This window comes from Microcebus murinus, chromosome 2, assembly GCF_040939455.1.
Source record: "Microcebus murinus isolate Inina chromosome 2, M.murinus_Inina_mat1.0, whole genome shotgun sequence".
Classification (NCBI taxonomy): Eukaryota; Metazoa; Chordata; class Mammalia; order Primates; family Cheirogaleidae; genus Microcebus; species Microcebus murinus.
The window spans coordinates 43,670,662-43,814,840 of record NC_134105.1 but is presented as its reverse complement, the minus strand read 5'-3'; the positions used below and the strand labels follow the sequence as shown (position 1 = coordinate 43,814,840).

The 144,179-nt window shown below is 43.4% G+C and overlaps 2 protein-coding genes across 2 annotated transcripts; one reads left to right on the top strand and one right to left on the bottom strand.

Annotated features, from left to right (window-relative positions):
* Positions 1-37,854: 37,854 nt before the first annotated feature.
* On the top strand, positions 37,855-74,066 carry C8B (complement C8 beta chain). The gene is made up of 12 exons (XM_012785123.2): positions 37,855-38,081; positions 43,297-43,453; positions 46,453-46,594; positions 48,603-48,744; positions 51,196-51,328; positions 53,424-53,621; positions 57,256-57,496; positions 59,458-59,586; positions 62,320-62,483; positions 69,501-69,654; positions 71,429-71,497; positions 73,713-74,066. Exons 1-12 carry the CDS (start codon positions 37,990-37,992, stop codon positions 73,862-73,864), a joined length of 1,773 nt encoding a protein of 590 aa, XP_012640577.2. The 5' UTR covers positions 37,855-37,989; the 3' UTR covers positions 73,865-74,066.
* A 13,526-nt stretch (positions 74,067-87,592) lies between these two features.
* On the bottom strand, positions 87,593-143,593 carry C8A (complement C8 alpha chain). Its single transcript, XM_012785122.2, has 11 exons — positions 143,422-143,593; positions 131,704-131,797; positions 126,505-126,649; positions 125,370-125,517; positions 121,064-121,253; positions 118,476-118,676; positions 116,555-116,795; positions 98,105-98,236; positions 96,740-96,897; positions 92,439-92,661; positions 87,593-88,122 (listed from the first exon to the last, which is right to left on the bottom strand). Exons 1-11 carry the CDS (start codon positions 143,496-143,498, stop codon positions 87,971-87,973), a joined length of 1,761 nt encoding a protein of 586 aa, XP_012640576.2. The 5' UTR covers positions 143,499-143,593; the 3' UTR covers positions 87,593-87,970.
* Between the last annotated feature and the right edge of the window lie 586 nt (positions 143,594-144,179).

Genomic DNA, 144,179 nt, shown 5'->3' with positions numbered 1-144,179 from the left:
CCAAATTCTGAGCCCTGTCTACCCGATTTTTCACACTTTTATTAAGTTGGGGTGGTCCAAGGGATGGCATATCAGGTGACTAATGCCCACCAGGTAATAGGTTAGTATTATGTTGATGTACCAGGTAATAGGGTAGTTGATGCACTAGGTAATAGGTTTAGTGTTAAGCTAACATGCCAGGTAATAGATTAGTTGCTGGGCCAGGTAATAGGTTAGTATTATGCTGACACGGGTCTTCCATGAGGGGTGGGGTCGCAGGTGGTTGATGTGCTGTCAAGTAATAGATGGGGGTTTTCTTTATCTACTTTCAGCAATTCCACTGCATCTCACCTTTGGCGTAGTGGTGGGGAGAACCCTGAAGTCTGCCTCATTTCGGAATACAGGTCAAGGTCATTCAACTGTAGCTCAGGGCCACACGCTCAAGAACCTAGGAATTTCATTACTAAAGAGAAGTTTCCTTGTACCTCTCTTGTGCCCTTCAGACTTCCATAGAAGGACCAAGAAATGTGGCCATGTTCATCCTTTTGTCATAAAACAACATCACAGCATAAACTAAAAATAAAGGAAGCCTTATGCAATGATTAGTCACACTTTAATGGGGAGAAAGACAAATGGTGCAAAAGTCAAAGGTAGTTAGATACTCAATGGTTTTCTTTCTTCTTATTGGACACTCAAGATGGGCAAAACCTGGGAAGTAAAGTATTTGACCAAAGCTTCACCCTCTGCTCATCATTTGTGTCTTTTCTTATATAAGTGGAGCACACTGTCTTTATAGGGCAGTCAATATAGAATTACTTCCAGATGGTGACTCTGAATTTAGAAAGTCTTGGTTGAATTGCTGTTGCCTGACCTCAGACAGGTGACTTAGGCTTTCTGAAATTCACCTTACTCACATGTAACATTGAGGACTTAACAGTCCTCAGAGAAATAAATTTGATAATTCCATACCTGGGACATACTAAATATTTAATACGCATTACCTATTGTTAATATTAAAGAAAGTCCAATACCTATTATGTATTTTTGTACTCAATTCTTTCATTTTACATTTTATCCGTGCACATCTGTTATCCCAGCTCAGTAACAAGTGTACAGAATGGCAGTGAATGATTATTATCTCTATTTTGTGGTCAAAGAAAGGCAAAGTATACATCTACATCTTTGAAAAAAAAATTTTGAGACATGGTCTCGCTCTGTCACCCAGGCTAGCATGCAGTGGCCCAATCATAGTTCGCTGCAACCTGGAACTCTTGGGCTGAAGTGATCCTCCTACCTCAGCCTCCTCAGTAGCTGGAACTATAGGCATGTGCCACCATGCCCAGCTAATTTTTTAAAATAATTTTTTTGTAGAGATAGGGGTCTCACTATGTTGCCCAAGCTGGTCTCAAACTCCTGGCCTCAAGCCATCCTTGTGTCAGCCTCCCAAAGTGTTGGATATAACAGGCATGAGCCACCATGGCTGGCCATCTTTGAAATATTTTTCACTGGCAAAGCTTAAAACAAAAATGCATCACAGATTTATTCACGTAACTAAGAATTACTAAGCACACTAAGTGCCAGTTCTTCTGACAAGCACTGGCAATTCAGAAATTTTTTAAAAATGCATATATGACTGTCCCTACTTGAAGAAGCTCAGCTTTTAGTTGGGAAAAAAGATTAATAGACAAGTGAACTAGAGTAGGATTAATGCTGCAATAAACGCACATGCTGATACTACGAGAGTGGGGGGAGAAAGCTGCGTAGAAGCCTTGACGGTTGCACTGGGCATTAAGAAGTGAGTAGGAGTGCACCATGAGTGGCAGTGTGGGGCAGAGCGCTAGGGGGACTGGGCTGGCCAGTGAGCGTGGCGGCCTAGAGTGGCTGTAAAAGAAGGCAGAGAATGATGCCCTGTTGATGTGGTTGAATGACACAGGCCAATTTCTCAGTTCATGCTTCACAGCTAGAATAATGAAACATCAAAAAATAGTAAAAGAAAATATAGCCTACTCTTTCTAATGGGTAATCAGAAATGCCTAAATTAAATATTGGCTAATCAAACATAGCTGTAAACCATGACTAAATAAAACTGATTCTTGTTATGTCATTAATAGGTCAAGAGACACTGTCTCCTCTTAGTGGATCCCAAAAAGGCACCTGATGAAACGCATTATCTTCTCCAAGAAAAAAATGGGAAACTAGAATTTTAGTAATATTCTCTTCACATAACAAAAAAAAAACATATATCTCAAACCAATATCCAATATGAAATTTAGCAGTGAAACTTGAGGGCTGCCCCATTAAAATCAGATGGAGGTCAAGACTGCTACCTCTTCCCTCCATCATTTAACATTGCTCTGAAATTTGAGGCAATGGAATGCACTAACACAAGAAAAATCAGGTATTTCAATGTGCAATGAGAACATTATCAATGTTTGCAGATAATATCTTCTAATAGGAAATATCTATCAGAAGCTATAAGAACTAATAAGAGAAGCAGGTGGTTAGTTTAAAAATAAATATATAACAATCAATATTTTCTCTATTACTACAAAAAACCTTTTAGAAAACTTACTGGGAAAATAGATTCTACTAATGATAGCAACAAAAATAAAATACCTAAGAATAAACTTAATACTGACAATGTGAGAAGTAGATGAAAAAAAACCAACAAAACAAAATTACAAAACCTTGTCAAAAGGAATAATGTAATGGAACAAACTAAGAGAGGAAAGCCAAACATAAAAATGTCAATTCTTCCTAACTAATTTATAATTTAGTGCATTTCCAATTATAATCTCAATTTTATATCTTCAATCTTCTATTCATATTCAGTTGGATTCTAAAGCATATCTGAAAGAGAAAAGCATGTGAGAATATTTGAAAAAAAATTTAATGTCATGAGAATAAACTTATACTACCAGATCTCAAAAATAAAGCCAAAACAATTTAAAATTTTTGGCATAGGACAAAGGATAAGAATGATCAGTGAAACAGAATACAGAAATAAGCCTAAGAAATTAATGTATGATTGAATATATTCAAGTCAATGGGGATAAAATAAACTATTCAATAAATGGAATTTGGATAATAAAAACTATTAGAATATATTAGATTCCTATCTCATACCATATAGCTAATTAAATTTCATATAAATTAATATTAAATATATGTAAACATGAAAGTATATGGAAAAATATTAATATCATTTAGGGCTAGAAAAGGCTCATAACACCAAATGCAGAAAATATGCATTCATAAAAATATGGGTAGATTTAACTTCACAAAAATTTATATCAAAAATGTCATAAGCAATGTTAAAAGGCCATGGAAAATTAGGAAAATATTTAAAGGATACATTATAAACAAAGCTTTATTATCCTGAATGTACAGAAAGTTACTTAAAGTTTATACAAAAAGTTTATAAAAATTTGGTAAAAAACAGGAACAAGCCCCAAAGAAGAAATACAAAAGGCCCATAAATAATAGCTAGAGATGGAAAGCAACTAACTGTTCCATCAACAGACAGCATATTAGCTAAATTATGATATTATGTATCATTTTCTAAAAAATGAAATGAGTCTAATTTTGCTTATATAAAACAATGTCAAGGGTATTTAAGAATAATGGGTTTGTAAGTTATTTATATTAATATAAAAATATGCACGTGTTTGTATATACATAGAAACTTTTTATTATGATATTCAGGAAACTACTTATTCATTTAAGAAGTATCTATTGAGTGCCTGCTGTGTGCCAGGCTTGTTCCATATGCTGGGAAAACAAAACTCTTGTTCTCATGCGGTAATGTTAATCAAATGCTAACTCTAGAGAGCTCAACCCCAGAGATCGGGTTTAGAAGCCTGGGGTGGGAGAAAACAAACTTCTCATTATTTTACTATGTGAAATTTTATGTTCCTACATACTTTATGTTTCTGATATTTATAATGGCCTCAAAGCATTTTTATAAGTACACAGATTTTTATAATCAAAGAAATTAAAGTTAAAACAAGATAGCTTTTGCCTATCAGATTAACAATAATTTAAAAAGTGATTATCTATGTTGGTGAGGATATGAGGAAACAGACACTTAGACACTTTGAGTATTTGATTCAAAGATCTCTTCTTTCTATTTCAGAGTATTACAGGGGTACAAACTCTTTGGTTACATAAATTGTTTTAGCACAACCAGAGTCAAAGCTACAAGCATGCCCATCCTCTAGATAGCATGCAAAGATTTTTTTAAATCAAAATACATAAAAAGACACATAATCTACAACATAGCAATTCCATATGTGTCCATCCCCCAAACGTTGCACATCTTACTCATTGTGGTTGTATATACCCGTCCCTTCCTCCCCCCTCCCACCCTCCCGACACCCAGTAAATGTTACTCCTATATGTCCACTTAGGTGTTGATCCGTTCATACCAATTTGCTGGTGAGTAAATGTGGTGCTTGTTTTTCCATTCTTGAGATACTTCACTAAGTAGAATGGGTTCCAGCTGTATCCAGGAATATACAAGAGGTGCTATATCACCATTGTTTCTTAAAGCTGAGTAGTATTCCATGGTATACATATACCACATTTTATTAATCCACTCATGAATTGATGGGCACTTGGGTTGTTTCCACAGCTTTGCAATTGTGAATTGTGCTGCTGTAAACATTCGAGTGCATGTGTCTTTTTCATAAAGTGACTTTTGATCTTTTGGGTAGATACCCAGTAGTAGAATTGCTGGATCAAATGGTAATTTACTTGTATCGCTTTGAGGTATCTCCATATTGCTTTCCACAGAGGTTGAACTAGTTTGCAGTCCCACCAGCAGTGTAGGAGTGTTCCTCTCTCTCCGCATCCACACCAGCATTTGTTGTTTGGGGACTTTTTGATAAAGGCCATTCTCACTGGAGTTAAGTGATATCTCGTGGTTTGGATTTGCATTTCCCTGATTCATGATTCTTAATATACTCCTTGAAGACAGGACCATGTCTCTTACATTTATCTTATGCATCAATCAGTAGAAGTTTATGAGTGTGGACTATGCAGCCATTAAAATCATGTTGTAGAACCTATATTTTATCCCATTATTTACCATGCCACTTTTTTAGTAATCATTCAGCGTAGCAGAGTGTAAAATCATGTATATATTGTGATCCTAATTTGGTTGTGTAAATGTATGTATTCACATATGTGCATAGAAAAAAATGCAAAAATCCAGATAGTAAGTTTATATATAACTCCCATTTTATTCTTTGTGCTGAAATTTTTTGTTTTCCCATTTCCCTATAATGAATATCTATCACTTTTACCAGAAAAAAAATAAATAATATTCTAAGAAAGAAGGAGCTATTAGACAAAGTTGTTAAATACTATGCAGATGTCTTAATGATGGGTAATATTAATATTTGTTGATCTTTTAATTTGTGCTACACGGTGTGTGAAATGCTTTACTGAGATTATTTCAGTTCATCCCCACAACAGTCCTGTAAGGTTTAAACTATTATGGTTTCCAATTTATAAAAAATGACACTAGGGCTTAGAGAGAAAGGACCCAGGTCACAGGAGTAGCAGCTGGACTCACACCCAGAGTCTGACTCCAGAACTCAGGTTCTTAATCAATACCCCAGATTGATTCCTCGACTAGGACAGAAAGTACCCACTGAACTAAAAGAGGTTGTTTGGTGGTGGTGGGCAATATATGCTGAAGAAAAAGAGGAAGATTTGGGATCAGAAAGAAAACCAACTAACACTTAAGCAATTTCTCACTCTAAGCTTCAAACTGCCTAAATAGCAGTCAATGGAAATGCATCAATGCCCTCTTCAAAGGAAGCTTAATCTTTGGACAAGGCTGGAATGACTTACTATCAGCCTTAAACACGTGCAAAGAGACCACAAAAAAAAGACAAAGCACCCTGCAGTTCATGCATTCTTCCAAAGAGGTAAGAAAACGGTTTGGGGAATTCTAGACTGTTGTATACCTTGCACAGCCAATGAATCTGCTAGCTCAGCAGGCACAAAACTCGCCTCTGAAGGCCAAAGGCATTTTAGAGATCATGGCCGTCAGTGAGTTGGAGAAGGAAGAGGGCCCAGAGGTTCCTACTCTCCACCGCTCAGTCTGCCTTTCCTCTCACCACTGCCATAGCACCCTCACCGCCAGGCACCCCTCACCTCGGAAAGCCCTGCCGTGATCAAAGGAACATATCTAGGTCCATCTAGGACACGTATTGTTTATAATTTACAACTCATAAAAGAACAACAGCATTATCTTTATGTAGTATGCGCCCTCTATTTATTTTAGTAAATGTAAAATTTTAAAATTGAGAAAATATAAAATATATAAATCTAAAAGTTTCATAAGTCTGCCCCAACCTTACTGCCTATTTTTTCATTCATCATTTAAAAGGTATTTTTAATTACACAGTAATTCTAAATACATTCTTAATATAACACTAATCTTAATATTACACAGAAAACTAACTTTTGACCATGCTTTTCCATCCTTTCCCAGGGAAAACCGGTTACCCATTCAGCCTGCCCTTCCAGCTCCTTCTAGCTGTTTACAGTCACAGGTGTTTACTAAAGAAATACATCGTTCCATTTTATAGGTGTTTGCTTTTAAAAAAAATATGTAAATATTATCATGCAGTATGTGCTTGGTTTTCTTCATTGAACCATAGATTTGGAGGAATGTCTTTCATGTAAATATAGATCAACACAGATAAATGTATGTGTACTTGCGTGTATATAAAATTAAGGTAGTGTTTCTACAGTGAAGTGCACAGATCTTAAGTGTACAATTCAGATTCCACCTCCCCACTTCCATCACTTAGTAGCTCTGTGTCAGTGGGTGAGTTGACCTCTCTGAGCTGCCGTAGCCACCTCTATAAAACAGAGACAGGATAGCACAGACATAAGGAATAAATGAGCTAATGTTTGTAAACTGCCTAGCATGTGGTAAACTCTATGTTTGTGTTTGTTAAATATTAATAAAGTGCCTGAGATCTACAGGTCTTTATTGGTGGGGAGCAGGGGTAGATTTGCTCCCCACTCTGGCCCACCCAGCTGCCGGTGCACCTTACACTCCACTGGGATGCTCGCTCAGAAGCAGGAGTGATCACTGATCCCATCCTTCATGTGAGGAAGCAGATGCCCAGCCCAGAAGTGACTGGAAATGTAGGTACGGCATGAGCTGCTGTGACTCTCTCCTTCCCTCCCTTCCAGGGCTCTGTCTGGGCCAAACTACATGGCTGGATTCTCAGCCCTCACCCTTTCTCATGACCCCAAAGTCTCTAGGCTTCTCCACTGCAAGGGAGAGAGGGTGGGTGAAGCGCCCCAGCCTTCCTCCTGTGGAGACAGGGTCTGCCCACCAGGGAATTCTCTGGTGGGCCTCTCAGCCAGTGAGCCTCCTCCCCCAACTTTTACAGGTGCATTCTGACAATTCCACCTTGACCCTGCTTGTCCAGCCAGCCTCACTTCTCTGTCCCCACTGCCACTGCAGGGCCAGCTTCCGAAGTGGTCACTTAGTCTTTCCCCTTACAAATCCATCTTAAACAATGTCTGGCAAATATTCCTGCACACAGCTTGCTCCTTTAATCTGCTCTGCTAAGACCTTCCCTGGCTCCATGTTACTCCATGCAGAACTGAGTCTACAAGTCTGATATTTCCACCCCACTGTTCAAACAGACAAGGAGGAATTGACTTACATAAGTGGCAAAGTTTCTGGAATTTCATGATAACGTTATACTCTGAGCAGTTATTGATTTTCCTCCTTAGATGTCCCAGAGGCAGCCCTCCAGTGGACTGAGGGGTACTCGGACTGTGAGTAACTCCATGAGAGTGGTACAAACCCCAAGACAGGGAGATGTCTTGGGCACCCTGTGGGTGACTTGAGACCAGCATTCTTCTCCCTGGAAGAGTCAGGGGTTGATCTCTGGGGCTCAAGGGAGGGGTCTGCAGGCCAGATCCCATACACTCAGGTCTCAATCGCATTGCTTGGGGCACAGAAGAGGTATTTGTGAATGAGTCTACTGAGGTGTGTGTGCCTTCAGGGGCAGATCAGACTGGGTCCCAGCAACAGTGTGCTCAAGGAGCAATGCTCCCATGGGAGGCCCATGCTCCCAGCTCAGGCCATGATCCTGGGCAGGGAATAGTCAAAGGAGATGTGATGTCTTGAGGTCTTGCCTGCCAGCAGAGGCCCAGGAGAAACTGTGGAATTTGGGAAAGTGGAAAGGAGTGAGGCCTGCTACAGGCTGTGGATCTCAGACAAGTCCACCTCCACATGTAGATTTTTGGCTGAGTGGGGCCATTTTAACCCCTCCCTATCAGCTTTCCCCAGAAGCAAGAACAACCTTTGACCCCTACTAACAGCATTTGTGGAGCTTGAAGGCAGGCACACCTCACCCAGTTCCACCCAGCCTCACTTACCTACCTCCACGTATGGAGGTGGAGAATAAGGACACAGCTGGAAGTCTCAGGGCCCCACCCACCACCTGAGGCACTGTAACCAGCTCTTGTTCCTCTCCAGTGGAACAAGAGCTGGTTACAGGATCCAGAAACAACATTGCAGCCTGCTCCTTCCAGCAAGTGCCATCTACTAACAGGGAGGTCAATTTGCAGGCTCATCACACAGGGTGTGGTCCAGTCTCACCCACAAGCACCACCTACTGGATCAGAGACAAAACTGGGCATATCATTATCTAAACAAAAATCAAAGGTAAGAAATAACAGCTGTTCCAGATAGGAAGGAATCAGCAAAAGAACTCTGGAAACATGAAGAATCAAACTGAAAGGACAATCACAAAGGGGAACATCAGTTCTCTAGCAATGGATATCAACAAAATTCAGAACACTGAAATGACAGAAGAAGAATTTTGAACACCAATTGTAAAAAAACTCAATGATATACAAGAAAAAATGGATACCCAACACAAAGAAACCACACACACAAAAAAAGTCTAGGACTTGGAAGAAAATTCATGAAAGAAATTTAAATATTAAAGAAAAATCAAACACAATTTCTGGAAATGAATTTATTCAAGGAATTATAAAATACAGTGGAAAGACTCAAGAATAGGGTAAATAAAACAAAAGAAAGCATCTCAGGGATTGAAGATAATACCTTTCCATTAAACAAGTCAGTCACAGATAGAGCAGAGAAATAAGAGAAAAGAGAAAAGCCTACAAGACATGCAGGATTATGTGAAGGGGTCTTATGTGACAATCATAGGCATCCCTGAAGGTAAAGAAGAAAATACACCAGGGTTGGATAAACTATTTAAGGATATAATGGAGGAAAATTTCACTGGCCTTGCTAGAAATCTAGGTATCCAGGTACAAGAAGCTCAAAGGACTACTAGGAGATTCATTGCAAACAGGAAGACACCATGACACATAGTCATCAGACTGGCCAAAATAAACATAAAAGAGGCCCTCTTGCAAGATATAAGGTGAAAGAAGCAGGTAACCTACAAAGGAAAAACCCATGAAATGAACTGCAGACTTCTCAACTGAGACATTACAAGCCCGAAGAGACTGGGGCCCCATTCTCACCCTTCTTGAACAGAATAATGCCCATCCTAGAATCTTGTATCCTGCAAAACTAAGTTTCTTATACAAAGGAGAAATAAAGACCTTCTCAGACAAGCAAAGACTAAGGGAATTCATCAAGACAAGCCATGCCCTCCAGGAAGTACTCAGGACAGCATTACATAGAGATCAGCACAATAAACACTCACCAGTGTAAAAATCATCCAAAAGCTTTGACCAAAAGATCAAAGGCCAGATACCACAATGGCTCAAGAGAGAAAACAATGCAACAAAATTGAACTCAGCATGATGAACAGAAATCTGACCCACTTATCAATTCTTTCAATAAATGTGAATGACTTGAACTGCCAACTGAAGAGACATAGGCTGGCCAAATAGATAACTATACACAAGCTAAGTATCTGCTGTCTTCAGGAAACACATCTAACCCAGGATTAGATGCATTCAGACTCAAGGTAAAGGGACAGAAAAAAATGTTCCATGCAAATGGAAGCCAAAAGAAAGCTAGCATGGCAGTTTTGATTTAAGATAACTTTGTCTTCAAATCAACAAAAGTAATGAAAGACAAAGATAGTCACTATATAATGGTGAAGGGTACAATTCAATAATAAGACATAACAATTCTAAATATTTATGCACCTGACTCAGGTGTACCCAGATTCATAAAGCAAATCCTACTTGATCTAAACAAAATGATAAAAAGCAGCACCGTAATGTCAGGGGACTTCAACACAACTCTGACAGAACGGGACAGAACAGGACATTTCCTTCAAACCAAGAAATATAACATAAACCAAGAAATAATAAATTCAAACAGAACTCTAGAACAAATGGGCTTGACTGACATTTACAGAACATTCTACCCAAAACCACTGAATATACATTTTTCTCATCACCTCATGGGACATTCTCTAAGATTGACCATATCCTAGGCCACAAAGCAAGTCTCAACAAATTTAAAAGAATAGAAATTATATCATGCATCTACTCAGACCACAGTAGAATAAAATTAGAAATCAACTCCAACAGAAAATCTCATCTCTGCACAAAGTCATGGAAACTAAACAGCCTTCTGCTGAATTACTATTATGTTAAGGAGGAAATTAAGATGGAAATCAAGATTCTTTGAAGTGAGTGATAAAGGAGACACAGGCTATCAAAATCTGTTGGGCACAGGTAAAGCAGTCCTGAGAGGAAAATTTATATCCATAAATGCCTACATTCAAAAGACAGAACTATCCAATCTCATGACTAAACAATCTAATGACTCATCTCAAAGAACTGTAAAGGGATGAGCAAACCACCCCAATCCCAGCAGAAGAAAAGAAATAACAAAGATCAGAGCAGAACTAAATGAAATTGATAACAAAAAACTATACAAGGATTAATAAAACCAAAAGTTGGTTCCTTGAAAAAATAAAAAAATATTGACCTGCCTCTTGCTAGATTAATGAGAAGCAGCAAAGAAAGGACTCTAATAAGTTCAATCAGGAATGAAAAAGGAGAAATTAGAACTGATACCACAGAAATACAAAATGTCATCTATGAAAACTATAAAAACATCTATACACATAAACTTGAAAACATGGAGGAAATGGACAAATTCTTAGAAACACACAGCCTTCCTAGGCTCAATCTGGAAGAAATAGAATTCCTAAACAGACCAATATCAAGCACCAAAATTGAAGCAGCAATAAAAAACCTTCCTAAAAAGAAAAGTCCCACACCAGATGGTCTCACAACTAAATTTTACCAGATCTCCAAAGAAGAACTGGTTCCTATCCTGCAGAAATTATTCCACCACATCAAGAAAGAAGGAATCCTCCCCAACACATTTTGTGAAGCCAACATCACCCTGATATCAAAACCAGGAAAGGATGCAATAAAAAAAGAAAACTACAGACCTCAAACTTTTTAAACAGGGGGCCAGTTCACTGTCCCTCAGACTGTTGGAGGGCATGGCACACATTCCACACATGCGCACTGTGAGCCCAGGACAAGTCGGCTGCTAAGCAGGACAGGCAGCGGTGGCAGAAACACCCAGTGAGCCAGAAAAATATCCTTGGTGGGCCACATGTGGCCCACGGACCATAATTTGAGGATGCCTGCTACAGACCAATATTCCTTATGAATATAGATGCAAAAATTCTCAACAAAATCCTAGCAAACCGAATTCAGGTGCTCATCAAAAAAATAATCCGTCACAACCAAGTGGGCCTCATCTCAGAAATAAAGAGGTGGTTCAACATACACAAATCCATAAATGTAGTTCACCACATAAATAGAAGCAAAAACAAAGACTATATTATCCTCTCAATACATGCATAAAAAGCAATCAACAAAAGTCAGGACCCTTTTATGATAAGAATGCTTAGCAAAATAGGCATAGATAGGATTTACCTAAAAATGATACAAGCTGTATAGGACAAACCCACAGCCAACATCATACTGAACAGGAAAAAAATCAAAAGCATTTCTGCTTAGAAGTGGAACCAGACAAGTTTGCCCTCTATCACCACTTCTATTCAACATAGTGCTGGAAGTCCTAGCCAGAGCAATCAGACAGGAGAAGAAAATCAAGGGCATCCAAATGGGGGACAGAAGAGGTCAAACTATTGCTCATTGCTGATGATATGATCTTATATCTAGCAAACCCCAGTGATTCTGCCATGAGATTACTGGAATTGATAAACAAATTCAGAAAAGTTTCGGGTTACAAAATCAATGTACAGAAATCAGCATTCCTATGTGCCAACAACAGTCAAACTGAGAACCAAATCAAAGACTCCATACCCTTCACAATAGCAACAAAGAAAATAAAGTACCTAAGTATATATTTAATGAAGGAGGTGAAAGATCTCTATAGGGAGAACTATGAAACACTCAGGAGGGAAGTAGTAGAAGATGTAAACAGGTGGAAAACCATACTATGCTCATGGGTTGGCAGAATCAATATTGTTCAAATGTCTATACTACCCAAAATGATCTACAAATTCAGTGCAAACCCTATTAAAATATCAACATCATTTTTCACAGATCTAGAAAAAATAATTCTACTCTTCGTATGGAACCAGAGAAGACCCAATGTAATAAAAGCAACCTTAAGCAAAAAGAACAAACTGGGAGGCATCAATTGGCCAGTCTTCAAGCTATACAACAAGGCTATAGTAACTAAAACAGCATGCCAATAGCACAAGAACAGAGACATAGACCAATAGAACAGAACTGAGAACCTAGATATAAAACCATCCTCATACAACCATGTCATTTTTGACAAAGTAGACAAAAACATACACTGGAGAAAAGAATCCTTACTCAAGAAATGGTGATGAGAATATTGGATAGCGACATGTAGAAGACTGAAACAGGATCCACACTTCTCACTTCTCACAAAAATCAACTCACTCACAGTGGACAACAGACTTAAATCTGAGGCAATAAACTATAAGAATTCTAGAAGAAAATGTTCCAAAAACTCTTATACACATTGTCCTAGGGAAAGAATTTATGAAGAAGACCCCAAGGGCAATCACAGCAACAACAAAAATAAATAAATGGGACCTGATCAAAGGAAAGCACTTCTGCACAGCCAATTAAACTATCATGAGAGCAAAGAGACAACCTGCAGAATGGAAGAAAATAGTTGCATGCTACACATCTGATAAAGGGCTGATAACTAGACTCTACAAAGAACTCAGGAAAATCAGCAAGAAAAAAATCAAACAACCCCATTAAAAAGTATGCAAAGGACATGAACAGAAACTTTTCAAAAGAAGACAAATGGCCAAAAAATATATGAAAAAATGCTCAACATCTCTAATCATCAGGGAAATGCAAATCAAAACCACAATGAGATATCACTTAATTTTGGTGAGAATGGCTTTTATCAAAAAGTCCCAAAACAAAAAATGTTGGTGTGGATGCGGAGAGATAGGAACACTCACACACTGCTGGTGGAACTGCAACTAGTACAGCCTCTGTGGAAAGCAATATGGAGATACCTCAAAGAGCTACTACAATCCCATCACTGGGCATCTACCCAAAGGGAAAAAAGACATTCTATAAAAAATACATCTGCACTAGAATGTTTATAGCAGCACAATTCACAATTGCAAAGACGTGGAAACAACCCAAGTGCCCATCAATACATGAGTGGCTTAATAAAATGTGGAATATGTATACCATGGAGTTCTACTCAGCCGCAAAAAAACAATGGTGATCTTGTATTATCCTGATAGAGCTGGAGCCCATTCTACTAAATATCACAAGAATAGAAAAACAAGCACCACATGTACTCACCATCAAATTGGTGTTAACTGATCAACACTTATGTGTACATTTAGTAGTAACATTCATCGGGTGTCAGGCAGGTGGGAGAGGGGAGGAGGGGATGGGTATATTCACTCCTAATGGGTGCAGTGTACACCGTCTGGGTGTTAGACATGCTTGAAGCTCTGACTCAGGTGGGGCAAAGGCAATATATGTAACCTAAACATTTGTACTTCAGTAATATGCTAGGGAAAAAAAAAAAAAAAGCTGTCCCAGAGGCCTTGATGGGCTCTCTTCTTGTCCATACTGGTAGTTAGAGAAGTGTTTGAGGACACTTTATAAGAAGTCTCTTCTTCCCCACCCTGTGCTCAGGTGCAACATCACTACCCTGTGCAGTGCTGAGCCAGCTCTGACCACGGAGGTGCTTATTCCCAATCCCATCCCCATCAGTGGGTGAGTTTGGAGATAGCTTTGTTATCCCAGCTCACAACAGGTCTCCACATGGAACCACAGCCTTCTCCTTGGATCCTGGCCACAAGAGCATATTCCCAGTAATCAGATTTTAATTCTAATATGTGATGTCCATTCTAGTGCTGCAGGAGACTGGAGTCCTTCCCAGGGTGCCAACACGTCTACGTGAGGTTCTGGCAAGCTTTCTTGGGCCAAGCCACTCCTCTCTGGAAGACTGGATCATCTCTCCCTGTCTTACAAGGTGACAGTCTTGCTCCAAATCAGTCCTCGGAGTCCCAGAAATCACCCCTAATTCTTTGCTGTATGAGACTAGTCCTAGTTGTCCCTTTAGCTGTGGTTATGGGGCAGTCACCTGCACCTTCTACGTCCTGATCCCCCACATCTGTCCAGGAGTCTGCCGCTTGGCCAGTGCAGCGTTATCTCTGCCACTCATATTTCCTCTCCCTCCACGCCTCTCCTTTCCACCTCCTCCTCTCGCCCGACTCTTTTTATAGACAGTGGTACTGGTAGCATATCTATATTCTTGATTTTTTTTCCTCACAACAGTCCCATGATATGCATCTTCTCATCCCCATTGTATAAAGCAAGAAACTGAAAGTTAAGAGCAGTAAAACTTCCTCCAGATAAATGGGGTAACCAGCATTTGAACCCTAACTCCCAGGTTCCAAATTCCCTGCTGTTTCATTATTCCATACTTCCTGGAGAAAGTGAGGGTAAAGGCCAGGCGTGGTGACTCACACCTGTTATCCCAGCACTTTGGGAGCCTGAGGCAGAAGGATCACTTAAGGTCAGGAGTTCGAGACCAGCCTGGGCAACACAGTGGGACCCCATCTCTATAAAAATAAATAAATAAATAAAGTAGCTAGGCATGGTGGTGCACCCCTGTAGTCTCAGCTACTCCAGAGGCTGAGCCAGGAGGATTTCTTGAGCCCAGAATTTCAGGGTTGCAGCAGTGAGCTATAGTTGCACCACTGCCATCTAGCCTGGGTGAAAGAGCAAGACCCTACCTGTAAAAAAACAAACAAAAAGTGACAGCGAAGAGACTGTGCTACCTTTTTCACCTGGGATCCACCTGGCTTTCAAGAAGCTTTTGGATCATGGTCTGCTGTGATAGCTTTCCCAGCTCTTTCCAGATTTACCTGACCAGAGGATGGAAAAAGCTTAGCTAATATCTGTTATGTTAATGGCTGAGATCCACTACTAATACTACCATGTTATCTCAGTAGAAACATCTGGTTTATGGATCATGGGGAAGAGGTCTTATCAAACTACACATGCATTTACTCAAACAATCTACAAAGCCATAACAATCTACAAAGCCATCCATGCTTTGTGCTGATGGCATTTTAGGTACAGCAAGAGTTGGATCTTGCGAATGATGCTACAATTTTGCTGCACTGGAAATCATCATCTCAAGAAAGACGTGCTTTAGCAGATTCATTCTCCACTAAGAGAAAACCAACATGCCAGAGGCACAAAGAAAGTTGGCCCATGGAAGTATCTCTGTAATTGCGCCAGATTCGAGTTAATTCAATGGTGGGTGCAGGGACTAGCCGGAGGGATGGTGGGGAGGGCGGCAGTGGGGTTTTGTGGGGCTGGAAACTGGAGCAGGGAGGTTTTCATGACTTTGAGAAGAGACTCAAGGTCATGAAAGAGAGCCTGGGTCTAAAATGCCAAGAGGAAGAGTGAGATAAGCCCCAAAACAGAGCCAAGCAGGGGGCAGAACATAGACAGAAGCGGCTGCCAAAGTCAGAATGCAGAGGGAAGGGTTCAGAGCCAGGGACATGAGTCAGCTCAGGGCGAGAGAGGCAGAGCAGAGTTTAGGAAAGGACATCAGCCAGCGTCTGCGACCCACTCTTATGAGACAGTACATCAGTGGATCACTCGGCATGAATCTTCACAGGTGGTTTAGAGTATGTGGATAAAGGCTTCTGCTTCCCTACTGGACTGTAAACCCCTCATGAGCAGGAACCATATCATATTAATTCCATTTTCCTACAGGTAGCACAGTAGCCTGGAACATAGCAGGTAAGCCACGAAGGTTTACTGACATGCAGGACTGAGAGAAAGACACTGGGAGCAATAAGAGATCCTGGAGTTGACTTGCAGCTGCTCTTCTGCATAGCTGGGTGGCCCTGGGTAAGTTACTTTACCTCTCTGAGCCTCGATTTTTAAATAATGAAGAGGTCAGGTGATATACATAATGCCCTTTTTAATGTTACAAAATACTCTTAAGTCTGGGAGTAAATGCATCAGTGAAGAATAAAAGCCATGTTCGTAGGGTTATTAACATTCCTACTAGCAAGACAGGAGCAACTAGAAGGACTTCCCCACAAGGCCTAGAGATACCAGGAAGGATGGGGACATGGCCCCTCCTGGAAGGAGCGCACAGGGGGGAGGAGAAGGAGGGACAAGTGGCTAAGGAATCACAATGCAGTGTCACAAATACTAGCAAATACTCTCCTAGAATCAGTGCGAGGCCACAAGAGGACATTCCTTTTCTTGGGATAGTCAGGGAAGGTTTCTCAAAGGAGAGATGACATTTGAGATGGCTCTTGAGAAGGCGAACATGAGTTCACCAAATGGAGAATGGGAGTCTCAGTAGAAAGTCCCCCGGACAGAGAGAACAACACGTGCAAGTTGCACAAGTCAGGAAATTTGGGCTGTATCAATGGAAACGCGGATTTAACCTAGAAGAGAAGGCAAGGAAAGGAAAGTAGACGAGGAGGGGGAGCGGGGCATGGGGGGGAAGAGGAAGAAAATGCCATTTTCTGCGAGGGATACATTTGTTTCCATCCTCTCTATATTGGTGAGTAATATTCAAGAGCTAACAGAGAAAGCTGTGAAACAGGTCGCCTGGCAATCAATGGGCTTTAATTCTGGAAAGCTAAAGCCATAGGATGTGAATCCCAAAAGAAATTGAGAAGTCGTCCAAGTTCAAGTTTCCTAACTTGAACATTTCTTTCTTCTTTTATACATTCCTGTACTGCCACCACTTTTTCTTCCCCAACCTCCTTGCTAGGACTAGAAATTGGGTGCGGTGGGCTGGGGGTGATTTAAATATCAGTATAATAGTCTTTTGGTCTCCAGCTAAATTTGGGCTGAGAAGCACAAATTACAGGTGAACTTTCTCATTTTAAAGATGTACAAGTGGAGGCTTAGGTGAAGGAAATGATTTTCTTAAAGCCTCAGGCTGGGAATAAAGCCCCAGTCCTCCTGTTTGTTTTGGCTCAAATAGTCCCTATAACTTTTCCGTATGTAACTTCTTTAACCTATGGTGAGAACATCTACATGTTCCCATCAGCCTTTCTCAGTGCGGGACACAGGTGCAGACATCCTGCCTCCAGGGCTGGGCACTGCACCTCTGCCTGCAGCCGGAGCCCTGCCCCAGAGAGGAAGACTGAAGGGAGCTGCTGAGCCAGACGGACCTTGCACTTCACCCCCAGCATCAGCAGAGACTTCCATGCGTGCACCCCTTTGTTTATTGTCATTCGCTGGGGTTCTACAAATTAAAGAAAGAAATGAGAGAGAAAAAGACAAAGAGAGACCAGATTCTAATTTCTCTCCAACAAAGAGAATAGAGAACTGAGGTTTGGCATAAAGTCCTTGGCTCAAATCCTACCTTAATCAAATGATGATGATGATGATTGTTATTATTTCAATTATAATATCTAACTTTTCTTAATCCTCTCCTAGGTGCTAGGTACTGTGTAGGTAGCCACATCATCTTTAATCCTCACAAAATCCCTGGAAGGTAGCATCATGTAACATGTTTTGTAGATAAAGGAATAAATCACGGAGAATCTAAGTCCCATGTTCAAGGTCAGACGACGACACCCTAGGAGCGTCAGGAGTTGAGTGCAGATCTCCCTGACTCCAGACCTTATTTTTAAGAGCTCCGTGACCTTGGGCAATGCAGGTTTCTCATCTGTGACACAGAGAAGAATAATAAAAATTCATGTTGTGGAAAGACTCAGAGAATAAATAAATCAAAATAAATAAAATAACTCCTACCTGTCAGGATTGCCATCGGGATTAAATGAGTTGATAAAGAAAAGTGCTTTATAAACTGCACTACACCACACAAATTTTATCATTATTATCATTTCAAAAAAATATGGCTATTCCCATAAAACAAAACCGTCTGTGGCGTATATTTATGACAACGTGCCTCAGACACAATTTTCATTCTGACAGGTTTCTTTCCTATCATGTTATTAAAAGGTTAAGGGAAATGAACAACCGAGGATTAAGATTAGATCTTTCACACATGAAACCACAAAATCAATAGAGCCCCCGTAATCTATCCGGTGATATGAAGAAATATACTGAAGTGCCTGGAATGATTACTCAGGGAAATGTCAACAGGTATTGACAAGAAACCTGGCAAGGCGGCCATGGCAGAAGCCGGGCCCCTGCCTCCCACACCCCAGTGCTCTCCTGGTGAGCAGAGCTCATATTTTGGGAACTCAGGAAGTGGGAGGAAGCCCAGGAGAGGGGCGCTTTTCGTTGTCTCAAAGTTCTGGAAATTTTCTTTTGCTGCAATTGGGTCAGAGCTGCTTGGGGGAAAATGACAGTCTGAGCAGCACCATGGAGAGTTTGTGATTACATCTATTTGTGGTCAATATGAAGTCCTTTAAAAAAAAAAACCTGCTGTTATTATCCTCGTGCTATGGTAGTCATTATCACTGTCGTTGAAAATTATTAAGTATTTAGAAAATGCCAACTGTCTTCGTGAGCACTTGTAGGATTGGTAGCCCAGGCTGAAGACTCAAAGAAAGCAATGAGTTCTGCTCAGAGGGTTCATTTTTCCCACCTGTCTGGAAAGGGATACTTGGAGACCTCAGAGGAGGGCAGAATTCTGGTGAGGGTTCTGGTCAGGCTTTTAGGTTAAAATTAGATTTGGCTAGATGAGAAATTAAAATTTAGCCCTCGAGTACCGTAACATAAAATGACCTTTGCATTAACCTTCATGGTTGCATGATTCTGTATCCTGTGATCCTCCTCCTGCAGTCCTAGACACGGATGGGGCATCAGAGACGATAACAGTAATGGTTACAATAGAAGCAGCAGCTGCCACGTAGTGAACACCTGCTTTGTGTCAAGGCTGCACAGGAAATTTACATATATTGCCTCTAATCCTTATAACCCCCATACAAGAACTATACTTTATTTTATAGTGGATAAGGTGAGAATTGGAGAGGCAAAGTAACTTGCCCAAAGTCATTTGTAGCTAAAAAATGACAGAACTTAGATTCACACTCAGCCCATTGTTGCTTTGATGTTCACAGTCTGTCCACTCATTGGCACTGCCTCTCAAAGGACAAATCCCCAAACCAGAAGCAAGTACAGCGACTGGGCCATGAGCATACGGTGGAACTGCCCTCTGGCCAAGGGACAGCCAAATGTCTGAACTCACAGTTGGTGGGAGCAACAGGAGAAGGTACCTAAAGGAGCAGAGTGTCAGAGCAGACTCTGGGGCAGCCTGGAGAGGCCTGGATACTTCTAGAGGGCTCAGAAAGAAGCCAGCATGGGCGTGTGTGGGAAGGACAACCCAGCCTCGGGGGCATGTGGTACCCTCAGAGCCCATGCACAGGCTGCCCTCCCAGCCTCTGATGTCACAGGTCGGGAGGTGCCGGTGGTATGAGAGGCCCAGGCCACTTGCCCTGCAAGCATCGGAACACAAGGCAGCTCAGCTACCTGGCTTTTTTGGTCCTTGTGCCCCATTCCTAACAGCTGGGCTGTGGTCCTCACCTACTTTCCAGTCTCTAAGGGGATCCAGGTGACTCTGGCTTGGATGCCTGGGCCCTTAAGCTTGCCCTGCCTCAGCGAGTCTGCCCGGATCTGAGATGCCCAGGTGCTCCTTCCCAGAGGAACCGCCTTATCGTGCAGGCGAGAAGCTGAGATTCAGAAAGGAGATGCAGCTTGCTGCAGGACACGCACAGGCGGCAGGCAAGTGGCAGGGATGGCCTGAACCCCATTCTCTGGTGTGAACCTCAGGGCCTTTTCTCCCATTCTCTTCTGCCCCATAGAAGAATCTAAAATCAGGTTCTAGGTATCAGGCAGAACTCTACTGCTGGGAAGGCCACCTCGCTGCCTCTTTTCCACACTTGTTTAAGGAAGTCCTTGGAGGTCAGAGTCCAGAGAAGGGTGGCCTGAGGACAGGACCAGACTTTTGAGGTAGAAGCTGAATAATGATAGTAGCTAATGCTTTCATAATGTACTTATCATGTGCCATGAGTTGTTCTAAACACTTGTGTGTGGCAGCTCATTTAATCCTCAGAGGAGCCCAATGACATGGGAATGGTTAGCTTCATTTTCCAGGCAGGTATGCGCAGCAGCCCACTTCTGCACCGTGCAGCAGGGTGCAGAGTCTGCTCATGCAGCCTCTCCCACGCCACCCCTCACAGAGACAGGGCATTCCCCAATCCTGGCTCACATATGGACACTCTGGTGTCAGTTGCCAGGGTAGAGAGAGCTTCTGCAGCTGCTCCATGACAAATGCAGCTATCCAAACACGGGTCCACAGTTAATAGACTAATGCATTCAAGATAAATAGAAACTTGCAAAGTAATATTCTGAATAAAAATTAAAACCATATTTATATTCATATAAGACTCCTAAAATATTTCGGTATCATCAAACAACAACAAAATTACTTACGTTAGTCAGTATGATTTAGGTGTCCCAGATTCACCCTTGACTTTGACTTTGCTATTTGTCACTGATGTGCAAGTAGCCAAGCTTTTCCTCTCTAGAAAATTCTGCACAGTTGGATGCTGGCTGCATCCAGACAGATATTAATGTTCCCTTCTGAAAAGAAGGCTGCTATTCTGGTTTTGCCCACTCTGGTTGCTAAACTTTTCACATCAATGGATAGACACAGGAGCCCATTGAGTTGGATGTTTAGCTGAAGGGCTGTTGGGCATTATGAAATTAACAACCAGAACATCACCAAATGATGATATTAATGGTGAGGATTTATTGAAATTCTGCCACGTATGGCACTATGCTAAGCACTTTCGCAATCCTGAACAGAAAAGTAACTTGACACAAGGTCACACATCAGCAAGCATCAGAGAAGGCTTTACAGCCAGAAGTTCTGACTTCAGAGCCTGCCCTCTTAACATGTATGCAATGCTAGCCTGATTGCATACGTTTGATTTACTACGTACTTAAGCAGAAATACACAACAAACCACGCAAATGCTCCACTGGAGTTCTGATGGCAGATTTGTTGTCTTTAGCTAAGGGTTCTCTTTACCATATAACATCGGCTCTGGTCGGGTGGGACGAGGTTGTCCCTGCTTTGGTTTGCTTGTGAGATCTGCTGATTGTCTTGGGAGGGTCCCTGCTCTTCTCTGCCATCCTCTGTCCCTGGATTACATCACTTCCACGCATTGAGGGTCTCAAAATCCCTTGAAGAAATATCTTGGTCTTTATACCTGCCAATTCACAAAGTCCATTCATCATAAGTCTTGAGTCCTGATCAGAGAACTGCTTCACTTGTGAGTCGGGGAATGTTTCCCTGTGGGTTGGCGTTGCAGTGGCCTGCCTGTCTCTAATCAAAAAGTTCTGCCTCCTTCTGCGAGACATATTCTCTATCGACAGCAGGTAAGAAAAGGTACCTTCGGGCTCTCTTGGGGAGAAAAAGTTTCTTTTGATTAAGGCCTGTATTTTTTTATAAAAAAACCCCTCACTAAGCAATTCCTCTTCCTGCATGTGGTCACTGATCTTCAAGGATTGCTCCCAGTGAACCACATGATGCTGTGCTGAGTTAATCTTGCCCACATTGAGTCTGGGCTGGCCTTATGGCTCACATTAACCAGAAGAATGTGGTGGAAGCAACTCTATGCCAGTTCTAGGTTAGCCTTAGGAAGATCTGGCAACTTTCACTTTTGAGACCCCTGAGCTGCCATGTAAGAAGTCCGGCTCCCCTGTTGGAGAAGCCATTGGAGAGGCTTGTGGAGTGGCCACCTGGAGAGCAAGAGTTGCCCGAGGAGAACCCAAGCCCCAGCTGAGCTACCCCAGCCAGCCCTCAACCATCGAGCATCTGAGCTGAGTCAACAGACCTGGGAGTGGAGAAACCACCAGGACAGACATCACAGTGAACAGCCATGACCATTCCTGCTGTGCTAGCCTGAATTCCTGACCTGAAGAACTGTGAGTAATAGTAACATGATTGATGTTTTAAGCCACTAAGCCTTGGGGTGGTTTCTTATGGCAACACCAGATAACGGAAACCCTGTGTGATACCATACAACATCGGTAATTGTTTCTTAATTTAAAAGCCTGACTATTCAGCTGCTTTGCTCTTTGTTTTGGGGCTTCACGAGCACAGACAAATTTCCCCAACTTCCCTACCCCAGCCACCCCACCCCCCCAGTGAGATCAGGAAAGTATATGGCTCTCTACTTACAGTTACCCAAATTATAATGATAGAGGGATGCAATGACTTGAGTTTATTTCCTCTATGAAACTGGAAGCTCCATGAGGGCAGGGAACCAAGAGTGATATTTACTGCTGAATCCTCCACTTAGCACAGGGTCCAGTGCACAGTGGACATTGAAAATATATATTTTGAGAAATAAATTGGTATGAATTTCATGTTGGTGTGAAGTTCAGGGTAGCATACAGATTGAGAACTCATTCATTGCTCCACTAATAAGTTTGAACTGGATTCTGTAGTCAGTGAATGAACAGATGAACAAGGTGTCTTAAATTTCACCATTTGCCACAGTTAATTCACAAAATTGATGCAGCTACATAATCCATCCAGTTGTTGAGGGTCCCCCAGGTAATTAGTTGCATGGCACATTGCCAGGTGGAATCCCATTTTCTCTCCTTACACATTTCTATCATTCCTGGAAATATCTGAAAATAAAAAATTAGTACTCTTACTATTTAATTTTTTAAAGCCCAATTGCCTGTACTTACATATAAAAGCATTTTTTAAAAAAAATCACTTGCCCTAGTTGAACTTGAGATGTTTCATTGTCTATGCCAATGATATCAGTGCCTCATTTTTCCTGAGGTCAGTAAAATATTCAAAGATTTAGAGAACAAAGGAAAATGTTTAATAGAAAATATGATGTACTATGCTTCCAGTATTAAACATGAAATTATGCAGATGCTGAGAAGCACTGGGTGACTTATGAGCCTTCCAGTTTATGGAACTATCCACATACGAATCCTGGTGACAGCACTACTCCATGACCAATGTCTACAAGCTTACTTTGCTTTGGGGGATCCACTGAAAACATAATTGTCATCACTGTCATTGCCTATCTATCTTTTTCTGGTGTTTCTTCTTGACCCTTCCCCTTCATACATACTGTTGAGTCCTCTCTGGCCAATGGTTGGCACTCTGGCCGATGATGAGGATCCAAGCAGTGTGCCCACTCCAGGCCCTAAGCCACTGGCACCAAATCAGATTGTGTCTAAAGGGCTATCTCCCCAGTCTTCCCAATTGTATTTGGCCATCTCAAATGATGGTGACAGAGGCCACAAAGTCAGCTTTCTTCTCAGCACCCTGGAGAACCCTGTGCCTTGGAACATGCTGTTGGCCTTTGTGTCTCCCTGGTTATGGTGCCCATTATTACCATCATTGCTGCTCACCTGTTCTTTTTTTTTTTTTTTTTTTTTATTTGTATAAAAATATATACACATGTTTTATTATAACATTGCTTATATTATAAAATATGACATGACAAAACAAATGAACAACAAACTAAACAACCACAGAGAAGCCAATCAATTTATGGATTCACAAATCCATAAATTATTAAATAATGTATAGTTCATTATTATTGCTCAATATCATGCAGTTTCTAAAGAAATAAGATGGTTAATGCTAGCCAACATTTATTAGCTTTCATTATAGGCAATATACTGAGCTAGTTGCTTTGCATGTTTTTCATCATTTTATGTTCTCCAAATCCTAAGAAATAGGTACTATAGTTATTCCAATGTGACAAAAAAGTAGAGTTTAGCAAAGTTAAGTAACTTACCAGATCCCACAGTCAGTAAGTGATAGAGCTGGGATTTGAATTCAGGCAGTCTGATGGCAGAGTGGGAGCTATTAATTGCTAAATTATTAGAAATTAAAACACCACTATTAAAGCACCATCTATGATATTTTGTTAAGTGACAAAACCCAGTTGCAGAATAGTGCATATAGAATAATCCCATTTTTGTAAGAAAGGTATCTCTTTTATATGTTGCATTGTGTTACGTGTGTGATGTGTATGTGGTTGTAAAGTGAGGTGAGAGGGATGGTTTACTTTATATTATATTGTTTGTATTAAAAAATAATGGACACATGTTTATTTGTTAGAATTCCCTAAAAATCCACTTCTCAGAGAACTAGAATTGCACGCATGTTTTCAAGTTTCTTGTCTTCATAGATCTATCTATCTATATATATATACTATGTACAAGAATGTAGTCATTTTACCCATCATGATTCCCCCCCACTGATATTGTTTTTTTTTGTTTGTTTTGTTTTTTTTTTGTTGTTGTTTTCCTCCAGTCTTTATTTTTTTTTTTTTTTAATTATTTTTTTTATTTTGGCATATTATGGGGGTACAGATTTTAAGGTTTCAATAAATGCCCATTTCCCCCCCCAAAAGTCTGAGTCTCCATCATGACCATCCCCCAGATGGTGCACATCTCACTCACCATGTGTGTATATACCCGCCCCCCTCCCCCCTCCCACCTGCCCAATACCCTATTACTGTAGCACCTATGTGTCCACTTAGGTGCTATTCAGTTAATACCAGTTTGCTGGAGAATATATCTGGTGCTTGTTTTTCCATTCTTGGGATACTTCACTTAGTAGTATGGGTTCCAGCTCTAACCAGGAAAATATAAGGTGTGCTATATCACCATTGTTTCTTAGAGCTGAATAGTACTCCATGGTGTACATATACCACATTTTATTAATCCATTCTTTGATTGATGGGCACTTGGGCTGTTTCCACAGCCTTGCAATTATGAATTGTGCTGCTATAAACATTCGAGTGCAGGTGTCTTTTTTGTAGAGTGTCACTGGATCATTTGGGTAGATTCCCAGCAATGGGATTGCTGGATCAAATGGTAGATTCAGTTGTATCGCTTTAAGGTATCTCCATATTGCTTTCCACAGAGGTTGAACTAGTTTGCAGTCCCACCAGCAGTGTAGGAGTGTTCCTCTCTCTCCGCAACCACGCCAGCATTTATTGTTTGGAGATTTTTTGATAAAGGCCATTCTCACTGGGGTTAAGTGATATCTCATTGTGGTTTTGATTTGCATTTCCCTGATGATTAGAGATGTTGAGCATTTCTTCATATGTTTGTTGGCCATTCTTCTGTCTTCTTTAGAAAAATTTCTGTTCAAGTCCTTTGCCCACTTTTTAATGGGGTTATTTGATTTTTTCTTCCTAATTTTCGTGAGTTCTAAGTATATTCTAGTTATCAGTCCCTTATCGGATGCATAGGATGCAAAAATTTTCTCCCATTCTGTAGGTTGTCTGTTTACTTTCATGACTATTTCTTTGGCTGTGCAGAAGCTTTGTAGTTTGATCATGTCCCATTTATTTATTTTTGTTGCTGCTGTGATTGCCTTTGGGGACTTCTTCATAAACTCTTTGCCCAGGCCGATGTCTAGGAGAGTGTTTCCAACTTTTTCCTCTAGAGTTCTAATAGTTTCATATCTTAGGTTTAAGTCTGTTATCCAGCGTGAGTTGGTTTTTGTGAGAGGTGAAAGGTGTGGGTCCTGTTTTAGCCTTCTACAGGTGGCTATCCAGTTTTCCCAGCACCATTTATTGAAGAGGGATTCTTTTCCCCAGCGTATGTTTTTGTCTGCTTTGTCAAAGATGAGATGGCTATATGAGGATGGTTTTATATCAGGATTCTCACATCTGTTCCACTGGTCAATATTCCTGTTTTTGTGCCAATACCATATTGTTTTAATTACTACAGCTTTGTAGTATAGTTTGATATCTGGCATATTAATGCCTCCCATTTTGTTTTTGTTGCCTAGAATTGCTCTTGATATTCGGGGTCTTCTTTGGTTCCATACGAAGCGTAAAATTATTTTTTCTATATCTGTGAAGAATGCTGATGGGATTTTAATAGGTATTGCATTGAATCTGTAGATCAGTTTGGGTAGTATAGACATTTTGATGATATTGAGTCTGCCGATCCACGAGCATGGTATGGATTTCCATCTGTTTACATCCTCTGCTATTTCCTTCCTCAGTGTTTCATAGTTCTCCCTGTAGAGGTCTTTTACCTCTTTGGTTAAGTATATTCCTAGGTACTTTAATTTCTTTGTTGCTATTGTGAAGGGAATTGAGTCTTTGATTTGGTTCTCAATTAGATTGTTGTTGGCGTATATGAATGCCTCTGATTTCTGTGTATTAATTTTGTATCCTGAGACTTTACTAAATTCATTGATCAGTTCCAGGAGTTTCTTGGTTGACTCCTTGGTGTTTTCTAGATACAATATCATATCATCAGCAAACAGTGAAAGTTTGATCTCTTCTGCCCCTATTTGGATACCTTTGATTCCATTTTCCTGTCTGATTGCTGTAGCCAAGACTTCCAGCACTATGTTGAACAGAAGTGGAGATAGTGGGCAGCCTTGTCTGGTTCCAGTTCTAAGTGGGAATGATTTCAATCTTTCCCCATTCAGTATGATGTTGGCTATGGGTCTGTCATATATGGCTTGTATCATTTTTAGGTATGTCCCTTCTATGCCTATTTTCTTAAGTGTTCGTATCATGAAAGGGTGTTGAATTTTGTCAAAAGCTTTTTCTGCATCTATTGAAAGAATCATGTGGTCTTTGTTTTTGCTTCTGTTTATGTGGTGAATTGCATTTATAGATTTACGTATGTTGAACCATCCCTGCATCCCTGGGATGAAGCCCACTTGGTCGTGGTGGATTATTTTTTTGATAAGTGTCTGGATTCGGTTAGCTAAGATTTTGTTGAAAATTTTTGCATCTATATTCATTAGGGATATTGGTCTGTAGTTTTCTTTTTTTGTTGCATCCTTTCCTGGTTTTGGTATCAGAGTAATATTCGCTTCATAAAAGGTGTCGGGGAGGTTTCCGTTCTTCTCGATGTTGTGGAATAGTTTCTGCAAGATAGGTACTAGTTCTTCTTTGTAAGTATGGTAAAATTCAGGTGTGAAGCCATCTGGACCGGGACTTTTCTTTTTAGGGAGATTTTTAATTGCTGTTTCTATTTCAGCTGTTGAGATTGGTCTGTTCAGGGAATCTATTTCTTCCTGGTTGAGCCTAGGGAGGCTGTGTGTTTCTAGAAATTTGTCCATTTCCTCCACATTTTCCAGTTTGTGTGCATAAAGATTTTTGTAGTATTCATAAATTGTATCTTGTATCTCTTTGGGATCAGTTGTGATATCTCCTTTTTTATTCCTGATGGAGCTTATTAGAGATTTCTCTTTTCTGCTTTTCGTTAGCTTAGCCAATGGCGTGTCAATCTTGTTTATTTTTTCAAAGAACCAACTTTTTGTTTTATTAATCTCCTGAATAGCTTTCCTGTTTTCAATTTCGTTTAGTTCTGATTTGATCTTGTTGATTTCACTTCTTCTGCTGGGTTTGGGGTTGGTCTGTTCTTCTTTTTCCAGCTCTTTGAGTCGTTTCATTAGATTGTCTATTTGTGATCTTCTTGCCTTTTGGGTATAGGCATTTATGGAGATAAACTTTCCTCTTAGAACTGCTTTAGCTGTGTCCCAGAGGAGTTGATAACTTGTCTCTCCATTGTCGTTTTCTTCATAGAAGTTTTTTATTTCCGTCTTGATTTCTTCATTTACGAAGTAATCATTTAGTAGGAGGTTGTTTAATTTCCACGTTTTTGTGTAGAAATGTGAGTTTCTGTTAGGGTTGATTTCTAGTTTTATTCCACTGTGATCTGAGAAGGTACATGGTATGATTTCTATTTTTTTAAATTTCTTGAGATTTTCTTTGTGTCCTAGGATATGGTCAATCTTAGAGAATGTCCCGTGAGCTGATGAGAAGAACGTATATTCAGTGGATTTTGGGTAGAATGTTCTGTAGATGTCTGTCAGACCCAGTTGTTCTAGAGTTTTGTTTAAGTCCATTATTTCTTTATTAATTTTCTGTTTGGAGGATCTGTCTCGTGCCGTCAGTGGGGTGTTGAAATCCCCGGCTATTATGGAGTTGCTATTAATCCATTTGCTTAGCTCCAGTAAGGTTTGCTTTATGAATCTGGGTGCACCTAAGTTGGGTGCATATATATTTAAAATTGTTATCTCTTCTTGTTGGACTGTGCCCTTCACCATTATATAATGACCCTCTTTGTCTTTTACTACTTTTGTTGGTTTAAAAACTAAATCGTCTGAAATTAGAACTGCCACACCAGCCTTCTTTTGGCTTCTATTTGCTTGGAATATTGATCTCCACCCTTTTATTTTTAGTCTATGTGCATCCTTGCAGGTTAAATGTGTTTCCTGAAGACAGCATATATTTGGCCTGTATTTTCTTATCCATTCAGCCAGCCTATGTCTCTTGAGTGGAGAGTTTAAGCCATTCACATTTATTGAGAGAACTGATAGGTAAGGTAGATTACTGATCATTCTGTTGGGTTGGATGTTGTTGCTATAATTTCTGTTTTGAGCCATTGTAATATCTGGCCTTTAATATCTTTGGGTTTTGGTTGTTTTTATATTCGTGGGTTATTATTATGATGTTCCGTGCATAACGCTGTTTTAAGTACTTCTTGTAGGGCTGGTCTTGTCTTGGTGAATTCTCTGAGCCTTTGCTTGTCTGAGAATGTTTTTATTTCTCCTTCATATATGAAGCTTAGTTTTGCAGGGAATAATATTCTAGGCTGGGCATTGTTTTGTTTCAAAAGAGTGAGAATGGGGCCCCAGTCTCTCCTTGCTTGTAAAGTCTCATTAGAGAAGTCTGATGTTATTCGAATTGGCTTTCCCTTGTATGTCACTTGCTTCTTTTGTCTTACAGCTCTTAGAAGGGCCTCTTTAGTTGATACTTTGGTCAGTCTGATGACTGCATGACGTGACGTCTTCCTGTTTGCATTGAATCTCCCAGGGGTCCTCTGGGCTTCTTGAACTTGTATATCGAGATTTTGAGCAAGGCCTGGGAAATTTTCCTCTACTATATCTTCAAACAGCTTGTCCAACCCTTGAGTGTTGTCTTCTTCCCCTTCTTGTAACCCTATGACCCTCACATTAGGTTTCTTCACATAATCCCACAGCTCTTGTAGGCTTTGCTCTTTTCTCTTGTTTTTCTGCTCTATTTCTGTGACTGATTTATTTAATTGGAGGGAGTTATCTTCAAGCTCTGAGATTCTTTCTTCTGTTTCATCTACCCTGTTCTTGAGACTTTCCACTGTATTTTGTAGTTCCTTGAATTGATTCTTCATTTCCAGGAGTTCGGCTACACTTTTCTTCAATGTGTCTATTTCTTTTCTCATATCCTGGAGATTTTTTGTGGTTTCTTGGTGTTGGTTATTGAGTTGTTGTTGCAGCTGGGTGAGTGTTCTTATGTTCCACATACGAAATTCCTCTTCTGTCATATTGGTTGCCTGATTTTGGACGGTGTCCGTTTCTAGGGGGCTGGTGCTCCTCTTTGGGGGTGTGTTTTCCGTTTGGTTCTTCATATTTCCTGAGTTCTTTCTCTGATTTCTTCCCATGTCGATCAGTTGTTGTTTCTTTCCTTAGGTTATTGTTTGGGTATTCACACACCTTGTTTAGTTTCTGAGGCGTTAGGTGGTGCCTGTGGGTGAAATTGGACCACTCCCTGTATATTGAGTCAGTGGGTGCCGTGGAAAGGCTGTGCAAGATGCCGTCCCTGTCAGTAGGTGGCGTTTGCTTGGAGGAACAGGCTATGGTGTTGATTTTGAGTCCTGTTATCAGCTCTCGTTCTGGGCGGAGCTGGGTTGGGTAAGCCTGCCCTCAGGCCGTTAGCAGGGGTCAAAGTTCTGTTCTCTGCTGTCAGGGCGGGGCTGGAATGGTCCCGCTCAGCCAGAAAGTCTGGGTGTGGGGGTGGGGCTGTCTGAGACCCGCAGTCTGCAGCAGGCCTCGCTTCTTTCCACCCTCCCCAACTCCGCAGCTACTCCTGGGCCTCTGCCAGCAGGCCAGACCACAAGCCACCAGGCCTCCCTGGACTGTGATGCCGGCGGGGAGATTCCCTGCACAGGAACGCCACCTGGGTTGGGCGCACGGCCTCCTCCTGGGAGGAGGGTTGCCCTCTAGGACCCGATCCGCCCCTGGAGGCACACAGACCTCAGTAGGCTGTTCACATATAACCCTTCTGTGCCCTGGGCAATTCTAGCCCTCGGTGCAGGGGATCTGGTCTGCAGGTCCGACCTCTGGGTCCCAGAGTTCAAACTGTATTCCCACCAGGGAGAGGATTTCCGGTCCTAATTCACCCACAGGGAGCCCAAGCTGGGTCTATGTCTCTCAGCCTCTGAGTCGGCACCGTTTTCCTGGGAACACGGTGCCAGCAGCACCTGGGAGGGCGGGCGGGGTCCCAAACGGGAAGGTCCCGTTCCCTGGAGGTGCCTCCGGCTGGTGGCTGTATTGTCTCTCTGGGCAGCCGCGGGTAGGGTCGGCGGACGGGAGGAGGAGGCAATATGGCGCCTGCCGCGCGGCTCGGGTCCGTGCACACGGAGGTGCCCGGAGGAAGTTGGGAACCTGGTGCCACGTCTGCTACAGGCTCACCGTTGGCAGGCGGCAGCAGTCTCTGGGCTGATGTCCGCAGGTCTCTCCACCCGCTGGGGAGCCCACCAGCAGTCCCGAATGCAGGGGAGGGGAAACAGCGAATCCACCTACCCTTGCCGCTGGTCTCCGGGCTGCTCCGGTGGTCTCAGCCTCCAGATCTCCTCCGCAGCCTCCTCCCGTGGAGTCTCCCGGGGTCTCAGGTACCCCTCCTTCCGGCCCTTGTCCGCTGTATGCTCGTCTTCTTGCTTCTTTCCTCTAGTTTCTGCTAGAATCGGTCTTTTCTGCAGAGACCCTCTGTCTGGCGGTGTTATTCGTCCGCCATCTTGCCTGCTCACCTGTTCTTGGTATGCTTCCTATTGTTTCCTAAATTGTATGGCTCACACACAGTGTCCTATGTCCATCTCTCCCTACTTACAGCCAGAGAGAAATACTTACCTATACTCTGTAGACCATGCACAATAGAAGAAACAGGGCACCTGTGCATGTCTATAGAGAAATACATTAGCCATTCTTCATACACAGAGATATATATAACAGAGGACACAGAATTCCCATATATTAATACATCAACACAAAGGGCAACCGAAACCCTAGAATAGAAGCTGAGCCTCCTCTGCTAAATAGATGATGCCTTTGTGCCACCACCAGAGCAGTGTCATAGATGTGGGCCACTTAGATGCCTGTTTTCAACCCATGACTCCTTTTCAGTCCATGCTCGCCACTTCCGTGAGGTGGGGAATGAGAACTGTGGGAAGGAGGATGTATCCGATTAGGGGATGCTATGCACTGTAACAGAAAGACACTGCGATCTCAGTGGCTTAACACAGTCTCACCAGCAGGGGGTGGGAAGGTTGCTGCTCCATGCAGTCATGCAGGAACCCAGGCTGCCAGAGGCTCTTCCCTCTTCAACACTAGCTTCCAAGGTTGCCCTGCATATACACATCTAGCTAGCAGACAGGGAGAAGAAAGGGTGTAGGATTGCACATGGGAAGGTTTATGTGGGTCAGGCATAAAACAGCACACATCACTTTTCCCTGTATTCATTAGCCAGACTGCAGTCGCATGGCTAAGTATAATTGCAAGGGAAGTCGGAGCATGTAGTGCAGCCTAAGAGGCAGGGGATGTGGGCTCCACGAACAGCCACTCTCTTTCCCACAGGAGGATGAGACTCTGCATTAATTTTGCTGGCTATCATTACTTTTCTTTTAATTTTTTTTCTATCTGATTTTTCCAGTTGGTAATAGAGCCACATCATTTTCTCATTTGGGTCTTATTCTCCCCAGACAGTCCTCCAACGGACTCACTGCCCACTCAGCCAACCCATACTTCTTTCTGGGACAATTTTGAAGCACCGTGGTGATAATAACCATGCCATGGATAAGGCATTCTAATATTCAGAACCACCTTTTGTGATATAGTTATCACAGCAGTCTTCTAAGAGCTCTTTTAAATTGGGTTCCCCAGGCTACGAGGAAAAACCTACAGTGAAAACGGTAGAGATCAGGGGTCTGAGACACTGATTAAGACTCTGGGATAATAGGAGGGGGATAGATGCTGCCCCCCAGGATCCAGGGCAGGTAAGCTGGGAAGACAAGGATCTCACCTGAATGTGGAGGAGCCCGCGCTATAACCCACAGGACTGTGGGTGATGCACGAGGACATGTGTGCTGTGTAGGGCGGGTTGCTCTGCACAGCTGCCAAGATCAGCCCAGGGGGCTTCGTATGCTTTCCTTAACAGAGAGCCCTAATCTCAGTCATAATAATTCCACCTCTGTGCAGAGCTGCATAGTTTGCAAAGCCCTTCACAGACAGTGTGCTATTCACTTCTCTCAACGACGTAAGACAGATATTATATTTATGCCTCCTCTCCGTCTCTCCTCTGCTACCACTGCTCTAATTCAGGCCTTCAGCATCTCTCAGTGGACCATTAGACCAGCCTCCTAACAGGTCTCTCTCCTCCAATTTGCCTCCCTCTAATACATTCTCTACACTGCAGCAAGAGTAATCTCTTGCACAAAGAAAATAGTCCCCTTCCTTTCCCTCCTAACACCCCTCAATAGCCCCCCTCCCACTGAGGATAAAATCCATATCATTAGCATTGCCTACTTGGTTTGGCTCCTGCCTGCCTCTCCGGCTTCATTTCTCTCCACTGCTCATGCTGAACTCTGTGCCCCAGCAACACAGAATGGCTTATGGTTTACATCAACCCTTTGGAACTTCTCACCTTTCTATCTTGATTTTGCTAACCTCTCTGCCCATAATGCTGCTGCGTGCCCTCCCTTTAGTTTGCTAACTCCTCTTTAACTTGTAAGAGTCAGTCCACTCCTGAAAAAGCTTTCCCAGTGACCACACACACACACACACACACACACACACACACACACACGTTGCTGATGGCCGAGCTATACTGTGCACACCTCTTCACTGTACTTATCACACTGCACACCATTATGTGCGACTGTGCCTGTCCTCTCATTAAGCTGTCAGCTCTTGTAGGGAGGGTTTATTATGCATTTGTTACTTAGTATTGTACCTGGCATCTAGTAGATGCTCAATAAATGATTATTGAAGCATTATTTCAACAAACCTGAATTTTAAACTCAGGAGACGACTGCTGAGAGGGGTTAATGGATTTGTTTTAGGGTATAAACTAATAAATAGGAGAAATGAGATGCTAATCTAGGTCTTCCTGACTCCCCAAATACTTCAGACTACACCACACTCCCTTCAAAGAGACAACAGGTAATTCTATGAGCTGAAAAACTTATATCTCTTGAGGAAATATTTTGTTTTGTTTTTACTTCTTTTGAATCTCAGATTCTTTTGAGAATCTTAGGAAAGCTATTAGATTTTTCACCAGAAAAATGCACACACACACACACACACACACACACACACACACACACCAGATTTTGTCTGCAATATGTGAGTATATTGGTCAAGATATGGTAACTATTTTTGTAGTCACACATAAACCACAAGATTCCAATGACAAGCACAACAGATGTTTAATTCTCACTTGATAAAGCCCTTTGTGGGTCAGTAGAAGCTCTCCTCCACCTGTGACCCAGGATATAGACTCCTTGCACCATAAGACAGTATTATCTCAACACATGCTTCCAAATCAACAGGACAGAGAGGAGAGAAATAGAGACAGCACACTGGCTCTTAACTGCCTCAACGTGAAGTTGATGCATGTCTATGGCAAATTGCAAAATGTCCACAGATTCCTTCCAACCCCATATGTATAGCTCTTTGTAATGTGATGCTGCTGGTCTTCCCATCAGCAGGAAAAAGCTATTTCTCCATCTCTCAAATACAGGCATGGCATTGCTTTGGCCAATGGGATATCAAGAAACATATTGCAAACGGGCTTGGAAAGCACTTGTGCATTGAGGCTTGTCCTTTCTTGCTGCTTTTTAAAACCATGAGTTCACTGTGAGATCAAGCCTGAGTTAGTCTACTTGGCGACATGTGCCCCAGTCACCTCATAACTTCAGCCAACAGCCAAGCCAACTGACAGACTGGATCATTAAGCAGGTGAGTAAGGCCATCCTTGATCAACCAAGCCCCAGCTGCCCCACCCATTGACCGAACCCAGGCAAGACCAGCAGAAACACCCAGCTTAGCCTAGACCTATTTGATGACCCAAAGGATTATGAGCTGATAAATAATTATTGTTTTAAGCTACCACATCTTGGGGCTATTTGTTATGCAGCAAAATCTAACTAATACAAAAATAGGTGCTAGGAGTGGAGTGCTGCTCTAGCCCGAACCTGAAACCTGGCATTGGGTATGGAACCAGGTGGAGGCTGGAAAATCAGTCATCAAATGTTGGAAAAAAAAAAAAAAACTGTTAGAGATCCATAGACCTAAAGTTACGCATTCCTAGATATGGTTTAAAGGCCTAGAGACCTATGATCAGTTTAAAAGCCTCTCTCACGGTCAGAGACAAGAGCCATAGCCCCTCATCAGAGCAGCTAAGCCAGAGGAGTGATGAGCTGTAATAATCATTCTAGACCTAAATCAGTGCTGGCATTTCCTAAGGGCAGGCCAATCTTCAGAATTAGAAAAAGCAGAGTTTGGGAGGCAGAAAAAAAAAACAACAAAAAAACCTTGTATCTAAGCATAGATTTGCTTGTGACCAGCTGCAGGACCACCTGTGTAACCCCATCTCAGAGGCACGGAGGATGACACTCAGTTTGGTGGCTTATTGTCAAGATCAAGCGAGATAATGAATGGGAAAACTGCTAACTTACTACGAAATGTCCATGAAAAATATGGGTGGTGTTCTCACTGCAGGCTGAGGCTGCCGTGCGCCTGGCCTGGCCGCAGGTGAGCAGCACCTGAAACTCTAGGAGGCGCTGTGAGATTGGAATTTCAGGAGGCCTGTTGGAGCCTGGAACCAAAGGACCCCGGGGGAGGCAATCGGGAAGGCTTTCTTAAGGCAGTGACTTTAGTCTAAAACCTAAATAATGAGTTGTATTTACCCAAGTGGTGCCTTTCCTGGGAAAGGGAACATCACGCACAAAAATCTGGAGGGGAGAGAGCACGGGGTTCATTTCTGTAACTGCCTGCTCTAAGATTTGCAGGTTCCCCCTTGAGTGCACCAGGTTGAAGAGGTAGAACAGGAGTCTTCCTTGTCTTGTAAGGATTCGGTTTCTCCTGAATGCGGGCAGACATGAGAGAAGACACAGATCTTTCTTGAAACATAATTTTCTGCTTGTTTACAAATGATTAACTACCACAATCAATCGTGTCAAAGTTCAGGTGAACGGCCTCCTTTGGGACGGTGATGAGACGGGGACTTGTGTTTGGGCTAACGACAACTGGAGTGCACACAGGCTGGTCTGACAGCAGAGCTCGGGCTCTGTGTCTGGGACACAGTGAATGTGAGGACACCACTGTCCTCTATGGTTTTCCATCGTCCCCGCACTAGGCTTCCTTATTGCATTTGCAGACCCAGCCCGGCTACTTGAGACACGGCGGGGCGGGGAGAACTCTAGCTGCGTCGGGAAAGAGGTCAAGGGCGGAATGTTTCACACATGCAAACACTCAGACAACTTTATGCAGTGGATATTAATAAATTATCCCCATTCTACAGATGAGAAAACAGAGTCTCAGAGAAATTATGTGACTTGTTTCAGGAGATCAGATCCAGTCTGTGTTCTCTCTGCTAGCCCCACCTCACGCATTGCCTGCCACCTCTGCCCTCCGAGGGTCTTCACCCACCCCTGCAGCGTGGGCCGAGACAGCACCATCACCACCGTGTGCACTCAGCCCTTCATGGGCTGCAAATTGGTTTGGTAAGTGCCACGTCAGTGCAGCTTGGACTTTAGTGTTGATTTTGGGGAGTTGGTTGATGGTTTTCAGGAAGGTAGGTTTGAGAGCCTCCGTGATTTACATATTGCCTTTGAGTTGGCAAAGGGCTTCTCTCTCGCCACAGGCAGAGTGGACACAGGTCACGGGTCAGGGCTGACACGCCGTGTCCAAGCTGGAACTGAAAATGTGAAAATGCCCATCCCACATCGGGTCATAAGCAGTCCAGGAGGCATTTCTAGAGGTTTTCTAGGTAAACGTTTGCTTGGATTATGCCATCTCAAGAGCACTTTAGTGTGCGATATTTTTGCTTAATCCATTTTAACAGTGAGGGGATCCAGGCTAATTTGTGAACTATCCAGAATGATGAAGGGACGAAGATGGAAGCGCTCCTCCAGGCTCAAATGAAACGAGTGGGACTCACCATACTCGAGTGTTGCCTGTTGTAGCTGCATTCAGCCCTAGAGGAGAGACAGTGGGTCTCCCCGACCTTGAATGTGGGAGAGGCGACAGGTGAAGGGCACAGGCATTTACTGAGCTCCTTTCATGTGCAGCCATCACTTGTGGCTCTTCAGGGTCACTCGCAAATGCTAGACATGAGTGTTAAATCTCCCTGTACCGATCACCTGCTATCCTTCACTTCCCAGCAAAGTCACGGAAGCTGTTTTCCCCTAAATAGAATGAAATTCTACATAAGTTGTTCAACAACAACAATGCATATTTGGATAATTATTCTCTTATAGTTATGTTTCTAATGCCTATCTGTGCAGCACTTCACACTTGGTGCGCCATCTCACTCCCAACTCTGAGTGATAGGTGGGCAGAGTCCTCCCAGCTTCACATTTGAGGAAACAGAATCAGAGACAGACAATAAAAATATGAGCACACAGAGAATACTAAGAGAGCACGCAGTGTTTGCCCGGCAATGCTCAAAGTGTTCTGAATATTTAGATTTGTTTAATCTTCACAACCACCTTCTGAGGTAGGTGCTATTATCATCCCTGTTGTATAGATGAGGAAACTTAGGCCCAGAGAGGGTTAGTGATTTGCCTTGGGTCCCCCAGCTGGTGAATCATAGAGAAAGAATTTGCACTCTGCTGAGAGCCCTGCAGCCTCTTGCCGTCTTGCTCAAAATCACACAGCTAGAAAGAGGCAGAAATCGGATTCAAACCTTGGCCCGCCTGACTCCAAACCCTGCATTCTACTTAGTAGAAATAGCTTGCGTGTCTGAGTGCCCAACAGGGCCCTGTTCTAAGCACGTTCCTTATATTCACTATTTAATTCTCAACGTTTTGCAGGTGAGGAAAGTGAGACCCAGAAGTAAAGTGACTTGTCCGTGGTCCCAAAGCTGGTAAGTGGCAGAGAATGTCCTTGAATCCAGGAAGTCTGCAGCTAGAGCCCACAGCCCTCACGACCTCACTAACAGCCTGTCCTCTCAGTGGCTCGCCCCGCAGTCTGTCACGGATAAATCAACACCACGTTGCTGCAGGGCTTTGCGTGCTTCCCATTGGTTTCCAGAGTCACAGGTAAGTTTTCGGTCTGTGCAAAGTCTAAGGAGTTTCCAGGCACTGGCGGCTTTCTGTTTACTCTGCTGAGCTGTTTGCTCTATGGGGGCAGAAGCTGACAGTGGCCCTCCCTGTGTAGGCTTGTCATGGATCTAGGAGCCTCGGTGGCATCTCCTGTCACATAGAAAAAAAAATGAAGAGATCCAGGGCATGGGCTTGGAGGGCGCCAGCCGAGCTGTTTCTTCTCTGCGCCGCGCTGGGTTGTCTCAGTTTGCCTGGCTCCAGGTAAGTGACGGTCACAAATGACTCCTTGATCAATAATGTGACAAGGAATAGAAAGCCATATAATGCTGACCTCTCTTTGCCACATGTCTATTGAATAAGGAACATCTCTTAAAGCAATTTGCATGCATCCGATAAAATAATATCAACAACTCTCTTCAAATGATTGTGGAACCAAGAGGCTGACTTCAACAAAAGGTCCTGTGAGAAACTGACATGTTTAAATGTGTTTTGTCATACTGAGAAGAATAGAATATTTGCTCTGTATTCTGAACAAAGCCATGGTGCGATTCTTTATGCAAAATAAAGTTTGCAGTGTATGGGGAGAAAAAGAGCCAATTCATATGAATGATTTTAATAAATGAGAGTGACCCACGCTACCTGCTCAGCAGCTCCAATCTTTGTGTTCTCAGGTTCTCTCCCTCCCATTTCTCCCTCTCGCACTCCCCCTCTCTCTTTCCAGATGTCTCCTGCAGTTAAATGCTAGCTGATTTATTTCATCATCTTAGTCTCCATTAATAGCATGCAAAACAAGCGAAAGAAAAGATCTTAGTGAGAGCTCACGCTTGGGCTCCAGTGAAAGAAGAACCAGTGACTTGAAAATTGGGGGGCCCTCGTGCCGCATGAGAAGCCCCTACCATGAGATGTTGAAGTGCTCAGGCCTCCCAGGCTCAGTGTGAGTGCTCCCATGGGAAGAGAGACGGTTAATGTCATTCCTTTTACTCAGTCCAAAACTGCCATCTGGGCACAGCCTCTCACTGAGTGTGAGGGGTCCCCCGTCCCCATCAGACACACCCTCTGGTCTCAGTCTGCTGCCTACTCAGCCCCGACTTGGAAACGTTAGCTCTAATCCCCACAGCTCTTTGAGGTACGTGCTACTGTTTACAGCTTCACAGAGAGGGAGACTCAACTGTGGTTCAGAGAAATCATGTACCTGTCCCAAGGCTACACAGCGGACTCTGGATTCAAACTCAGTTTGTTCGGGTTCCAGAGCCCCTGCACGCTCTTTGCATCTTTCTGCCCCTCACTAATGCATTGTGTGTGGGACCTGCCAGCCTCCCAGGCCGTTTCTCTATCTCTGGGACACACATTTGTTGCCTTGAGATGTTGCTTTAAATTTCACGTCTACCACAGCAGACGACAGAGAGAAGAGAAATTGAAAACCTGCCACCCAGAAGCTGCCCCTTCTAGCAAAGAAAAAGGATGCTGTTTGCAAAGGGGATGCAGCTGCCTAACAAATTGTGTGTGACAAGAAAGTTGTTGTGTCAGGGCATTTCTACGGAAAGCCAAAATGTATTGACGCACCCCATCTATATAAGCTGATGGCTCGCAATTTACTGCTGACCTAATCCTGCCGTACTGGATGGATCCATCTTTATTTTGATCAGAGATGTCTGTTAGGAAGAGAGTGGGAGACCTGGGCCAAATGAAATATGTCCTATTGCCAGCTACAGCATTCCCTGCACCCCCAGGAAAGACACCTCCTTGCCAGCCCTTAAGTGGAGAGAGCACATGTTCAAGGACTTGTGCAAGGGTGTTTCCTGGAGCATTATTTGCAATTGCAAAACATTGAGAAAATGCAAATGTCCCTCAAAAAGAAAAAGAAGGCCAGATGCATTGGCTCACACCTGTAATCCTAGCACTCTGGGAGGCTGAGGCGGGAGCATCGTTTGAGCTCAGGAGTTTGAGACCAGCCTGAGCAAGAGCAAGACCTCGTCTCTACTAAACATAGAAAAATTAGCTGGGTGTCATGGTGCACACCTATAGTCCCAGCTGCTTAGGAGGCTGAGGCAGGAGGATGGCTTGAGCCCAGGAGTTTAAGTTTTCAGGGAGCTACGATGACACCACTGCATTTTACCAGGGGAAACAGAGTGAAACTCTGTCTCAAGAAAAAAAAAAAGGAATAAATTAAATGCAATATATGTCCTGTGGTTGAACATCCAGATAAAAGAAATGAGATGAACTAGATCTCTTTATGAATCAGCATGTCTAGGCCTCAGAAATGCAATGTTGATTGACAAAAGCAAATGATATGTATAGTATGAGGAAAGCACTCACAAGCAATACTATATATAGTTTATATATGATAAAATATTTAAAAGAGACCAGAAGGGTCCACACCAAATTCATGGCAATAGGTCCCTCTGAAGAGGGAGAGGGAAGTGGAACTGCTATAAAATGCAGATGTCAAATCTACATGAAGCAAGTGTCCAAAATGTTAACAATTGGCAATCTAGGTGGGAGTACTTGGGTGTTTATTATTTTATTTTTTGTACTTCTCTATCCATATCTAATTTTTCAGCTTTAAAAGCATACAGAGATTTTTGAAGGATGGCAGTTAAGTCAGCTAAGTCAGCTGGTCAAAATGTGCATTGGGTTTGTTTCTACAGCAATGCATAGGTGTGAAAGACAGGTGTAACCCTGATGGGACCTGGCCTTTAGGGGGCTCCCAGTTATTCCCAGGAATTCAAGATGCTATTTAATGCTAGCCTTTCTTTCAGATCTGCATTTTGTAGTGCTAATAAACCACACACATCTCATCCGATGTAATTTACAAACATACTATTTATTCAGCTGATTACTTCATTATATTGCCACCTCCATAATGAAAATTGCGTATAAAAATGAGAGATCTGGTGGTTATAACTACTTTTTACCAAATTCCTTCTGTAAGTGATCATCTTGGCCATTAACAAGCTTTCAAATCTCAGAGAGAAAAATAATTGTGACTTAATAGCTAGTATGTACATTACTTATCCACTCAGTCTCAACTGTGGCCCCAGAGCTGGCTCGAGAGTTGCTAAAAACACAATGCAACTGTTCTGCAGTTGAAATAGGAAGAGGGTGCCCTGCAGAGCTGTCAAATACATACTTAGGAGAAGCCAAATCACAGACAATATTGTTTTGTCAAACCTGGGCAAATTAGTAGATAAGAACACATTCTGAAGCCCCCCTGCTGGCGTGCAGCGTCCTGCCTCAAGTAACCATTCTAAAGTATCCACCTGTGGTTTCCACTAGAGTCTTTGACCTTTCATTAAAGATCCAACTTTACTAGGCAATTGATTTTTGCTGGTCTCTGGGGTGGTCACGGACGTGGATTTCACCGTAGTTAATATTATCCTCTTTTTAGGACTTTTGCCAAGTGAGAACGTGTTGTTAATGACCTTGTCTGGAGTGATACATCCTATGTATTGGAGACAGTGAAAACTGTGTGATGCTCTTCTCCCTAATGACTCAATCTTGGATACAGGGGTGGAAGAGGCCCTATGTAGAGACTGGAGGGAGTTGTTGGAGCCAATCTGGCCCGGTTCCCTCCCACCCAGCATGGGGCAGTGGACGAAGCACATGCTCTAGAGTCAAACAGACCTTGGCTCAGATCCCAACACCACTGCATACCAGCTGCGTGATGGTGGGCGTGTCCCTGTCTCTCTGGGCCACTCGCTTCATCTGTGTCCGGGAGGCACAGTGCTCCATAGCTGCCTTCTAGCATTGCTGGGAGGATGGGACGAGACAACATGGATAAACACCTAGCACAGCCTTGACATGTCCAACATGGGTGCTCAGCAAACCTCTTCCTTTTCTCATCTTCTCTTCTTTTTTGCCTTGGAAAAGAACACAAATTACAAATAACCTTACAGTGTAATGCATTCTTCCATATGGCAGAAAAAGCAAGAATCACAATATACCCATCATATTACAGATGGGGAAACTGGAGGCCCAGGCAGATGAAAGAGCATGCTCACTCACTCACACATGTCCCACTGTGCACCAGGAACTGGACAAAAGCATTGCCTTATCTTCTGGACATATTTCAGGTCTCAGGTGGCTTGACTGCTCTGCAGATGTGACACTGTCTGCCGCCTGCTCCTCCACCAGCCCCGGGCCTCACCCCCTGCGCACCTCTAGACTCTCTGCACCCTGGACTGGCACGCTCCCATCCCTCCTGGTCGCTGGGGGTGCCGATGTTCCCCAGCAGCTTATCCTTGGCTCGCTTCTCTTCTTAAGAACCGTCTCATCCTCTTCCATAGCTTTTCATGTGTCAGATCTTTCTCTCTAGCACAAATCTCTCTTTCTGTGCTCCAAACCCATGCAGGCACTGTTAATATTTACTAAATGAGTCTACACAGGTGTTCCACGGGCACCTGGAACTCAGCATGCACCAGGGGAAACTTACACCTTCCTCAACAAGATTTCTCCTTTCCTCTTGCGTTTCCCACCACGCAGGCACTCAAACTGGAAACTAGTATCAACCTAAACTCTTTCCTCTCTCTGGCACCCCCTCCCCCACATTGCCACCCAATTACCCATCACTTTCAATCCGTTCCAGCTGAGAAATATCTCCTCTGCCTCTCTTCCTCATCCTGTCTCCCCGGCCACTGCGGTGGTTCAGACTCATGCCACTCACTGGCACTACTGTGCCAGCCTCCTCCCTGCTGCCAGGCTGTGCTGCCTCCTACCCAGCCTGCACGCATTCTGAAGCACAGCTCTAGCCATGGGGCATGCACGCTGAAAAATCTGGCCTGCTGGTCAAAGCCCCATAGAGCTAAGGACATGTGACGTTTTCTCTTTTCCTACTCTAAGACAAACGGTGACTTCCAGAATGCAGAACCTATGTCGTTATTTGTCTGTATCCTCTGTAGCACAATACCCTGAGTATAGTTTATTCTCAGCAAATGTTTCTTAGACTCTTAACATCAAAGGATATCTTAAAGACAATCTGGTCCAAACTTCTCATTTTCTAGAAGGCAGAGGCACAGAGATGGGGAGCAAATTGCTTAAGATCATACATCTAGCTGTGGTTGTATTCCCTGAATATCTATGGCACTTTAGAGTTTACAAAGTGTTTTCCCCTATACCATCATTTTTAATCCTAGAAGTAGCTTATGATGTATGTATAACTATCCCCATTATATAGATGAGAAGAGTGAAGCTCATATAGTTAAAAAAAAAAACAAAAAACAAACAAGACCAATCCCCAGCTGCTAACAGACTGTCTTCTGATCCAAGTTCAATACTCTTTTGACCATAGCTAGCCATAATGTCAGGCACTTACTGGGTGTTCAATAAATATTTGTTAAATGAATTAACCTATACTAGAATGATAAGCTAATAGCCTTGCAGAAATGAGCAAATACACGTTTATTGAATGAATGTATAGGTGGTTGTATACTTAATTCCCTTTGGTACTTAACTCTCTTTTCTTATGCTGACTTTTTAGAGGTGAAGGGCTGCATTCCTTTGAGTCAAGTGTAGTCAACAGGAGCTTTGCTAAGAGCAGACAGACACGGAGTGTGGATGTGACCCCTATGCCTATTGATTGTGAGCTGTCCAGCTGGTCCTCCTGGACCGCGTGTGACCCCTGTCAGAAGAAAAGGGTAAGTGCCCCGGCCTGGGGAGGCTCTAAGCTTCCAGGAGCCCTGACCTCACCAAGGTTGGCTGAGGCATTGCCTACAGGGCCTGGCTCATAGTAGGCCCTCAATAAATGTTGGCTGATTTAATTAAAGAAGCCTTTCCCTCTGTGCTTCCAAGTAGCAATCGGATCCTTCCTTTTTTCCTCTAGTGTTTTCCAAGCACATCCATCCTTGCTTACTGTAAGCTTCCTAATTGGGCTCCCTGCCTTGAACCTGTTCTTTCAATCCATCTTTCATGGTGCAACCAGGGGAAGCTATCACGTTGTAAGTCTGAGCTGTCTTTCTCCAGACTGAAACCATTCAAAGTCTACCCCTGGCCTTAGGATCAAGTCTGGACTCATGGCATTCAAGGGTCCCCCGGGCCTAGCCTGGCCTACATCTCCATAGAAGATCCCCAGCCCAGCACACGGAACCTTTGCCCTTCTCCTACCACTTCACTCTCTCTGGCCTTTCCCACTTCTTTCACTGGCTGACACTTACTCATAATTTGGAACTCTGCCCAGTCCCCTGGCTCCTCCTCAGCTCCACTTTCATTTATCAGGCAAACTTTTAGGATCTTCGATAGCTCCCTGTCATTCCTGTATCCTAGCATTTGTCACACCACGCTGCTTCACTTAGCAGTGAACTTGTGAAGGCTTACTGAGTTCTGTTTCTTCAGTGTGTAGGCCAGATTCTGGCACATAATAGGTACTTTGTAAATATCTGGTGCTTGATCTCATTCGATTTTCTGATGGCTCTGTAAGGAAGGGAGGACTGTTGTCATACTTTCTGTTAGAGTGATAAGTAAACAGAGAATCAGAGCCAGTAAGTGACTTCTTGGATTCACCCAGCAGCAACTGCAGGCCTTGAGCTCAGGCCACTGCTTCCTTGTCTAGTGTTCTCCTAATGAACACACATAGTCTCTGCAGTATTTGTCCTTCAGCCTCCCTTGCCATAGGAGGGCTGACCCGGGATCTTAGCTCTGAGAACAGCAGATGTGTCAGAGGAAAGATAATGGTTGCTATTTCCCCAGATCCTTGGGAAACCAAACCAGTCATGGGCTGAGACTCTAAAGAGGCTGTGGAAGTAAGCCCAGGACAATTATGCAGTTAATTGGATCAATGGAGACAGCCAAGCAGGATCATTCAGTTCCCAAAGTAGGTTTTATTGCTGAAGTTATCAGCATTGATCCAATTATTTGGATAATTGCTTCATCTGCGCCATAAACCAGGAAGACTCAGCGTGAGTCAGCAGCCGGCCAGAGCACCTCACTCTGAGTTTGCTGCAGATGCTTCCCTAGCTGGCATCGCCCCTGTCTGCAGGGCTGCCAGTGGGGGACCAACCAAACTTCTCAACGCAAACTGGGAGATGTATTTCCTCCATCATTTCCACACTCCTCGAGCCCACCCTGCCTTTGGAGCCTGGGGGTAGTGTTCTCTGCAGGCCTGGTCCCTGTCCTCACAGGCTCTGCCTTCCAAAAAGAATGACCCTCTGCAAGTACAAAGGAGCATGGGCAAAGGGTTATCTGTGTTTCTTTTTTGGATTTCCAAAGCATGAGTACAGATGCCATACAAGTAATAACTCTGCTTGTTAATGCTTCACTCTGCAAAGTGGCTGCTATCCGGGTTTGCCCTTCTTTTGTACACCAAAATCTTCACTGCAGCTGAAATTTGGAAACCACACAGATCTGATCAGTTCCTTGCTCTGGAGTAGTTTATCTTTGTCCCAGGATGAAATATTAAATCCGCCTTCCTGAGAGGCTGTGTTATCTGCTCCCATCTGCATCTTCCTCCCACTCTGATCACTCTCCCTCTTGCACTCTTCCCTCCAGCCGTGATGAATGCCTCTTTGTTTTCTGCAATATGCCACATCCTCTCTAGATCTCTCAGCTTTGGCTCAATAGTTTCCCCTGCCTAGGTTGCTCTTCTCTGCTGTCCTCATGCCAGTTCTCCACATCTGCCTGACATTCCTACCGTGCCTTCAAGTTTCAGCTAGTGGGCACTTCTTCCAGGTGTCTTCCACCGTCTCCTAAGTTTGCACGGGGGATTCTCCCACGAAAGCACAGAGCACTCTGCATTTGCCCAGCCATGGCACCTGTTGCATTGTGTTTTCACTGCCTGGGGCCCACCACCACCGTCCATGACCTCTTTGAGGGCAGGCTGGATGGCATGATTATGAGTAAAAACAAACAATAAGCAGAGGAAAATAACACCTACCTTTCTCAACACTGAGTGGCTAAATCAATAGTTTTGGAATAAATGAACAAGAAGGTAGAGATACAGCAATACTGACTGCTAATAATCATTAATAATAAAAAGAGAAAAATAAGTACAAAAAATTGAGTGCCTACCATGTACCGGACAACACGAGATTATATAATTTAAACTTCATAGCTGTTCATTTAGATAATTCATTATACCCATTTTACAGATGAGTAAATTGAGTACATAAGTAAATTACTTAATACAGGTTAAGTAATTTGCCCAACATGACTACAAAGTATCAAAGTCAGTTGTGGTTCCAAAGCTCATCCTTTTTCAATTATAATATGCTGATGCCTTAAGGAATAAATGAGAAGACTTGAATTATCTCATTGGAGTAATTAAGCTGAGAGAATGTTTATTGTTTTTGTTATTGAATGAGCCACCTGAGTCCATTTACTAATTTTGATCCCAAAGCTTATGGCTTTTCTACATTCGGCAAGTCTTGACTGCTCACTGCAGATGCAGAGATCAAAGGCAAGGTCCCTGCCCTCAGAGCGCTCACAGTGCAATTGGGGAAAGAGTTGGGCAGACAGCCAATCGCAACATAGACCCTTAGGTGCAGGTCATGGGGGAAGTGCAAGGGGCGGGGAGCAGCAATCAAACACTTCAGTGCTCTCGTGGAGCCCGAGTCCTGGCTCAAGACCCATTTGCAGAGAGCATCCCTTGCTCCCGGGGTCCCTGAGGCTCTGCCCTTGTTCACCTTGTTCCTTTCTGCTACAGTACAGACACGCCTACTTGCTCCGGCCCGCTCAGTTCCATGGGGACCTGTGCAACTCCTTTGACAAGGAAGTAGAAGACTGTGTCACCACCAGACCATGCAGAAGCCAAGTGCGATGTGAAGGCTTTGTGTGTCCACAGACAGGTATAGATAGACGTAGGAGTGAGAGGGGAACCTTGCAAATAAGGCCATGACACATGATGATGGAGGAGTAGGCCATGCCTAGTGCTCAAGGTCAGGGTCATGGGACAGGCCTGAAAGCCTCCTTGTCCCCAAATCTCTGACCTCCTTTTTCATGTATTATTTCATGAAAATAACCCTATCACATAGGTGATTGTTTTTATCCCCATTTTACAATTAAAGAAATTGAGACTTGGAGAGGTTTCTTGCCCAAGAACATACAATAGGTAAGTGGAAGAGCTTCAGTTAGAAATTTGGGAATTCAAATCACATTCATTGACATTAAGGACATCAAAAGTATATGTGCTAGAATCAGAAGTCTTGGGTCAGGTTTTATTTCGACTTTGTGACTAGGAGAAGTCACTTAACCTGTCTGCATTTTTGTCCCCTCAACAAAAAATCATGGGTGGTGTCAACACCTTACAGGTCTATTAAAAGCATCAAGTGGCATCATGGATACGCAAGCTCTTTGTAGATTTTTAACTCTGCTCACTCCCCGAGAGGCCTGGGACTGAGTACAGTGTGACAAAACCTAAAACGGTTAAACAGAGCAGTTTGCATCATTTATCTCTGATAACTCTTTGGAAAGATAGATCCTGTCATTTGCATTTCTGCATCACCACATCCACTAAGGCATAATACAGTCAATAACAATTATTGATTATAAGAAGGAAAAGTAGGAGGAAAAGTAGAAGGAAAGATGGACAGGTGAACAGAAGGAAGGAAGGAATACACAAATGAAAAATCACTTGCTGCAAAACTAAATAAATAACTCATTTTTCAACTCATGCATTTAGAAAATCTAAGCAAACATATGCCTCTCTATTGCCCCAAGTCTGGCAAAAAGAAGAGTATTTTGACCTAAATTATCTAGATGGGACTTGTAACTCTCTACCTTTACTGTACCCATGTGGCCTGGGCACTGGGATCTTTCAAGAAATATCTTAGGGACTGTTAGTGCAATTTCTAGGGCTTATTGCAAATGCAAAATTCCATCCAATAAATCTGAGAGACTTTTACAGTGTATCCATGGAGTCGTTACGGCCCGTGTTCTGTGATTCTGGCCAAAGTCATACTGGTTATTGGGGCAGACTTTAGTTTAAATGCCTTGCAAGAAACATTTGAGACCAGATTGTTATTTTTCTGCTGTTAACACTACAAGAACATTGGCTAAAGTGATCAGATACATCTAAGGAAACAGAATCACCTGTCTTATGGGCTGTATCTCCTAGCAATATACAAATAAAAAAGGAAGTCAAGTCAGTGGGAAGGAGTTAATAGGAAGCAAAGGTGATACAAATAATTTTTCACAGTCCAAATGGTTGTTGAAGACAGTGTGTGTTAGTGGGAAGAATCTGTGATTAGACAGTTAAAGTCTCCAGTCCCAATGCAGATAATTACCAGCAGCGAGCACTTGGTTCTCAAAACACTGACAACGTTAGTGATAACACTGACATAGCACTTACTGGGAGTCAGTACTGTTTTACTTATTTAAATTCCCAGCTACCCCATGGGATAGGTATGAAGACTTTCCTATTTTACAAATGGGCACATTGAGGCAGGGAGGTCAGGTAACACACGAAAGGTGGCACCCCTAGTGACTACTCACAGGACCTACCAAACCCACCTCCTCTCTCCAGCCCCAGAGAGAGAGTCCAGATTGCCCGTCTGTCTGGCCACATGGCCCTGCCTCTCAGGCACTTTGCCTATTCCCACCCTTGCAGAATGACTCTCAATAATCCCCTCTAAGCACTTTTAGGAATACAACACTGGCTTTTTTTGGTGGTAGGGGTGGGGGTGATAGGGAAATATACTGCTAGTGCCATAACCAATCTGCCCTGACACATGGTGACTAATTAAAACAGAGCATTGAAGGCCCAGCGAAACATCTGGTACCTGGTAGGTGCCTATACTACGTTAGCTCCTCTCCTGTCAGCCGTGTGGCTATGGCTGACATCTCTCTCTGTCCCAGGGAGGTGTATAAACCGCAGACTTCTCTGCAATGGGGACAATGACTGCGGGGACCAGTCAGACGAGGCGAACTGCAGAAGGATTTATAAAAAGTGTCAGCACGAAATGGACCAATACTGGGCAATTGGCAATCTGGCCAGTGGGTAAGTTATTGTCTTTCTGTTGTGTAGACCAGAAGGCGCAGAAGGAAATGGAATTCTGGAGACCAGAGAGAGAGAGAGCTGATGTGAACAGAGATCCTCTCTTTCCTTTCTGAGAAAAGACTGTAGTGTAAGGGGACACTTCTGGCTGCTCTCTGAGGACAGTGACAAGTTGCTCCAGGAGCATGTCCCCTGGACAGTCCTGGCAGCAGAAGGGCTGGTTCAGGAGCGCTGTGCGTGGGCACCACGTGGGCTGCTACGTGAGAGCTGGGGATGAGCCTTTGTTTTCAAACCTGCAATGTGGCTGTGTTAGGTGCTTCCTAACTGTTACCCCCTGAATTCTACTGGCGACTTGAAAGGTAGGTTTTATCAATTTCTGAATCCCTAGCTCCCAGCCTGGGACCCAGCCGAGAGGAGAGGCTTCCACCAGTCAGTGAAAGAATGGATTCTGGGATGCGAATGCAATCAATCTGCGTTTCAAGCTGCTGCTGATCTCTGAGTTGGTCTGAGCTCAGAGGAGCAAGGATGGGGGAGGGGAGGGGAGGCCACCCTGGACTTGCTTGCCACATTTTGCAGCTTCTCAGTCCGCAGGTGGAAGCCCGGGACCCTTAACTCACATGCGGTAAGAGTCGGTTCTGTGTTGTAGCATGGGGAGGGGAAGGGCGACCCTGACTGGAATCACCTTCTTCCTAAGCGAACATCACATCTCAATCTTTAACAGTTGTCAGAAGAGAGAGACCCTTCATAAGGGGGCGAGGCTTCTCTCAAGACCACCTCCTAAGGCAGTTACTATAATCTCCTCCTCCAGGATAAGGAAACTGAGACCCAGAAAGTTGAGTCCCAGGTGTCACACAGCTGGGGGGTGGCAGAGCAGACGTTGACGGCCAGCAGCACACCCCGTAGGAGGTTCACTGGCCACAGGACCTTGGGGAGCCACTCATCTATGGGGGCTTGAGTTTGGTCATCTGTGGAAGGAAGTTAACAATGCCCTTCTTTCAAAGTCCCATGAGGATTGAATAAGCTAATGTGACTGTAATAAACTGAGAGGCAGCTTGTGTGGCAGGGAGAATACAGACTCTGTCCTTGAACCCCCAGCCCCACCAGTTGCTGCGGGCAGGGCAACCTTGGGCTAGTCAATTACCCTCATCTGTAAAATGGGGAAAATAATAATACCTACCTCATAAGGATTGGATTCCATGAGCCAACATGTGTACATTGATGAGGATGGTGCTTTTGCAAAGTAAGCACCGTGTTGTATTTGTTAAATAAAATAAATAACCACATTGTATTTGTTAAACAAGGTAAATAGGTATACATTATCATGATACATGGAAATCTGTCATGGGAAAGAGTCCTCAAACAATTCTGGTGAGGAAGAGAACCCAGGCCAGTGGGTGGAAGCTGTTAGGAGACAGAGCTCCTTACAGTAGAAAAAGGGCTTTCCGTGGGCAGAGATGGGCAAGGAAGGCTTCCCCCTGGGCAGCGGTGAGAATGGTGTCCAAGCGGAGGCTGGACCGCTTCCTCTCTAAAATGGAGATCATAACACGGCTGACCAGGGATTCAGGACACTAAACGAGATGCTGCATGGAGCCACCCACTGCTGTGTCTGTCACCAGTTAAGTCTCGGTAAATGGTCATTCTTTTGAGCATCTGTCATGATAGGGGTCTTACAGAAATTAAGAAAACCACCACCCTCAAACAGCTCATAGTCTGGTGGTGGTGACAGACACACAAAAAGCAAACCTTTACCAGGGACAAGGTGGTGTTTTAAGCACTTAATAAATGTTGACATGAGTGATCCTCACAACATCCGCATGAGGTAGTTTTTTCATTGTCTCCATTTTGCATAGGATGAGACTGAGGCACACAGAGGTTAACTGGTTTGCCCAAGGTCACCTAGCTAGTAAGTGGCACAATAGGGACTTGATCTCACTTCTCTGGCTGCAGAGTCCACCTTCTTCTCTAGTCTACTCGCCCACTCTTGTAAGGAAAATGTAGTGGTGCAGAATGATACATTCATGATGTAGCAAGCCCAGGGTGTTGTGAGTGCCTCTTACCCAGCTAGGGTGGGGCGCTCAGGCATGACAGGCGTTGGTGACACCTTCTTGCCACAGGTGACAGTAGAGCTCAATATTGACAGACAAGTAGGAGATAAAATAGTGAATGACTGGAAGAGCATTCTGGGCCCAGGGAAGCAGACTGGAGCAACAGCCAGCCTCTGCACATGGCTGGGGACCGGAGCATGCTGTCATGGTCAGGAGTGGCCAGACATGAAGGCAGAAAAGCAAACCAGCTTTTGCTTTTCTGCCCTCTGTTTTTCCAAACCAGGAGCAGATAGCAAAGGCCTTGAATGCTATGCCAAGGAATTTTTGGCTTCACTCAGTAGGGTTGGCCAAGCAAGGTCACACAACCCGAAACCCTAGCCTCTTCACCATCTCTGTGCCTTCCTTGCAGGGTAAATTTGTTCACCAACAGTTTGGAGGGCCCGGTTCTCGATCACAGGTATTACGCCGGTGGATGCTCCCCGCATTACATCCTGAACACGAGGTTTAGGAAGCCATACAATGTGGAAAGCTACACGCCACAGGTGAGTGGCAGCCAGGCAGCAGTGGAGGGAGCACTAAAGGAGGACCCAGCTGCCATGGATCCAAGGCTGAGGACACACTGTTAGCTGTGCCACCTTGGCTACATCCCTTTGTCCCTCTGAGCTTCAGTTTCTCTGTATGTAAAAGGGGCTGTTCCTTCCTCACGACACTGGCGTGGATCCCATGGTGTGCGCAGTCATGGTAGTGGTGTGGCAGTAGCAGTAATAATAGCAACGGTCATACCAAAAGCTACCTGAAAGAGAGAAATAAAGTTTAAGATTTGGAGTCACACAGACTTGGTGGCTCTGCCACTTACCATCTATGTACCCCTAAATGCTCTGAGCCTCTGTTTTCCTAGCTTTAAATTAGGAGTTATGAGGTCCCACCCTGCAAGGAGAGAATTAGTGAGATAATATGTGTGTTTAGCACAGCACCTGGTTTAATGGTGAGTGTGCAGGAAATGTTAACTCTTGCTGTCGACCCTGTTATCATTGTGACCAGGTCCTTGCCTGTTAGAAGCAGGCATTGTTTCAAGCATCCCAGGTTAGAAAATGTTTACCCGATGGAAGCCTCTGTTATAACTAATGTACAGACTTAGAGGCACATGTCACAGGGAGTGAGGTTTAGAACCGACTGCAGGGCACACACTTAGGACCTGATAAGGCCACACATGACCACAGGCCTGGCTCTGCCACAGGCCCCCATTTTACCCAAGGCTAAGTCCCTTTTCCACTCTGCCTCAGTTTCCTCATCTATAAAATGAGGGGGCTGGACTAGAGGACCTTGATGGTAATTTCCACTTCCAAATTAGGCTAGGCTGCTACCTTCCTCCTCTCCCCCCTCCCCCTTTCCCTCACCCCCCACACTTACTGGCCAGGAGAGAAGAAAATGAGCCTAGGGACAAACATGCCTCTATCTGGGGGCCAGGGTCATCCTCAAAGCCTGTACTTTCAAGGGCGGGTCTCAGGGCAGCCGCTTATCTCCAGGCTGATGCAGATCCCAACTCGGCAGGACTCGGCATAAATAAAGGCTCCGCGGTCCACTGCCAGCATTCTCTGAGTCTGCGCCAGGCATCGAGCCGTGCTCTACCTGTGCAGGCTCAGTCCTCACGTCAAGCCTGATGGAGTGACAATTTTGTCTCCATTTTACACATGAAGAAACTGAGGCATAGAAAGTTTAAGTCAGTTGTCTAAAGTCATCTAGCCAGGCAAGGACAGTGGCATCTCAGTAGCCTTCCTGCAGACCATGTCACGTCACCAGTCACTTCTGCTTCCCCTACCCACCCACCCCCTGCAGCAGCCAAGGTGTTGTGTCTCCTTCTGGGAATTGCAGGTGTCTGCAAGATGATGGGAGGGGAGATGGAGGTGACTCCAGATTGGCCACCCCAGGGCCACCAAGGCAGTTCTCCCATGCACAGGATGAGGAACACAGATTCTGGAGCAAATGGTTCCCTAAGTTCTCTCCAAGGCACTTGCCTGCCCTTGTCACTTCATTCCCACCACCGCCGTAGACCAGACCCTCATCAACCATCACCTGCGCTCCTCACACAGCCCTTGCACTGGCTGGGCTCTGACTCCAAATTTGTCCCTTCCAGTCCAACCTACATGCTGTCCCAAATGATCTTTCTGAGGTTCAACCTCTTCCTCTGCTGGCTCATCTTTGGCTTAATTAAGCCTAGATTTCAGAGTAATTCAAAAGCCTCAACATTTTGTTGCCAGCCCAACTTCTCACAACACCTTGCCTCTCGCCTCACTCTCGTATCTTCCGATTCACCACACATTCGAACGCTTGCAGTTCCTGGAACACTTCCTGCCCTTCCCACCTCCATGCCTTGGCTTAAGCCGAGCCCATGGCCTGGGATGTCTTCTTTGCACTTCTGCCAGTTGAAATCCAAATCAAGCACCCACCTCTGGGCTTCCACCCACACTATTGAATAGGTCTGTCTCTCCTACTGAATCAGGAGCTCTGAGGGTGGGAACACAAATTGGCCCCGATTTTTCTGTATCCAGAACATCTAGTCTAGTATCCAACACATAGTAAGAGTAGAGTAGATTTGAGTCAAATGAAATAAAAACATTTTCTTTTTTCTTCCTTTAGACCCAAGGCAAATATGAATTTGCGCTGGCAGAATATGAATCATACTCGGATTTTGAGCACAACGTCATAACGAAAGCAACTAAAAAGTCTAGTTTCAGTCTGGGTTTTAAAATAACTGGAATATTTGAACTTGGCATTAAGAGTGAAAGTGACCTAGGCAAACATTATATTAGCCGAACCAAACGATTCTCTCATACTGTAAGTACCCTTTTGTTGCTTCTAAACTTACATTTTGTCTTACTCCATTTTATGTTGCTATAAGAGAATACCACTGACCATTTGTAAAGAAAAGAGATTTATGTGGCTGACAGTTCCTGAGGCTGGGAAGTCCAAGATCAAGGGGCCACACCTGGCGAGTGCCTTATTGCTTCATCATAACATGGTGGAAGACATCGCGTGGCAAGGAAGCACATGCTTGAGACAGAGAAAAAGGGTGCTGAAATTAACCCTTTTATCAGGAACTGACTCCTTAGATGACAGCATTCATCCATTCATGAAGGCAGAACCCTGACAACCTAATCATCCCTTAAAGGCCCTACCTCTCAACACTGTTACAATGGCAATTACATTTCATTGGGAGTTTTGGAGGAGACATTCAAACCATAGCATATGGATTTTTTTGAAATTTCATGTCCACAGACGTATCTTTATTCCACATTATTGCTAGTCCTAACAACCTATTATATTTGTGTTTTCTTCAAAATCTTTTAACAAAGAATAGCTTAGTCTTATACTAACTTATTTTTTGAAGAGGCGTGGCAGAGATGGCCTTCTATAACTATATTACTATTTTCTCTCATTTTCTAATAAGCTTTTCCTTTGGTTTTCAATGAGCTTCAGATGTAGCTTTGCCAGACCAAAACACCTCTGGAGACTTTTCAACCATAGCAATTTGACTTCTGTCCTGAACATCCAGCTGAAATTCTTCTCTAGAAGGTCACCCAAGATCTCTTCCCTGACTTCTTGGGGCAGTGGGTGGAGTTGACCAAACCATTGCTCTCCTGTCCCTCCTGCTTTCTTTCTGCTACTATCACCATCCTTCCTGGGTTCCATAGACCCACCTATTCTTTATTTATTTGTGGCTGTCTTCCCTTTGTACTCTACAACGCCATGTTCACACCCCCTTTCCATGCCCTCTTCCACTCACCTCCTTTACAGGCACAAGCTAAGAGCCTTTCCCACTGCCTCTAACCTTTCCATTAAGTTCCAGCCCTGCCCCTCCCTGCTCACTCTTCCAAGCATCTTCACCTGGATGCCTTGCTGACACTTCAAAGCAATTTCTTCCTCCTAAATGTTCAATCCACATTAATGGCATTTTTTCCATTCTACTTTCCCAGGACCTAAGACCTGCAGAATCATATTTGGCTCTCACCTTTGCTTCATTTCCACATCTGTTGGTCAACAAATCCTCTAGCATTACTCTCCAGTATTTTGTCATTCTAACTCCTATCATGGCTTGATTAGCCCAGATCCTTTCATCTCTTGCTCTGCTCTACTAAATGGTCTCCGTCTCCCAACTTTCCCTTTCACGTGCATGTGCTGCCAGAGAAATGTTTCTATAATACTAAGCCCATCAGATCATCTGCTCCCTGTTGCCCAGAAGGTAAAGGCAAAGCCTGTGATTCAGTGGAAGAGAAGTAATTACAGTGGGAAGAAACAGGACATGAAGTTGGAGAGCCAACTGACTGGTAGATTTGAGGAACCTTAAGTTCCAAAGTGAGGAAGGTACATTTTATTCTCCAGCCACTGAGAGTTTTCAACATGGGCGTGATGCAAATTAATCAGGAGGGAACATGGGAGAGATCAAGTCTGAAAGTCTACGGTGATTCACAGAGAATAAAAGAATTGCTGAGGGGCTCAGAAAGGTCTCTGCTGCTGAAATATTAACCAGCCACCAATGGGCAGCAAACATTAATTAGACTGTTACTATCTTTGCTTATCTTTCCTCATCTTTCAGGATGTGAACTTCTTGGGTGCAGAAACTGTTTCTTCCATCTTTAGACTCAGAATGGCACTTAGTAGGTACTCAAGAATGAACTGTAGCGATGAAGCAAAGAAACCTTGGTAGAAGGGAAAACAAAAGGTGCTATCTCTTTACTCCTTTCTTTCTCCTTCTCTCCCTCCTTCCATGCCACCTCCCTGATTCAAATGGGCAGTTATGGGATGTTAACATTGTGCTAAGCACTGCCCTAGAGACTGGGGACCTAAATGTTCACAGTCTAGCAGGAGAGGTAAATGTTTAAGCAGATACACTATTTTGAATTCTTTATATGAATTGTAATGTAGCATGGCATATGCTAAGAAGGAAACATAAACAAGTGCGATGCAATGCTAGAAAAGGGAGTATGAGTGCATGTTTGGGACTCTCGGGGATGGTATCAAATAGGAGGCAATGGTTAAGTAGGGATTTAAAAGATAAGTAGGCATGTGTCAGGCAGAAAAGGTGGAAAGAACATTTCAGGGAAAAGGAATATATGTGCAGAATTGCACTGTGAAAGAGAATGGCAGGTTTGGAGAACAGAGAAAAGTTGGTGAATGCTGATGGCTAGCGTGGTTGGTAGAAAATAATGTATGGAGAGAAAAACTTCAGGGTTGTAGAAATTGAAGCCAGAGAGGCATTTGGGGGAAAGATTATGATGGTCTTATGTTCAAAGTAAGGGGGTTGATTTTCTTCTGGAGCCAACAGTGAGCAATGCAGGGTTTTGTGTTAAGTGCAAAGAAGCATTATCATAATACTGTCAGGGTGTTATGGCATCGCCTCTGGTGGGGGCATGGAAGGCAGGCTGGAGAAAGAAGGGAGATTAGGGCCAAGCTTTTATAATAATCCAAGCAAGAAGAGATGCAATGTTTGGAAAAATGATAATGAACAGAGCACTTAGGACTGCTTAGGTAGGAAGGGTAAAGAGGAAGGAAGAGGGTCAGGGGACACTGGACAGGACTAGAATGGGATGAGAGCAGCTAGGAGACAAAGTGAGGGGCCTGGGCAGTAGGCCCCAGCAGAGCTGGCATGGCTTTATAGAGCTGAAGGATTTAGGATTTGGGGAGAGAGCATCTCACCGATGTTTCCCACCTTCCCCTTCTCCTCTGCCTACACCACTGTATAGGAAACTCAGCTGGGGTTGCAGTAATACCTCCTAGATGCTTGCGCTTCATCTGCCACTGCCAGCTTTCAGTTTATCCCATACATCAGGGATCACCAAGCTTTTTCTGCAAAGGGCCAGATTGTAAATATTTTAGGATTTGTGGGACTGCAGGGTCTCTTTTGTCACTACTCGACTCTGCCATTGTGGTGAGACAGCAGCTGCAGACAATACACGAACAAACGGACGTGGCTGCATTCCAATAACTCTTTATTTACAAGAGCAGGCACCGGGTTTGGTGTGTAGGCTGCAGACTCCCACCTACGATGCCATAACTGGCCACCTCGAAGCACCACTTTTACTCTTTCTCGAGTGGCTTCTCTTCCTGGACTTTACAAGGCATAAGTAAAGTGGGTGTCTTTGCAGGTTAGCAAAGCCTGTGTGCCATCAGAGTGGCCCCGTGTGCCCCAGCTGCCCCCTGCCTTGCCTGCTTTCATTACCCTTCACTGTCCTCACTCGCTACAGTCAGGAGGAGAAAGAAGAGCAAGCTCTTCCAAGCTGAAAAGGATGTCGGAATATTTATGAGAATTGAAAGCTTGTCAAAGAGGCTGTCTTCCCTCAAGTATCCTAAAGGAATCATAAGAGTGATGACCCCAGGCTGAGAACATTGGATGGTATTTGTAAAGTTCATCTTCTTGTTCCAGATTCCTAACTTTAAAGGTCTGCTTTTCCCATGTTGGTCTTTCATTTAGAAAAGCGTGTTTCTGCACGCACGCTCTGACCTTGAAGTAGCACATTACAAGCTGAAGCCCAGGAGCCTCATGCTCCATTACGAATTCCTTCAGAGAGTCAAGCAGCTGCCCCTGGAGTACAGCTATGGGGAATACAGAGATCTCTTCCGCGATTTCGGGACCCACTACATCACCGAGGCCGTGCTCGGGGGCATTTATGAATACACGCTTATTATGAACAAAGAGGCCATGGAGAGAGCAGGTACAGTGCCCAAGGGACGCTGGCTTTCCCAGAGGGGCACACGGGAACAATGAGTTGACGGGGAAAAGCTGATATCCGTGGTTGGGGGAAGAGTCCTAAATTGTACTTCTACTTTTCTAGCTCCTTGGCTATACCTTCACGGTCTCAATTGCAGATTCCTCTTCCTTCTCTTTTTAACTTGTTACTGTCAGTCCTCCTCAGCCCTTAAATGCAGATAACTCCTAATCCATATATTCATCCTGGATCTCTTCCCTGCACCTGATAGCTTATATTGAAATGGCTTCTTGATATCTTCATTTGCATGTGAAACAACCATCATGAACTTTAAGGTGCCCCAGAGGACTTTTGATTTGCTTTTCCCCAATATAGTTCTTCCATAGTCATCCTCATCTCAGAAATGATTCCAGTATCCAACCAGTGGCAGAAGCCAAAAACCTAGGAGTCAACCTCGATTATTTTTCTTCCCTTCCAATCTATTTGTAAGTCCCATCAACTCTATCTCCAAATTATATTTTCTATTTTTACTGTTACTACTGTGAGCTCACCCATGACCAGAGCTTCATATTAGAAATTTAATGTCAGTGTGAATTAGGTATGAGTCTTAGAAGAGGCAGGTTCTGATCTGATAGGTTTGGGGTGGGACCTGGGAGTCTGCATTTCTCACAAGCTTTGAGGTGATGCTGCTGCCGCTGGCCCATAGACCACACTGAAGTAGCAAGGTCCCAGATTACCCCCTTAGTCTCCAAACTAATATTCAACCCCCCATGTCCCCTCTATAATCCGTTCTCTGTACAGATATCCCAGAGCTTGCTAACTGTAGTCAGCCACAGCCCAAGCTGTGAGTCCCGCTTTCCAATCCAGTATTCTTTCCTACAACATGGCACTTATTGTATTAACTTCTCTGGGTCACACAGAACTTCCTTGGGTCCCACAGTGGCAAAGCCAGGGCTTGGTTACAAGTCTAATGCACTTGCAAGAGGATACATGATATATGGTATAAATCTATGTCCATGTGGCCTTAGTCTTGCCAAGACCAGGGTGACCTTCCTTCGTAACAGTGGTTTCAAAAGTGCTCCTCATAGTTTCAAATTACGTCCTACAAAGGGGCTTTGTAACCAAATAAGTCAGGAAAACACATAATAGATCCCACTTTTAGAGTTTCATGAATGCACTGCAGTAAAATGACCTCTCCACCTCTTTGGATGCAATATTTGTCATATGTAATTAACCACAGAAGCTCTTTTTCTTGTAACACCTGCTGCTATCTGATGGGATTCATGTCTTAAGAAATGGACTTTCAGAAAAAGCCAACCTACAACAACATTGTTGGACCACCCTGCTGGTCAAAGTAGCTCTTCTCTCCCCACACTGGCCTCAAAGCGCTACAGAAAGGTGCTTACAAGTCATGTCTGAGATTTCAGAAAGACCAGGGGAGGATGTCTTGGGGAGAATTAGGGAGGAACAAGTGGAAAATAGTACAAAAAGAAAGACAAAATAAGGGAAATTGGCTCCTCCTCTTTGCCAGGTGCTATGCTAGACATTTTACTTGCATTACCTCAATTAACTAATTAAAAGCTTTTTCTACTTTATCAAATATCAGAGAAGGGTGGGTCAGTGGAGGGTGGGCAGATTGTAGCAACCTCTGTACTTACAGGTCCTATCCCTAGAAACCTGATAAGGAGTCACATTTTTAGAAAATGACTCTGAGCACTTCCTCTCTTTGGAGGGCAGCAAAAATCCTCAGAGTATTGGGAGGAGCCGAAAGGGGAAGTAAAGTCTGAGCCCTGGGAGTCTATGACCTTGTGCCAGTAGCTGCCAGTATTTCTGGTCACCAGGCTGGTGACCCACTCATTTGAACCTGAGTCCTTGTGACACCTGGAAAGGGCCTCTGGAGTCAGTCAGAGGGAAAGGGAGAGTGCATTACCTTTCAGATCATAAACCTCCTTCCTTTCTTTCTTCAGATTATTCTCTTAGCAACGTCCACGCTTGTGCCAAAAACGATTTTAAAATTGGTGGTGCCATTAAAGAGGTCTACGTCAGGCTGGGGGTGTCGGAGAGCAAGTGCAGGGATATTCTGAATGAAATCAAAGGTGAGTGGCTGGGGCTCGTGATTTCTGTGCTTATATAATCTTTTCCTCCCTAGCACCTCTGCTCCCAGGCTTTCTTTAAGCAAAACACTCGATATTCCAAGGCATTAATATTTCAATTAAAATAATAATTCTTCCAGTAAAAAGTTCCCAGGCTCCTACTCTGTGCTAAATATGCAAAAATGAATAGAATGGAATTCCTATCCTCACAGTGCTCACATGAGGTAGGCAAACAACTAAAGAGGCAATGGCAAGGCCGTGTGATGTTCCAGTCTAAGCATCAGGGCAGGCTTCCTAGGGGAGGGAATATGTGAACTGCAACTTGAGGAATAAAGTTTCGTGGGTTTTAGGCAGGAGAAAAATATCTAAGCATGTAAATCTGCTCTAGGGCCTGGGAGTTGGCCTGGCTAGACGCAGGATGATGGGGTGGGTGGCAGGTGGAGGAGGCCAGTCCTTACCTGAGATAATGGGAGAGAGGAAGACCAGAAGAGCAGGCAAAGCTGCAAATCCTATAGCAGCATCCAAATGGCAGGAAAGACCAGACCTGAGCTGAGTACTGAAGCCAGGTGTCTGGGAGCAGGAAACTTGGAAGCAATGCAACTGCAGTAGGCGAGAGGCTGAGCAGCACGACTTCCATCCCTAACCCCTTCCGCACCCAAGCAGCTCTGCCTTTTCCTGCTGTACTTACTACGCATGTGCCTGGAATCATATGTGAAGGAAAAACTCCACACTAGACACAAAACAAAATAAAACAGCCACCACAAAAATTACCCACTAGTCTAGCACAATCTCTTGCACTTGTGACTGGGACTGGCTTGTTGATATTGTGGTTTATTTGTCTGTGTTGGTGGGGCTGGGATGGAAGACACATCACACATAGGGAGGCGTGTGTAAACCACAGGCGCTCCTTAAAGAAGACTTGTGAAGTAACCCCCATCCAGGTCACCAAATAGAACAGGACCCAGCACCCCAGAAACCCTGGCTAATTCCAATGCCTCCCTCCCTTTTGGAGATAACCACTATCCCAACTTCTGTGCTAAATATGTCCTTCCTTTCTTTATAGTTTTACCACCTATATGTATCGCTAGCCAATATGGCTTAATGCTGCTTGTTTTTGAACTTTATATGGATGGAATGAAATCTTTCCATTCCTATATTTTTCATTCAACGTCACGTTTTTGTATGTAACTATAATTAGTTCACTTCCAGTGCTGCATACTATTTTGTGTGAACATGCCACTGTTGTTTTTTGTCCATTCTGCTGTTGATGAACATTTGGGTTATTTCTTCTTTCAAGCATGTATGAACAGTGCTGCTATGAACGTCTTACATAGTCATCTGGTGTACCTGTACAAGTGTTTTTCCTGGGAATACACATAGGACTGGAATTGCTGGGTTGTAGAGGATAGACTTTTTCTACTTGACTAGATAGTGCCGTGCTATTTTCTAAAATGGTTGTACCAGTTTATGCTCCTAACAGCACTGTGTGAGACTCCCTTTTTTCTATGATGCTCAAGTGTTGCAGGCTCAGAAATGAGGAGCCATTTTACACCAGTTCTTTCGACACTGGGGACACAGACACATTAGAATGGGAGTGGCTCACTGGTATGACTGAGGGCTTTCTAAGCAACTTTATGAGACGTGGAAATAATAGTCACTTCATAGTAGCCACTGACTGTTCTGTGAGCATCTGTCACATTTTGAGCACCCAGATTGTCCCATGCTTGTCATTTCACACAAAGAAGCCATACAGTTTAGGGCCTGGGCAGGGCTGTCTGGGTAAGTACCTTCTCCTCTCCTAGATTTCTTAGCCACAAAGTGGGATTACATAGTTTCTATTTGATAGTGAATATTAAATAGTTCATACATGTACAAAACTTAGATTAGTGACTGATGCATAAATGGTCAATAATTATTAGGTGTTATCGTGCAATTTATCCTTTATGTGGATGTAAAGGACCCACTTTATAGAAGAGGAAAAGAGAAATATCATTCAATGTAAGTGCTTTGTCCAAGACAGCAAGGCCGGAAGAGTCGGAGCTGGCTTCATGCCAGGTCAGGTGTGCAGGGCGAGGGGTGAGCGGGTGAACTCAGCTTCACCGTGGAACCAGTTTGGTGAGAGGAAAGTTATTTGACCAAGGAGCAGTGGCTATGAAGATGGGCAGATCTTGTTTAAAATTTAGCTTCATCAGCCACTAGCTGTGTGGGCCTGGAAAAGTGACTTAACAATTCCAGATATTAGTTTCATCATCTGTGAAGTTAGAGCTAATGATGCCTGGCTCATAATACAGTTGTCAGGTAAAAAAATATATTAAAACCTATCTACCTATTTACCAATCTATTGTCAATCTACCTATTTACCTATCCATCATCTATCTATCTACCTACTTACTTTCTTCCCTGTTTACCTATTTACCTATTTGTTAATCTGTTTATCTATCTCTCTATCTAATTAATCTATCATCTCTCTATCTTTATAAACTCATCCAGCGACTGGCACTTTATAGATGCTCAAGGTAAATGTCCCTTTCTTGTCCTGCCCCCAGCTTGTGTTATATATGATTGGATGAGCTCCCCTTTTACCCCAGGTACCACGACTTCCCACTTTTCCACCCATGTGTCCCAGGCAAGCTCAGTGAAATTCATGGTAACCAAATTGTTGGTTGGGTTGTAGCAAATTCCAGGGTATAAAAGTGGATGCTCTGATGACATGCTAGCTCTCCGTGTCCGTCCCAGACAGAAACAAGAGGAGCACCATGGTGGAGGACTTGGTGGTCCTCGTACGAGGAGGGGCCAGTGAGCACATCACTGCGCTGGCATTCAAGGAGCTGCCCACGGCAGAGCTGATGCAGGAGTGGGGAGACGCAGTGCAGTACAACCCGGCCATCGTCAAGGTTAAGGTATGGGAAGCTTCTCTACCCATCCCTCCCTCTACTCAGAAATTAGCTTCTGAGGGCCTACTGGAAGCCAGGGTACAGAATTCAGCAATCAGTACAATGCACGCCCTCACCTTGAGGCATATACACTACAGTAGAAAATATATCTGGAATAAGTAGTTTATAACACACTGCTCAGCACCGCCTAGAGATCTCTGATTCCCTTTCACTTGGGCCCCCGAGTTGCTAAAGGAAATTAATGATCAGCTTCTAATTTTAGCCTTCTTAAGTTAATATTCTTTCCACTTCATCAGAGAATCACTCATTCAGTTATTTGTTCATTTAAACATTCATGCATTCAACCAACAAATAGTTACTAAGTTCCTGCTATGTTACAGGAAATAAGGTAGGAGGAAAACAGAGGAAGATATGAGGGTGAGAAAATACAGTCTAGCATGAACAGTAAGATACGCACATGCATAACTATCTCACAGGACAGGATAAGACACGATGACAATTACTCACATGTCTTAAGTACCTACTATATTCATGACCTTCTGCATTGGGCTTTAGAAATGTTATTTCATCTAATCTTCACAACAGTCTGCAAATTAAGTATTCTTATCTCCATATTATGACTGATAAAAATCAAGGGTCAGAGAGGTTGGATCCATCTGTGGCTGCTCAAGATTCTCTGTTAGGTCCAGACAGAGGACTTTGACTTCTTCCCTCCCCTCTAGACTTCCCTGTGGGTTTGGCTGAATAGAAAATAATGATCCTAACCACCTGTCACCCAAACAAGAGGCGTTTTACAATGTTAAACTAAAAAGACATTTGTTAGAACAGGACTGTCACACACATCAGCAATGGTAGGTCCTTGCCTGTGGGGACTTCTACGTGGTGCCCGTAGCATGTCTTACACCATCCTCTTCTTGCCAGCGCCTGCACAGTCATTGGTGGGCCAGTGTCCATCCCCCGGAGACTCAACCTTGCAGTCAAGGTGGGAGGTGGAGGTGCTGGAGCTCTGATGAGAGACTCTGCAATCCCCAGCCCTGGCAATTCCCCGGTGTCTTTGTGTGTCAAATGCATAGTTTCTGCAAAACAAGAAAGCTGCCATTCAAACCCTCTCCTCTACACTTATTCAGCAGTGACACTCGCAAGCATGAGAGGGATAAAATCAGCCAAGGTGCAGGCAGTTCCAGAGAAATCTTGGATTGGCTGATGCCATGGTGACACTGGCCGGCATCACAGATGGTCATGGGAAAGGACAGAGAGTTCAGGGCAAAATAGATCCCTGGTCTTTACGTTTTCCTGAGATATCTTACCTGAATCTTTTTTTAAAAACTGAGAATCAGCAGAATGCCTCGGTACTCAGAGAGGTCGAAGTGCCTGCCTGGGCACAGGAAATGTCCAGTGCCAAGCATGCGGTGTGCTGTGAGGTGTGATAGAGAATCAGAGCTGTTCTCAGGAAGGCTGTGGCAGAGGCAAGAGTGGTAAAGGGGCTACATACCTCTGTACCTCCCTGCCCTGAGTTGAAAACATACACTCTGGGCATCCCACTCTCACACATACTCTTTTCTGGCAAGAGAAAACTGCAGATGGCTTCACATTATGTCAGAATCATTCTTCTCTGCAAAGCCAACTTACCAGGTAGCTGGAGTGGCACTGACTTCAGGACAGCAGAGTTTACTAGACGAGCAATTCCTAGATGCACGCGTTTCAGCCAAGGCTTGATTACAGAAACCAGTCTCCAAGATCAAGATCTGACAAATGATTGCTAGAGAAGCCAGGTGGCACGGCAAGAGACCACAGAGGAACCCATTCGCAATGTCTAGTGGTAAATTTTAGACCCAGAGAGGTGGTTCTTTGTTCCAGGAAGACTTAGGAGACAGCAATGGGCATATAAAGAGATTTTTAAACATAAAAGTTTGAAATTACTTTCAAGATGTGGAAAATGAGTATATGTCTGAAAAATAGAAAAGGAGAAGTAAATTTTAGAATGCATTTACTTTGTGATTATAATGCACTTAAAAGGAGGACTTTATGAAATAAAAAAATGGAAGTTGAGGTGTTTAGACACTAATCAGATAAAAAGGGAAGTGGCTGAATATAGGAAACCAAAAGCACAATGGCAGAATCAAAACCTACGTTGGAAACTATAAAGAACAGAATTGACACTGCAGAAAATTGAGTCAGTGATGTGGAAGGTGCTATAAAAATGTTCCTATAATGCAGAAGCCAAAGACAAAGAGATTAAAACAATAACGGGAAAGAAGTATGATGGACAGAGAGTACAGAAGTAGAAATCCACAATGCAGAGACTGCCTCCCATGAAAGGAAAGATTAAACGTGAAGATACATTAATCAAACACATAAGAAGAGCAACATCCCTGAACTGATAATGCAAAATGAACAACTCATTGAAAACTAGGCAAAAGTGCTGAAAACAATACTGAAACACATCCTGGGGAAATGTTTTATTTTTAGTATCAAATATATCCTATAGGAGTAAAAGTCAAGCCAGTCTTGGAATTCTTTGCAACAGGAAATGCTTGAAGATAGTGGAGCAACAACTATGAGGTCTTGAAGGAAAAACTTGTGGCCCAGTGAAATGGTCATTCATGGGTAAAGAATTTCAAAGACATTTTGAAATATTAAAGGAGTCACCAAAAAAAGGGTTGCCAGATTTAGCAAATGAAAATACAACATGTCCAGTTAAATTTGAATTTCACATAAATAAGGAATTTTTATTTTTAGTGTAAGCATTTCCCAAATACTGCATGGGACATATTTATACTAAAAAATTATTTGTTGTTTATCTGATATTAAAATATAATAGAACTGAGTGTCTTGTTTTTAACTGGTAATCCTAGTGACAGAGTCTACATTTCTACACTGGTCAGGGCAGCTTGGCCGTGATCTGGGACCCAAGCTGATGGGGAAGCTGTTGTATTAACATGAATAATAGGCATTGCCCAGAGTAGAAGGGAAAAAATAAGGTAGTGAATGGTGCTCACAAAGAGGTCAGGCTTCAGAGAAGCAACCCCCAAATTTCACTGGCTCAGTTCAAGAAAAGTTTATATCTCAGTCACACAACAGATCCAAAGTGTGTTGGTGAGGAGGTTTTTTGTTCAATGTGGTGACCCAGGGATCCAGGTGATAGGGGCTTTATCTTGTCACATGCTCCCAAGATCCCCACTGCAGTGATAAAAGAGTGGAGAAGTCATCTTACTCTGCTTTGAAATCTTCAACCTGGAGGTGACACTCTTCTGCTTACCTTTTCACTATTTACAACAAGTCACCTTGCTAACCCGCTTCAAGGAGAGCAGGAATTGTAGCCCTATCATGTGCTACAGAAGGAAAAGAAGCTGAAATATTCGGTAAGCAGTGATAAGGACCATCACATCTTTCTAAAATGAAATTACTCAAAGATTTTCTAAAGGTGAATTACTCCAGCCAAGAGAAGGTTTAAAGTACAAATACTGTCATAGATTGTGCCTAGAAAGACAATGTTGGATTTGGACTGATACATCCCATCTTCAGAAAGAAATTATGAATTTCAAATAAAGAAACAGTGAATATAGCTAAATGGTAGATAACACACCAAAAAAATAATTTTGCTGCAAATAAGATCCTTTACTTGTGAGGAATGATACCATTCCTAAGAAAGAAACATTTCAAACGAAATGGACACCTCTCAGTTGGCTAATAAATATGCAAAATTTTTAACTTCTCTAGTAATAAAAAATGAAAACTAAAGTAACACTGCATATTATTTTCTACCTATCAAATTGGCAGTGATTAAAAAATCCATAATACTCAGTGCCATTGAGAGTGATGAGATGGGCACTTTTGCAAAACAAAATGGGAATATAATTTGATACAACTCTTTGGGAAAAGAATCTAAGCAGAGATATCTACAATGTTAAAAATGGTTGTTGCTTTTGATCCAAGAACTCCGAATGCAAAAATCTACTGAAAAGGCCGGGTGCCGTGGCTCACGCCTGTAATCCTAGCACTCTGGGAGGCCGAGGCGGGCGGATTGCTCGAGGTCGGGAGTTCGAAACCATCCTGAGCGAGACCCCGTCTCTACTAAAAATAGAAAGAAATTAATTGACCAACTAAAAATATATATACAAAAAATTAGCCGGGCATGGTGGTGCATGCCTGTAGTCCCAGCTACTCGGGAGGCTGAGGCAGGAGGATTGCTTGAGCCCAGGAGATTGAGGTTGCTGTGAGCTAGGCTGACGCCACGGCACCACTCTAGCCAGGGCAACAAAAGTGAGACTCTGTCTCAAAAAAAAAAAAAAAAAAAAATCTACTGAAAAAAAAATCATTTGAAAAGTTGGTTAAGATGTATGTGTAAAGACATGTCTCATTTTGTTATTTATAGTAAAAAAGGGAAAAGAAAAAAGGAAACATTCTGAAGGCTCAATACCTGGAGAAGAGTTGAATGTGTTGTGGTTTATCCATACAACAAGAGACTCTGAAGCCGTGAAAAATCATTTTATCAGAGTCTATTGTGAATCATATGGGAAAATGCTCATATTATGATAAGCGACAAAAGTGAGAGATAAAACTGTACGTATGACACCAATCTGGTGTAAATATCTACCTATCCATCCATCTATCCAAAAGTATACACTGAAAGGAGACAAACCACGGTGTTAACAGTCCAAATCCTTTCCCACCACTTGCTGGTTATGTGACTTTTGTCAGTGCACTTCACTGTTCTGTGCCACAGCTTTTTTGTGTGTACAATGAGGACACAGAAGACTACCTAACTCCTAAGATTGTTGTGAAGATTAAGTTAGATAATGTGTGTGGAGTATTTAGTTCAACACCTAATCAATGCTAACTACGGTAATAACTATTTGTGATTACTAAGAACCCCAAAGTCCACTGTAGAGACTTGCACGGCGTTGAGTAGACGGTGTCCACCGTCTGTATGATAAAGAAAATTTTCACAAGGGCAGGTGTGCTGAGGATGCAATGATCAATGTGAGTGGTCAGGATTGTGTATTTGGGGGAGAAGAGGGAAAGAAAGAGGAAGAAGAAATGAGGAAAAAAGAAAAGGAGGGAGGAAGATGGGGGAAAACGAAGACAGACAGGAAAAATAGAACAACAAACCTAAGAACAGACAAATGTGCTATATTAAGTTAATAAGGGAGCTGTGGAGTCCTGAGAAGTTACTGGAAATTCCAAGGCAAACTCAGCCTGCGACACGGAGAACCCTGGGATGGAGATTGTAAAGAATCAAGCCATTTTTATCAATTAATCGTCATGAACTAGAAAGAAAAACACAGGCTTCAGATTAGAATCCTGGTAATGCTATTTTATGACACTGTGTGACCTTGATCAAGTTATTTCACCTCACCTGTAAATAGGGCTGATGATTTGTGAGGATCAAGTGGGATCATACTTGTGGACATCCGCACAGCTCCACAGCTCCTAGCACACAGCATATGTGGAAAGTTTGTTTCAGTTTGGCTACTGATTTGCTCTGTCTCCTGAAGCAGATGTCAGCGCTGGTAGGAAAATGCATTGGTGGTTAAAGGCAGCTTTGCAAGGTGCCCAGGAGCAACAGCAGGTAGGTAGAGGGGCTCTCCTCTGCGGCTGTAAAGCAAGCTGCCCCTTTCCCCGCCTCCCAGCTCCCCTCCCCACGTGTGGCCAGCAGGCTGGATGGTTCTGCAAACAGCCCCTGGATCAATTCATTGACCACAGAAAGGTGAGACAATGGGACCACCAGGAGCCTTGCTTTGCCCACTGGAGCGAAGGTCAGCGTCAGATGCATTAAGAAATGGAAGCAATTTTCTTCCCACTGGAGGCTTCTATTAGTCATGATTGCCTGCATTTAGACAGACCCTAAACTCTCCAGGGCTGGATTAGGGCTGGATCACCCACAAAATCTGGACAGGAAACTGGCCCTGGAGTTGACGCTTGGGCCAGGTTGAACAATTTTAACTACCTCTTTGGACTGTGCCTCTGGAACCCGGCCCTGGAGTGGAAACTCGAGCCAAGAGGAGCTAAACATTTTTAACTACCTCTTTGGACTGTGCCTCTTGTTTATCTATCCCACAAACACCACCACCTCCATCTGTGACTTCTTCCTCTCAAACACTGCCATGCCCACCGAGTGACCAGCATCGACTGTTTCTTCTTCCGTGTGTCTCGTAGCTACCCCCTCTCCTTCATGCCTGCTACCATTGCCTTGTTGAGAACGCCCACCCTCTTCCATCCAGCCACTTGACCCACTCAGCTGGGGCTGTACCCTGAAGACACAGGGCTGAGACATTGCCCTCATCTCTAGGTGCTTATGGTCTAATCAGAGAAGGAAACAAGGGACCTCTGCACATTAAAAAAAAAAAACCAAAAACAAAAAGTTAGTGACATAAAGGAGCAGTCAAAAACAGAATTTGTATCCAATGAGCAGTGCAGGCAGTATCTGGGATATTTAACAGACGGAAGGTGTCCTGTGGGCTTCGGAGCTCTGGCAAGGCTTCCTGGTGGTGGCTCTTGCATGGTATGAGTGATTTTTATGAGTTTGAAGAAAATAGTGATGTTAAAACAATATTCCTATAATATTTTCAAAGAGCTGCTAGAAAATCACCTCTGCCTCATCAAAGATAAACGAACTATCCACTCTTCTCTAGCTCTCTCTTGCTTCTTTCTACAAGGTTCTATTGTTGCCTGTAACCACCATGTTGTAATCACCTGTTGGTGTGTTCGTCTCTCTCCCTAGATTCTGAGTTCCTGGAGAGGAGGGATTTTATCTTCCTCATTGGTTATGCTTAATGCCTGGTGCTTAGTAGGAATTCAGGACATATTTGTTGACCTGAACTTGAATGAGCTAATTTGTGCATGTTGGGTGGGGGAGGCAGCTCCCATCTATGTGCTATGGTGTCCATCCATCCAGCTCCAAATGCACCCACGTGTGGTCTCCCTGCATTGGCGCCCCACCTATTCCTGTGTCGTTTTGCTTTATGCTTTTATTTGATGACTGTTTTCTCTCAAAATAAATGCCTTTTCCCCCCTTTCCAGGTGGAGCCTCTGTATGAACTAGTGACAGCAACCGATTTTGCCTTTTCTAGCACAGTGAGGCAGAACATGAAACAGGCCCTGGAGGAGTTCCAGAGGGAAGTCAGCTCCTGCCACTGTGCTCCGTGCCAAGGGAACGGAGTCCCTGTGCTGAAAGGTACCATTTTCAGGCAGCTGGTGTCCCTTGTGGAAGCTATAATCTGGTGGAGGCTCCAAGGCCAGCAGTTTGCCTGCTTCTGTTTCCCAAGAAGTCAGAATGTAGGCAACTAGGAGGGACTACTCTGGCTGTTTGGATTCCTGCTCTTAGCCCCAAGCGTCACAGTGGGGGACAGCAGCGTTAAGCTGAAGACAGTTACAGGCCGAGACCATGTGGTCTATAATAAGGAGTGGGAACAGACTCAGGAAATCTCTACTGGTCAAAGAAGGGGGCCTGGGCTGAGCAGGAGAAACCCTTTGTGCATGTCCTGATTAATGTGTGGCGAGAAGATTTGAAGGTGGCAGCAAGGATGGGCCCCTAGAACTCGATTGTTAACTTTAGGAGTCACATCTGGTGTCACTGCAGCGGGCAGGGCAAGCTGGGAGGGGTGGGGTCCAGGGATCATGTGCTCCTACTGTGATAGGCTAGCATGACTCTGAAGAAGAGTCCCAGTCTATCACTCAAAACAGGGCAGCAGGAGCAGCTGGTCACAGCAAGTCCAGCCAGGGAGCCAGCTAGAATCGGGGCAGAGTCCACGTGGATGGAGCAAGCTCAACAGAGGTGTATTCTTGGGCAGAAGGGTTCCCGTTGCCAGGCTGGGATTGAAGGATCTGCCTCTGGCTTCTTGGACAGGATGCACATGCTCAAAGCAGACATAAGTGACAGTGTAAGGCCTGCAATTTCTACCATCAGCACAAGGACCCCTGTGTGAGGGTCAGCTCCACAGCAAGTGGGATCAGCTCATCAGCCCAAGGTTTTGATCTAGGGTTGCTGAAATCCTTGTGTGAAATTTGGACCTAGAAGCTGGGACCCACCTGAGGCTGTAAGGTGGGGGTGAGGGAGAATATGAAGCCACAGGCTGGGATGCTTGCAGGGTCTGACCTGTGAAAGACAGTCCCGTAAAGAGATTCTGTGTGATCCAGATGAGAAACTCCATGGCAGAGTATGAATTAACACAGGGAATCACTTCCAACGGGTCAGAACTGGCCACAGGTAGGATGAGACATTTAAGAGTAATGAGGTCCCCATCCTAGAGGAGTAGTCCCCAACCTTTGTGGCTTCAGGGACCAGTTTCATGGAAGACAATTTTTCCACGGACTGGAGGGTGGGGCAGAAGCATTAGATTCTCATAAAGAGCATGCAGCCTAGATTCCTTGCATGCCCAGTTTACCACAGTAGGGTTTGTGCTCCTATGAGAATCTAATGCCGCTGCTGATGTGACAGGAGGTGGAGCTCGGGGTGATACCAGCAATGAGGAGTGGCTGTAAATACAGATGAAGCTTCACTGGCTCACCTGCCACTCACCTCCTGCTGTGCGGCCGGTTCCTAACGGGCCACAGACTCGGTTTTTGGGGACTGTGGTCCTCGAGGTACCCAAGCAGAGGCTAGACAATTTCTTGTGATGACCTGAGCGTCAGTGATGATTGGCCTCTGTGACTGCCAGTGTAGCTGCTGCCCCTGAAAGCTTATAAGTATAGGTCAAATGTCAGGTAAGGAGTGATTGTCCTCAACAAGTCCATGTAATTCCCAGGGATGGGAACAAATACCCCCTCACAGCAAGGGACCCTCAAGAAAGGAGGAGGTGTTCTTGGCACTGAACCTGCTTATTGCAAACTGTTCCACTAAGTACATACTCTGCTGGTACCTGGTGGAAATGCAGGGATGCAGAGGGCTGAGTTCCAGGAGTTCTTTGCTCCACCTGGAGTAGATCACACTCTCCACCTTGTCTTCTCAGAATCACGCTGTGACTGCATCTGTCCTGTTGGATTCCAAGGCCCAGCCTGTGAGATCACCGATCGGAAAAGTAAGGAGTCTTTGAGGGTTGGTTAGAAAAGCAAACTCTGGGCAAGTCCAGAGAATAATTCACAAGAACAAGACCAAGGTGGGGGTGTGGAGTAGAGGGGTTGACTCTGAACCTTGAGATCCATCCTGGCTCCTGACTGTATATTTCATTATTTTCACAACAGAGAATGCTTCATGTTACAGGACTACCAGTGCATGGCATTTGCAAGCCATCTCTTTGAATCATTGTGAGATGCTCACCCTCTTTATCTACTCCTATCGTGCTCCCCTTCAGCCCTCAAATTCCAGCATAGATACCCCTTCTCTGTAAAAATGCTTCTGATCTACCAAGTAGAATCAGTTAGTTTCTCCTGTCGCCTCCCCACCCCAGGACTTTGAACATATATCTATCGTAGCTTTTTTGCACATTGAGTTTTGGGTTGGTGTGCATGTCTGTCTCCCTTGTGTCTGTGAGTAGGGATGATGTTCCATTTACCTGTGTCTCTATGGCCAGGCACAGTTGTTCCTCAGTGACACATGTTAGATTAACAAATGAAAGACTAGGCTATCATTAAGATTTCTTCCAGCTCTTAAATCCTTTGGCCAGTTTATTATTTAAGAGTCCCCAACCTTTCACACCTCTCTCACTTTTATTTTTTCCTGTGACCTTTTGGTGATGCTCTTAAAAATGGAAATGGCACATGCAATAAAAACAACCAACATTTATTGGGCACTTTACTATGTATTAGGCACCTTGCTCAGACTTAGCTTGGATTAAATTCCATCTCTCTCATCTAATAACTGTGACCTTGAGCAAGATACTTGACTTCATTATGCCTCAGTTTCCACACTTGTAAAACAGAGATGATCCTATTAACTACCTCACAGAGTGTCTTGAGTTTGTAATGAGGACTATAAGGAACTTAGAATGATGCCTGACACATTGTAAAAGCAAGATTAACATTGATTACTTAGGTTTAGAGCACATCATTACTTTGCATTTTACATATATTAAATATTTCCATCCTTACAACAGCCCCAAGAAGTAGATACTATTCGTATTCCCATTTTGTAAATGAAGAATCTAAAGTTCCATAGGTACCAAATGAACTTGCCCAGTGGTCACACGGTAAGTTAGGAACCCAGGTGCATGTCCAGTGGGACTGACTGCACAGGCTTTGGTCATAATACCTGGCTGCACTCTTACCTCCCCACCAAAATGCTCAAGTTTGTCCTCACTCTCTCTTCTCCTGCACCTCAACCAGGCCCCAGACAGTGACGTGCCCAGTGAGTGTGCACTCACACAACCACAGGATTTCTGCTGGTTGGAGGGGACCTTGAGAACCACCCACTTTAGCTCTCTCATTTCACAATGGGGAGGCCCAGAGACATTACGTAATTTACCCATAATTACACTGTGAGTCAGTGGCAAAGCCAGACAAATAACATATCATGATGGAAGTCATTGATCACTTGCCATCAACATCCAAACCAAACCACATCAACAACCAAAAACTCCTCGGGTGAAAGCCAGGTCTCAGGGAGTAGAGAGCATTACTGTTTGTTGTCACTTCATCTAAAACACACAATGCTCCTAGTAGATAACATAGCTCCTGTTTTATAGATTGAGAAGAAGTAAATTATCCATTATCACATAGCTAGGAAGTGTCTAAGCTGGAAACCATTTATTTCTTAATTTATTCATCCATTCATTCATTTAACAAATGCTTGCCAAGGGCCTCCTATGTGCCAGTTTTGGTGCTGGGTGAGCAAATCAGATATCTCCCCTGTCATCATGGAGATTGCGCTTTAGAAAGGAAGGTCAATGTTATTTGGATGGTCCTAGAAACACATTTAAAGCTTCATTTGTAACAACTGCCACAAAATGCTCTGAGAGCTTATAATATGGGTGCTTGATGGAGATTTAGGGGTCAGAGGAAGTTTCCCCAAGGAAATAACACTTCTACTGAGATTTGAAGGGTAAATAGGACTGACTAGGTGAGCACATGAGGGAAGAGTGTTCTAGGCAAGGGGGACAGCATGTGCAAAAGCCCTGTGGTACTCAGGAGCCTGGCAAGTACAGTGGCCGGAAATAAGGACACTTCTTTAAAATATAGATATTAGTTTGTAAAATGCACATTGATTGGCAGAGGGAGATTAGAGATTCAGAATCCCAAAGTCTTTAGGGCAGCTGGAATATAAGAAGGGCTAATTAATGCTGACCTTCTTTCTTATAGATGTTCCTGTTGATGGGAAGTGGCGTTGCTGGTCAAACTGGTCTGCATGCTCTGGAGGACAGAAAACAAGACAAAGGCAGTGTGACAGTCCACCCCCTCAGAATGGGGGCAGCCCCTGCTCAGGCCCTGCTTCAGAAACGCTCAACTGCTAGGGGAGGGGGAGCTTCCATCAGAGGCTGCTGCTGTGGGATGCAACAGAGAGAGAACTCAGGCCAGCTCGCCCTACCCCACCCCCACCTGGGGCTCACCCACGGGCGGGGCAATGCCTTTCAGGCTGTTTAAAATATAGACATTAGTTTGTCAAATGCACATTGATTTGGATTGTGAGTTAAATAAAAGTTGTAGGTTCCTTAAGGGCTCAAGCATCTTTGTAATCCTCACTTTGCTCACTCTACAGTTTTATTTCACTCGTATTTACTGCCAACCATGAAATGTATCAGAAGTTGTTCACATTGTAGCTCCACAATCTATCAGTGACTAGCACATAGTAGCTATCTAATAATGAATCAATGAATGGATATTAAGTTGTTCTTTCCTTGATGAGTACAAGATCTTGGTCAATAATTACTGGCAGTTAATGTTTATTGGATGATATCTATGTGCCAGCCCCTGATTCAGTGTATTAATCCATCCCATCCTCATGACAACTTTACAAGGGATGCTGTTATTAGCCCTATTAAACAGCTGGGGGAACTGAGGCTGAGAATAGTTAAGCAACTTGTCCAAAGTTACACAGTTGGAAAGTGGCAGAGCTGGGCTGCAAACTCGGACTGTAGAGTTTTACATTCTTAACTACGATGCTCTCTTAGCTCTCGGTAAGTATCTGATTAACAAGGAATTTTTCATGAGATAAAACACAGCAGCAAGTACTATGGGTGTATGTGTGTGTGTTGTTGTTGACTAATCTCTATCTGCTCCCTTCTGAGAAGGTTGGATCCTGGTCCCTCAGCTCACTTTGATGCTGAGCATAGGAAGGGTGTACTTGTGCATGTCAGAAGCAGAGTTGTGGGGCAGAGTGGAATTGTTGTGCTTAATGAAGGAGGGACATGAGTGGGTGCCCAGGAAAGATTCTGAGCTGAATACGAGTGCCAGGGAAACTGGTCCCTCAATGAGAGAAAGTTAAAGAAGATAAAGAGGAGAAGACTATGGTGGCTTGAAGAGAAACCATGTTAAGGAGAAATTCAAGTTGACAAGTGTGGGGCAATATAAACCCTCCCCTACTTCCCCTATGAAACTGTCAGTACATTCTACTTTCCTCACTCATGCTTTTGTGCAAGTAGCATTTTGGGAGGGGGGCTTGATGAGGAGGCTAAGAAGACAATTGATCTTTAGGATCAAAAGCTTCAAAACCAAAATATTTTTGTTCTCTAGATTGTCAAGTAAATAACATTTAAGCTTTATTTCTCTTAGTCATTCCATCATATGAAAACATCCCTTAAAATTTTATTTGCTCTTGAACATGTCCTATCTGATTGAAGTACATCAATCAGGTCAATGTGTTGAAATAAAATTGGTGGGGAAAATAAGGCACTTGGTTAAAGTTGCATTGGTTCATCCTGTTCATTTTCAACACAGTTGTTTTCCACCACATCATCTGCTTCAAGTTCACTGCTGGGTTCAGTGCTGGGGCCTGAGACCTTAACACATGATCCCAACACTTTGGTTACTGCCACCTAGGAATCTGGCCTAACTAGCTATCTGGAATTGAAATAGCACAACCATCGGAAGGAGCTGCTGCTTTTTCACTGCTTGTGGTCCCTGCAGCAGCGTGGTGATTCTGCCTGCCTTCCTGCGTCCCTGCGTCCCCTACAACTGAGCTGACAGGTCTGGGCCCTTGTTTGGCTTAATATTATTGCTTTGCAGTCTGCTGTTATTTCAACAGGCTAATCCAATAATGTTTTATCTCTTTCATTATACTGAGGCCGTATAATTTTCCTGAGTTATAATCTATCTTCTTTTAAGATTCCCCAGAGACAGGGCAGAGCGGTTCTGTCTTTGGTTGATGGGAGGCTCCCGCAAAGCCGACACCAGCACAATGAAGCAAGCGCCGCCAAATTAAATCCTGAATCTCAATCACAGCCACCGCTTCTAATGGGAAATTTGAGTTGATTATGGAGATGACAGCCCAGGTTCACGTTTATTGCATTTAGCAGAAATTGTTTATCCTATTAAATATGGTCTTGAAGGAGAAACAATTGAATTTTGGAGCACCGGTGAATACCCGGGTGACGCCCAGACGCTGCTAAACTGTGTAATAATTATATTCTTATTTGTGGGCTGAACTTCCCCTTGTGGCTCTTTCTGCAAACAAATGCATTTAGGAGGAGGCTGAAACATAATGTAAGAATTAAACGAAATAAATGCAAAATGTGCTTTTGGAAAATCTTGGCAACGGTAACTCGTAGTGGTACACCTAGAAAGGAGCTGTGATAGCTGAGGGGCAGGGTCCAGGCAGTATAGTCTGGCTGAGGTCCTGGAAGCTTGAACGTAGCACAAGATACCTGAAGAGGGGAGATTTTTACATCCATGAGTATGAATCTTTGAAATGCTGTTATCTCCTTGATGTGCTTAATGTCAGGGTGGGAGGCTTCCCATGTGACCTGGGACTAATAACTTCTGTGGGAATCATAATTATTATAATTAGTTTAACAATAGTAATAATAATAATAGCTGCCAATTATAGAGTGCTTCCAAGTTTATGAAGTCTTTTAATCTACATTATCTCATTTAATCTTTATCTGAATTTGATGGGGTAGATATTAATACAGTCATCAGATGACAGGTAGAGAAAGCTTCAAATAGAAACTCAATCCTTCTAACTAATGGGCCAACTATAGAAATCAAGGTGTGATGCAGAGGCCAAGAGAAAGATCACCTGCTGGCAGAGAATCCACACAGAGGGAAAATCCATCTCTTTCTTAAAGACTCAGACCTACTTCTAGGCACTTATAACAATGTCCTCAGGAGAGCATGGGCCTGGTGCAAAAAGCCCTTGGGCGTACCAACCTGGTGTCCCTTAGGACCTTCACGTTCTGTACCTGGTGGAGAAACACCTTGACCACCCCTTGCCCTCCTGCTGAAGCCAATTCCTCACCATCCTCCAGGTCTCAGCCTGTTCCTTTTTTCAGACAGCCTTCTCTGATCCCATTAGGTTCAGACAGAAGTCTAGTCTCTCTGTTCCCGTTTCAATCCATGCTTCCCCCATTATAGCAGTCATTGCACTGTGCAGTATTCATGAAATCTGAAAACATAGACAATATTTTGTTTTACAGATTGAAGGTGTCCTTTATGACATCATGTCTATTCACCAAGGTTTCCAGACTTTGCGGACATTGTATTATAATTAACTTGTTTATTATTTCTTGTTCCTTCTCAAATATAGTGTCCATGAAGACAAGGACAGTGTCTGTCTCCTGCACGAATATATCCCAAGTACCAAGGACGGTGCCTGGCACAAGTAGGCCATCAATAAATAACTGTGGCATGAATTAATGAACTAATGAGAAGGGACAAGTGGAGGTGAGGGAAGAGTCTTCTCATGATGGTGAGAAACTTTAGTGAGTTGGTGGTGCATGATAGTGGCATCATGAGAAGAGGCACAGTGACCTGAAAGAGAGGAGACCCTACACATGTCAGTGAAGGGGAGGCACCTTCAGCTGGCTTTGTGGGCAGCATTGCAGAAGAAAAATGAAATGAAAGAGGAGGAAAACAGCTGATGTTGGGAGGGACAGATAGACTTGTTTGGGGGTGGTACTGGTGACACCCCCTGATAAGAACCGGAATCTCCAGGGAAACTTTACAAAGGAAGGGAGCAGTAAAACTCTGCAATCATTGAGGGGAATAAACCTGAGAAGTACATTTACAAGTTGATGAGAAAACCAAGGCTCAAGAGGTTTTAAGAGGCCAGTATGTGGCAGAGGTAGGAAAGAGCAATGTAAAGGAAAAAATTATCTTCCAACATTCTGCATCAACTTTAGTTTTTTCATCTCTAGATTAGTTTTAAAGCTGGAATGCCCTCCTAAAACCTAGCAGCCACACATTCCAATAGTACATGTTAGGTCTTTGAGAGTCCCTGTTCATTGGATGTTGTTGTTATGAAATCAGATTTTTCTATGTTGTGTTTTCCTCTTTGAGTTATCTTGCTTAAATGTTACACCAGATTCCAATACCAAGGTATTCAGAAACTCAGGGATCTGTTTATGGAGATACGAGGGGAAATGTCATGACCTCTTAGGCAAATCTGCGAAGACAGCAGAGAGAGAATCCAAACAGCCTAGTGCTTAGAAGCCAGACTGCTGGCATTTGGAGACTGGCTCTGTGACTTCCTACTCTGTGGCCTTATGCAAGCTGTGTGCTTGTCTGTGTCTCCATTTCTTCATCTGGAAGCTGGGGATGATGCCAGGATTGGCCTCCTGGGGCTTTGCGAGCATTATGTGAATTATTGCACTTAGGAGAGCACCCTGCACCCAGTAAGCTCTCCATAATTAGCTGTGTCATTACCATCATTGTTTCCAGGGATTTCCAAAACATCAACCACCACCTCAGGTTGCTTTTTTGAAGTCATTTAAAACTCCTTTAAAGACATTTCAGTACAAAACCCACTATAACATACAAGAACAAAAAGACATAAAATAGCTTAGTTCCTAGGAGATGTCTTAATAAAGGACATGGAGGGCTTTTATATTCCAAGCTCTGGGTTATTAAGGGAAAATGTATCAGCATAATAACTAATATTTGCAGAGGGCATTACTGGTTACAAAGAACTTTCACATACCTAATCCAGCTTAATCCTCTCAGTGCCTGCAAGAGGAAGGATTTATTATCTGCCTTTGACAGGTGATGAGACAGAGCCTCGGAGAGCCTGAGTGATTTGCCCAAGACCACACAGCTCGAACGTGGCAGAGCTCAGTCCAAGGGCTGTTGGCACCCGCTGCAGCAGAAGCTGATCTGGCTTCATCCATAGAGCAAATGCCCACCTGCCTGCTTGCACAAAAGAGGCAGAGAGAGGTACTTGGCCCAATGTCCCTGCAACAGAGAAGCTGAGTGGGTTTGGAGGGCTTTGCAGAAGACAGACAGAGGTATAAGACCCAATGCCATCACTTTCTAGCTGTGTGACTTTCATCAAGTCACTTTCCCATCTCTGTGCCTCAATACCCTCATCAGAAAATGAAGCCATTAATCCCCAGAGCACAAATGTAAGCATTAAAATGACAAGACATATATAAAGGGACTAACATCACTCCAAAGGGCCTGGCACATGGTGAATGTTCAACTGCCTTCCTGTTCTTCGGTGCTGAAAAAAACAACCCTGCCTAATTTTTGTCCCTTTATACCCTGCCTAGCATCTATCTGTTTGAGCAAGTAGATGCTTTTTGCAAAACGAAAAAAGAGAAGAAATAGTGATTGTATTTGCAGTGAGAATTCTCAGAGGATTAGCAAAGGGAGTCAAGTAGCTGCTCTGACATTCACCCCTGTGCAGGGGGCTGTGCCAGGGCCCGGACACCCCTGTTATCACTATTGGCTGCGTCCACCAGTTATCTCGAGTCTACACCTTGCAACCCCAGGTGTTCCTTCATCCATCATTGGCCATTGTCTGGTACCCACGCCGCCTTCCCTCACCACCTCCTGCCAGATGACTCCTTGTTAATAAGCCAGTTTGTTCACATCCTGAAAACTATCTGATTCTGGCCCCTTTTATCCCAAACACCATCCATCCATCAACTGCTTGCTCCACTGGCTTGGTCAGGAAAATGGGAATGGGGGAGGGAGACAAGTACCTGATAAAACTTCTTAGCTGCTATCTCTAAAGAAATAGAATGGATAAATAGATCCGTCAGACATGTATCATGCCACTGGACAGCAAAGTCCATTTGTTAAAAACAGGTTAGGATGGGAGGATTTATCTCACATTTAAAGCTGTTCATATAGAAGGGAAACATATTTTCCTTTATCTCTCCCAGGGGAAGAAGGGAAAGCCACGAATGAGGAATTTTTAACTCGATTTGATGGACTTTCCTTCACTAGTTGAAAAGATGGGCTCTGTCTTGAATTTGTGCAGCCCCCAGAAATGGCACGGGCTCGGCGGGCCTTTGACGCACCAGGAAGGGTGCAGGACTCGGGAGTCCCGGGAAAGCATCTTTCATTGGGTTTTCTCTCACAAGTTCCTGCACACCAGATACAAAGGCCATTCTAGAGCTGAGAAAAGCATCCAACAAACTTCCACTGGAAAGCTCCTGTGTGCCAAGCACTATGCTAGCTGCTGGGGCTTCGATGGCAATGGAGTCCCTGCCTGCCCTGCAAGAAGTCACGGGGTGGGGGCGACAGACAAGTAGGTTACAGTGATGGAGCGTGCAATGTGCTGGGACACAGGCCATATGAAGGTGTAGCACCTGATAAAGTTCAGGGAAATGGGAGGCGTCAGGGTTGGCTTTTCTAACCTATGCCCTGAAGATTACTGGTGAGGGGCTAGGAGAAGAGGGGAGCTGGGGAGTGAGGTGGGGTGCAGCTTCCAGGAGCGATCTGTGCAAAGGCCTGGAGCAGCCAAATAGGCCTGACCTATTTGAGGACCTAAATTGGAAATGGTTCTTCAAGTCAACAAATATTTATTGAGCTCCTACTAAGGCCAAATACTATTTTTGGTAATGGGGCTCTAACTATGAAAAGGCTTGAGCATTATCAGGGGAGGCACACTGCCTCGGTCAGTTTGGACTGCTAGAGCAGAATACCACACACTGAGTGGCTTGAACAGCAAACATTTATTTCTCCCAGTTCTGGAGGCTGGCAAGTCCAAGATCAAGGTGCTGGGCGATCTGGTGCCTAGTGAGGTCATTCTTCATGGTTTGCAGACAGCCGTCTTCTCATTGTGTCCCCACGTGGCAGACCGCAGGGAGAACAAGCAAGCTCTCTCACATCTCTTCTTACACGGCCACTAATCCCATCATGTGGGCCCCATGCTCGTGACCCAATGAACTCCCAAAGGCACCACCTCCTAATACCATCTCAGTAGGGGTTAAGATTTTAACATGTGAATCTTGGAGTGACACAAACATACAGTCCATGAAGCATACCGAGAAAAAACCCCAATAAACAAATTTATAATCTCAAGTAGTGATAAGTGCTATAAAAGAAAAATAACTGAGGATAATGGGAAGCCTCTTTACACAGGGTGGACAGAGGGGGACTTTGCAGAGGTAATATTTGAGCAGAGATGTGAATGAAATGAGGACGTGCTCCTGGGATGAGCTCACTGAGGGAGGGAGCATTTCACACAGAGGAGACAGTATGTGCAAATGTCCTGAGGCAGGGGAGGGCCTGGCATGTGTCAGGAACAGCAAAACGACCTGCATGGCTGGAGCAGCAGGACTCAGGGGAGAGCTGAAGGGCAGGGAATGATGTCAGGGAGGGAGCTGAGGGCTGGTCGCGCAGGGCTTTGTCCTGCATGTCAGGGACAATAGATTTCTAGTGCCATTGGCTCACAGAGTCTGAAAAGAGAGGGAAAGATGGAGTGGCACGTCAGCCTCAGTGAGGCACCTTTTCAATCCAGAAATTCTTGGCCTTTATAAAAATAGCTGTGGGGATGTTATACAAGAACACCAAGGTAAGAGGGGAATGGGCTGGAGAGGGGCTGTCTGGGAACTTCCTTCCTGGTTGCCCTCAGGCCTAGCGACCAAACCAAAGGTCCAGACCCAGCCTGACAAGGCCAGCACCACTGACCACATTGCTGAGCAGAAACTGCCTCCCAAACCGTCTCGTGATTTTCCCGCTCTGTGACTTTGCACAAGCCATTTCCCCTGCTAGATCGCTCTGCTCCTTCCACTTGCTTTGCTTTTCTAACTCTCACTGGTTTCACCGCTGGCCGTCGTCCCCACCGCCCCCCCCGGGCTGCCTTCCCTGCTCCCCCAGCTAGACTGTCTGCTCCCCACCCTCTGGCCCCTGGGCTTCTGGCTGGTCTGGGCCCCACTGCCATTGTTCACGGACCTCCTCTAGCCGACTGTGTGTTCTTCCAGGCCGGTCCGTGTCTGATTCATTTCTGAACCCCCAGCACCCAGCACGGGGCCTGGTGCAACAGATCGCCAGAGAGTGTTTTGCCCCTTTCTGAAGTGGAGAGGTAGCAGTGTAGCTTCTCTAAATGGAAGAGAAGTGCCTTTCTGCTAACCTGTATCATATCCCTTCCTCTCGAGGCGCTCAGGGGCTTGGCTTTGCTATCTCTCATTTCTGCAACTCGGCTTCTGAAGCCGACCCTTTCTCTCTGTCCATTTTCTGCACCCTAAAGGCATACAGTTCAGAAGAGATTCATTGAGTGCTGAACTCTTTAGATCTTCCTTCCTCTCAAAGAAGAAAAAAAAAAGAAAGAAAAAAGCCTCTCCTTATTGCTTTTCATTCTGTCATTAATTTATTTTTCAAAAGACACCTTGTCAAGCCGAAGATTATATCTTTAAACCATGTATTTACACCCACTACCTATAAAACCTGAGATTATAGATCTTCTTAAAGGACCTAAGGGAGAATACGCTGGATGAGTTTTACGCTCTGTGCTTTGTGGGAGCCAGTCATTCGTGCAGAGGGAAAGCTGCTGGTGTGTAAGGGGTTGCTACTCTGGAAACTGCTGCTGTATTTTAATTTCTAAAACTTCTGGGGTTGCAACCTCCTACAGGAGCAGGGCAGATGCAGGGCTGGGTTCTCTGGCTCAGATGACAGGGCGGTGGCTTTGCCCAGCTGGTGGTTTTGGCTCACAGATTATCCAGGCAATTGCTTAATTCCCAAATTGTCATTTTGTGCCCAGAATGCTGCACTTAACTCCTACTGAGCCGCCTTGGCTCTGGTTTCTTCCACTCCCCTGTCCCCTACACACTAGGCTACAAATCCCTCCACCAGCAGACAGGAGTACAAGGTGGGTGTGGCGGGTGGAAGCATGCGCTTGATGTGATGCATTGGAACCCTGGCCTGCTCTGTGACCCAGGAGGGTCTCGAGACTCAGTTTCCTTGGCTGTGAAATAGGATTGCTAAAACAAACCTTAGGAAGTCTTGGATAAGACTAGATAAAATAACACACACCCCATTCTCCCCGAACATGTAATGACTTCTCCACTCTCGAGGGTTCTCAACCACAGCTACACTTGGAATCACCCAGGGAGCTTTTACACATATAGATGTCTGGCTCCCACTGCCCCCAGCCCCCGTGATGCAGATTTCCCTGGTTTGGGTGCAGCCTCTGGACAGCAGGGCTTTCAAAACCCCCCAGGTGATTCTAACGTGCAACCATGGTCAAGTGTTACTGTTTCTAGGTCAAATCAAGCATCCTCTGCAAAGTGCCCACTTGACCTGGCCAGTCTGGGCTCTAGTCACTTTCTAGCATATAACTACCACTCCCTGGTAAATAATGAATATAAATTAATTATTAATAAAGTTAATTTAAAAAGAAAAATGTAAATTAATGACAGGATGAAAAGTAGCCTTTTTTATTCTTTCTAATCTGAAGAGTTCAGAAATAAACTTCTAAACCATAAGCTTCATTAATTAATAATAGTAGTAACAATAAGAGTGATGGAGTGATGCTAATTAACTGTGGCAGGCATTATGTGAACTGTTTCATAAACCTTATTTTATTTACATTCACTGTTTTCCCTACTCCCTATTTCCATCACACACCCACCTATACACACCCCCAATATTCTTTCTCACCTTCAAACTTTGTCTCATGATGGATTTCTGTCTTAAAGGTCTCCTTCCTGTTTGTCTAGCTGAAAAACCCTTTGAGGCCTGGGTCAAGCCCCATGCCAGCCATATACCCACCTATGGAAACGTAAATCTCCCACCTGGCCTCATGCCAGCCATATACCCACCTATGGAAACGTAAATCTCCCACCTGGCCTCCTTCAGCACTTATCTTGCGTGCCACATATTTTGGCATATTAATTCAGCAATAAATTTCCTGTAGCCCTAAACCTTTCTCTAATTGTTTCATGTATGTATAAGTCGTATAATTACACCAACAAGATTGAGACTCTGGAAGGATTTGAAGCATATATATATATATATATATATATATATACACACACACCTATATGTCAGTCACCAGACATTTCTTGAGTACCTACTATACACTGGGAGTGCAGACTTGGCCTTCAAGGAGCTCACAACCTAATAGGGGAAACTCATAAACAGAAAATTCAGTTCTACAGAACAAGTTCTCTATTTGGAGTGTGACTTGTGTGCTGTGGGATTCGGATGCTGGCTGGTGTGATTGGCTCTCCTGGGGCTGGGTCAGATGGGAAGGTGGATTGATCAATGCTCTTTGGCTTCTTCAAATCTATTCTCTGCTCTGGGAGGCTGAGCAATAGGAACTTCATCTACTAACTGACTCTTGAATTCATTCACTTAATCAGCAGATGCTTACTGGGTCCCTGCTATATTCAAGGCACAACCTTGGAGCCTCTGGGGATACAGTGCTGAACAAAACAAACCTGACTGCCACTCTCAAGATTAACATCTCTTGGGAAAAGACAGATCTTAAATAGTCAGACAAGATATGGGACTGAATGTGTATGCCATGGTCTGAATACTGTGCCCCTCCAAAGTTCGTACTTTGAAATCCTAACCCCAAGGTGATGGTTTTAGAAGGTACAGAATTTGGGAGGTGATTAGGTCATAGAGGGTAGCCCTCATGAATGGGATTAGTGCCCTTCTATAAGAAAGTCCAGACACTCCCTGGCCACCTCTGCCACGTGAGGACACAGCAGAAAGTCCTGTATAAACCGAGAAGCAAGCCCTCACCAGATACTGGATCTGCTGTAGTCACCTTGATCTTGGACTGCTCAGCCTCCAGGACTGTATGAAATCAATTTCTGTTGTTGATAGGCCACCCAGTTTATGGTATTTTTGTTATGGCAGCCCAAATGGAGTAAGACAGAATACTGATACTGAGAAGTGTGGGTGCTGCTGTCACGAATACCTAAAATGTGGAGGCAGTTTTGGAACTCAGTGGAGGCTGGAAGAGTTTTGAGGTTCGTGCTAGCAAAAGCAGACAAAGCTGTGAATGGAGCATTAAGGACAATTCTGATGAGGGCTCAGAGGAGAGGAGGGAGCTATAAAGAAAGCCTGCTATCTCAGAGAATCCTTAAATAATCCTGAACTGAATGTCGGTGGAAATATGGACAGTGAAGGCCATTCTGATGAGGTCTTGGGCAGAAATGAGGAACATGTTATTGGACAATGGAGGAAAAGCCATCCTTGTAATAAACTGGCAAAGAACTTGACTGAATTGTGTTCATGTCCTGGTGTTTTGTGGAAGGGAGAATCTATAAGCAATGAAATTGGACATTTGTCTCAGGAAATAGTTAAGCAAAATCTTGAAGGAGTGGTCTGGCTTATCTTGATTGTTCATAGTAAAATGTGAGAAGAGAGAAATGAGTTAAAGACAGAATTGTAAATCAAAAGGGAAGTGGAACTTAAAGGTTTGGAAAATTCTCAGCTTATCCCTCTTGCAAAGAATGAGAAAGAGTGTCTGAAAGAGAACATGATGTGGCCAAACAACCATCCGATGAGGCGACTAGTCAGCCATCTCTACAGAATCCAGAACCCCCGTGCAAGACAATGGAAAAATTCAGAAATCATCAGGGCTGCCATCCCTATCTCAGGCCCACAGGCTGGCCAGAAGTGCAAGGGTCTAGGGGTCAGAGCAGTTTCACATGCAAAGGAGGGACGTCCTGCAGGCCTTGCTCAGCTGAGCCCTCTTCCCCACACTGGCTGAGCAAACCAGCTACCACAGGTGCAGCTGGCTGCACCCTGCAAAGCTGTGGGGGCGTGGCTGGCTCCACCTAGATCTCAAAGGCTGCCTGGAGAGCCACAGAGCCCAGGCAGAGAACCGCCATAGGTGTGTGGCCCCTGCAGCGTCTCCATCAGGGCGATGCCAGTGGAGCTGTGGTAAGCCTCCCATTGTTCCCCCCTACAACCCTACTCCAGTGGAAGGCCACCATTGTGAAATTCCAGCCCGGGAGAACTGCATCATGGGCTGCACCCAGCAAAGTCAAGAGAAAGGTGCTGCCCAGAACTTCAAGGGCCGGACCCTTGCACAGCAAAGCTGAGGGGATAGGATCCCCTCCCCACTGTTTCTGGAAGGTGAGACCTCCACCCAAATCAAAGAAGAGTATTCTTGAGCCTTTGGGATTTGCACTTGCTCATAACCCGATCCCTTTCCTATTTCTCCGTTTTGGAATGGGAATGCTTGCCTCATCGTTTTGGAAGCATATAACATGTTTGATTTGTCAACGGAAAAGAACTCAAATTCCATAAAATAATCTAAAGAAATTTATTCGGAGCTGAGTATGTGTGACCATAGACTGGAGAGCCATGCCCAAGAAGACTTGAGCAAGTGGACTTGCTGGACATTGGTTTGGCCTGAAAATTCAGGACATCTCTACAAAGGGCATTACAGGTTACAGGTGAGTTTAAAGATTCTTTGATTTATAATTGGTTAAAGAAACAAAGCTTTCTCTAAAGGCTTGGAACGTTTTAAGTTAAGGAAGTCTGTTAATCAGAGAGAAGCCACCAGACTGTATTGAAATGATGTGTTAAGTAAATTGAGGGCCTGCAGGTGTGGTTTACGCTTTTTCTTATATGGCCTTAGGCCTGTTCCTGAGTTACAAAGGGTATCTCCAAGAAGGGAAGGGGACATGAGGAGGCATGTCTGGCCTCCCTTCCAGTGGCCAGCAACTCAGCTTTAGGGTATTTCTGGGGTCCCCTGAGCCAAGAGGGGTCCATCCAGTCAGCTGGGTAGCTAATGATTTTACTTTAGTTCACAGAATTCATAGTCTTACAGCTGGAGAGCAATTTGTCTCAGAATGAGTCATACCTCACCCATATCTGTTTAGATGCTATTTAGATGAGACTTTGGACTTTAGGCTTTTCAGTTGATGCTAGAATGAATTAAGACTTTGGGGGCTACTGAGATGGAATGAATGTATAGTTGACCCTTGAACAACACAGGTGTGAACTGCACAGGTCTACTGAGACACTACCCTCCTCTGCCTCCTCCTCAGCCTACTCAACGTGAAGGCCACAAGGATGGAGACCCTTATGAGGATGCACTTCACTTACTAAATAGTAAGTATGTTTTCTCTTCCTCGTGATTTTCTTAATAACATTTTCGTTTCTCTTGTTTATTATAAGAATACAGTACATACTACATAAAGCATGCAAAATATGTGTTAATTCACTATTTATGTTATCCAGTAAGGCTTCCAGTAAATAGTAGTCTCTCACTAGTTAAGTTTCAGGAGAGTCAAAAGTCACATGTAGATTTTTGGCTGTGCAGGGGGTCAGTGCTGCTAACCCCTAAGTTGTTCAAGGGTCAACTGTATTTTGAATATGAGAAGGATATGAATGGGGGGCGGGCAAGACCAGGCGCACAATGCTATTGCCTGAATGTTTGTGTCCACTCAAAATTTAAATGCTGCAATCGCAACCCCAAGATGATAGTATTAGGAGGTGGGACCTTTGGGGTGATTAGATCATGAGGGCAGAGCCTCCCAGAGTTCTGTAAGAAATAAATTTCTGTTGTTCAGAAGCCACCCAGTTTATGGTATTTTGTTATAACAACCTGAAGGGACTAAGACAATATAATTACTAGTTGTGAAAATTTCAATTAAGGAAAAGAATAGTATGCCATGAGAAAATAATTGAGAGAAATGTGATATTTGTCGTAAGATATTAAGCAAACTAGAGGGATTAATTAAATTTGAGAAAGAGTCCAAATGAAGGAAACTTGAAAGAAAAAAAGTCAATTTTTAATATTTTTCTCCTTATTTCAGGGTGTCTGCTTATCTTACCAATTAATAGTGGTTCTATAGATGAACAAGTACTGTTATCAAAGAACTAGAGAATTATCATCACATTTTGTTTTATTGAGCACTGATTGTGTTAAGAGTGTGTGCCTGCCTTGTCCCTCTACCATCCTCTGAGTTCTCCTAAGCTATGGATTCAGTTTTCTTGGGTTTGGGTTTGTTTGTTTTGGGTGTGAGCAGGACTGAGCCTCTAGTTAACACTCCGACATCCAGTTCTTGAATAAACAACTGAGTTTTGCAGATAGCAGAACAGCTGGCTGTCAGTGGGACAGCCTAGTCTTAGGCCTGCAAACTGGCAGGACAAAGAAAAAAGTCGATGCTGTTTTGCAACTTCTCTGAGCTGAAATAAGTCCTTATCCGATAGCCTGTGCAGGTGACCCCAGGGCAGAACCTGTTCCAGCCTGTGCCCTGAGGCCCTCAGCAAGCCTGGGTCTGCACGTTCCTCCCCGGGCAGGAGGCCCCTCCGTTCTGGGGTGCTGGGTTGTCGCACTCTCTCCTCCTTTCCTGGGTGCCTGCTCTGCACGCAGACCAGGGGCTCCAGCAGCTCCAGCTCCCATCCGCTTTGGCTCCTGCAGAGAAATTTCCCGGGGGAGAAGGAGGTTAGCCGTATGCTGAGGGAGGGCCACCCCATCGCCAGAGAATGGTCTGCCATCCCTCCTTGGGGAAAGGCCTTGGGGTAGCCAACCAAGACCTCTGTGCTCACTGCCTCACACTTAATTTGAAACTCTGGATGGAGTGAGAAGGGGCCACTGGGAGCCCATCTCGTGAAATTGGAACCCGCGGTTCCATGGAAGATGGATAGAGGAGGCAGGGGCGTGCTCCTCGGGAGACTGACACGGAGTCACTGGAAGGGGTGAGGAGCAGGGAGCACGGCCCAGCTGGGGATTCAGAGAAACGGCTCCGCCGGACACCTCTCTGGGGAGGGTTGCTGGGCTTTTGTGTGAGGATGTGCAAATCAGGCGTCTGAGAGACTCTGACAAGGGAGTCGGAGTTGCAGAGCCACGGTGGTGACAGATTCTCTGCACAGAGCATCTGCACACAGGCACTGACCGCGGGATGTCTGGAAATCCAGCCCAGAGAATCGCCCCAGCCTGGGGCTGCTGCCACCTGCCCACTCTGTGCATTTGGGCAATCCCCTCTCTCAGCCTGAGCCTTCCTCTCTGCAGTATGAGAAGAATGGACTGATCCAATGGGTTTTTTAATCATTACTTTTTTATCACTATTTTTTTTCCTAAATGAAATCTTACATGGACCCCAGCATCTAAGTCAGATGAAAGCAGAGCTGTTCTGTTTGAAGCTGGGGTGTCTGTCGGGCTCGCCCTCCTCGCTGGGGCAGCCCCTTACACCCCAAGGCTCTGCAGATCACACTGAGAATATCACTGGATTAGGTTATCTCCAAGTCCCTTCCAGCTCTGTAATTATACTCCCTGATGGGGCAGCCGCAGCAGGGCTCTCTGTCTCTTTCTCCCATGTTGTGAGTCAGTCCCCACAGGCAAAAGTTTGCTGGGAAAATTCCTAGGGACTCTTATGGGTCTCCATGGAGACTGGCTAACTCCCCAGCCTCAGATTTGTTTGCCAGCCCAGCCTCTGTTGGGGTGAAAGTTCGATGTGATGGCTGCAAGGCCACCTGATGTCCACACCCTGCTGAGAACTAGGTTAATAGAGGCCCATGAGCTTCTGCAACTGACTGTCCATAAGGGCCTGAATGCAGGAAGAATGGGACTCAGTGAGCTGCCCTCTGTCTCCTCCCCTCCCCCAGGTCATTCTCATCATGTCCCCTGCTTCTCCAATGACTGCATGGCTACCACCGACCAAGCCTGGCGCTGGACCACTGAAGAGGCACATCTAGGTAGCACACACTGTATGTATGCTGTGTGGACAAGGATGCAAGCAAGTCCCTGGTTGGGAGGGCCCTTGAAGCGTGCTGTAATTAAATTACCCAGGCAAGGCTCGCATCTCTAAGCCAAGCTGATAACTGCAAACTGGCACATACTCCCCTCCCCACTCCTCAAAATGATAGTTACTGAAATCGTCTCGGATCCCCTACTCTCATTCCCCAAATTTCCTGACTCTTAGGCTGTGAATCAGTTGAGTGTAATGGTTAAGAGCTTGAGTCCTGAAACCAGACTGCCAAGTCCAAATCCTGGCTCCTTCGTTCCGCTGCTAGATGACCTTGTGCAAATTGTCTAACCTTCCTTCTGCTCCAGTTTCCTCGTTTGTAAATTGGAGCTAATAATAGCATTTATGTCATAAGTTTTGGGGAAATAAATGAGTTCATACAGAAAGTGCTGCTATAATGGCCGGCAAAGAATACGGGTTAGTTATTATTTCTGTTCCTTGACCTTTGGTCGCTCCGGGAAACCTGCCTGGCCAACAGGAGAATGGGGGCTGCCACACCATCCACACTCTGCGTGGGAAGGCAGGAAAGCCCTGGGCCCTGGGGCTGGCTCTATCCGCCCAGAGAAGTTTTCTTTTACCTCTCAAGTCACCCACCTACCGGGAAGTGCCTTTTTCCAATTCACCTGATGAAACTGTGTACCAGGCTTGGCCCTGGTAGTTGGTCTCCTTGATTTTATTCTCAGCATCCTCCTTCATAAAGACTTCAGCTTTCACTTGCCCTCTTGGCTCACCCCTTCCAGAATTCCTCCTTCAGGATACCAGGTGGTTCAGTGGGACTCAAATTCTACTCCCTTGCCAGTAGAGGAGGGATTTAGACAAGGAACAACCCAGGACAGATCCTCTACCATGGAGCTATCTCTTTTGCTTGTTTTAATAGAGCCCACCACATGTGTTAACTAGTTCAGTCCTCAACGTGACCTGTGAGAGTTTCCAATGTGATCTCACTTTGCAGGGTGACCCCAGATGAAAGTTGCCAGCTCTAAGGTTCAGAGGCCTGTTTGGCACCGGAGCTGTGCTGTCCTGCCTCCCATCTAGAACTGCTCTCCAGTGAGGAAATAGACCTCCCCATCGTCTCATTTTTAAACCAGATCTTATGGATGGAGATCTTTCTTGAATCCTAGGGAAATTGTTATCTGTGGTTTCTTTCAAGCCACGCTGAATTTCAAGATTTAAAGCTTCAAACTATCACCTGTTCGTCATGTTGCCATCCCTTGTTTAGGTCAGAGACTCAGAGATGGTAGGGTAGAAGGGACCATGAGACCATCACAGCCAATCACCCGTTGCGCAAATGAATCTCTTCTACAGCTTCCTGACCAGTGGTCATCCGTCCCCACCTCGCTCCTGCCACAGCGTAGCCTAACAAAGTCCTTCCTCGTTAAGCCCAAATCTCTTTGCTGTAGCTTCTCCCCATTGGTTCTACAACCTAACCTCCATGGCCACAGAATACAAATCTCATGCCTTCCCTCATGGTAGTTCAAAATCTTCTCCATGCCAAAAACTCCCACTCCTTCCAGCTCTTCCTCTTAGGACACAGGTTCGAGTCTTCCCACTTCCCTTGGCTGCCCACTTTGTTTTGCCCATGTCTCATGAAGTGTGGCTCCTGGGATGCCAGAGAAGAATCTTGTTCTGGGGTCTTGACTTCTGTTAATGTCACCCTTCACTCAGGGGGCACCTGCCTATCGCTGTCAACTCCCACTGAGTCAGCTAGGACTAAGTGCTTGGCCTGTTCTTCACACGTGGCCATCAAGCCACATGGCTCACTGCCCGTCTACCCTGTGCTGCTTATTATTCTATGGATCCAGGGGTTGTTTATTCTATGGATCCAGGGGTTGTAGCACCTAGATTTACCCACCACGCTTCTTTTTTCTTTGCATTTGCTTCATTGTGATAGCCAACTAAGATTGATTTCTACCTTGATTTGGCAGCCCATTTGTTTTACCATCATTCCCTGCACCATAGAAACTGTTTTGGATGCCTGGAAAATTGGAAACTAGAGGACTGGGACATGCATAGAGATTCTTGGAGCTCAGAGGAAACTTAGATGAAAAAGCTAAAGCCCAGATAGATGTGATTAACCAGTGTCTCACAGTGAGTTACTGAAATAGCTGCAGTTCACATCCATGTCCCCAGACCCCTTCATCTTTAAGGGACATATTTTCAGTCTTTGTTTGATAACTTTCTTCCTGGTACCAGCCATTTCATGCTGCAGTTATGTACATTTAAACCTTCCTTGCCCCAACCTTGATTTTAGTCACAGCTCCTTACACTATAATGACAACTACTAATCCCTTATGGTGGGTTGAATTGTGTTTCCCCAAAAGATATGTTCAAGTCCAAACTCCTGTTACCTGTGAATGTGACCTTATTTGGAAATAGGGTCTTTGCAGATGAAACCATGTTAAATGAGGTCATGCTGGATTAGGGTGGGCCCTAATCCCATGATGGGCGTTCTCATAAGGAGAGAAAACAAAGCCATAGAGGGAAGAATGCCATGTGAAGACAGAGGTAGAGATTGGAATGATGCATTTATAGCCAAGAAACACCAGAGATTGCTGACGACCACCAGAAGCAGGGAGAGAGGAATGGAGCCTGATCTCTCTTGGAGTTTCTAGAAGAAACCACCCAGCCAATGTTGCCTGAATTTTGGACTTCTAGCTTCCGGAAGCCTGTTGTTTCAAGCAACCTAGTTTGTGATAATTTGTTATGGCAGCCCCAGGGAACTAGTTTATCTCTCCAGAAATGAATCTATTGTCCACCTAAATCTTGGTGAGAAACAGTTCTCATCCAAGAAAGGGTCTTGACAACAGGGAGGAAGCAAAAGAACCATCAAATGTGGTGGGTGAGCAACGGAACTCTTGCATGTGAGATCCTAGGGTAGTGAACGAGCGGGTTCAGAAAGGAAGGGCTGGGAACCCCAGAGGTCCTTCTGGCCCTGGCCCCTTTGAGCTGGGCGAGGCTGGAACTGGGTGGGGTGCACGGGCCTTACCCTCTATCTCCGTCTGCTCACAGGCAGGGCCCAGGTAGCCCTGGCGGCACTGGCACCTGCAGCTGGTGCCCTCGAGGATGGGCTTCCCGTTGTTGAAGCAGGGCCCGCAGCGGCAGGCGTTGAATTCCATCAGGTACTGGTCCAGGGCCCGGCGCAGGTTCTGGCGCTTGGCCTCCAGGGGCCCCAGGTTCGTGTGCCGCAGCACTTCGTGGATGGGCTGCATCTGCAGGCACAGAAAGAACACAGGGCCCCTCCCTGGGCTCTGTCTACCTTCCCAGAGCCCAAGGATGGGCCACTAACCTTCTGGAAGGCCTGCTGCATGCCAGGCACAGAGGCAGACACCAACATTATCCCACTGCCTTGGATCCTGGCAACCACGCTGTGACGTAGGTGCTAAACTCCCCAGCTCACAGGTGAAGACGTGGAGGCTCCAAGTATTCCAGTCACTGGCTCAGGGTCACACAGTTACTAAGCCACTCATAGACCTACTTTAACCCTGAGATCTGCGCTCTCCCAATACCAGAGAAAGAAGAGAGCTTAGAAGTTATTTGTGCCAGCTCCTCTGCCCACCTCCAGCACTTTTAGGAAGCAGGGAAAGTCTGTGTGTTTGTGTGTATTTTTTTTTTTTTTTTTGATTGTCAATCTTCAGTGCAGGAATTAATAAAATCTTTGATGGGTAGTTGCAGTGTCACTGCTGAGCGATTCCTGTAATGGTGCAAGTGTGTGGGGTGGGTAGGGGGTCATTTACCTTGGAGGCAATCATGCCAGGAGTGACTGTAGTGTGGGCTTTCTCAGCCTTGGGACTAATGCGTTTCAAGTTGGTTGATCCTTTGTTGGCAGGAGTGGGCTGCCTTGTGCATGGTGGATGTTTAGCAGCCACCCTGGCCCCTACCCACTAGATGCCAGTAGCACCCTTCCAGGCATGAAAACTAAAACTGTCTCCTGACGTTACCAAATGTCCCCTAGGAGACAAAATTGCCTCTGGCTGAGAAGTAGTAGATGTAATAGAAAGATCATTGAACCTGGAGCCAGAAAACCTGGCTTCAGATCCCAGCCCTACTGCATCCAGCTGTGTGATCTGGGCCACCCTGAGCCTTCGTCCTTACCTACAACGTGTGAACAGTCCTCCCACCCTCCGGGTTTATCATAAGGATTAAAAGAGGGAGGTGGTACATGGGAAAGGCCCCTCACGTGCTAAACACTAAATCAGTGCAGCTCACTTCCTGGCTGGGTGACCTGGGACTCACAACTGCCCCTCTGTAAACCTGATCCGAATTCTAGAAAATAGGAGTAGTACCTACTTCCTAGAAGTCTTATGAGACACCACTGTAAAAGGGAAGAACAATATCAAATAAAGCACCATTTTTGTTAGATGTGATGATAGTAAAAAAACAAAAGCCCATGTTTTCCAAATTGCATGTTATCTTCAGCATGTTTACAGTGCAATCCATTTTAACACAATCATAAAATGAAAGTTTTTCTCCAAATCTCTCATTTTATAGGAGATGAACCTGAAGCCCCAAGAGGGAAAGCGATCTGCCAAAGTCACAGAGCAAGTCAGTGGTAGGACTGAGCCACACTGGGACAGTGTCACTTCTCTGGAAACAAAAGTCAACAGATGGCATTTGCAGTAGCCTTGACTGGGTTCCTGGAGTGTGTACAGGTAGTCCTGTGGCAAACAGACCTTGGCCTGCAGACGGGGGCCACAGCTCAGTTCACCATGAAGTAATGGCAGGACTGGTTGGGCCCCCAGCCAAGGGAAAACCACTTACTGGAAGCTCAGAAAATTTGGCCCCGTTGTTCGGAAGTCAGTGCAGAATAAGCTGCCCTGTTGCCCTGGTTAAAGATGACTCATTTCCAGGGAGGCCAGGACCACTGGGCAACCTCTCTTTGACCTTCCAGTGGGTCTAAGTGCCCAGTCCCCCATCTCAGACTTCTCCCTCCCAGGGACCTCAGGAAGAGGAAAGGACACATTCCAGAGGTGGGTCAGTAGGATGTAAGGGAGAAGAGAAAAGAAAAAGATCTTAGGATGGTAGCACTTGAAAAGATATTGGCAATGATCTCATCCCCATTTTACAGATGAGAAAACAGATTCACAGAAGGCAAGTGATAGGATACAGCAACACCATAAGATAACACATAGCACATAATACATCACTTAATACAACATGGCAACATAATGTAACACAGACATACTATAATATGACTCAGTCTAAGTACCTACTCTATATAAGCACTGCTGAGCTCTGGGGATATGCAAGTGAATAAGACACTGTTCCACCCTGAACTTCAGGCTCCAGATAACACCTACATGGTCTCCTTGTCTGTAGTCAGTCTCTCTCTCTCTCTCTCTCTCCCTCTCCCTCTCCCTCCTTTCTCCCTTCCTCCCTCCTTTGATTCATCCTTCACTTCCCTGTGAGCCTTCTCTTTTTAAAGCACGGTGCTGGCTATATCACTTCACCAGTGGCTTAACGCATTGAGTCCTAAATTCTCAGGGGGCAATATGAGTTGCAAAGAGATTGTGGATGTTAGTATCAGTGTGACATGACTCAGGTTGGGCTCTGTCATTTGCTAGTGATGAGATCTAAACCTGTTTCTTCAACTGACATTCACTAAGTTCCCACCCCTCTCTCCCTACCCTTGTGAAGTAGCGTATTATCCATGTGTCATAGAACAGGAAACGGGCTCAGGGAGTGAAGTACCTCCTCCAAGGTCACACACTAACAAGGCAGCTGAGCCATGTCAATACCTTTCCTCTCCCCCTGCCCCTCCAAAGCCCAGGTTCTTTTCCCAGTAGACAGTATTTGGTCTTCTCCAAATCATGAACTTCAGTCTTTCCCTTAGAAATTTGTTCAAGGCAAACACAAAGTTCACCTCTTGCCCGTGAAAGTTTATATATTACTCCTGATATCAATTTTACAGTTTTTGCCCAAATCACTAATAGCTTCATGATAGCAATTTTCAGACCCTGTGTGAATTACAGGTGCGTGAAAATGGTCCCTTACTTATTGAAGAAGAAATGAAATCAAGGTTAATCCATCTGACCTCTTTCTTCATAGAAAGCAGGGTGTTATAATAGACTTTTAGGTTTAACTATAGGTAATATGTTTTATGAGAAGGAATGTATTCATATGAGGTATTTTAAACATGTAGAAAATAGGCATGAGTATGGAGAAAATAAGTGAAAAAATAATATTTTGCTTCAAAGTCTGAAATAACAACCTTTTTTTTAATGAACTATGCTGCATATTGACAGAAGTAGTTTTTAAGCTGCTAGAAAAATCCACTCCCTTTAAAGTTTGAATATAGTTTTATGCCCTTCATGAGGTTAGGAATTTAAGGCAGAAATTCTCAACTTTGGCATTATTGACATTTGGGACCAGATATTTCTTTGTCGTTGGACCCATTCTGTGCCTTGTAGGATATTTAGCAACATCTCTATCTTCTGCCTCCTGGGTGCCAGTAATACTTCCCTGCCCCATTGTGAGTTGTAACAATTTAAAAATGTCTCTAGACATTGCTACATTTCCCGTTAGCAGCAAAATCACCCCCCATGGTTGAGAACCACTGCTTTAAGGAAGGTACTAGGATAGAAGGAAATGAGAACTGGATATGAAGTCCGAAGTTCTGAAATCCAGGCTCTGCCACATAGAAGCTCTGTGGCTTTAAACAACTCACTTGATTTCTCAGAGCCTCAGTTTCCTACTCTTTTCAATGGGAAGAATTGTATCGATGCCAGAGGTTCATTGTGATGATGAGATGTGAAAATTGAGAGCAACCGTGGCAGATTGCAGCCTAGGTCCAACTCCAAGTCACAGCTTATTTTTGTATGGCCGTAGAATGATCTTTACATTGTTAAAGAGGTGTGAAGGAGAAGAGGAAAAGAAAAACAACAACCACTACTACTTGTGTGTCAGAGACTGCCTGTGGCCCACAAAACCTGAAATATTGACTATCTGGTCCTTTACTGAAAAAGTTGGCCAACTCCTAATTTAACAGATGTGATTTTTAGAGTCTTTCAAGTACAAATGCAGATGATCATTTGTTTAATATAGCCTAACCCTGGAAAACTCCTGGGACTACTAGTGTAAAACTAAGCATTGGCCAGGTAATAAGTTTCTGACCCCAGCTCTCCGGGGCCTGGGTCTAAAGTCAGGCCTGGGCAAGGCCACTGGCTCAGTGTGCCGTTACATTTAATCTTGTTCTTTGATGGGCTCATAATAAGAAATATGAAATGATCTGGTCTGCTTCACTTTCATTCCTCATGGACGTAGAGTTCCTTCAGCTGCGAAAAGACTTACCTCGAAATCGATAACAACAGGATTATACTTTAATGACCTCCCCCAGGAACGGTAGGTAATGGTGCTCCTGTTATGTGTCAAGCCACCGGCCCAGCCAGAACTGCCACCTCGCACCAGAGAAATGATGTCTTCCACAGCCATGGCCTTCCTGCTGCTTTCTGCCAGCAAATGGATTAGCACATTAGCTCGTTTCCCAAAAAGCCAAAGGAGAAGCCAAAGGACTGGTTGGCAAGCTCAAGCAGTGAGATGTGGGACAAAGTTCGTGTGTTCTCAGTAACAGCTCTAAGCTGTTTCTCATTCTTCTACTCTTAACTATCAGGACAAGGCAGAGGAGAAGGGCCAAGACTTAGAAATAGACTCACACTCTCTAGAGTGAAGCAGAAACTGGGAGGACAGTCCAGCCCACATGGAGGAGGGAGAATGGGAAAATGGATGGTAATTCATTCATTCATTCATTCATTCATTCATTCATTCATTCATTCATTCATATGTCCACTAGTTACTCAGTGCCTGCTGTATACTAGGCAGGTTCAATCAGCTGTCATAGCTGCTAGGAAAGATGTTACTCTAGGGCTCAGTGGAGGTGCAGAGAAAAAAGTGGTCAGATATACAGTAGGGGGTCAGGGAGTTGTTGAGGAAGAAAGGTGAGTTGTCTAGGAAGGTGAGTGAGCGCTTCCCAGGTAAATGAAGAGAGGGTGGAAGGATGGCAGAGAGAGGAAGCAATGTGGTTAAGGCCCTGAAGCATGAGTGACCTAATGCAATGGGAGTAGCTTGAACCTGTTTAATATCTACTTCACCTAGTGCACTACAAACTGTTTCATCATTCCTGTCTTCTCTGTGCCTCTCACCTGAAAAATACTTTTACATGTTTGATGAATGAATGAGTGAGTGAATACATGAGCACTCCAATTGACATATTCAGAAAATGCCAGAAAATATTCATGTGCAATCCCTCCCTGACAATTATTCTTTGAGTTTGGACTTGGTAACCAGAGTCTCCTCTCTCAGCTGCCTTGTTTCCTCCCTATAGACTGTAATCTGGTGGGGCTTCCTTCCAACCACCCACACTCCAGATTCCGTCTCCACATTCCTTTCATCTCAGTTCTTACTTGGATCTTTGTCTAATACTTGAAATCTAGGAGGTTGTCCCATACAAAGGCAAGTATTTCAAAGATGAATTCAGCCCATGGTAGATTCAAAACAGAACCACTGCAGGTCATTAGTTTGGGATATTTAGCATCTATGCAGTGTGACCATTAACTGAAATGAAATCAATCAGGGGAAAAACTAGCTTCCATGTCATCTTTGTGTGTCCAAAGGAAAATCTGGCTTCTTTTTGGGGGAGACCTATTGCTAAACACTTGCCACTTTTGCCAGTTCCAAATTTTTTACAGCGATCTCCTGATAAACTTCCTTCGATGGTGATGCTATTTGTATACTCATACTCAATGCCCACAGAGGCTCCAAAGCATGTCCTGATATCTTCGCTGGTAATACCTGCAACAGGGAGACAGAGAAACATAAAATGCTGAGTTACTAAAAGACACTTGACATGCTATGACCATCTGAATAGTAGAAGATAGCTTCGGTTTTAGAGTCTTAAGAGATCTGGGTAGAAAGCCCTATTCAACCTCATTTCACTTTTCTCTTTAGTGTGTTTCCAACCCAAATACTTCTTGAAATGGTAAAGGATATCTATTGCACACACTAGTTGTTCAAAACTGTCAGTACCTTGCCCTTGCCCATTGTTTACTGAGCCTTCTTGAGGCAATGATTCTGTCTTATGCATCTCCATGTACTCCTGTGCTTACTTAGCACAGTGCTCAGCCCACGATAGGCACCATTTTCACTCTGCACATGTTGCTTCTCAGTATAATTGCCCTTCCTCTCTCCCTTTTCAACATCTTTCCAAAGTCTACTCAAGCTCCCATTCACATCTCATTTACTCCATGAGCCATTTTTTGATCAGAATAATTCCCTGTTTCTTCAGATCTACCAATGTTCTTTGTGCTTGAATAATCACATTCATCACAAGTCTTTTTGTCCAGGTTGTCTTTGCACCCAGAAAGGCCAGAGTCCTGTTGGAAGATAGATAGGTCCCCATGGAAAGTCTGCCTGCCCTTTGGACCCCACAAGGACTGTCAGGCCCTCATTATCCATCTCTGCATTTGGCTAAATCTGAGAACCCACCTAGGAACCTGCACTTTTGCAGATGAGGAAAATAATTCTCAAAGCAGTAAAGCCATTTTGCTTCAATCACACAGCCTGTAAATGAACAGAGCTGGGTTTCCAACTCGAGTCTGTCTGGCAAGATGAGGCTAGAAGAGAAGATGGAAGCAAGATATTGACCATGCTACAAAGTTCAACTTTTTCTGGGGTGACAGAGGTCTTCTGAATATAGCAAACTAGAATTTGCACTTTGAACTATCATTCCTTTTACACTTCAACTATAAAACAATTATTGCCAGTTGTAGAGTTATTCTGGACACCGCAAAGGAAATATAGCTTAGGCCTGTCATCCAGTGGAACTAAGTATTAGCTTCAATATTTTCAAGGGGATATTGAGCATCAAAGTTGCCTTGCCTGTATCCCCATTACACTGCAAACTCATGAGGTCAAGGACTTGTATCTTATTCACCATTGCCTTGCCAGCATAGCAACACAGTGTGTGTCATGAAGTAGGAGTTCAGTACATATTTTCAGAAAAAATAACGGATGAACGTAAAAAAAAAAAAACAAAAACGACTGAATAAATGAATGCCCTGAGTCCTTTGGTAAGGGAAACTTAAAATTCAGGAATCCTAAATTCAAATCCCAGTCACTAATACCCTCTATGATTTTGGAAAAGGCCCATGATCCTATTGGGCCTCAGTTTCCCATTTATGGAAAGAAAAAGTTATCATCTCCAAGGCCCCTTTCAGCTGAAGCTCTCTGTGACCCTGTGACTATCAGTTTTTCAGTAACCGCAGAGGTGAAAGTGTCAGGGAGTGACGCCCTGAGCACTGGGACTCAGCACCAAGCGAAAGGCTGCTTCTGCCATTTCTGTTCATGCACTTTTAATTTTTAATGCCTTACTAATTGAGGAAGATTTAGCATATTTAATTGTTTTGATTAAAAAATGCTTCAACAGTGATAAACAAAAGTGGATGAAAAGAATTCACGGGCAGAAGCCAGAGTGATTACGTAGGTGCGTGGTGGAGTGCTGCCGAATTAAAGCGACAGGACGGGCTGATTAATGGGGCTGGAGGGTGCCTGCGGAGTGATTATGCTCTAGAAGAGTCTGTTGACAGCCCGTCACGTGCTGCTGGGAGAAGGGAATCTCAGCTTGATTTGAGTAGCACGACTTGACTGCAAAGAATTGCCTTTCAACGACCCCAAAGTAGGGCACCAGCCAGCAAGGGGAGTGTGTGACTTATAAATGAATCATAGAACCTGAGAGCCAAAGTGTTCTTGGACACCTAGCCCATACTTCCCATTTATAGTTGAGATGGCTGAGATTCATAAAGGTTAATTATCTTGCTTAGGCCACATAGTGAAATAACAGTACAGCTGAGATTCATGCTCAAGTCTGTGTTACACAGAACCGGATGGTATTTTTGCTAATCCCAGTTATTGCCCCAGACTTAAGAATTCTGCTGTATGAGAAAACTTTAGTAAGCACCTGCGATGTTCTATCTCCAGCACATCATGTGTTGGGCAATGTAGACATCTTGAGGGTAAACTAAGATGAATGTGATGTGAATCTGAATAAGTAAGGTCCTGCCATGGAAAAGCTAGCAGGTTTGGAGTAATGTGTTAACAGAATACTAATTCGTATCCTGAAGTTGGGATGGGGGCACAGAAAGTCAAACCTGGTACCAAAATCCAGGAGTTGAACTAGAATCAGGTAGATAAAAGCATGAGTAGGGGCTGATGGGCTGGAAGGAGCAGAGAAAAGTCTGGAGACATTGTGTAGTAGGCCTTGCCCAGATGGAGGCATGGCGTGGCATGGGTAGACTATGTTCATAGAACCAGGCAATCCTCTGCCGTTGCTCCACCCCCATCCCATCAGGCTGGACTCCTGAGATAGTAAATTTAGACCAGATCAAACTGGAGTTTGTTTGGGGCTTTTGAACTCAGTGAACTCTGGAGTTGATTGTTCCAAAATCTGACTATACATTGACATCAGTGTATATAAAAATACACTTAGCTTAGAGCAAGAGAAAAGGCCTTAGAGTTTTAGATTACTCCCAACACAGTAGGGCAAATTATAATTAATTATAAAATTATAATTAATAAACTAATCTCACTGTCCTCTCTGTATGCTAGAGAGACCCAGAGCTTGGTACAAAGTTCTGGGAGCCACACTTTAAAAAGGAAATAAGAAAATAGGGCTTCCTTCAATGAACATTATTCTGCCTTTAAAAAGAAGGAGATCCTGCAATATGTGACAACATAGATGAACCTGAGGACATTATGCTAAGTGAATTAAGCCAGTTACACAAGGACAAAGATTGTCTGATCCCACTTATCTGAGATATCTAACGTAGTCAAATTCATAGATTCAAAGAGTAGCATGATGGTTGCCAGGGAACAGGAGGAGGAGAAAAAGGAGAGCTGCTTATCGATGGACATAAAGTCTTAATTCTGCAAGATGAATAAGTTCTAGAAATCAACACTGCACCCATAGTTAACAATAATGTACTGTTCACTTAAAATGTGTTAAGGGGATAGATCTCATGTTAAAGGTCCTTACTATGATAAAATAAAAATAGAGAACAATCAGAAAAGAATAATCATGAGGGTGAAGACATCCAAAGCAACATCCTTTTGAGAATGTGGAGGAGACTGGGGTGATTACCTGAAGAAAGGAAGAAAGAGCTCTCTTTAAAATAGACCACTAGAACTGGATTGAACTCCCCAGACGGTTGTCTTGAGGAAGGAGATTTAGGCTTGTGTGTGTGGTTGCAAGAGCAAGAGCTAGGAACCAAAGGACAGAAGCTCCAGGAAGGCAGGTTTAGGCTCAGCGTAAAGTACGTCATTATCACGGCCGAGCAGAGGTGAGGTGTCTCGGCAGGCACGGGGACAGGCTGAGGCTGGCTGTTTGCCTGTGAGCAGTACAGAGGGGCTCAAGGGGTAGAAAAGAACAGTGGTCTTCGAAGGTGTTTTCCGATGCCAAGATCTGAGACTTTAAGAACACACCAGAACACTTGAGACCACTTGGTAAGTACCTAATGACTTCTGTGTGCAAAGCACCTGGCAGATGAAGAGGATGAAGGAGAGTGCTTGACCCCAGTGAGTCAAGTGTATAAATGGACAAGGAAACAGACAATTACGATGTGTGTGAGAGGAACTCTGACCCAGGGCAGCAGGGTCTGGGAAGGTGTTCTTAGGGGCTGAGGAAGGATCCAGAGACAAATAGGACACACAGGGATTAGCCAGGCAAAGCTGTAAGGATATTGAGACTGCAGGGAGACCATGTGGAAGACTTTTGTCTCTAGCAGCAGGATTCTGCTCAGAAAAACCAATGCAAGCTAAACTCCAGAGTGGAGAATTGGGAAATGTCATTCAGTCAAGATGCCCAAGGAAGTAAAGAGTGCAGGAAAGAGAGAGGAGGCTGGGTTCCTTCCCACTCTAGCCTGGTCCCAAGATGAGTTGCTTTTGTGCCTGCTTGGCAGGCTGGGAGCCCAGGGGCCATGTCCCTGCCCACCACGTCTACTGTATCTTTCCCCACTCGGTCTTGGCTGTGGCACAGGTGTGAGAGCTGCCGCCCTCATGCCTCCGCGGAGCTGCTGCATCCATGTGGCTCTCAGAACCAGGCAGTTTGGTTTCTAAGGTGCCAGAACACAGCAAGTCTGTCATTCCTCAGATTAAAAGCATTAGGTGGAAAACAGCAGGTGTAATGCATTATTTATCTCTTTGTAACAAACAAATACCACTCAGGTTGCTATGATCTATCTGCTATGTTGCTTTGCTACATTGGTTGCCTCTAAAGACAGCCTCAGAAGGGAAAAGAGAATCAAATAGTCTATTTTTCTGCTATCACATTGGAAAAGATGATTGTTGGTCTGTGCCTGGGCTAGCTGGGAGATGTTGGCTAGCTTACATGCTCACTTGGTACTTCTGTTTATCCATTAAAACTCATGCTTCTTCCCAGCCTCCTGAGAATAAACTGAGTACCTCTGTGCCTGTGCAGGGGCTAGTCCCTTTACCTCTTTCACTGAGTTTCTCTCACTCAGCTCCAGGCAGCCTTCCCTCACTCCCCAGGGGCCCTGGATCTGCGTCCCCACTGTACCCCTGCGCTCCTCTCCAACATGGCATGTGGCACCCTCTAGTACTTGTCAGTTTCTTGCTCTGTTCTTCCTGTAAGACTGCAAGCTTCTATGTCATCTTGTAGGCTTACAAGGCTCTGCACAGAACCTGGCATGAGCCACACCCCCCAGGAGGGCTGGAGGATTCCAGCCTGTCTAGACACTACCTCTAAAATGTTTTGAGAATCACAGGTCTTTCTTTCCTTGATGATACAAATTACAGCTTTGCGATGTCTTGCGCTTGATTAAGAGTTGATCTGTTATGAAGCATTTTCATCTGCATTATCTCACTGAAGACTCTCAACAGTCTTCCAGGGCAAGGAGGATTTACCCATCCTACAGGCTCCGGGGGTTGGGCGAAGCAGGCAGTGTGGCAGTTAAGAGCGTGAACAGTGGGGTCGGGGTTCCACCATTCACGTGCAGTGTGACTCTGAGTAAGTCGCTTATCTTTGTGACTCATATTTCTAATCTTTAAAGTGGGAATGAGAATAGTTTCCATAAGTGAATCCCTAAAAAAGTGTCTGGCACAATTCTCTGTTCAACAAATCTTAGTTGTCATTTTCAGGTAACTCGCCCAAAGTCCCACGACTGACGAGCCTGAGAATCAGGTCTTGAAGCACGGTATGCTATACCCAAACTCGGTGGCAGCTCCACTGCATCATGCTAGCGTTACTTTGCAGAGAAACTGCCATTGCATGCCATGATTGGCGATGGTGGTCCCGAAAGGAGGCTTACCAAGCCCCTCATTCCCTGGCTACCTCATTCTACACAGGCACTCAGAGAAAGGAAGCTCTGCTCCCAACGGGCAGTGTTGACACTGCAGTCTCATGCCCTCCTCTCGTAAGGGCTCTTCAGAGGCTCTGGCCTTCTAGACAACTTTAGCCATGACAAGAGGCAGCATTTAGGCTCTGGAATGGAGGCAAATTGTTGAACCTCTCCGTGCCTCAGTTTTCCCATCTGTAAGATGGGAATTTTAATAGTACCTCCCTCACAGGGTTGTTGTGAGTGTCACATGAGTTTATCCATGCCATGTAACATGCTCAGGACAGTGCCTGGCTCAGAGCCAGCAATAAGAGTCACGTGCTACTGTCACTGCAGATACCAGGAATGCTGCAGGTTATATCAAGGCTCTTGGTTCCTGATCCTGAATCTGAAAAATTAGAGAGTGAGGAAGACTAAGGAATATGTGAGAATAAGTTTTCAGAATCAGTATTTCTGCAGCATAAACTGTCAGGCCATGAGTGAGTGAAGGGGGTCAGACAGATTTGATAAGTATTATTAACTGCTAGGTAGAGATTTTCCATGTGTTATCTCATTTACTATTGACCCATCTTAACAAGCACAATAATCATTCCCATTTTAGAGAGGAGTAAACTGAAATGCTTTAAACTCAGATAGTTTAAGTCACTTGCCCAAAGTTACACAATAAGTAAATAACAGAATGAGACTTGCCCCAAGGCCTGTGTCCAAAGCACATGTTCTGTATGCCACACTGTATTGCCTACAGGACAGAGAGTTATGGATGGCTCTGGGAAGAATTTTGACATCATCTCAGGTTTTTCTCCTTTAAGTTTGAAGCTGTTTTCAATGATATTAGAGATAAAAATTCAAAATCAGGACAAAATCAGAAGGCTGGTGCTGAGATTCTCCCAGTTCCATGTGTATGCAGATGACTTCAGGGCAGTGGGGACAAAGCCAAGAAACCCAGAGCCTGTCAGTCAATCAATACCATCCATCACCGTGAAGTCTGGTTGTCATGGTAACTGGGGATAAAGCCTGGAGCTTGTTAGAATCCAGTGAGTGTCTGTTCGGGTGACTGGTTGGTTAGCGGGCACAGCATAAGAACTGCTGGGCCATCTCAGACTGCTTAGCCATGAATAGAGGACCTTTCGCAATCAGGTTCCTGCCCACCTTACCCTCCTCATTGCCCAGTTCAGCTCAGACCCTTTAGGGTACCAGCCCTGCTCTACGGAGTATAAGGAAAGCTCCAGAGGTTGCCCCAGCATATGTGGCCTTGGATTTTGAACCACCTCAGCTAGAAAGACACCATGTCTCTGCTATGGATCAGCCTCAGCCTATGGGCAAGACTCTTGGACACAATACTAACGGATGCACACTGGGAACAGGCAGTTGCAAAGGTGTGACACACAGAGATATGTCCCAAGTACACAGAAGCACCTGAGATAGAATCCCAACCCAGAGGTGGGGAGACAGAAAGACTGCATGGAAGAGTCCTATATAAGCTAAGAAGAAACCTGAGAATGAATAAGCATTAGCCAGATGGACAAGGGAGGGGAGAAGGACAGGTGCAGAATACCAGGTGTAGAAGAAACAGCACCTACAAATCCCCAGTGAGAGAGTGGTAAGTCCAGGGACCAGCACGTAGCTCAGTAAAGCGCAGGCCAATGGTGAGCAATGGGCTGGAGGTCTGAGCAGGCTCACTTGAATGCTGGCCTTCTTTTCCAGTGGCAGAGACACTCCTGTTTTCGAAGTTCATCTTTGCACAGCTCCTGCAGTGTGCTATCGTTGCTGTGGCTTTTGAGAGGCCAAATGCTGACCCTATTTCCTGGTCACTGCTATCATCACTCTTCCTGGCATAACCCAGCCATGGGACTGTTCCTTCAAGGGCAAGAGCGTACAACTCTTGGAGGTGCAACTATAGGAGGTGGACTCTCACCTCCTATAATTCACCCTCACCCACTTGCTGCTCTAGCGACTCCCATGCAACTCCCTCTGCTTGGAAAGCCCCAGCTCCTTTCCCTGCCAGGCAAACTCCCACTCCTACTAATTTTGGAAGATCAGGTTTGGATGTGTTTCGAGCCTAGAAAATGGGAGGGGCAGAAAAGGTAGGTTGCTCACTCCTTTATGTATCTCCTGTGTTTGCTCTTATTGAAGCATGTATCACATTATTCTTAGCCCCCAACTTACTGCACATTTCTCCAGGGCAAGGGTCTGAGTGTTCCAGCCCTGTGTGTCCAGAAATCATGGGTGCTCAGGGAGGATTTCCTGGATGAGTGGATGGATGGATTGATAGATGGATGGAGATCAGATTATGAGTGGGGTTTTCCCACTGAGATTTTGAGTATTTCTTGTTTCCTACTTTGTGTCAAAAGGGAAAATTCTCTACTCAGAATCTTCTTGAAAGGGAATATGTGAGCAAATAACAGCAATAATATGTAACAAAATGTGGTGGAAAGTATGAGAAATTTAAGGGACTTTGATTATATTTGCATCCCACCCCAATTACTCTCTATCCATGGCTTAATCGTCCCGGCCTGATTTGTCTCATTCTAATAAAGGTACAGTGAATACACAGCCCAAGAGCCCACATTCCCTCGGTCCCCTGCCTTTGACAGACATCACTAATTGATCATAGCAGTTTCTGGCTGAGCTTATATGCAGTTTCACAATCTTCAACTCACAATCCAGGTAGCATTTGCCACTCGCCACCCCTGCCATATACACTTCCTCTGACCTACAAGTCTCCAAGGTTCACCTCTTTGAGTGTCATCGGCCAGTACATAATGCTTGTTCCTGGCTCTGTGGCTGTACTTAAGTTTCAGGACAATCACAAGCTCATCAGTTTAACCTTTAACTATTCTCCCAGTTACAATTCAGAATCAATGGGTTAAACTGACCCAATATTGCATTTGAGAATGGATATAGAAAATAACACTCTCTTAATTATTTCTAAAACCTGATGTAACCACTTTCAAAGCTATCACAAACACTCTCGTGCTCTTAAAAAAGGAAAATAGATGAAATAGAATATCTGGGTGTGTCATAAGAAGCGTTGCACTGGGAATTAGAAAACCTGGTTTCAAATCTTGCCCTGCTTCTGATCAGCTGTGTCACCTTGGACATGTCATTTTGCCTTTCAGTGCCTGGCTTTCCTCCTCTGTAAACTGGGAACAGCCACAAAACATAGCTGAAAAGTTGCCAAGAGGCTAAAATGAGATGATGTACATGTAAGCGCTCAGCACGCTGCCTGGCACAGAATTAAAACTCAGTGATTTTGTTCTTTCATTTCCATTGAGATAGCCATTGGAACCATTTGATTACAGAAGACTTCTGACACTTGGCTTGGCAGTTATCAGATGACATCTGCCTCTAGCTTTCCCATTAGTCTGCCTTCCTGTGATGGCAAATTTTATGTGTCAACTTGACTAGGCCATGGAGTGCCCAGATATTTGGTTGAGCGTTAATATGGGTATTTCTGTGATGGTGTTTTTGGATGAGATTAACATTTAAATTGCTAGACTGAATCAAGCAGGTTGTCCTCCGTAATGCACATGGGCTTCGTCCAACCAATTGAAGGCCCTTCCCTAATGCAATGTGAGCCTCATCCAATCAATTGAAGACCTGACTAGAAAAAAAGGCTGATCCTGTGCTGAGTAATAGAAGATTCTTCCTTTCTTCATCCTGGAACATTGGCTTTTTTCCTGTCATTGGACTTGAACTGAAATATTAGCTCTTCCAGGGTTTCAAGCCCACCAGCCTTTAGACTGGAAATACATCGTCAGCTCTCTTGGGTCTCAGGCCTTCAGACTCAGACTGAAACTACACTATCAGCTCTCCTGGATCTTCAGCTTGCTGGCTGCAGATCTTGCGACTTGACAAACACAATAATTGTGTGTGCCCATTCCTTATTCAAAATCCCTTTATATTATATATATTTTATATAAGCATAGGTAAATGGATAGATAGATACAGACATATATATCCTATTGATTCCAATTTCTCTGTAGAACCTTGACTAATAGATTTCCCAATGCCTCCTTTATGGCTATTGGTGACTTTTTTCTTTATTTGAAGTGATCAAACATATGTGTATAGTCTGTGGAGTTAAGAAAGTGTTGTTATACTTTTCTGACCACTCTCAAAAGTAAAATACATTTTACATTATGATCCAGCCCATATTCATCTGGCTAAAAGAAATTTCAATACCTAACTCTATTTTGTGTGATGCACTGTGATGTTTTCCATCTTATTATATTTCATTTTATTAAATGCTGGTCGTGACATACTAAGTTTACTTTACAATCAACTAATGGGCTGTGGTCTGCAGTTTGAAAAACTCTAGGTTAAGACATCCTGGAGACATTATGGCATGTTGGTTAAGATCCCGGGTTCTGGAGTTTGACCCCTAACTGTGCTGATCAATAGCTCTGTGGCCTTGGGCAAGTGATTTAACATCACTGAGCCTCAGTTCTTCATTTGTAAATTGGAGATGATAGTGTCCAATTCTCTTCTCAGGTCTCTCCTGAGAACTAAATGAGATGATGCATTTAAAGTGCTTAACCCAGTGTCTTTTCCACAATAAATGCTCAGTAAATCTTGGCTGTCTTATTATCATCACTGTTAGAGTCTAAGCCTCTGGTATATAATACCAAAATGAATGACAGGGGGTGTGAGGAAAGGGAAGAATACTTGGGAGATACACAAAATCTAAATCAGAAGACCTTGCTTCAATCCTAAATGAGTCATGTTGAGCCATTTACTTAAGCTCTTTGGATCTCAGCTTTCTCTCTGTAAGATTGGGGAAAACAATAATATAATTCCTCATAAATCTATTATTAACATCAATTTGAATACTAGGTATGAATTATGTTATACTTTACAAATATTAGGAGTTATCTGTAAATACATTTTGTTAAAACCAAATACTTCGGTTGATTCTAGATACACTGAATAAGAAAATAGATTGTTAGTTCACTTTGGGTGGTAACCAATTTAGCTGTCTACAGAGTAAATCATCTCTGACCATAATCAGAGGATTATGACAAAGAAAAGGCCATTACTTTCTATGAATCCCTTGATGAGCTTGACCATGTATTAATCATCTTGGTATCTAGACAATACTGCCCATGTTGTGTGTGCTTAATAAATGTTTGGTTGAATGAACGGCTAAAGGAATGAATGAATAAAGGAAGGCAGAGAGGAGGGAGAAAGAGGATGTAGAGCAATAATTGACATCAACTTTAGTAAGGTTTTAAATTCTGTCCCTGTGGCTTTGTCTACACTATGTGGTGGTAGGTGGTAGGGTGGCTGGTCCAAGAGCCCTGACTGGAAGGGATGATCAATGATGGGCTGGGTGTACTGCTTCCTTGCTGGAAGGGTCTTTCCCAGGGTCACTGTTATCTGGTATCCATCAGGGCCGGGGATGATGGAAAGCAGGCACTGATTTAGGCAGAGTTGTTAACGCTTTGAAAGATAGCGGTGAGAATTCAAAGTGACCTTGATAAATGGGAAAAGCGGTCACTCCAAAACCGGATGAAGCTCTGGAGACAGAAACGAATGACCTTGATCAAAGAAATGGGCAGGTGGAGGAGGAGGCATGATTGCTGAGGCTCCAAGTCCACAGCAAAAGCACCAAGCACTGCAGGCTGGACATCATGACAATGATTTCCCTCCCGTCTGAACAATGTTTTATGGCGGAGGGATTGCACAACCCTGGGGGATGGGTCTTCTTATTGCCCCCACTTCACAGATGAGAGAACAGTTAACATTACAGAGTTAATAACTGTAAAGCTGGGGATAACAAACATGAGGTCACAATAACACCAACATAGTGTAGCAATAATTGGTGACATTTTTGAACCCTTACTATATGTTGGGCACTGGACCACATGCTCCCATTGTTTCATATTCATAACAGCCCTATGAAGTGTGTACTGTCGTATTGTTTAGAAGAGGAAACTGAGGCCCAGAGAGGTTAACCGATTTGCCTATGGGTCACATGGCAGGTAGATGTAGGAGATGGGACTTGAACCAGGCAATCTGATTCAGAGCCCGTGTCAGCAACTGAAGTGTACTGAGTGCTTAGTAGAGTCTGGGCAGTGCATTAAATATTCTTTGTGGATAAATTCACTTATTCCTCACAACCAATCTATGAGGTAAATCATAATATCTCTGGCTTATAGGTGAAGAATTTGAAGCTTTCAATGATTAGGTAACCGGCCTATAATCACACAGTTAGTAAGTGGCAGAGCCCATGTTTTCAACCATTCTACTATCTTAATATCCTTCATTAAGGGGAAAAAAGATGCATTATACATTCATCATGTAACAAGTACTTGGAATTATTCTCAAACTCTGTTGTCATTCCTATTTGGATCTTGAAGAAGCTGAGACTCAGAGAAATTAAACACTGTACCTTGAGCAAGGTCAGGCAACTACTAAATGGTAGAACCAAGACCCCTACACCCAGATGTATCTGACTCCAAAGTCTGAACTCCTTGCTACCATGTCACCAGAATATTCTTAATTCTACAGATCAAATGGCTTTAATATGGACTGACCTCACCTAAAATTGTAATCCATAATGGTAACTACTATTTGGACAGCGTTTCACTTATTACAGTGCTTTTTATCACTATTTTCATTGTCACAATAGCCTTTTGAAGTATTTATAATCATCTCTACATTTTTTATGGGAAAACTGAGACTCAGAAATGTGATGTACCAGCTCCTAAATGGCAGAGCCTAGAAGAAGAGAAAAATATCTCAGGAAAAAGAATTCCTTCCACTGTCATACTGCCTGCTGGCTTGAATGAAGCCAGAGAATGCTACTGGTTTTGTTCACGAGCAAAGCATCAACAGAAGTCATTTTCTGGGAGGTCTTTGCAAAGACCTTTCAAGGAGGCTAAAAAAAATCATAGAATCATGAACCTTTAGAGTCTTGATGTTTATGAGTTGAACTCTCTAATCCGTCGCGGGTTTGCATGACCTCCTGATGGAGGTAGCCTTTCAGACTTCCTGAGCTTCCTCAACTGATGAAAAAGCATTCTACTTCATATTGCATTTTGAGAGACCAAGGGCACAGAAGCTAAAACACATGTGTCAAGTCTTATCTACATTAGCCACAAAAAGGGGTCTGGAGTAGATCACTACCAACTTGGTTCCTAAGGCATTTATGGAGTATCCATCTGACCCCTGATATTTTGCTCATTTTGCATGCCTGCTTGGCTGGAGGGAACCTGCAGACAAAACAGCACAGCATGGTCACCCATACATACTAGTGGGGATGAAAAGGAAGGGACAGACTGTGGATACTGAGGAGGTGACCAATGAGATATGTGGGGGGAGAGAGGGAGGAGGCCAAAATTATCCCCTGGTTATAAGTGCTATTAGAGGCAGCTGAGATAAAAGGAAAGAGTTCTGGATTTGAACTCAGAATGCTGTGTATTTTTTTTACTTACTAGTGATATGACACTTCAGCCTTTGTTCCTTCATCTGTAGAAATGAGGAAACCTCTCCTCTCTCACAGGATCATTGTGAAGATTAAGTGAGAAGACTGATTAAGTGAAGGCACTTAGTAAGGAGCTTAGCATGTAATAAATAGTTATTTTTTCACCTCTCTAGTTTCCCTGGGAAACTGGAAGGTGGGTGGTATCTCTGATTGAGAAGGAATTCAGGAAGAGGAATATGAATGAAGGGTTTGGGGTGAGAATGTGATTGCCTGGAGGTGCCAGATTCCTGGTGGAGATGCCCACAGGTACTTGGAAATATGGGCAGGGATTCTGGGGAAGATACAGTGGAATTACTCACATGAAGTTAAGAGCTGGAGGCGGGTGTGGGAAGCAAGGATGATGAACCTCAACGAGTGTTCATGGTACACCCCTAGGGGCCCCGCCCTGAGCTAAGCACAAAAAATACCCCAGGGACAACATGCCTAGAACCTGTATGTAAAAGTTCATGGTTTAGTAGAAGAAACTAATATGTAATTATAACTAACATAATATGCATTAAAAACAAATATATATGTATATTCTTCAGTCCTCTCTTTGCCTGAGAATCCCTCCCATATTTCCAAATGCCTGTTCGGGTGCCTTTACCAGGAAGCTGGCACCCCTGGACAAACACATCATATCCTTCTTACCCTAATATGTATATGTGCACACACACACACATACATGTATGGTAGAAATATAATATAGAGGAGGAAGTAATTTGTAGCCTACGATCCACACCCAGTCCATCTGTAAATTCTCTAAATACTACTTTAAAATACATCCCAAGTCTATCATATTTTTCCATGTCCATTCCTTATCCCTCCCCTGGACAACAGCAAGAGCCCCTAACTGTTCCCCAGAGTCCACTCTCGCCCTACTGATCTGTGCTCTGTGTTGGCAGCACTACCATCTGCTGACACATGGATTAGACCATAGCGCTGCCCTGTTGGGGACCCTGTGCTGGCTTCCCCGTCACTGCAGGTACAGTCCATACTTCTTACCATGTCCAGAAATACCTTGAGGCCTCTCTTGGCTTTTTCCAACCTTAACCTCAGCTCCTGCCATTCTTCCCTTAGCCCACAGCTTCGGCCAACACACCTTCTCTCCGTTCGCAAACACGCCGCACTCCTTCCCCTGTGGGGCTTTTGTACAAGCTGTCCAGTAGCCAAAGGTGCCTTCTCCCTTGTCTATGGCATCTTCTTCTTATCCTTTGGGTCTCATCTCAGTTTGAATTTCACCTTCTCAAAGAGACTTTCCCAGATCATCCTAAACAAGTGTCTTCCCCACCCACCCTGCAGTTAGTCTCTATTTCTACAACATGTTCATTTTCTACATGGCTCTTATCACGATTTGCAACTACACATTGACCAATTCATTCACTCACCCAACACAAGGTATTAAGCCCTGACTATGTGCCAGGCACTTTTCTAGGAAATAAATACGCAGTGAGGAACAAAGCAGGCAACCTCCCTGCTCTTGTGGAATGGGCATTCTACAAAGAAGATATGGACAATAAGCAAATAAGTACATGAGCATGGTAGCTACTGAACAACTAGTAGTTTGCTGAGAATTAAAGCAAGGTGATATAACACAGAGGGATGGTCAGCAATGGCCTCTGAAAAGGTGGCATTTAAGTTGAGATATGAATGATAAGAATACTACTCTGCAAACACCAGAGGAAAAGGAAGCCAGACAGAGAGAATAGCTGATACAAAAGCTCTAGGCTGGCCTAAGACCCCAAAAGCAAATACAGCAACAAAAAATAAATAAATAAATGTAACTTGATTAAACTATTAATTAAAAAAAAAAAAAGCTCTAGGCTAAAATAGCCTGTTATCATTGTTAAAGGAATGATGATAATGAGAATAACCAAAAAGGAAAAGAAAAAAAGAAAAGAAAAGGCCATGATACTCTTGCAATGGTGGTTTGGTGGAATGGTGGTTTGCCCCAGTGAGATGGCAATCGAGGGGGTGGGGGACAGATGAGGCATATGCTTTAGACGTCAAGTCGACAGATCTCACTGATGGTGCAGAAGGTCAAGGAGGACCAAGGAGGATTTTAGCTGTTTGTTTTGTTTCCTCCACTCGATCGTGAGCTTCACCAGAACAAGGAGCATCTTGATTTTGTCGTCCTCACATGTGATACGAACTCCATGAACACAGTTGAATGAATGAATGTATGACCAAACAAAACTATGAAAGAAGGGACAGGGTGTTGTCAGGGCAGAGGTAGGGATGCCTGTGCAAGGTTGAGAAGGGTGAGCTGAAGTTTGTCAGGTTGGCAAGACAAGGAGAAGAATTGGGGAGTAAGGGAACAGCATGTGCAAAGGAGGCAGGAAACATACAACTTGATGGAACAGTGCCATTGGAGAACTTGACCTGCCCAGGGTAAATTGGCAGCCGTATAACTAGCCAGACTCCAGAGACATCAGAATGGGGCATGCACTATATTCTCTTTGTCATATCCTGATACAAAGACAAATAATGAAAGCTCCAAAGAAGGGATGAAGGAGGGAGAAAAAATCTAAATCCAGAAATACTGGATTTAGATACTGATCATACTGATTCCTACAGAAGGTAGAAAGCTGTCAGTTACAGCCCTTGAGGAAATGTTAGGATCTCATTGATGTCTAACAGCACCCCCCCAACATCTAAGACTTCCCTTGATTTTTGATGCATGGTGTCATGCTGTCTTTGGGGAAGAAGCATTTGATCTAAAGGACATATTAGAAGAAAACAGCCTTGTATGTCCTCTGGGACGAACCCAGAGGGGATCTGAGGCAAAGCCAAGGACAAAAGATTCCCCCAGAGCAAAGCAACCCGTGTGTTCACTTAAATCATGCCATGCCCAGCCCAGCCTGTTGAGGAAATGAACATGCACCACACAGGATGTCTCTTAGAAACAAGAGCTTAATAGAATATAAATTAAAGTCATAAAGATCAAAGATACACAGAGAGAAAAAGACAGTGACAAAGAGGAAAGGGAAAAGGGGGGAAGGAGAAAGAGAGAAAAAGGAATGTAGAAAGAAAGGGAGAGAGAGGGAATGAGGACATAGGAAGAGAAAACCAGATCAGCAGTGGAAAGGAGTGTGAGTGATTCTATTTGTCAAACGCAAAGAAGGTAGATGTTTTTGTTCTTTGTAGGTTAATATGTAAATGACATTCTGATTTATTAGCGGTCTCCAGCAGATGAGGTGATGATTAGCACATTTCCATATTTATAGAAAAGCAACACTAACTTTCTGGATTTATAGAAAATCAGCTCTTCACAAATAGCAAATTGTGCTATTATCGACATATGGTTTTCTATAAACAGAACTGAGGTAATTATCCCTGGGACAATTTGTTGGTGGGCTCCTTTTGAATATTAACCACATTGGAAGCCCTTTTCTGCCTCACAGATTTTAAAGAGGAGGGGCCACCAGATACCCCAGGCAATTAATTAGGAATCCGACACCAAAGACAGGAGCCTGGAAGGAAGATGGGAGGCCTTACCGCATGGCGGTGTGAGACCACAGGTCCCGAGCTCTGACCCCACATTCCTGCAGCCCTGGGCAAAGTAATCAACCTCCCCAGCAGTGTTTATGTGGCTAGAACTGGGATAACACAGTCTCCAAGTGTTGTCAAAATAATTAAATGAGAATATGTGCAATAGCACCCGGAACCTAGTAGATGCTCAACAAATGTTAATTCTTTTTTTCCTTCCTCGAGTTTTTACATTATCCTAAAAAGACACTCGTGAATAAAGTTTTTTAATCTCTTTTCTTTTACATTGGTCCATAAGCTATTTATTCTGTATTATGATCCACTAGATGTATACATGTCTTTATTTAACTGGAAAAAAAGTTTCTTGATGCAGTAAGTCACCTTCACCACCTACAATCCTCTATGATATTTTCTATTCTATCCTTTGTTGTTGTTCAAAATTTTGCTGGTGATCTATACATTGATTTTTCAGACCTACTATTGGGTTACAACATGCAGCTTGAAAAATACTGTGATATAAGAAGGTAGGAACCATATTTCGATTTGCTCACCACTGTAACCCCAGCACAAACATATAATGGATGCTCAATAAAGCATCTTGAATTATTAAAAGAATAAATAAATGAATGACCCTCGCCAAAACTAAATTAATGCTCCCTTTTAAACTCCCCATCTTGTTTTGCACACTCATTTTGTATTAAGCCCTGTGTTGACTGCTAAAAAGATAGAAAAGTGTCAGGCATGATACTTGCTTTTAAAGATCTTCCTATCTAGATGAAGAGAAAAAATATTTGGAAAATTGTTTTTTAAAGACTGGACAGTGTAGAACACATATGTACGTGTTGAAGAAAAAGAGTGGCCAGCCTGGGCTGGCACAATCAGGGAAACTTCTTGAAACCAGGACTTTGAACTTGACTTTGCAATATGGATAGATCTCTCATCCTTCCACTCACCCATTGCCCAGGTCTGTGGTTCTCAAACTGTAGTGGGTGTTAAAACACACAGTGCTGGGCCTACTCCAGAGATTTTGACTTAGTTAGGCTTGGGAGGGGGCCTGAGAATGTACCTTTCTAACAAGTTCCCAGGTGATGCTATGCTTCCAGTCAGGGCCCACTCTTTGAGAACCGTTGTTGTAGTAGGTCAGAGGGAGATCACGAATGTAGTTGATCCCATGCTAAGGAATTTAGAGTTTATTTTTAGCCATTCGGGATACCAGGCAAGGAAGTGACATCGTCAGATCTGTGAAGTAGAAAGTTCTGGTGACAATGGCAGAGAATGGATTAAAAGGGGTGAGCCTGCCAGAGACCATTTAGGAGCTGGGGCAGTAGTAAGTGGAAGATGAGAGCCAGGCCTACCACCAGGAGTGGAAATGGGGGAGAGAGGAGGGATGAAAGAGAACTGAAGTGCTGTGGAGAGCCACGGGAGTGGAGAAGGAAGAGGAATCTGGAATGACCAGGTGTTTAGCTTCCTTGACTGACCATGTGGTTGTTCCAGTGACCAAGAATGTACATTTAAAATAAGTTTTTACATTTTAAATAACAAAATCCTCCAGATTCTTTATTTTGAAAGAGGTAACTATGATGTAATAGAAAACCCACAGACTTAGGGGGCTAGACAAGTCTGAGCTCAAATCCTGTTTATGGTGTTTATTAGCAAATCCCTGGAAATACTACTACTTACACTACCCTGTAGAGTGGTCATGAAGACTAAATGAGATCACCCATAACTCATAGTGCTTAGAAAACTGCAACCATGTCTTGGTGTGTGTGTGGACCACCGTGTGCATAAAGCTTCTGTTCTACTTACCACGGGAGTTCATTTTTTGATTGTCAAGGACCAGGATATATTCGTAAGTGCCACCCATCCATCCAGATGTGATGTAATGGGTTCCGTAGTCATCAATGAACTTGGCATACAAGCCGTAATTGTACTGCTCCGGCAGCTCCATTAATGACTGCAGCATTCCTTCATCCAGCATGATATTGTCCCTCCTCATCTTAAAATGGGCAGTCTGCACCTTTGTGAAAATTCTCATGAAGCTGTATTTCTGCCAGCAACCGCCGTTGAATGAGGCAAAAGAACAAAGAGAGCGTACGCTTTACCACGAGATAGTGCAAAAGGTCAGCGTTCAGTAGTTGTGGGAAATTCACACATACACACACACACAAACTTAATACATATAATGGAGTGTTATTGTATTTTACAAGCATATATTAGAGACACCAACGTGTACCAGACTTCTCCCACACCTTCATCTCTGTTCCCACAGCCCCTGCCCAGGTCGAATTCTCATCAGCTATCACCTAGGTTAGTTACGAGCTTAGTCACTACAGTGGCCTCTTTACCGTGCCGCATGCCTCTGTTCTGTCCCCCGTGCACTCTTGCATCACGCTTCCCCTTGCACTAATCAAAGCACGACATCATGCAAACTCCTATGCAAATATTATGCATCTATTAAAAATTATGCTCAGGATGTCTTCGATGACATGATGGCATGTCATTTAGTTTAATTCATTGAACAAATATCTATCATGCTCATAGTTGCACGCAGAGGATATAATCTTGAACGAGATTGTTCCCTGCCCTCATGGAGCTTACGTTCTAGTGGTAATCTCGTATGATTAAGTAATAAAGAAAAGCAGCATCCTCAGATAATAGTATAAATAAGACATAGCACCAGGGGACTGTTGGATTGGTTTTACAGGAAGATGGCCATCTATGAACGTTACATCCAGGTAATAAGAGCCTTGATTCAATGTGATGATGGAAGTATGAAGAGGCCACCTGCTTTTAGAAAAGTCCACGTTAACATGCGATAGCCAGACCCCAGAACAATGCAGTACTTTGCCTTCAGATGAATAGCTACTTCATTGGCAAAGCTCTAAAACTCAATTTATGTTTGCTGAATAAGTTAATTTTTATAAATGTATTTTCATTGTTCCAGATAATTTTTAAATCCCAACTAGATCCACAGTCCTGGTTTCAATGTTATTGAGGCTTTTGATAAATTTCTAATCAATTCAACAAATATTTCTCTGGGCCTTGATTCTCTCTCTATCCTCATCCCTCCCTACTTTCGTTCCCCACCCACCCTTCAGCCAGCTGAAAAAATTTGCAGCCCAGTGCGTGGGCGGCACTCTGTCTCTAGGCCTTCGCACAGGCTGATCCATGCCTAGGCCATCCTTCCGCACTTACACCTCCCTTTGTCTGGACAACCTACACTAGTCTTTAGATCTCAGCTCACATGGATGCCCCTTCCTCCAGGAAGCATTTCTTGAGCCCTCAGGGTAATAGATACTTAGTGGTTAACGTTTGATGAAAAATGAAAGTTTTTTTTTTTTTTTAGCATGCCAGCCCTCCTGTCTATTTAGAAAAGCAAGGCTTGCTTTAGAATTCTTCCAGCTTAAATTTAGAGGGCCTGGCAGTTTCTTTTTAACACATTACCATTCTACGTATTACCCTATATGCTCCAGGTAACCATGAAAAAGGATGGGGGGGTGAACTGATAAGAGTTCTAGTCTTATCATTCAATTTTATTCCCTTTGTGATGATTCTGTGTGCAAAAGCGTAATAAGAAAAACAAACCTGATTACCACTGATCAGACATTTCCAATTACACAAGCAAATTAAAGTCCAATTACTACTGTACTTTTTAATGCAATTAAGGTAATACATGTTCAGTGTAGATTATGGGATACTATGAGACACAGACATTATGTTTTAATACCTTCTCATTATACTTGCTTAACTTATTCAAGAATGAAGAGTCTTCTAACCCGGATACACCTACACCCACCATCACAGAGCCGCTGGATGGGCCTACACCAATGGTCACTCCACCAGACTTAAACTTGTCCTCTTTTACTTTAGAAAGAAGGTCATTTGCATCATCATACAACTCTGAGGAGATTCCAGTATCAGCCCGAGCCTGAAAACAAACAAATGTTAGCTTTGCGAACATAGAGCTGTTTTCCGATTCATATTTAGTACTTAAATCTTTGCTTTGTAAAATACCTAAAGTTTCATATTATTGTAAGTCATTCTTTTATCAGACTAATCTGAGTGTCAGATTGATACTAAAATACAGAAAATGCAGCAGTGTTAGTGTTTAGTGGTACTGTAAAACTGTTTACATACCATGCGCATGTACACACACACGATTCTGCTCAAATGTTAAGAGTGTTCAAGTGTGGATTTCGTTCACAGCTGGCTCGTCCTTCCTGGAGAGAAGGAAGGCCAGGCGCTTGTCCTTGCAATGGAGAGATACAGAAAGCCACACCTAGGCATGGGCCCGGGAGGAAAGGAGCAAAGGAAGCTGTGCAGATCACGATTGTCTGAGGCAGCGGTGGCTTCAGTGCTGCCAACAAATGTTTGGTCATTTCATTCCAGGCATGTTATAGGGTTGCATTTCTCTGCTGACTTGAACTGAGGCATGGTCTTGTGCTTTGCTTGAGCCGATGAAGCAAGCCTTAGGAGCCTGCAAGGAGCTTCTCAGCAATCATAAGAGCATGTGTTGAAATGGAGCCTCCATCACTTTGAGTCCCTAAGTGCCCGTGATGATTAGCTGCCTTTCTTCCTGAGGACAGACAAGTAGCATACGCAAGGCATCGTCGCTTCCAGCTGCTGAGATTTGAGAATTCTTTGTTCCCACCTCATAGCCTAGTCTGTCTTGCCCGATTCATAGACCTAGACCTTCCTTGAGATTGGGAACATGGCATTGTCTGTGTCTTCCAGCTTGGCTTACCATAAGCCCGATACGGGGTAGGGGTGCGTGTGGGGTTGGGGGAGAAACTTCTTAAAAACAGACCCCATAAGCCTGGACTTATTTTCTGTCAATACTATTTTTTTAAATTTTTTTATCTGAGTATTACAGGGGTACAAATGTTTAGGTTATATATACTGCCTTTGCCCCACCCAAGTCAGACCTTCAAACATGTCCATCTCCCATACTGTGTGCATCACACCCATTAGGTGTGAATATACCCATCCTCTCCTCACCTCTCCCACCTGCCTGACATCCCATGAATGTTATTACTATATGTGCACTTAATGTGTTGATCGGTTAATACCAATTTGATGGTGAGTACATGTACAATGCTTGTTTTTCCATTCTTGGGATACTTCACTTAGCAGAATGGGCTCCAGCTCTATCCAGGATAATACAAGAGGTGCTAGATCACCATTGTTTTTTGCATACTCCATGGTATACATAGATCACATTTCATTAATCCACTCATGTACTGATGGGCACTTGGGTTGATTCCACATCTTTGCAATTGTGAGTTGTGTCAATACTTTTCTCTTGAAAGAAACTTTGGGAAGGGGAGGACGTGACTAGATAATTATCCAGAATCCTGTAATCCTACCGTCTCTCTCTATAGTTATACTGTATTTAGTTTGTCCACTCCTCTAAATGATGTTTAGCCTGGGATTAGTTCAGACAGACCTGGGTTTGAATCTTGTCTCTGCCACCTATTGCAGTACAGTTTGGGCTTGATACTTTATTCCTTTTAAACACTCTTTTTATATCTAAAATGGGATGATGATATCATCTCTCTCACTGTGTTGTGAGGATTAAGTGGGAGAATTCATGTGGAAGTAGAGATCCGATGCATGGTAAGCGTTCACTGATGTTTGCTATGTGGACATCTCACCCACAGGATGAGAGTGAAGAAATGGATGGCTCTGAGCAGGCTCTGGACGGATGGTGAGCTGTGTGGTGCTCCAAGCAACCAGGAGACCACAGGAGTTTAGAGGTGCAGGGAACCTTAGAGATCATCAGCAATTTCATAGCTCTTTTGAACAGAAGAAACTTTCATCAAACAAAATCATATACAACAAGCCAAGATATGAAAGTGATCAGTGTGAGCTGCCCCTGGGCATAGCTGGAGCAGAGGCTTCAGAACCGTGCCCATCTATGCCCTATCTTGCTGCCGCTTCACAGATTAGGGCCAGGGACGGGGGACAGGCAGTGAGTTGCTCGAGGTCTTACGCAGTTATAGTCTAACAGAGCCGCAACTTGGAAATAGATCTCCTGACTGGCAACCCAGAGAATAGGGCCCCAGATCTCTTTAATTAGTCTTGGCATGGAGCCCAGATTGAACAGGCAGGTGGCCACGTTTATGCTGCGCCTCTCAGCGCCTCTCAGCACCCTTCCACACGGAGCATGTGTCGGGGCAGGCACAGAAGGGCCTTCAACCCCCAGCAAGCTCTACGGGAAACGAAAGCTCCCGGGGCAAGGCGTCTCCATCGGCAGGCCTCTCCCTCCTGCCACCCAGCCTGCGGGGGCCGGAGAACCTCCCTGCTCAGGCTTACTTCGAAGTGGTACTTGAGGAAGTTGTAGGGTTTCCGGAAGTACTTCTCGTCGTCTCCATAGTAGAGCTGCTCGCAGGTGGGGTCGTATCGCAGTTCTCTCCACTCCCCGTTGTATACCGCCTCACACAGGCCCCCGTAGTACCTGGCGTCATACACGCTCTGAGTTTCTTCCTGGGTCAGGATATTGTACCTAAATTGAAAAAGCAGCTTCTGGGAGAGAGCATTGGAAAGGCAAAAGCAGCATAAAATGTCATTCTCTGGAAGAGGCAGCTGGTTCAAGTGGTAGTTTCTCAATCTGTGTTCTCTGGAGCCCTAGGGTTCCTCCAAGTAGCTTACTGGCCACTTTAGGTAACACTGGGAGACTGAGTGGGCTGGCTTGAGCCCCCCAGGTTCTCTTTAACCAGAACGTCTAGACAGCTCCATTCAGCATCCAGAATAATGCTTCCACATAACAGGCACCCCTATATGTTTGTTGAATAGGATAGAAAGAAATATGCATAATTATCTTAAGTCCAACCACAGGGGTCAAGACAGCCTGGGCCCATTTCTAGGCTCTGCCACATCTAGCTGTGTGACTTCAGGCAAATCATTTAAGCTCTCTGTGCCTTAGTTTAGTCATTCGTAAAAAGCAGTTACTAATACTGCCACCCTTGTAGAGTTAAATATGAATTAAAACATATAAAGGAATCATAGTTGTGCTCAGAATAACTAAGTACTGAAAAAATGCTGCTGCTGCTGCTGTTATTGTTAGTATCATTTCACAAAAGAGCTCTGCTGCTAAAAAATAAGTTTGCAAGATCAGGTGTGACTGACAGTGCTAAGGTTTGACAATCTAATCCTCAGAAAGGCCCCTGTCTTCGAGGCAGCTTGGGATGTCAGAGGTGCACAGTTAGACTCCTGTTTAATTTCCAATGCTGCCACTTACTAGCTATGGGGCTTTGAATGCCTTCTAGAAGCTCTCTGAAGTTCATTTGCCTCGTTTAAAGAACAGATATAATAATACCTACCTCTCATGGTTTTTGTGAAGTCTAAATGAGAGCATTAAATTAAAGCAGAAGTAAAGTTGATAGTCCATATTAAGCATTCAACAAATGGTACTTATTTTTCCCTAGCCAAATATTCTTCCAGAAATATTTTCCCATACTTGCCTCTCTGGAGTATTTAAAAATCTATCTGCCCAGGTCCCATGTTTTAGGACATGGATGGTTTTACCATATTTAGGTAAAATACAATGTCAAGCAAGTGAAATACAGGTTTAATTTTCTACAAAGGGAAAGTTAACAGAACAAAGACATTAGAGTTGGCTAAGAGCTCTAACACCCGACAATCAAAGCCTCTTATGTTGCAGATGATAAAATTATTGCTTTTGTTTATCTCTCAAGCTCCCATTTAGGCTTTAAGACCCAACTCTCACCTCGCCTCCTGTCCACAGTTGTTTTTGAATGCTCTGGACAGATAGGTGTTCCCTCCTCTGTGTTCCCATGACATTTGGTGACTACCTGTGGCATACCATTGATCACAATTATTTATGCCCTCTGTGAAAAAGGCACAAAGGCAAAAAAGGAGCAGGGGATAAACTGTGAATAAAACCCACCTCAAAGGAATAAATGGATAATTATAGAGCACCTGGCAGGTCATAGAAATTCAACGTGTGTTAACTTCCTCCTTCTCTTCCTTTCTCCATCTCTTTCTTCATATTAGTAGAAGTGATGTAATAATAGCTATGATGAATTGAATACACACTCTACTAGACATTTAGCTTGATTAGCTTTCAACCTCACAACAATTTCGCAAATGCAGAAATTGAAGCTCAGAAAAATTAAGTAACTTGCCTGTAGTCACAGCTGGATTTTTTCCTAGATTTTGTTGACAGTATAATCTGGGTTCCCTTCACTCCCCCTGCAATTTCTATCTTCCCACCCATTGAATATGTTTCTGCCTGTAGTTTATAAATATAGCCCCTCCAACAGACCAAACAAAAACTCAAAGGAACAGTAAGCCCTAAGACTGTATTATAACCTCTAAGCATAAATAACGCCTACATAGATTTGAAAAAGCTGTTGCAAAAGCCCCAGTGAAAATGAAAAGGCATGGTCAAAAAAGTACTACTTTTGGAAATCTATGCAGAAATATTCACACATGCGTACAAAAATATGTGTATAAGAATGGTCATTACAGCATTGCTTATAAAAGGAAAAAAAATGAGAAAAGAATCTAATTATCTTTCAATAGGAAGCAGTCAAATAAATTACCATATAGTTATACTATAGAAGAGGAGTCAGCAAACTTTTTTTATAAAGGGCTAGATAGTATTTTAAGCTTCTCAGGCCACAGGGCTGTGTTGCAACCACTCAACTCTGCCCTTGCAGGACAAAAGCTATGTTCTGGTAAAACCTTAGTTACAAGAACAGCAGGCTGAATTTGGCCTTCAGGCCATGGTTTGCTGATCTCTGTTATAGAACACTATGTAACTTATTAAAAAGAGACTGACAATATAACAGGAAATCTTAAATATCTATTATTAAGTGAAAACATGCAAGTTATAGACAATATGCATCATATGGTCACATTGATGTAAAATAGACATATGTCTATAATGCACAGTACACATAGGTATATTTTCCATGCAGTGTGTATTGTCAGTGCATTTTTTACATGATCTGGAAGTATGTACATTAAACTGTCAACAGGGTCAGCTCTAGGAACGGGGGAGAGGGCAACAATGTGGGGTGCTATTGGGGGAAGTGAAGGAAGATTCTCAATTCTTATCCCAAAACTGTATCACTTCTCGAACAAAAGATAAAAATTTAAAACTAGGCAATGCTTAAATTAGAAAAAAGTAAGATATCAAGAAACGTCTTTGTGATCTGAGAGGAACAGAAGGACTACCAAAATGTCAGCTGTCGGGAGTGGAGGAAAAGCCATTTTGCTGGTTTCACTATTTGGTGTGGGTAAAGCACACTGCTCAGAAAATGTATTTGAGATGCTCCTTGTTGAATCACAGGAGCACAGGGTCATGGTTTGTGATCTCTTTGCCAGTGGAAAGGGGATTATTTTTCAGCTCAGCACCTCAGTATTTCACATTTCTACTCTGTTTATTCCCATGGTCACTTTTGAAATCAGCAAGAATCCTCTTTGATTGATGTTATGAGCTGAGTTACATCTTCCCAACATTTATATGTTGAAGCCCCAACCCTCAAAACCTCATATCATGACAGTATTTGGAAATAGAGTCCTTAAAGAGGTCATTAAGTTAAAATGAGGTTATTAGGCGGGTCATCCAATGCGAGTAGTGTCCTTCTAAGAGGAGAAGATAGGACACAGATATGTACAGAGGGAAGAACGTTTGAAGACACAGGGAGTAGCTAGTCATCTGCAAGGCAAGGAGAGAGGCCTCAGAAGAAACCACCCTGGGGACACCTTGACCTCAGACTTCTAGCCTCCAGAATTGTGAGAAAATGAATTTCTGTGTGTAAGCCACACAGTTTAAACGTAACTACCACAACCCAGGTTGTGGTACTTTGTTATGGTAATCCCAGCAAACTAATACAATTGGCCTGGAAGAAAACCGAATGTGCTCATCTTTTTATAAGCATGTGTCTACATGCAACTCACAGGATTCCATCCCAACTAGGAGGTGGGCTGTGGTCTCAGAACAATTCAGTCCATAACACCAGGTAAGGAGTTATCCAGGTTAGGAATAGGGGGAAGAACGTTCCAGAAAGAAGGAACCAAGTTGATTAAGGCTCAAAAGGAAAGAGTATGATGCATTCGAGGAACTGAACCTGAAGGATGAAGAGAAGTTAGAATCAAGACTGATTTAATCTTCATAGATAAAGACAAAGAAACTATGGCCTTGGAGGTTTGAGTAAGCAAAAGCAAGTGGGTGTTCAAGGCCCTGTCTCACTGCTAGCCCTGGTTATACAAGTGACTACAGTGCAAAGCAGATTGTGAGCGGGGCTATTGGAAAGGACAGTTGGATCAGAGAAGGGCTCTTTGGGGACATCAGGGAATGCCTTATGGAAGAAGTGGCTTTTTAAAAGGGCCTTAGAAATGGCACAGGGGTGATGGTGCTGAGCAGTGGAGCGGGGACAGCTGAAAGGAGATGAGGACTCTTAGGCAGAGACGTGGAGGAAGAGCATAGGCAGTGCCTTGCGGGTAGCACTGGGCAAGCTGCGGTAATGGCTGCCTTGCAAGATGCACTCCAGAGGTGTCCTCCAAAATGGTCCCTTTCTGTCCCCAAAATTAATACTCATGACTGAAATCATCCCTGCTCCTGAAATCATACCTGCAGGCAGGGACTCACCCCAAAGCTGCCTTCTCGGATCCCGGAATTGGGTCGTACTGGGTGCAGTCATCATCAATGGCCCTGACATCTTCACAGTCGTCCTCATCAGAGCCATCAAGGCAGTCCCTGTCTCCATTACACACGAGGTGGCGTTTCAGGCAGCGACCTGAGAAAGGAGAGGCTGTGGCTGCTGTCTGGACTCCCCTCTCCCTCACCACCCACAGCCATGATCACCAAGTCCTTTCCACCCTGAAATAGCACTCCCATTGTCCCAGCCTCTCTCTGTCGTCACTGCCTCTGCCCTCCTCCCCAGCCTCGTGAGCTCCCGCCTGCAGCCTCCAAGCTCAGGCCTCGCCCGAGTCTCTCTGCCAGCCTCTGCATTGCAGCCCCGGGTAATCTTTCTAAAATACCAACCTAGCCATGTTGTCCCCTCACTCTGTATCCTCCAGCAGCTCCCCACTCCTCTTCCAAATGCGACAGTCTGACCCCTGGTTACCTACCCAGCCCCTGGTTCCCTCAATGACCCATCACCTGCCTCGCTTCCCAAAGCCCTGATGCTGCAGATATTCTGCACAGATTAGGAGTCCCCGATCCCCATGTTTTTCTGTGTTCTTTTTCCTAGAAAGTTTTGTTTTATTTTCCAAGTCTCAGCTTAAGTACCATTTTGAAGCCTGCCCTGACTCCCCAGAGCAGTTTCAGGCACCTCCTGCTGGACAGTCCCACTGGGCCATGTGCATACACCCACTGCAGTGGCTGCATGGGGTACTGCAATAGATTCCTTGAAGGTCTCTCTCCCAAACAGACTAGTAGACCCTCAAGGTCAGGTGCATTATTTTTTATTCTCTATATTAACAACAGGTAGCACACTTCCCGGCACATATGTTACCAACAATATTTGTTCAATGAGTAGATGAAGGCATGACTTGTACATTTTCTAAATGAATCAGCAGCTATTCCTACAAACTTGAACCAAAATTACTTCGGCCGCTGACTTGGTTTAAAAATGCAAATTCCCGGGCCCCATCCCAACCTCCAGAACTGCAACCTCTAAGGGAAGGGCTCAGGAGTCTGCATTCTAACAAGCTCCCTGGGGAAGTGTTTTGCATGTTAAGTTTGACAAGCACAGCTGTCTTCCCACTGAAAGGCTACTCACCTGTCTCCTTACACTGGAAATCCTGTCCACATTGTGCTTGGCTTTGACAAGCTGTGGGACTGGAACAGCTGGCTTGATCCCAGACATCCCCACTGCAGATGGTTCCCCCAAACTTGTTTGGCTGCAAGAGGCTCCGGTATCGGTACTAAATCAGATTTTTGAACCAGACACATTTTTGTCAATCAATCAACCAAGATTTGTGCAGGCAGGTGTCAGCTCAACATAGGAAATAAATATTTAATGATTGATAGCTGCCTACAGAACTGTCTTTTGAGGGGATGAATGTGCATAAACAGTGGCGTTCAACCAGAGGTGGTGGCACCATCCCCAGCTGGAATATCGAATAGGGCCTCCAAACATCAAATGAAAGCCTTGGACAAGCTATTTCTAGAGTCTGTCTACTTGCTAGAGTGGATCTCTGTTTCCCCTTCTTCAACCAGTTAAATTCCTATTCATCTCTCAAGATTCACTGTTTACCTTCTCTGGAAAACCTTCCGTAACTAAGCAACATATTCTGCAGGTTTGAGAGTGTCCCTCTCTGTTGACACGTGTCACCTGAGGCTCTGATTGAGCACCCACTTATTTGTTATCTCCCACCAGTCTGTGAGTGATTTGCCTACGGGGATAAGAGCCACGAAGGGAGGAACACGTCTGATTTGGCTTCATACACTTGTCACTTGACTTGCAGTCAGGTACACGGGAGGTACTTTTGGAAGACATTTGTTGCTTGTCTTTTGCAGCATTTCTTCTGTTCACAGCCTTCCCCCCTTTCCTTAGATTTCAGGTGGGGGTGACCTCACCCCCTCAGTCACAGGGATGTGTAGGTATAAACCAGGCCCCGCCAACCAGAGCACGACGTCTGCCTAGGTACAATGACTGCTTCAGGAATTGGCACATCACTCTACCCAGGCCAATCATGGTCCTTCCTGAGGATTCTCTTTTTGGAAAAGATAGCTGCTTTTTTATTGGAATTACTGGGAATTGTGGGTATCAAGTGATCAATCATCTCGCCTATCATGTTGAAAGAGCCAATCAAGAGACAAAGAGAGCTCTGAAGACATCATCTGAGTGCCTGGGGCCAGCCTTGACTGCAGATGAATAAATACTTATTGATAGAAGGAAGGAAAGAATTAAAATGCATACCTGTCTTGGGGCTCTAGGGTTTCCTGGTAATGCTTTCTATGTAGCGCATGGTGTTAGGCACTAGAGTAGAAGGAGGAAGCTAAAGACTAGCATATTCAGAGAAATATGAGGTCTTAGCCCCACCTTCAAGAAGCTTAGGGTTTAGTTGAGATAAAATGTACAGTAATACAAGCATGCTGCATGCAGAACATGCACACAGAGTGTCTGATCCGGAAATGGGCAGCCCTGTACTTTCTGCTTCCTGTTTCTTTGGCTCAGCCCACAGGCCCCTCCTTCAAAAATGTTAGTATGTAAACAAGAAAGCAATGATTTGAGCAACAAGACAAGTGAGTTCCTGACCTGAATCCATTTCTTACTTGCCGTATGAGGTATCAGGGCCTAGTTCTTGGTGCCTCAGTTTCTAAATCTGTAAAATGAGGTGATTGATCTCAATGGCCTAAGTACAATTACTAATGATTCTTTCACCTGTATCCTACAATCAAGCATGGGCACGAGGATTAGACAGACTTGGGTTCAGACCCCAGATTTGCTTACCGACTGAGCAAGTCACTTACCTTTTCTGAGCTTCTGTTTTCTAATATGTATAATGGGTGTCACAGCACCTCACCTTGAAGGGACTGTGTGAGCTCTAAGTGACAGACTATGAAAAAGCCCCTAGCCCTGTGCCTGGTATATCATTGGTACTCAATCTACAGAGGTGGTTTTCACATGGTTATTGGTATTCATGCAGTCTTTTCCAGATGATTCCAGTGGGTGGAGAAATTCAGTTTACCTCCCCTCTTGCCCACCTCTGTCTCCATAACCTTCTCACTAGCAAAGGGGCAGAGTTAGCAAGGAGAGGTGAAGATTGGACCTCGTCATTTGCCTGTCCTGCCTTTCAGTTCATAAGGGTGGTAAGAGGTTTGTAAACTCTGTGGGAAGAGCTTATAGTTAATGATCAATTTGGGAATATCAGGATATTTCAATTTTCCACCTACACTCCTGCCCCTCAGCACAGCAAATAAAGCAGTGATCAGCATACAAATGCAGAGTTAATTTTCTTTCTTGCTCTTGCAAAAAGTTCGTTAGATTTTTAAAACCTGTAGTTACCAACATAATAATGGCGATGGTAGCTGCCATTTATTAAGTGCTCACTCTTGGCCACTTTACATTCTTTATATTATTTAATCTTCACAAGTTTATGAGGTTAAGTATTGTTACAAATCCCATTTCGAGCTAGGTGAGAATTCCAACTCTGCCACTTAGTGTATATGCATCACTAGGCAAACTACTTAACATCTCTGATCCTCGGTTTTTTCATTTGTAGAGTAAGACGTATCTAAGAGCACTGCACAGATTAGTGACAATGCATGTGAAGGAATAGGCACTTTGCCTGGCTTCTGGTACATACTCCATAATAATAGTTACCAATATCGTCGTCATTCTTACAGCCAGCTGTTGGGCTACACCAGAAGGCATTGGCATCAATGCCTGCTAATGTCACTCATGACTCTGTAGGATAATCGGGGGAGGTGGTAGAGTCCAGTGATTAGCCACTCAGGACTTCTGGAGTCAGACTGACCAAGTTTTAAATGCAGGCTCTGCCACTTTCTTAATTGATGACCTAAACAAAGTGGATGATGGTATCTATTGTTTACATTTATAGTTGACTGTGTAAGTCAAGACTATTTAAAGCATTAGCACAGTGCCCGGTACCTAGAAATCATTTAATAAGTGGTGACTATTATTGCCATTATCATCCTTCCTATGGCACCTGTACATGGAATAATGGCACAAGCCACAGGGTTCATTCCCATCAGTTCCCTATTCTCCAGGTTGCTATCAAATAATGAAGATACCGTGTTGCAGGAAGGTTGGTGCCAATACTCCCTAAGTGACTTCTCCGTGCTGTTGCCTGTGGCTGGTGTCATTAAGACATAATTTTCTTTTCTAGCTAGTAGATGATGTTTCTTTCCAGAAATGCACATCTTTATTTGGGTGATTTTGAGAGGGAGAAACATATTAATAAAAAGAAACTAGGGTAGTCTTTCACTTAAATAATTAGCAGAATTTAATTATTTTAAGAAATACTTTTAAAAACACATGTGTCCTTTTGAGTCACTAAGGAAGTAATTCCATTCTGATCTAAACTGCAAGTCATTTACTTGTGCTGACTATCTGCTGTCTAAACTGAAACACATGAGAAAAGTTTAGTTTGAGATGTATAATAGGTTGAATAATGTCCACACAAAGATATCAAGTCCTAACCTGTGGAATTTATAAATGTTACGTTATTTGGAAAAGGCATCTTTGCATATTTATTAAGGTTTTTTTGAGATGAGGAGATTTCCCTGGATTACCTGGGTGGTCTCAAATGTCATCATAGTGTCTTATAAGAAGAAGGCAGACACACAGAGGAAAAGACACCCGGAAGAGGAGATGGCAGGGTGGCCAGGGAGGTGGAGATAGGAGTGATGCAGCCATGGGTTAAGGATTGTCAACAGCCACCAGAAGTTGGAAGAGACGAAGAACAAATTCTCCCTTGGAGCCTCCAGGAGGGAGCATGGCCCTGCCAACACCTTGATTTCAGACTCCTGGCCTCCAGAACTTTCCATTGTTTTAAGCCACCAAGTTTGTGGCAATTCGTTAAAGCTGACTTGGGAAACTAATACAGGATATCATAGGAAAATGAGAATTTGGGGGCCACATACTTTTAAACAGGGGCAGTCTAGGATCTTTGGCATTTCTCAGAGATGGGAAAGGCAGAATGACAAATTTTAGGCCTTGATGTTGAATAAACTAGGTCCAAACTGTGTGTGTTTCCACCACTTAATAGCGCTGTGATTTCGAACAACTCATCAGAGACATTCAGAGCACCTGTGTCTACCTGAGGGGTGGGTCTGGAGGCAGGGTGACCATCTGCAGGCCTTGCAAGAGCTCAGGCGAGAGGAGAGCAGGGCTGGACTCAAGGCAAGGGGAGAGGGGTTGCAGAGGCAGACACAGACAGTAACTAGAGAAACAGCTGGCATTTGCTGAACAGATGCCAGATGCCATGAAAAATGCTTTGCACATGTTACACACTGTAGTGCTCATAATAATTCTATAATCCCCATTCATAGACCAGGAAACTGAGGCACACAAAGGATAAAAAATATCCAAATTAACATAGCAGATAAGGGGCTGCAGAACTGAAACTTAACCACTTCGGTATGAACCACTTTAGTACAACGCTCACCAGCCTTGAAACCTTGCCCACAGCCGGCACTCACAGTCGACGCGCGGCTGTGGGCGTTCATCTGTGGCTATTGACTACAGTCGACACTCATACCGAAGTGGTTAAACACTTCCACTCGACAGTACCATGCCTATAGGCAAGGTTCAGACAGTGGCGTGCCCCGTGGGGAAAGGGGCATCCAATACAGGCATGTGTTGACTGAAGGAGATTTCAAAACAATAATAAAACAGAGTAGAAGTTAGACTGTATTTTATTATCACCATGAGCCAGTGATTCTGAACCCCTCCCTGCCAGAGCAGAGAGCTCCCAGCATCCCCCTTCCCTCCAAATGCCAGGGGGCTTAGGATCCTTTTGGACCACTCAGAACCATTTAGATGGGAAAAATAGACACACCTTTGTCCATTGGCCTTTTCAGTTTCTGAGAGTGGAATGCTTGGGTGCACCCTTCTTGGCATGCCCTGGTTTATCTAGCTACGTGCATCGTTACTCAGCTCCCTGTGAGCAGCTTGGCATTTTGTTACTAATCCATTAGTCCCTCCAGATGACCCTCACTAGAGGGCAATAGATTGGCCAGGACCCAGAGAGGCCATCGGGGATAAATGTGCCCATGTCCAGATGGCCACTCTTCTGCCTCTGAGTCATAACATACAGGTCATTTGCAGCCTCACCCAATAATGCCTTACAAACAAGAAACGAGTTTTAGCAGCCATGTGCCCATGGCTTGCAAATACCCATTTCTCCCCAGACCCTTAGAATTATAGCCCCAACTGCTTATCTCCATATGAATGCCTAATACACAAGTCAAATATGAAATGGCCCCAAACTGGTCGTAAATGTCTTACCTTTTTGCCCTGGCATGGAAAGCAATCTGTCCACTCTGACCAGTTGCTCAGCTGGCAGGTAACTGCTGTGGGGGTAGCAGATCGACTTACTCTCCTAAAGAGAGGAAAGACCCCCACATCAATATTGAGATGCAAAATTTAAGCAAAGGAGAAAACCGTGCACATTTTCCTTCCAGTAAAACATGGTTTTAAGAAATAGGAATGAACGTGTACTGTATCCCTACTATATGTAGGAATGGTGCTGGAGGGTTTATATAAATTATCCCTTTAATAGGTGGGAGGGGGGGCGGGTACATACATACATAATGAGTGAGATGCGCACCATCTGGGGAATGGTCACGCTAGAAACTCAGACTTGTGGGGGGAGGGGAGAAAGGGCATTTTTTGAAAGCTTAAAATTTGTACCCCCAAAATATGCCAAAATTAAAAAAAATAGTGTATCAATCCCAAGTGGAATGAGTACAGAAGAGGGCTAACAAATTTTGGAAATTTTTTGGAAAGCCAAAGGAGCAGAAAGCTCAGTGGGTCAGAACGTGGAAGAGGGTTGAGTGAATCACAACAACTTGCTGGCTTAGATGTTAAGCAAGTTACTTGACATCTCAGAGCTACAGCTTCCTCATCTGTAAAGCTGTGTTAAAAATAATATTACCTAATAGGGTTATTGAAAGTAACCTTGAAATGCTCATGAAGTGTTTACTAAAGATTGGCTTTTATTATTACATGCTGAGACATTACATGGATTGTCTCAATCTCTACAACAATCCTGGGAGTTAAATATTATTAGCCCTATTTTATATACAATATAAGAAAGCTGAGATTCCTAAAAGCTAAGTAACCTCTGAAGCAACAGCCCAGGGGTGACAGAGGTCAAATTTCAATAGCAAAGCCCACTTCCTATTTCCAATCTTCATGCTGCTGCATTTTATAAATCTGTCGACAGAAATGAGAGAGTGTGTCCCCAAGGCCATGATCTTTTTTATCCAATGTTGCTACTCATAGGCTAAAAGTCTCATTCAGGGTCAGAGCGGCAAGGCATGAGCTTGCATGGCTGCAAATGTTAGCCTCTCCCCATAGCATCATCACTGCTGCAGCTGCTGCAACTTCAACACCAGCTCAGCCCACTGGGCAAAGTAAGAAGACTCTCTGTCACCCCCAGAATTGCTACAGCCTTAGAGAGCCAGGCAGCCTCTGCTGTGATGAATGACACAATCATCTCCCAAGTGCAGGAAAAAAAGTACTTCCAATCTCATGCTAATTACACAGTGAACTGCTACTCTTGATGAATGATGACGCCGAGGTTGAAACCCTAGACAAGGATCTGTGGAAGTCAGGAAAATTATGTTCATCTTTAATGCTGATTCTCAAACTTTTGGTCTGAAGACCCCTTTATACTCCAACTAATTATTGAGGACCCTGAAGAGCCTTAAGTGGGATAGATCTATCAATATTCACAGAATTAAAAATAAAAATTGAGATATTTTAAAAATATTTGTTTATCTAAAATGACAGTAACAAACTGATTACATGTTACCCTAATTCTACATTTTTGCAAATGCCTTCAATGTCTGGTTAAGTAGAAAGCAGCTACTTTTTTGCTTCTTCATTTGATCTGTTGCTGTATGTTGTTTTGGTTAAAGTCTATGAATAAAACCCAGCCTTACACGGTCATGTAGTTGAAAAAGGGAGGAGTGTTTTTAACAGTCTTTGGAGATGACTGTGGATATTCTCCTTTAGTATTACACCAAAACTTGACAAGTGATGATTTCTTGTGGTAGTTGCAATGCAGAACCTGAAAGTATGTCAGTGAATTTTTTTGTATTACATTACAGTGCATTGGTCTACATACACTTCAAATGGATCTTATGCCCATGTATGGTTTCTAAAACATCAGGCATTAGAAATTTGGAAAATAATAGTTCACTAAGTATGCATATCTCACAAATATTAACACATTTTACTATATAATATAAAAAATCAAACTTATTCATATCACCAGTGATCTTATTAAGCTGATGGTGGTGGATTTGTTTCCAAAATTTTAATTTTCTCATAAAAGCTCAAATTTTGTCATTGGTAAGAAATAACGTTATTTGTTTTCCTTGAAGTGATAGGCTCTCTGCATTTTTGAAACAATATATGCCAAATATCTAAGCCTGAATAACCATAGCTTTTCTGGCAGTTATTTTGTCAAGTAAAAATGAAGTTCCAGGAAAAAAATTGGTCTTCATGTATTAAACGTTTGTGTCCCCCCAAAATTGATAAGTTGAAACCTAATCCTCAAAGCGATGGTATTAGGAGGTGGGCACTTTTGGAAGTGATTAGGTCATGAGAGTGGAGCCCTCATGAATGACATTAGTGTCCTTATTCAAGAGACCACAGAGACTTCCCTCAACCCTCTACCACGTGAGAATACAGTGAGAAGACAGTCACCTGTGAACCAGGAGGCAGGCCCTCACCAGACACCGAACCTGCCAGTGTCTAGACCTTGGACTTACCAACCTCTAGAACTACGAGAAATAAATGTTTGTTGCTTAGTCTACCCAGTCTAGGGTCATTTGGTATGGCAGCCCAAACCAAGACAAGTGGCTATTTTGACTTAGAACTCAAACAATTGTTCTTCCTCAAGACAGCCATCATACTCAGTGTATAGGAAGTTCTTTATGCATTCTCCCCATTTTGTCACATAGAATATTTAAATAACATCCATCAAGGGTTGAGATTTAATAAAATTAACAATCCGTACTGCTTCAATGACTTTCTTAAGTACAACAATTGTTTTCCTGTGTGCTTGGTGTCACTGCCTTGATTTCGACCAAGGCTGCAGCAACTTTATCCACCAGTGCTTTTGTACCATCAGTGCAAATAGAAACACAGTGAAAAGGGAAAATAATGTCTTAGTATTATTGTGAAAATTGTTTTGAACTCACAGATGCCCTGAGAAGATCTTGGTGGTTCCCTGGGGTCTGCAGACCACACTTTGAGAAACTGTAATCTATGAAATGAAGCTCTAGTCCTTCAAAAGCTTTACTGTCCCTCAAAAGACAACTTCAGTGCCAGCTCACAATATTCCTGTCTACCTCACTCTGGGAGACTGATCATCCCTATAAATGAGCCACCCAATGCTCTGCCCTCTCAGTTGCTCCTTTTCCTTATCTCCAATAATCTTCTCTTCACTCCGCTATCTTCCATGGTCACATTTTGGACCTTCTCACTCTCTGAAACAGCTCCTCCTCCAAATCACTAATTCATGGGCCACCTGTGAAGAGTTACTTGGGGCTCCACAGTCTCTTCTCCTATCTTATCAAGGATTCCCACTGCACTTGTTCTTGGACTTCATTTTGACCTCCATTATCTTGACATCTAAGCTTCCTCCCTATTAAGATGACCCCATCCTATCTTTATTTACCTTTAGAACCAGTTTTGATTCCGTGATCCATCATTTCTAAATCTTACCTATATCCTAAACTCCTAGACCTCACTGTTACTTCACCTATAAAGCCCAATTATCTACCTTGGTTAACTCTTAGGTATCTTTCAGTCTCATCATAAGTATCAATCCCTTAGGGAAATAATTCCCAATAGCCAGAGTTGTTAGATACCTCCTTTCAGATGATTTGATCAATCTCTGCACATTTTCCTAAAATTTAATTATCACACTTGCAGTATTTGTGTAATTTTTTTCTTCTCCATCAGATTTTAAGTTCTATGAATGCAGGTACTATCTATATTTGCTACTCATCTCCCAGCACCTCCCATGGGCCAGACTCGTGGAAAGTGCTCAGTAAATATTTATGAAAGGGAAAAACAAAAAGAAAAGGAAGGAAAAGAAAGAATGAAGCTAATTTCTGGGAAATAGGAAGTGACATTGTTGAGAGATTTATTTTAACCTGGTTCTCAGTTAGAATCTATTAATAATTAAATAATCTTCGTATCTAAAAATTCAAATTCAAGGTTTGGTCCACATGCCAGTTTTTTGTGTTTTTTTTTTTCAGTAAACTGGCCTAAAAGTAAAGGTTTGAGGTGTAGGAACATGGGGAAAGAGAAGGGACAGGGCGAAGGTTTGGGAACAGGAAAGGACTCCATATTAGTTCTCCGTCTCACTATAGAACTGTCAAGATAATGTCATTGTAAGCCCACAGAGACTGCATTATGATGTCAAACTGGAGAGAAACAATATTAATGGATGGAAGCAAAAGTCTAGACAGAGCAGTGTTGTGTTGCTATAGTTTTAAAAGCTTTGTGACATGCTGTCTAGACAGAGGCACACACAGTAATACTATCACTGAGGCCAGAGTACAAAAGGAACACCAGGACCATTCATTAAGTCATTACAGGGCTCCAACCTTTTAGTCAATATCAATATGAACAACATTTTCTCTTATCATTCCAATGAAGGTTTTAATGTGGATCATTTTTTGATGATGATAAAGGTAATACATTCTAATTAAAGAGAACATAGGAAAGATTATAAAAGAAAAAAGTTGTCCTAAGTCTTACTACCTTTAATATTTTGTTATCTTTACTTCCACTCTTTATTTTCATAACATAGTTGAAGTCATACTGGGTATTACATTTTATAGCCTGATTTTCCACTTAATAGTAGAGCAGAAATGTAAACTATGATGGTTACACATTATTCTACTCCCCTAATATTAAACAATTAGATTTTGAGCCCCCAGTTTGTCTGTATTCTAAATTATTTGCTGAAGATATATCCTGTAGAATGGGATGACTAAGTTGAAGGGATTTTAAAGCTTATTGCCAAATGGCTTTCTAAAAGAACTGTATCATTTTTTTTAATTACTTAAGGAGCCATTAATAATTCTGTGACCTAGTAAATCTTGGCAAATATGTTTAAAGCATCTCCCAGCTAGTGAAATCTACTCGATCAGTGAGACATTTAATATGCACCACAAGAATCAGGAGTTTTTTTTTTTTAATTTCAGAATATTACGAGAGTACAAGCATTTTGGTTACATGAATTGCTTTTGTACAGTGTGAATTAAAGTTATAAGTGTGTCTATCACCCAGACAGTGTGTATACGTTAGGAGTCAATTTACCTATCCCCTCTTCCAGGAATTCAGTTTTTATTCTAGTCTTTAGTTTGCCCCTAACTTGCTGTGCTACTGTGAGCAAGTGACTTTAATTAAACAACTTTTAGTTTTTTTCATATGTAGAATGAGCACCTATCAATATAGTACTATTGCTGAGTTTCTCAAAGTGTACCCTACAGAGTCCTAGTTCCTGAGAAATGCACCAGGGGTGGGGGAAGAAGAGAAGAACAGTTCCACGGTCAACTCCATTTGAATGAACTGCATATGACATTCTTAGAGATTTAAAATGCCCAAGAATATATTAAAGGCTTTGAGAATGTCTGCATTTTAATTTGTTTTACCCAGCATTTCCCAAATTTCTTTATGGAGACACAGGTCATTTCTTTCCTTCATGCAACATCTATTTGTAAGACTATGCAACACAATTGAAGAAACACTGACATAACAGAAAGAGGCTTAGAGTCCACCAAATATGCATTTGAATCCAGTTTCTGTCACTCACTGACTTCAATTTTCTTATAGCTGATAAACAGGGAAACTAGCTCGTGAGACTATTTTGAATATGGAGCGAGATCATATAAAGACCTGAGCACAAACCTGGCACGCATGTTAGCTTCTTCTCTCTAACCTTCTCAACTCCATACATGCACATCAAACCTCTCCATCTTCATTAAAAATAATACGTATTGAGTGTATTCTGTATAGGACCGTGGATAAGTGAAATGCTTCCCAACTGTCTTTTAAAATAGATTAGTATACCGGTCAAAGGGCCTAAAACCTAGAGTTGAATAAGCAACCTACAAGTCAAGTGCTGGATGTCAGAAGTGGCCACCTCAGCAATTTAGAAAGAAAAAAAATAATAATTAATAAGGTACCAATCTTAGGCCAGAAGGTCAGAAAGCATAACTCTGATCATTGCCGGGGGTCATCCTAGTACACTGACTCAGCTTATATTCAAATCTGATTGTCACTAATTACATAACCTTGAGCCAGTCCCATTCGGTTATATGAAAATTATATCATAAAATCGAGGTATTTTAAATTTGACAGTGAAAGTTCTGAGTCTTTAGCAACCTCCATGTTGCTAAATCCCATGGAAAACTTTCTGGTTTTGTCTTGCTTGTTCTCTGCTATGGTTGGGATACAGTTGGTCTGTCCCTACCGAAACTCATGTTGAACCTTGATCCCCAATGGGATGGTGCTAGGCCTAGTGGGAGGGGTTTGGGTCATGGGGCAGATCCCTCATGAAATGCCTGGTGCTGTTCTTAGGGTAGGGAGTAGGTTCTCTAGTTCGGCTAGAAGGATTAGTTCTCTCAGGAATGGATTAGTGTCTGTGAAAGTGGCTTGTTCTAAAGTGAGTTTTCTGCTCTTGTTTGGTCCCTCTACCAATGCACCCACTTCCTCTTTGAATGTCTCTGCCAAGTTTTGACACAGCACAAAAGCCCTCACCAGGACATTCCCTAATTTCTATTCCTATTTTTAAATTTCAATAGATTTAGGGAACACAAGGGGTTTTTGTTACATGGTTGAATTAGTGGTGAAGTCTGTGCTTTTAGCGTATTCATCACTCAAATAGCGTACAGTGTACCTAATAGGTAATTTTTCATCTCTCACCCCTTCCCACCATCCCCATTCTGAGTCTCCAATGTCCATTAAGTCACTCTCTATGACTATGCATACACATAGCTTAGCTCCACTTATAAGTGAGAACATGCAGTATTTGGTTTTTTGTTCCTGGGTTACTTTACTTAGGATGATGGCCTCAAGCTCCATTTGAGTTGCTACAAAAGCCATTACTTCATTCTTTTGTATGGCATGTGTGTATGTGTATATATATATATATATATATACATATATATATATCACATTTTTTTATCCACTCATTGGTTGATGAGCACATAGATTGATTCCATATCTTTGCAATTGTGAATTGTACTGCAATAAACATATGAATGCAGGTATCTTTTTGATGTAATAACTTCTTTTCCTTTGGGTAGATACTCAGTAGTGGGATTGCTCGAATAAATGGTAGATCTGCTTTAAGTGCTTTCAGAATCCCCATACTGTTTTCCAGAGGTTGTACTAACTTATATTCCCATCAAAAGTGTGTAAGCATTAATTTATTTTCCTTATAGAACTTAAACTATATAAAATGATCACACAAACTTCTCTTCTAGAAAAGAAGCTCTATAAAAGCTGAGAGCAAGGATTTTATCTTTCTCATTCCCTGTTATTTCCCCAGGCCTAAACTAGTGCCTGGCATATAGTAGTAGGTGCTGGATAAAACATGGTAAGAGTGAATACGTCAATTCAAAAGAAAAGTCCTAAGGCATGAAACCTTAAGAACTCTAGAAGAAAATGTAGGGAAGATTCTTTCAGACATTGGCCTAGGCAAAGAATTTATGAAGAAGAACCCCAGAGCAATGACAGCAGCTACAAAAATAAATAAATGAGACCTCATCTAATTAAAAAGCTTTTGTACAGTCAAGAAAATGATCATTAGAGAAAATAGACAACCTACAGAATGGGAGAAAATATTTGCATTTTACACCTCCAATAAAGGTCTGGCAACTAGAATCTATATAGAACTTAATAAAATCAACAAGAAAAAAATCATACAACCCCATCAATAAATGGGTGAAGGACATGAACAGAAACTTTTCAAAAGAAGACAGAATAATGGCCAGCAAACATATAAAAAAATGCTCAACATCTTTAATCAAAACCACAATGAGATATCACTTAACTCCAGTAAGATTGGCCTGTATCAAAAAATCCCAAAGCAATATATGCTGGTGAGGATATGGAGAGAGCGGAATACTCTTACACTGCTGGTGGGACTGAAAATTAGTGCCACCTCTGTGGAAAAGAATTTGGAAATACCTCAAAGACCTACAAGTAGAAGTACCATTTGATCCAGCAATACTACTATTAGGCATCTGCCCAAAGGAACAAAAGTCATTCTATAATGAAGACATCTGCACTTGAATATTTATGGCATCACAATTGCAAAGATGTGAAAACAACCCAAGTGCCCATCAATCTATGAGTGGATTAATAAAATATGGTATATGTATACCATGAAATACTACTCAGTTATAAGAAACAATGGTGATCTGGCACCTCTTTTATTCTCCTGGACAGAGCTTGAGCCCATCCTCTGAAGTGAAGTATCACAAAAATGGAAGAATAGGTACCACATGCACTCACCATCAAACTGGCACTGACGGATCAACACTAAGGTGCTCACACAGTAGTAATATTCTTTGGGGGTAGGGGGTTTGTGGGTGGGTAAACTCACAACTAATGGATGTGGTGAGCCTTGTAGGGGGAGAAAGAGGACATCTGAAATCTTGGTTGGGATGTGGCAAAGTCATAACATGTAACCAAAATGTTTGTACCCCCATAATTTCCTGAAATAAAAAAAAAATTAAAAAAGGAAAATCCTCACCAGGAACTTGCACAGCCTGCAGAACCATGAGCCAAATAAACCTCTCTTCTTTATACACTACTCAGCCTCAGGTATTCCTTTAGAGCAACATCAAATGGACTAAGACACCTCTATTAACCACTTTTTCCCTCATGAAAACTTTTGTCTTTTGGACTTCTTCAGTGTATTTCCTTGCTGTCTTCCTACCTCTGACCAGTTCCCTTTGACTTCTCTTCTAAGATCTAGAATTCCTCAGGATGCAGTTTTATCTGACTTCTTTTCTCTTTCTGCTTTTCTCACCCTTGAGGAAGTAAGATTCATGTCCTTGGCTTCATATACCATCTGTGCTAATGCCTCCTAAATTTAGACCTTTGACCTAGGCCACTCCTCTGCAATCCTGTTTTGTTTATCCAATGACCTCATTTTATATCTCTACTAATTGCTTCTTGGGCATGGCGAACTTAATGGCTCTACATCTAAATGCTTAATTTTCTCCTTTAACCAGCTCATCTCCTTACTGCAACTTCCTGTGGGCCAAGACCTTTCACTTCACCTTTCTCTAACTTATTCTCTGCACAGCAACCATGATGATTTTTTTTGAAGATGAGAAATCAGATAATATCATTCCTTGATAAGGGATTTTTGTCATGTTTTCTGTGTTTACCACATATAGAATAAAATCCAAATTCCTCACCATGGTGCCGATATCCTCTGGGATCTGGCCTGTGTCCTCCTTTTTGACATCTGCTCATGGCACAATTCCCTGCTTTCACACTGCCCCCATCCTTCATGTCATCCTGTACATGTCATCCTAAACATGCCATCCTAAACATGGTATCTTAAGCATGACATCCTAAACATGTCATCTTAAACATGCCATCCTGACCATGACAAACCACTCCCCACCATAGGGTCTTAGCACATATGATCACTCTCCTTTCCCTTGTTCTTAACATGGCTTCTCCCTACCATCCTTCACCTCTCAGTTTAGCTGCGACTTCCATGGAGAACCCTCCCCACTAGCCTCACTTTAGATAGCTTTGCTATCTTATATCAAAGGACCCCATTTGTTTCCTTCACAGAATTTATCACAATTTTTAATGAAATTTTTGTTAACATATCTACTAACTCTATCACTACACTGCAAATTCCATGAGTGTAGAGATGTTATCTGTTTAGGTCATTACCTAGCACCTAGCATACCTGGAATATTTATTTATTGAGTAAATGATTGCATGAATGCAAGAAAGTATCTACTTGTACCAGATACACATAGAATTCCATACAGAAGTTTTAGCATGTGCTAAGCTCTCCTATGGTATTTGAATAATGCTATTTCCTTCACACAGGGTGCTAATCATACTTTCGTCATCCGGCCAAACCTTCCCACTTCAGTTTAGTTTCTCTGGATAGCTTTCCTTGACCTGCCTGCCCTGTGCTAACACAGTGCTGTAAACATAGAACTTCCAACACTTTATTCCTACTCCTAGCCTGCGGGTTCTGGAAGGCAGAGATCATGACCATATTGCTCACCATCATACCCTAGAGCTGAGCACAATACCTGGTGTATAGTGGGAACTCAATAAGCAAACTTTTGTATTAATATATTTTTCTCATTTTATCTTAAGTTATCTTATTAAAATTTCACCAGAACTTTGTGGGGTAGGAATTATTATACCCATTTTATAGGTGAATAAAATAGATTCATAAGGAAACAACTTTCTTAAGGTTATATAAGTAGTAAGTGGCAGAGAGAATGGAAATACCATTGATGACAGCTTTTACTGAATGCTTACTAGGGATTAGGCATTTTTTCTAGGTATTTTTCATGCACTTAATTCTTGCTCTTACTTTCCTCCCATTTTACAGGTGAGGAAAATGAAGTCAAAAAAGTCAAATAACTTGCCCAAGATCACACAACTATTAAATGCCAGTGCCAGAATTTGAACCCAGCAAAGTCATTTTGCCATGTAGTTTTTCATTTTCAAAGCCAGTGTCAGACACCCTGGCATTAGACATAAAGACCCTGTGATTTCCTACTTCAGCACTTTGTAAAGTATTTAATTGGTTCTCTTTTGCCTTGACTTGAAATTTGCCTCTTCACTGGTCTGTCTTGTTTGATAAGTTCATCAAACATCAAGACTCTTTGTTCATTTTCAAAAAGGATTATAATGATAAGCTTTTATAATTAAGAGTATCTCAGCAGAGATTTCCTCAGTTCTCTTGCCTTTATCTTCTAATTATGAGAGATGAATTTTCTGATTTTTCAAAAATTGTATTTGCTTTAAATACAGGTTACAAATTAACTGCTTATTAAAATGCTTTTCCCCCTTCTGAACTGTTACTTAAAACAAGAAAAAAAAATCTCTCTTGCTCTAACATTTAAAAGCACTAATGATTCAAAATTGCATCATCTAACGAAAATTTGAATAAAATAACTCTATTTAAAATCTTTAATGTTTGGGAGACAGGGACTGACTGCTTTAAAGCTCTCCTAAAGGTGAAATAAGGGGCTGCTTAAGTACCACAAAATACTCGAAATTGTGGTGTTAAAAACATGAAGCCAGGTTGGAAAATTCAAGGAGATTGAATGCAATGTACATATGAAAATATCACTTTCCTCTATTATCCCATAGCCAGAGGTAAGCTCATTTTTAGAATGAAATAACCCAGCATCTCTATGATCCTTTGCTTTTCCCAAAATGATTTTGCATACATTAGGTAATTTTATCCTCCCCACACACTATGAGACAGGTATTCTTATGATTCTCTTTTATAGAAAAGGAAGTAGAGGTTAACTGTCCAACATCATTCGAGAGAGCTATCATTTATTAAGTGCCTATTATGAGCTAAGTACATTTTATATCCAGGATCTTATTTCATCTACTAATGTAGAGGAGGCATTATTATTCTCTACTACTAATATTCGTATAGAAGAGGCACTATTATTCTCATTTGACAGCTAGGGAAACTGAGGATCAAAGAGATTAAGTGATTTTCTCCAGATTACCCAGCTTCTAATATTAATATTAGAGCTGTGATTTACACATGGACTGATCTGACTCCCAAGTGCATGGTCTCTTCACTTTCCCATCCTTCTTTGCTGGATTAGTAATAACATAAAAAGAGGTTGCATTCCATCCTAACACAGCCCACTGCAAACATAAAGTGTCTCAGTTCCCCAGCAGGTGATTCCTATGTGCAGATTTTGCAGAGACATATGGCCCACTTACTGGTTCACTTTCTCCTGTGCAGTTACCCCAGGCTGACAAGTCATCAAAGACAAGATGAAGAAAGCAACGGCAAACATTTCATCCAGAAACCACCACACTATATTGCCTTGAAGGAATACAACTATCTGTTCAGGGGATTGAAGTAAAAGATGTCTACAGGCTGGGACCTGTAAGAGCTAACTAATGGTTGAAACTAACAGTACTTACCCAATTTCCACTCAAATGTGTTTAATTAGTAACTAGGATATCGATTAGCCAAATACCCTAAAAGTGGCCAAGACACCAAAGACTACTGCCCTTTAGACCTTTTGGAAAATAATATTCATCTGATTAAGGAAAGGAAGATATTTAAGCAATACCAGCTTAGCAAAGGGATCTTATTTTCAGACAGAGGCAAAAGCCAAGCCAAGATGCAGTTCCAGAATTCCTGCTCATTTTGAGTGGCTCTTGGAACTTCTGAGGTCAGATCAATCTGTTTTGCAAGACTGTAACAAGGCTAGTACTGGTATATCAGCTCAGGCACCAAGCAGCCAGAAAACGGAGGAAATGCTAATGGTTACATGGAGGTTCTACGCTACATTGGCAAACATCTGGAGCCTGGAAAATAGATGTAATTCAATGGACCTTTCCACTTTTCATACAGAGATTGGGTATCAAGATCCAGCATACCTGTGACTCGAAGGGCCCAGATGTCCTAAAGAGACATCTTGAGAAGCATTCTCTAGAATTATAATGTCAATAACAGCCACACATCTGCA

Excerpts from the sequence above, each read along its gene's own strand:
- C8B (XM_012785123.2), top strand. The coding sequence starts at position 37,990 with ATGAAGAGATCCAGGGCATGGGCTTGGAGGGCGCCAGCCGAGCTGTTT. Across the intron at positions 38,082-43,296 it reads CTCAGTTTGCCTGGCTCCAG|AGGTGAAGGGCTGCATTCCT; the intron begins GTAAGTGACGGT and ends CTGACTTTTTAG. Across the intron at positions 53,622-57,255 it reads CCAAACGATTCTCTCATACT|AAAAGCGTGTTTCTGCACGC; the intron begins GTAAGTACCCTT and ends TCTTTCATTTAG.
- C8A (XM_012785122.2), bottom strand. The coding sequence starts at position 143,498 with ATGTTTGCCGTTGCTTTCTTCATCTTGTCTTTGATGACTTGTCAGCCT. Across the intron at positions 131,798-143,421 it reads GCACAGGAGAAAGTGAACCA|GAGAGTAAGTCGATCTGCTA; the intron begins GTAAGTGGGCCA and ends TCCTCTCTTTAG. Across the intron at positions 116,796-118,475 it reads TAAGCAAGTATAATGAGAAG|AAATACAGCTTCATGAGAAT; the intron begins GTATTAAAACAT and ends GGTTGCTGGCAG.